At 43.1% G+C, this 144,179-nt stretch overlaps 2 long non-coding RNA genes across 3 annotated transcripts in view; both read left to right on the top strand.

Moving 5' to 3' along the window:
• Window positions 1-22,055, top strand: part of LOC128323800 (uncharacterized) — a 24,119-nt gene extending 2,064 nt beyond the window's left edge. The window contains exons 2-3 of the long non-coding RNA XR_008306472.1: window positions 3,229-3,266; window positions 21,922-22,055. This is a non-coding gene — a long non-coding RNA (uncharacterized LOC128323800). The remainder of the gene's footprint in view (window positions 1-3,228; window positions 3,267-21,921) is intronic.
• A 68,320-nt stretch (window positions 22,056-90,375) lies between these two features.
• LOC128323797 (uncharacterized) lies at window positions 90,376-139,525 on the top strand. Of its 2 annotated transcripts, XR_008306468.1 has the most exons (7): window positions 90,376-92,355; window positions 120,152-120,303; window positions 120,643-120,756; window positions 128,063-128,199; window positions 130,337-130,423; window positions 137,479-138,155; window positions 138,844-139,525. It is a non-coding gene; the product is annotated as an uncharacterized LOC128323797 (long non-coding RNA). The 2 variants fall into 2 exon arrangements; XR_008306469.1 differs by lacking the exons at window positions 137,479-138,155; window positions 138,844-139,525 and adding an exon at window positions 134,949-135,442.
• Window positions 139,526-144,179: the final 4,654 nt, after the last annotated feature.

Genomic DNA, 144,179 nt, shown 5'->3' with positions numbered 1-144,179 from the left:
CATGGAGACCTTGAATGTCAAGCACACCAAGGAGGAGGTGGCTGCCATACTCAGCCACCAAACTGAGCAGTGGATAGGCGGGTTGCCACACCTCTCCCGGGGGTTTATTGTGACAGACAATGGCTCCAATGTCACGGCATCAGTAGAGTCAGTGTTGGACTGTGTGAACATCTGCTGCATGGCACACATGCTCCACCTGACTGTCAGGGATACCCTGACAGGGTATACAGAAATACAGAAGTATTTAAACTTCTGGGTTTAAATACCAGAAGTAATATAGGATTTAGAATGTGGGATGTATCATGTGATTAGATGATAGTCCATATTGCAATGTGGTCCCCACCCCCAACCACCATTTAGTTCGAATTATAAATAGAATAGAGCTCAGGTTAGGACCATCTACTTTTGTGGGTGGGACTTAGTTTTGGCACAGGTTTTTTCCCTCCATGTCTGAGGTGGAAAGTTGTGAGAGAGTTAATTTAATCTTTGCCAAACTAACCAACATGTAGGTAGGAAAACTGCTGCTTACAAGACAAACGTGCTGTTTAGAAGTTTCACCCACTGTCTGGTATCAATAAATATGAAAAGCTGTGTGTGTCTGAGTTTCAAACATGATTTTTTTTTTCCGTGACAGGAAAAAAATGGGCAGTCCTATCCACCAAAAAACATCCTTAAGACTTGGGGTCACCTTGGTCCTTTGTCTTCACCCCCCCCCCACTTTCCATCCCACTTACAGCCTCTTCAGTCACACACACACACACACACACACACACACTGCACCTCTCCCTGCTAGGATGCTAGGATCTGGCAAAGCATTTTGACCTGGAAAATCCCAGTCAGGTTGGGGGTGAAGGATTGAAACAGAGAGGCTGTTTCAGATCTTGTCTTCCCTATAGTGTTTTGTGTGTGTGTGTGTTTTTGAAAAGGAACTGGTACTTACTGCTGCATGGGGCCATGTGTGGGGCCACACAAAGCGCCTGGCACCACACTCACAAACTAACTTCCAGCCTGGGATCATAGTGGCAGGGAGGGTTTTGTCTTCATTCCCTGCAGGGGAAGCTGGTAGGTGCCAGTATTGCATACTGGTGTGTATTGTCACCACAAAAGCTTCCCCACCTTTCAGCACCCCACTTACATCTACAAAACTGTGTCTTTTCACTCTCCAGCAGATACCTGGAGTTGTGGGCTTGGAAACTGTGAGGATCCTTTTCTACAAAAGGGGTTTTCCTAGTTTGGAGCTCACTATATTGTTTACTATTATCTATCTATCTATCTATCTATCTGTCTGTCTAAAACTGCTTGGGCCTCTTTCGCTCACTGACATGAAACTCCCAGACCAAACCACAAAATATAGAAATATGCCATTTTTGCAGCTGAGGTTCCAGACCTTGCCCAGACTACCAACAACCCCCCCCACAAAAAAAACCCCAACAACAACAACAACACCCAAGTCCCATGAAAATCTCTTTCCCAGAAAACAGAAAAATCTCCGATTGAAAAGCATGGCAAATGAAACCCATAGAGATAGGAAAAGACTAGAGTCACAGGGAGTGATAATAAGTTGATATATGGAGCAATGTTTGCAAACTGCAAGCCCTTTTACACACACACACACACACACACACACACACACACAATCTGAGGTGCACTCTGAGATCTCCAAACATGCCCATGTAATTTGTGCTATTACAAGTACAGCAGGCAGGTAGGTAAGCACATCGGAGAAGATAAAGCAGCCAGAGTGCTCAGTTTTGCCTCGGAAAAGGATTGCATCTCAAAAGCTGATTACTGTGCATGACTGTATCATTTTATGTACTCTTTGGGAATGTGCTTGTCTGAAGCTGGAAATACAATAAAGGAAGCTTGGGACAAGGATCATAGAGTGAGAGGCATTGGAGTTGGAGGGGTTAGATTACTTATCTACCCCAACTGCAGTGGATTGTGCACAGGTGAGAGGAGCACTGCCAATTAAGAATATCTGGAGTTAAGGTTCAAATTAAAGAAGTTCATTGGGGAAATGCATGCTGCTAGTTACATAAGGTATAGGGGAAGAAGGAGAAAGATGAAAGTCTTATAGGCTCTGAGGTGCTCAACAAGATCCATCAAGAGGGGGGATAGCCTTGCATTTGTGAAATGAAGGTACAGTAAGATTCTAAACACGTGATTGAAAGAATTCACTCTAGCCACATTGGTCTGTCTGTCTGTTTTCCAAGTGGGTATTTTAAAAAAACACTGATATACTAATCACATGTTTAAAAATATCATCTGCACTGGCCCAGTAGCTTGTATCTTCCAGAGTATTGATAATTTACAATTAATAGGTAGCAACCACAGTATCACTTACACAACTTGAGCCAGCACAAGGCACCTTTCCTTCCTAATTAATGAGTCCCCTGAAAAAGCCACTGATTAGGGGTTGGGGGATCATAAGAATGTGGAATGCAGAGTTGGAGAGGGAAGGAGGAATATCCAAAAAACCATGAGGAGAACTGTTAGTGGAGACACCATTTTGCTCATGGTTTCCGGATATTCTCCTCCCATTGCAGTCGCCTGTGCTGCATCCCATGCCTTGCTAAAGGTTGCTCAGACTTAGCCATCTTGGGGAAGTGGAGATTCAGTAGAGAGGACAGGGTGGGAAAAGTGCTTTGTGCTGGTGAATGTTGCACCTCCAATACTGTGGATGCTACCCAATATTAACAATCCATTAAACTGTGGGGGGTGGGGAGGTATATTCCCACAACCACCAGAATTTTAAGGAAGACGTTAGCAACAGTTTCCAAGCCACTTACAAGGGCAGGGAATAGGTCTGTTTATGAGCTCATAAAGCAGTCTATCAAGAGTTGTGTTGATACACTTTCTGGAGAAGCATCATTATGATCTCAGTTAACTTGTGAAATAGGGGGATATTTTTGAGAAATTGTACTTTCAGGATTTCAGCAGATTAGTATATTTTAACCCAAGTACAGCTTTTCCAGATTAGACACTGGCTCACTCTTTCTTGTATTTTATGGGGACATCAGCGCTCAGTCTGGTTTCTGTACATAAATTTCTGGTATAGCCAGACCTTAATTGGAGCCAGAGATCATCGGTACTTATTGCCAAAACTGGTTTTGTATAGCTCTGGAATATGTGAGGTAGTAAGAAAGATGAGTGTGCTTCTAAATCTGTCCAGAGCTCTTTTCCCACACCACTGAGTAACCAAGAGCAATTCTTCCTTATTTCATACAGGGGGAAGAGGGGAGTATTTTCAGGTCACTCTGGGCCAGGTAAGCATGAGCCACAACATCTCTTACTGTGGCCTTATAGAAAACATTGTTTGCTTTTAGTCTGGGACAACTTCAGATTTTCCTTTGTCTATTATTTGAGTGGAGTCCGTGTGTAACTTGACTATTCTCTTTTTATTATTTCAAGCAATAAACTATATTTGGCATTAAGGGAAGGATATATTTTGAATATGACTTTATGTTTAGTTCCTTGAACACAGATGACAAGTAATAATTGTTGGCTGTAACAAATACAGTTGATGGAAGGGGTGACACAGAGGAGGGAGAAATTACTCAGTTTTTATATACATATACTGTTTGTTTTAACAGAGCTACAGGTTTTACATAAGCATGGTGCCTTGCAATATCCTGACAGAACAATTTTGAGGTGACATCGAGTTATGCATACATGAGTTTTCCAAATGTCATATAACGGGAGTCTTGCAGTTGCAAACAACTTCATAGCACATTGATAAATGCTTACATTAGCCCACATGCTGTGCAGCAGTACCAGAGTGGAAGAAAGCTGCATACTTGCAGAGAGGCTGCCCAGAGTCTAGCTGTGGCAAAGGCTTATTCCGCACCTCTACACATGGGGAGCGGGAAGGGAGGTAAATGTTGTTTCTCTCTTCTCCCTATAAAAGCCCTTTTCACTTCCAGAAATGACCCTCCAGGCCACAGTTCTGGCAGCAAAAAGGGCCTTTGCAGCTACGAGGGGAGAGAAGCGAAATTGCTCCTCCGCTCTCTGCACAGAGCTGCAGAACAAGTCTTTGCTACAGCTCGGCTCTTGCACAACTCTGCTTCTTCCATCTTTGTACTGCTGCACAACCTGTGGACCATCAGGTCTTATTGCCTTTATTTGATAATTGAATCAAGTTCCAGAATAATAATGCAGCACTGATTTGGGGCACAAACCATCCCGCTGTGGGCACAGTGCTGCATGCAACAGTTGTTTAGCATAGGGCTTTAAGAAAGCCCACCTCCCTCCTTGGCTGGCTTGTGGTATGCATCAGCACACAGCTATTACAGTGAGAGGGCTGTATGCAGCAGCTCCCATACATCTGTGTAGCCATCTTTCTCTCTAGGGCTGGTCCACACTCAATGCTCAGCTGGGCATCCCGTTCCCCTCCCATGTGCTTGGCTTTGCAAAGTACAGCAAGAGAAGCACCCATTTTGCTTCCAAACTTTTACTTTTTAATGAAATGATTGAGATTTGTAGGGTACCTTTGATGAGGATGGCCCATACTGATTTTGTCATGTAAATCGTATACTGTGTGACACATTTGACTATTATTTAATACTTGATGAGGATTTACGCAAAAGAAACACAGTGCCAAGCCTAAAGCTGTTTAAATCTTTTAACTAGCAATATTTTTTTTAATCCAGAGAAGGAAAAAATAGTCTTTAATGAGCAACATATTTTGAACAAGAATATATGATGTCAATATTTCTAGAGCTGCATGAGAGTAGTAGTATTGAGGGCTTGAACTTGTGCTTACTGGTGCAAATATTAGATCACTACAAGGGAACTACAGGGAGCTACTACTAGTTTTGAAAGCCTGTATATTTTACATCTGATTTAAATTAATATAATGTTTTTTTTTAAAAGTGGCTTCCATAAATGAACTGCTTTTGTTTGGCACAACACAACATTTGTGTTATGCACTTCCTTTTATGGAAATGTGCAACACAACTATTCTATATGACATTCTTTCAGGTGATCAGATAATAAGAAATACTATTCATCTATGATGAGATAGATGAGATGAGATAGTTGAGAGAGATGAGATATGTAAGTTAGTAGGAGTTTGGGGCAATTGAAGTTCAAATACTGAAGTTCTGTTTTATGTGAATTGTGCCCTAATTGCCATCATATAATAAATCAGACCACTTTGGTTGATTGCTATATCCAGTGACAAAGGCACATTCAAACTTCTCCTCAGCAATACTACTACTGTCATGCTGTCCAACAGATGCATGTGAGAACAGGACTGGAACATTTCCACAACCATGTTGATCCACTGGCCCCAAGGAAGTCTTCTGTGGCAACCATACCATTGAAACAATGCCTACAGTGGACATAAGGATGTGTATATTATAATGAAATAGCATATCATATGAAACAATTATTCAACATCAGCATACTCTACAATTTTACATACTCTATAGTTTACGACACCATATATTGTCCTGAAAGGCTTTAATGGTAACTCAAGAGTCTCTTACATGCAATGATATAAAGTGGTGAATGCAGCAGTCATTACGACAATGTCACTGGAAGACATTCTTCCCCCCAAAGAGTAATTCAGATGCTAACATATACCTACATGATTTCATCAGAAGCTTTTATAAGGTACTTCCATTAGCATCATATCAACCAAAAGACCCTTTTGAAACAAGTCAATGACAGTGTCTCATTGGATCCATTTCAAATGATAGCTAATGTAGCTATTGAATTCAGTGAGAAGCTGAGGACAACATTCTTTTGCCTACATTTACTATGAGTATGGATTTATTCCACATATGGTGTGGCCAGCCTTAAACATCCTACTTAAGTAAGATGTTGTTCAACCAATCCCAATCCTGCTCATATTTTGTTAAAAATACTAGCACATCCGCTTAAGGGAATCAACCTGGTTTTCCCACATGGAGCTTATTGGACTCCTCCCAACAAAAAACATGAAACAGTGCTTTCAAAGACCTGCTCCTTTACTGTTAAAGATACAGTGGTGGCTGAAAGTGAAGACATTCACACAACCAGGTGGGCAGAGGGGGGTGGACAGGTGGGGGGGGGAGGCTGCACAACTTACCTCCCCCCCCCAGACTATCATTGTAGAAGTCTCCGGCATGCTGCCACACACCCAGATGATTCGTACTGCTCTGCTGCAGTGTGGATTGTTCGTGGTCAGGATTCATTGTCCTGGCCCCTGGGTATCCCACAATGCACTGTGTGATGAGCATGGCACATTGGGAGATATCCCCCTGAGACAGATGCTCTAGACAAACAATCCTGGCAGCTGGGTTGAGGGCGACCTCACACCTTCAACCTCCGCTAAAAGCCAGGCTTGAAAGGGTTAAGTGGGCAGGCAGTGCTGGGATCCACACAGATCCTGGTGCTGCACACGACCAGCCTAACCCAGGCTGGGCTGTCCTAGCCTGGGTTAGGATGCTTGGGATAACAGCCTGAGTGTTTAATTTTAGTATTGTTTCCCCTTCTTCTTGCTCTCTCGGCCCATTTTTGTTTTACTAGTTATCCTCCGAAGACACTTGTAGACCTTTCTTTAGACTAAACACTAAGCACCTGGATTGTTAGTGCTCCAGCATGAGACTATAGCATGCCTCAGAATCTTTAGCATCTTTAGTATCTTTCTCAGGATGTGAAACAGGTACTGGTTCCTGGAGTGGAAAAACTTTGGAAAATAAGACTTTCCCTCATGTAAGATCAGATAGGAAAAATGAGTATATTCCAGATGATGAACACACTCTGCTGGGTTCTGGGCAATAAATAGATCCTAAATAGATTGTTGTGTACACATGCACACACACATACCAACTCCTCCTTGAGATATTTCCCTGCAACTGGTCATGCTACACCACAGTACTAATCTGTCACCAGTAAGCCCTGGTGCTGGAACATCAGTTTGGATCATTGCCCCAATCTCTCCTTATTCTTTCTCATCTACCTGCCAAGTCCTAATGACTGAGGCAATTATTCATATATGGAATAAGTTATATATGGCACACATTTCACCAGTGATAGATCTAACAGTATTTTTGGCAGCCACTTTCTCAAGCTATTTGCTGTGCTTGAAACCATTTAAACCTGGGAACTCAAGACTTCATTTAGCATTTCTAAATATCTCTCTCACTCTGGTTGTTATCACTGTTGTTAAAAGCTGTGGGCTGGAAATGAGGCTCTGCAGTGGCCAACAAGTATTGCACTGGAAGCCTAGCTTGTCTTTCTAGAAGGACCCAGTCCTCACCATGCTGCCAAAGGTCAACGTGTGGTCTCCTTGGGAGAAAGGCAGCATAATATACTTCTGTCTCTCTTCTGACAACAGTCACCTTAAGTGGCTCACTGGGAAAATGCTTGACTAAGAAGCAGAAAGTTACCGGTTAGAATCCCCGCTGGTACTATATGGGGCAGCAGCAATATAGGAAGATGGTGAAAGGCATCATCTCATACTGTGCGGGAGGAGGCAATGGTAAACCCCTCCTATATTCTACCAAAGACATACCACAGGGCTCTGTGGGCGCAAGGAGTCTAAATCGACTTGGCAGCACACTTTACCTTTACCTCATCTGACAACCACCATTCTGCAACAATCTCCAAATCTAGACAGAAATCAGGAAGCAATTTCTCAGCCTCAGATCTGTTATGCTCAGTAAGGATCCCCCTTCCCCATATATGATGCTGGGAGTCTTCCCTTTCAACCTCTGGTGAAGCAGAAGGACCACCACTAAAATGGGAGGCCGGATTCTTAGTGGTTAGTGGTGTGAATATCAACATTTTTAGAGTTACTCAGTAAATTTGTTTTGCTAAAGTTCAGGATCTATCAGAATCAGACTAATCACCCAATTTGGATTCAGGAGGGAATTTCTCTATATCTCAACATGAATTTCCCCTCTCTTCCTTTGTAACATTGTTTTGGCTTGTTTGCATGAATTATTTCCTCTGAAAAACCTCACATCTGATCATTTATGCAAGTCCCGAACTGATCTTTGGTCTGTCATAAGTATGGTTAGCTCAGAGCCCGAAACCTATTAGACATCAAGAAAAGCTATAACAATTAAGTATTGTTGGTGTGTGTGTGTGTGTGTGTGTTTTTAAAAAATTGCTATCAAGCTCAAAAATTGGCTTGTATTTACAACTGCTTAGAATTATGGATATCTTGCCCTTTTTAAACCTCTTATATTTATGACTTAGTGGTTGGTTATTTATTTATTTATTGCCTTTTCTGATGCTATTCGCTTAGCATAGAAACATAAGTCATTACAAATTCTCAGCACCCAATCCCCATGCTCTCTAAGAGCTCTAGAATCATGTCAGGGGCACCATTCCATTGTGACTAAGGCCTCTATAAAACTTTAGTCAATAAGTGTTTAATACAGCTATTGACAAAGGTTTATGGGGTCCTGATTCATAAAGGACTCGAGCTTACAATATTGAGCACTATTCATGATTTGCATTCTAAATCACCTTGCAAACTGATGGCACTTATCTGAAAAGAAAGTTAAAAAGTTCAGTGTTAAGCAGTGCCTGATTAAGTATCAAACCAAATACAACCATAAAAGAGATTTATGTGATCCAGAACACCTTGTTCTAATTGGAAAACGGGATATTTATGGCAAATAGCAAAAGGACGAGTTTACACTTTTAATTTATTTTTAAATGGCATGATTCTTGGCCTTGAGGTAGTATCTTTCTAAAAGAGGTAAGGGATTTGGGAAGCATTGATGGCACATATGAATGCCCATCTATTGGTGCTTATTAATTTATGCTTATACTTGGACTGTCAACTAGATGTTGTCAGAGGACCTGAATGATGCTATGTTTTATGGAAAAAGCTTTCCTGTGAATGTAGCTTTTTTTGCTTATCTATATATCACTTTAAATAACTGCACAATCATCTGTTGACCTTGGCCGACATGCCACGCAATGTAGCATGGGCAGTTCTGCACTGCTGTGGGTGTATATAACAAGCCAGCAATGTTGCACAGGAGCGGTCTTGTACTATGTTATACAATTGCATAGTATGCCTGTGCAGTACTAACACCAGTGGAAAAAATGGCCATAACAACACACAAGCATGACTGTGCAATTTTACATATTAGTGCAAGTGTATTCATGCACAGTAGTGCCAGCATTGTTTTAGATGATCTGAAGCAGCGCGTGTAGTGCAGAACCATCCGTGGTATGCTGTGTGGCATGTCAGCCATTAAATGTTCATAAATAGGTGATTCTGAATAAGCAGCTCTGAAATTCTATATCAGTGGACCACATGGAGGTCTTATAGTGAATGTCCCTGAGTGAAAATTTTGATTACTGTCTAATCTTTAGTAGTAATATAGGTCAGCAAACATTTCCTGTTGAGGTTACAAACATTATAGCAGATAATTAAGATTATAGCAGATAAGACCTCGAAATTATAGAATTCAAAGAACTGTCTTCTCTTAATCACATTAATTGATTGATGGTCAGAACTGTTACTGGATTTTCATGCCTGGAAAATCCCACATATGCAGAGGCCAGCTGAACATGTGATGGGATGCAGTTGCTTGCCATTCTCGTTAGATGTTCCGTTGATACTACAATAGCAGACCTTAGTTTTCTTTGTCTTCAGATCAACACTGCTGTATAGTTTTAAAGTAATATTCTCCATATGCAAGTTTTTGCATTGTAATTTGTTACGAATCTGATGACATACTCACAGATATACTTTCCCTATTGGACATAGCTCCACATTGCTTAGCTCAGCACGTGAAAAAGACTTCATAGAATTAAAAGGTTGCTTTCTGGGTATGGGGATGTGGAAAGGATCAGTATGTGAATTATGAGGCAGGCCAGACAGCACCATCAACTGGTGAGTAGGGATGTGCTTGAACTGCAGTTCAAGCAGCAGTTCAATTCCTGGTTGGGAGTGGGGAGCAGGAGCTTTAAGAGAGAGGAGAGCAGGTCCTTACCTGCTCCACCACCCCATGGAGCTTCCTGCAAGTATCCCCACAAAGTGCCAGCAGGCACATGGCACCTGCACATGTGTGTGCTTGTGCAGTATGGGGATTCTTGGGCCAAGCTCCACCCTAGCAAGAAGCTGCATGCAAGAAGCAAGATAAAGACTTGCTCTCCTCTTTCTAAAATCTCTCGCTTCCCACTCCCAACCAGGGCTTGAACTGCTGCTCAAACCATGGTTTGAGCACATCCCTACTGGTGAGAACCCATTTACTTATTCACAACCACATCCAAGTACCAAGTGAGAAGGTAAAGAGGTTCAATTTCTTTGAACAAATGCTCCAGTCCTACAAGACAAATGCTCCAGTCCTACACCTGTGTACATAGGTTAGCGATGTGAAACGTGTTCAGTGTTGAACTGGTTCAATTCGACTGTTCGTGGTCGAACCAAACCACCCCCTGTTTGGTCTGACCCTGGACCGAACTCCCATGGGGGTTCGTGACTTTTAAAAAATTAAACTTTCTTATTACACCTACCCCCTCTGCGGGAGTTGTTTGTGGTGGTGGTAGGTTATCCCTTCCCCTGCCAGCTTCCCATATGCTCTTTGGCCACTTATCAGCCTTTCCCCCTTGGTGCGGTGGCCATTTTGGAGGCTGCTGCACCTGCACAACAGGCCTCTGCCTCTGCATGGCCTGGGTCTCAGGCCACGCAGAGACCCATTGTGTAGGTGTGGTGGCCTCCAAAATGGCTGCTGCGCTGAGAGGGAAAGGCTGATGAGTGGCCAAAGAGAATAAAGGATGCTGGCAGGGGGAGGGGAAAATTCTGTGGACCCCCCCCCCACCCGCCACCTTGAACAACTCTCCCAGAGGGGGTAAGTGTAATTTAAAAAAATTAATTTAAAAAAAATCTCAACCCCCCCCAGGACCGAACCAGACCGGGGGGGTCGAGGGGGTGCGAACCGAACTGGCCGGGTCCAGTTCGGGTCCAGTTCGGACTCAAACTAAACCAGACCAGCTGGTTCCATGCACACCCCTAACAGAGGTGTCTAACAGGTTGTGCAAACATAAACAAATTATATCATCAACCTGTATAGGCTGATAGACTCTTCTCTACATGTGCAGCATTTCAACAGCTACTGCATATGAAATGGTCCTCCCTCCTCCACTTTTGGCAGGCAAGTGCATTGCCCTTGTCCTTGATCATTGCTGAACATAAGCTTGATAATGTTGTTTGTGCCCACATATTGTCTTTGATTATTTCAGCCGCCTTGAGTGTTTTCCCATAGACTATACATAATTTAATAAACTAATAATAAATTATTCCTCAGGTGTCTCACAGAACTCCTCCATCTCACACTAAAATATACATCTTGGGAGGACCACCTGCTCCCAAAAGTTTCTGCCCACCCAACAAGGTCATCGAGCGGGAGTGGGGTTTGCTCCATGTGCTAATGTTGAGAGAAACTAAATTGTTGTGAATGCGGGACAGGGCCTTCTGTGCTGTTGCCCCCAGGCTCTGGAATGCTCTCCCAGTGAATGTCCACTCTTTAACATCTGTGGCTGCTTAAGAAAAACAACCAACTAAAGGCTTTTTTATTTGTTCCAGCATTTACCCCTTAGGAGTTCCTTCTGTTATCGTTTTGTGTCTCTATCTGTGTGTTCTATGGTTTTTAGTGTTTAACTGATTTTAAGGTTCTAAATTATTGTTATGGAATTTTATTGTATTTTTACTTTTGTAAACTGCCTTGGGATGCTTTATGAAAGGTGGTATAAAAATTGAACAATAAATAAATAAATCTGGGTTTGGATTCTTTCCCCCCTTGTTGGTAATTAAAATGGTGCGGCATAAGTCATTCTAAATATCCTCTAAACCCATTAAAATAAAATAAAATAAAATAAAATAAAATAAAATAAAATAAATAAATAAATAAATAAATAAATAACAACTATATAGTAAGGCGTAATGAAGAGATCAAAGGCAGGATGCCAGTAAAGCAAAAGCAGCAAGGAATCTAATACTAGTATGATTCTTTTGATTTCTAAGGGCAGTAATTCGTTCGAAGTTCATCCTGTGCATACATATGGCCAATATTATTGAAGTGATATACAGTAGTCTAGTTTCCTGTCTTTTTTGATACAAATCCTGGAAGGAAATAGAACAAGAGGGAAAATAGCCAAATAATGTTCTTCAGTGGAGGTTTTATTTATGGGCAAAAATTTAGATAAGGATAGAAAGACTGAATGATGGACAAACCTGCTTCAGATATAAACTGTGAATGATAGGGATTGGAAAGGGCAGGATAAAAGAGATATTATGTATTAACATATCTAGAGTGAATCATGATTGTTTAAGTTAAGCTACTTCAAAAGCTAAGGGATTATTGTTCTTGCACAGGTGTTGATCTTCATAAAATAACAGAGGATCTACTGTTTTTTTTAGAGACCTTAAAATATGTGATTGATAGAGTGTGCAGTCATGTATTTTAGCAAACTTTTACGCCCCCCCCCCTTATGACAAGAAGCTATGAAGCTTTGCCAACCATTCTTATGGAATGAGAGAACCTTATTTTCTACATCCTTATAGAAGATCCAAACCTGGTACTTATGTGAAAGATGCTATTTTTATTGTCTAAACTTAAATTTAAGCTAAATTAACTGTGACAAATTCTATATCTGTTAATTTGTGTGGATCTGAATTAATCTGATAAGATCAAAGATAAAGGGCATTGCACCTGTGTGAGTTGTAAGAAAATTCTCATGAGCATTTTACAAACTAAAATATACATTCTGATTGCCTGATGACTATCACATGTTTAGATCACATGGCAACATGCCACAGTTCACCCCGAAAATGGGACAACAATAATGGGACAACAGTAACAATATACACAGTCACATTGTGACCCATGGCTAAAGTCTGTAATTAGAAAGCACACTTTCTGTGTTCTGATCTTCTCACGTTCTTCTGTAAATAAAAATAGTCTTATTCTCCCAGAATAGCCTGGGTGCTCCATGGCCATTTGTTGCTATGTCAAAGAAGCAATCAGTGTGAATACAGCTACTGTCAACCAATACCTGATATTTGTCTTGCACCATGTTTATAGCAACTTTATCAATGGCATGGCATCAGTCATTACAGTTGCTGGGTTTCAGCACTTGACCCAAAGTTTCAGGGTTTGGGTCAAGGTTTTGGGTCACTGAGGGAATTTTGGTAACACTCCAGTACAGGAAGATTCAGGAAAATTAAACTTTTATTGATTAAGAGAGCCCAACAGAGGCCTGAACAGACTACCACTCCTACGCAACGCTTCAACACAACTGTTAATATTGTAATAATAGGGAGACATATATCAGGCAGAATATAAATATGATGATAAATAAATAAATATGCTACTGCCTCTTTAAGATAAACCATGTGGCACTTGGTTTGTCTTAAAGAAGCAGTTAACATATTAATAGTCAAGAATAGCAAAGCTTAAGGCAATCTCTATCTCAAACCTCCAAAACATAAGACCTGGTAATCTGGCCCATGGGGATTTTTTTGCTGTCCCACAGGTAGCCAGCAGCAGCAGAAGCCACTAACTGTGGTATTTGTGGTGGGGCTGGCACAGTCAGGTGCCCCATTGACTGAGCAGGGAGGGGGTTTATTATCTGGCCACTGTCCTTGGTTAAACTTGTGGGCCCTTGGGGTGAGGAAAAGACCCACAAGTAATTAATTGCTTAAATTAATGCTTATCTTTATAATCAATTTTACTGAAATACTCAATGTGCAAAAAAAATGTCCTCAGTGCCCCACACATCAAGTCAAGTTGTTTCTGGCCCACTGGGGCATTTGAGTTCATATTAACAGAAGACCAAGCCGCATTCACATGTTCTATTCAGTGTACGACAGTCTGTGTACAATGTATGCACATGCAGACATTTCTGAGCATCGCAGGTCACTTGGGCTGACTCTATATATTATGGGGCAGTGGAGCGGGGGAGGTTTGTATAATTCCTGTGAAAATTGTCTGTGCACTGCTTGCTTGCTGTACATTTTAGATCCTCGGTAGTAAGTGGGATCCTGATCTAGGCATCCAGTCTGTATTTTATGGAAGAAGTGGCTATAATGTAAAGATGATTACTCATACTCTCAGGAATAAAGAAAGATTTTGGATCTCACCAACATGGTTATCACAGGTTTATGGGCCCTGAAATTTAAATGCTCTTCATTGTTTTAGATCATGAAATTTTCTTACAGCAATGAACCAAGTGCAAAGCGGAGTACATGCCTGAATCAGAGAACATAACCAGTTCTGGAATTGGTTCTTATCTTTTGTTTTGGTTCAAGTTATCGGCTATGAGGAACATATTTCCACAAACATGGCCATTCCTATTTGCTTTCTTCAGCTAACATTTGCCCAGTCTCTTCCAAGAAAGATATCTGAAGACACTGACAAAAGCTTTGTTAAGGTAATTTGGCAAGATCAAAGCAGAGGAAGTATCCGTTCTGAGTCTGTATTTTATATCTCCCGCAGGGTATGGGAACTGGCATTACCTAATCTCCAGTTATTTTACTGAACTGCCAGAGTCAATTTTATGTCCTCCTGGACCATGAATAATGCTTGCAGTGTTTGACTTTTCTTAGAAGTTGCTGGCTGTTTGAAGGCTCCATTGCACTCTCCCTCATGTCCCCCCTGTAGTCCTGCAACAGATCAGGACACAACCAGATTCTGTTGTATTAGTCACTTTCTCAAAAAATTAGTTCATTCCACAGTTGTCACAGAAAACAAAATTTTAAATTAGCTTGAAAGTTTGGGTCCCCCCAATATTAGAAAAGCAACAATAGTAAGAGAAATATACATGACAAAGGTATTTGGCAAGCTAAAGATTTAAGCATCTTCAGGGAATACTTGCAGGTAAGATGTTATGGGAAGGATTATGATGCTCACTGCCCTCATCTCCAGGGGAGAGCCGCACTGTTTAGAAAGGCCATGGAAGTCAATGTACTATGAGAAGAGGAAGGAGAATGGTTGTGGTCCCTCAGCCAGAGGCCTCTAGGGTGCAGATGGTTAACAAGCTGGAGGGCAGTCAGCATAGAATGCCAAGTTGTGGGGATGGAAATCATGAGTCAGTAGTTTGCTTCATAAGAAGCTATCATATGTCTACATAAAAATTCAAAAATGGAAAGGGGGGGGGAGAGTTTTGAAATCTCAATTTCAGATGTTTATTTCCTTACTACTTTTTTTAAAAAAGCTTCTTCAAAAATCATGTTGGAAACAAGAGCTCTACGTTTGTAATGGCTTATGAAATATGTTTCAAATAAGATATGATTTTCCTCCAGAATTTTAGAATTCAGTAGCCATTCTCAAAGCAAAAAATGTCTGGCATATTGCCAGCCAAATAGATACCATGGGGGTATGCTGTCGGAGTAGATACAGATGTGATGCACAACTGTAACTGCTAATTAGGGTTTATCACATGCTGATAGAATAGGTAGGCAGATATGTCCAAGGGAGAAAGAGGCTACACAAACAACACTATCAATTATTATGGTGTTTGTGAACCACACTGCAAACTTCTAGATGGAGTAGAGTGCTAACAGCAAGGAGGTTGGATGGATGCAGTATGAGCATCCTGCATTACTTTGCAAGTAGACTCCTGTTTCAAGCTTATGTTGCAAATATACCAATTACCAGAGATATGCATCAGCAGATGTATTTTTTTGGTCCTGTCTGGATGCATTTCTCCATACTAGTTTAGCTCATAACTTATCACAAACCATTTTTATTCTTTCTTGCTAGCATATGTCTCTTTTTATCTCTCCTATTGTTGGTGTTTGCATTTCACAATACAATATTGGAGCTGATTTTTTTCCCCATGTAACAGATGGGCAAGAGCATTATTTTTCTTGATACTCCATTTTGCTGCTTTGTTTATATTTTGTGTTGACATAAAAAAGGTTTCTTTTGTAGACCAGAATATTTTTTTTGTTCTTTCCTCCGCAAGGTACCCAAAAGGCACACGTTTTTTGTATGCTTCAGTATCAAAATGACAAATGACTGAAATATATCAAACATTGATACTGAAAAGGGTGGGTGGGTGGGGAGGAATCATACTGGACCATTACAAGAAAATAATAGTGTTTTCCCCCCTAGAGGATTTTCTTGCCTTTTTATTATAATCTGTAAAAGATGACAAACATTCCTGCAGATCAGAATTGTTTTTGAAATTCAGACATGGTGACATCTTAACAAAGTACTTGTGTAATGAGCAAAGCTGACCACAAGAAGATTGCATAGTTGTGCTAGAAAACCAGGGATTTGCGAAATTGTATTATAGCACAGAAATCCCCCTCAAAACAAGTGCAAGCAGGCTCACAATAGCAGAACACTAGTCTGGAACCTGTGCTCTGCACTTAGCATACATAGCTAGCATAAAAGCTTTGCGCTAGCACCCAGCAGCTTGTCCTAAGGAGCCAGGGGGCGCCAAAGGAGGTGCAGCTGCCTCTGCTTCCTGGTGGCAGCTTGGGCTGCTCCTCTCTCTCCCGCTCCGCTTGAGAGCCACGCTGTCTGCAGGCTGCCCAATCGTCAGGTAGTTCTGCCTTGCTCTACCTTAGAAATGGCTAGCCTGCAGGCAGCATGGCTCTCAAGTGGAGTGGGAGAGAGAGGAGCAACCTGAGCTGTTGCCAGGAAGCAGAGGCAGCTGCACCTCCTTTGATGCCCCCTGGCTCCTTAGGACACACCGCTCCTGGCTAGCACAACATCCTTCCGCAAGTGCTTTGTTAGAATCTTAACCAATATTTATAGCTTCCTTGTTGCTTTTGTTTTGCTTGGGGTAAAGCTTTACTGTTCCTAAGTAGGCTCCATTTTACTTACTTACTTATTTAATTTAATTAATTTATTTATTTATTTTTACATTTTATATCCCGCTCTTCCTCCAAGGAGCCCAGAGCGGGGTTCTACATACTTGAGTTTCTCCTCACAACAACCCTGTGAAGTAGGTGAGGCTGAGAGAGAAGTGACTGGCTCAGAGTCACCCAGCAAGCATCATGGCTGAATGGGGAGTTGAACTTGGGTCTCCCCTGGTCCTAGTCCAGCACTCCCACCACGACGCCATGCTGGCATGATAGTGGGAAAGGCCTCCGGAGGATAAGTGATATTCGGCACTGCTCTTGCAGCTATGCAGTGGATAGCTGCTGGAAATGTGGGGCAGCTGACCAAGAAGGGAAAACAGAGGCAGCACTCGAAGGGTGTGATGGATGTAGCAGCTCTGTCTCCATGACCTCCAGTAACCATAAGCAAGTCTGTTTCTCCAACTACTTTAGGGGCTAATTTCTGGAGAGGTTGAGGCTAAGATAATTAATCCAGCAGAAAATCCACCTGGAATAGGGGCTAAACAATGGAAGGATGACAGACCATGTAGTTTGCAGCAACTTCCTGCAGCCAAGCTGGCTCCAGATATTGTTAGTCCTCCCTCAAGATTTAGCCTGCAGGGTAAGGATGGGAACTCAGATGCTTGGCACGTTTGAGGGCCAGTATATATATTATGAGGCTCTCCACATGAGCAGTGTGGAGAGCCAGATGGGGTTTGGCAGGGAGACCCGCTCTGCCCACACGCGAGTGGCTAGCCTGCCCTGGGCAGCCGGATCGGCTGCCCACATGATTACAGCTCCATCACAGAGCCGGTAGGGGTGGTGGCCATCGGGGGCTGCCTGGCTCCCAGAAGCCCCAGAATGCTCCGCACAAGTGCACAGGGCATTCTGGTGAGCGCCCCCCCCCCCCCGCACATCAGGAGGCTTGCTGTAGCCTCCTGGTCAGGAGTCTCCCCATGATTTGCCATGGCGCGGAGCCACACTGTGGCAACTCACAATCCAAAAAACGGGGCTTAGCAGAGGGCTCACTCCACTAACGTCATTTAATGGGGTGGGGTGGGGGATTAGGCAGGCTCGCTCCTAGCGGTTCACACGTGTGGGGGAAACTGGGCTGGGCTTCCTTAGCCCAGTTCCCTCCGCGTGTGTGAATAGTCTCTATGTATCTTTGGAACTTCCTGCTTCCTGATTTAGGCTTGGTTCCTTCCTAGTTAATTTTAAATGTAATTGGAAAAACTTTTTATTCTAGCAGGCATTACCCTAGCTATACTTTTGTTATACTGTTTATTGCTTCTTGTCAATTTTATTTTTGTGCTGTTATGACTGGTTTTACATACTGCTGCTTTTTTATTGTATAATAGTGAGCTGCCATAAATTCATTCGTGAAGAATGGCAAACTGAGTGTTGGCTGGATCCCACAACGCTTTGGTAACATCTGTTAGGAGGAAGCAATTCAGTTGCCTGACCCATCTGATTCCTCCTAACAGATATTACTAACATGTCATAAAATTCGACCAATGGAAACTACTCTCCTAACATGTGATTGGCCCTGAGTCCCCATATCACTGGACAGGCTTTTTAGCATACACTCTGAACTTGATTTCACTGGCATGGTTCTTCTGTTAACTGAGAAATGACCCGTGATGAGGGAGTTTTCACCAATGTTAACTGATCAGAAGCAATTAGGTTTTATTGTCAAATGGTTAATTATGTGCTTGTTGCCTCCTGGAATTACTCAGACACACTGGTATACTGAACACGGCTTGATCAATCATACTTAAAAGCAAAATCCTTCCTTAATAGTTTATCGGCTTACAACTTGGCTGCAACAGATGAAATTTTTTAAAAGTAAGTTGGTTGCTGCCAGTTCTTAATTTGTCAAAAGACAGGTGTAGGGGAATAAGCCTTTCTGGATGCTGTGCCTCCTCGTGTGAAAAGCCTGTCCCAAAATCCAAGAAATATCTACTAGGTTTATGACAGTTATGTTCAACATGTATAACTAAAATATACAAATTAGTTAGGACCCCTTTTCTTGCAAGCCACTGAGACCTATTATTCTTATATTGTGCTACCTGACAAACTGTTTTCCTTTCTTCTCTCACGGTAGCGGTTTAAAACTGTGATGAGGAAGTAGATGGTTTTAGGGTGTACTAATGTGTGGCTATAATGTGCCAAGCACATTGTTTTAACAACATTTGTATTAAACCATTTTCCTCTGGAGATCCCTACTGTTGATCAAGTTCCACCTACAACTCACTTGATTTAACCACTTGTGGTATAGTGTAATAGACTTAGTTGGAGATGCTAAGAAAGTACCAGCTATAGTTGCAGTTTATTGACAATGCCACATGTTGCCCAGGGTGGTCCTCTACTAGACTGATTTGGGATTTCAATACCTTGAGAAGTGCACTTTATAATGCTGTAGCATGGTTGATCCAGTTTGAACTCCAACCAGTGTTCCCTCTAACAGGGATTCCCATGTCATTGACTACAACTCCCAGAATCCCCAGCTGCGATGGCTTTTGCTTGGGGATTATGGGAGTTGTAGTCTACAACATCTGGAAATCCTTGTTAGAGGGAACACTGACTCCAATACAGTTGAGCTGAATCGCTGGTACACAGGACCAATTCTCCAGTACTGTTTCCTGCCTTTTCCATTTTCCATACAGCAGTAATGTAGTCACAAATTCAGAAGTGCAGGCACTTTCCATGACAGCCCCCATAGTCACAGCCACCCTAACTTAGCCACACCCCTCACTTAGATAGATGCAATAATTTGAGGGGTTGTGTTACAAGTAGTCAAAGATCATGCAGATTCTAGGGAATGTACTAAAATGAATGACAGGGAATGCCCAGTGAAATGCACTAGTTTTTTCCAAATGGCATAGAATTTCTGAGTGGCCAATGGCCATTTGAGAATTTAGTGCATTCCATGGTCATTTGGAAGGAACCAGTGCATTTCAGCGGGTATTCCCTGTCATTCATTTTAGGATGTCCTGACACTAGTCCACAATAGGAAATGCATGCTGATGGTCCCAGATTCAGTTCCTGGCAACATCTCTGGCTAGGGCTGGGCAAGACTCCTGCCTGAAACCATGGAGAGCCACTGCTATTCAGTGTAGTCAATACTAATTTAGCTAGACCAAGGGTCTGACTCAGTATAAGGCAGCTTCCTATGATCCTAAGACAGGAAGCATGGTAATAAACAGTTGGAATAGCAAGGTAAAGGTAAAGTGTGCCATCAAGTTGATTTTGACTCCTGGTACCCACAGAGCCCTGTGGTTTTCTTTTGGTAGAATACACAGGAGGGGTTTACCATTGCCTCCTCCCGAGCAGTCCAAGATGATGCCTTTCAGCATCTTCCTATATCACTGCTGCCTGATATAGTACCAGCAGGGATCCAAATTGGCAATCTTCTGCTTGTTAGTCAAGCATTTCCCCGCTGAGCCATTAGGTGGCTGGAATAGAGCATCACATTATTTCCAGTGTAGAAAGTCAAGGGCTTTGTGTCCCTGCTGAGACCCTGGATGGAAAAAAGTACTGGGACTGTGTCCCTGCCCATCCCTGAAGCACTACACCACTGCCATACAGTGGACTACAAATGAAAGTAAATTAAAAGGTTGTCTAGCTCTACACTACATGAACAGAAATAAAAAATCTCCTTTTTGTGTGTGCAACCCTAGAACTAAACTATCTCTGCAACCTGCAATAAGCTTAGGCAGATTTAGCAAACTTCTGCACATTGTTGTTCTCCCAACTTACCAATTACATTCGGGCCATTTTTCCCACTGGGAAAACATGCTATATTTATGATTCCTTCTCTCCCTACCAATCCCTCCAGTTTGGGGGGAGTAGGGGCTTTGTGGTTATTCAGTGGAGCACAAATTGCCGTTCATACAAATGCAGTGGCATGATTTTTGATTTGCAGGCTGCCACTGCCATTAATAACCTCCTAGGCTGTCAGGCTGTCATTCCTTGTTGCCGCAACGATTTGTTTCAAATATAGGGGCTGATTCACGAAGAATTTTTTAAAAAAGTTGTCCTATTTTTACAGGAACCTCAAAATATTTATGCGTGAAAAGAATACATGTGACTTTTATCTTAAAAAGCATGATTGTTAAATACCTGTCTTGCTTTCATGTTAATGGTGGGCAAGATGCAAACAAGAAATCTGGCCAGAAAACCATTGCAGAACCATATTATTTCAGTAAATGTCCTGATCTATATTCTTCTTAGGACTGATGTTCCATTGAAATGATGCAACGCTGGGACACAGTATTGGGATTGGGATCGGGAGAGGGATTGGGAGAGGAGAGCTGGTCTTGTGGTAGCAAGCATGACTTGTCCCCATAGCTAAGTAGGGTTGCATATGAATGGGAGACTTGATGTGTGAGCACTGCAAGATATTCCCCTCAGGGGATGAAGCCACTCTGGGAAGAGCAGAAGGTTCCAAGTTCCCTCCCTGGCTTCTCCAAGATAGGGCTGAGAGAGATTCCTGCCTCCAACCTTTGAGAAGTCGCTGCCAGTCTGTGAAGACAATACTGAGCTAGATAGACCAGTGGTCTGACTCAGTGTATGGCAGCTTCCTATGTTCCTATGGGATGCCACATTCCAAAAGATGGAATGATAAGACAAGATGATAAGACATGATAAGATGCCATGACAAGACAAAACATACAAGAAATCAAAATTAAAGCAAACTTTGGAAAATGTCATCTGGGCCTTTCCTAGACAGCAGGCTTTGCTACAGGATTAAGAGGGGTGAAGTACTGCGAATATGGGGCATACTGGATATTTTGAATCTGCCCCAAAAACCAATGCAATAAGAGGAATTTTTTACCCCTGTCATAAATCAGGCAAACCTCTAACATGCAATGAAAAACCCGAATTGTGTGTGAAGTGCTGCCTGATAGCTCACAGGGTCTTCGACATAAATCAGGATGATATGTGAATGCACACCTGCCCTTCCTTTGGTTTAGGAAAGTAAAATTGCCATGTGGGAACAGCCCTGGCTGATTATAAAGACTTTTGTTGAGAGAAAATTTGTCCATGAGATGCATCATTCTAAGACCTGCATTAAAATCAGGATTTTGCTTTTAGATCATTCTAAAATCTGCATTATTTTCTTTGACTTACAGCAGGATGTCAGTGTTTCTGAGAAGAGAAATGTGCCACTGAGTTATAGAAGTGACTTGGGCTGCAATACTAAGCACAGTTATTAAGGAGCGAATCCCTTTAAAATCAGGTTTGACGCTCAGCTTTGACTCTCTTCAAAAGGAGGCTATTTGAGGGTGGGGCAAGGGGAGGAGTGTGGCTGAGGGGCAGTGCCGCTCACCCTCAGCCCCACACCTTCCCAGGGATGGCCCTGTTTAAAATATTCATTCCCATTTCTTTCTCAGTTGTATACTCCAGCCCAGACTGTATACATTTCAGGAGGACTGTAGAAATTCATTTACCTGTACTTTCTCAACATTATACATGCCATAAGGTGCTTCAAGCAACTACCTGGAAAAAGGAATGTTTAAATCATTGACAAACTATACACAGTAATTTACACTAAAAAATTTAAGGGGGCAAGTTCTTAATTGGCACTATCTTCTATGGAATGCATAGTAAAACTTCTGAATACTTTTCTCTGTCCAACAACTAGCAGCCAACCACCAAACCTGTCAATGCCATATATTTTCTTTATGTTTAATTAATGGAATACTATAGCAACAGGTTTACCCCCCTCCTCTCCTTTTTTAATTTGATCTCCATGGCATTATAGGAACCTAAAGCTTCCAGTAGGCATATATTCCCCCTTTTCCTTGTCAGAGAAAATGTATATTCATTTTAGATTTGCGGAGGCAATTATGAGAACCACCAGTTGTCTATAGCAGCTAATCAAAGTGATAACCTGCAAGTTCCCAACTCCCAATGAGAGATACCCACTGATGAATGCCACATGAGCAGTAATGGCCTAACAGTTATGACAATATGAAGCTTTAAGTAACCTATATTCTCAGGAAGGCTCTGTTAATATTCCATTAATATTCCATGGTTGGGCATGGTAATTGAGAGGGTGGTGGCCTCCCAGCTCCAGACAGTCTTGGAGGAAACTGATTATCTAGACCCATTTCAAACTGACTTTTGAGCGAGCTATGGGGTTAAGATTGATCTTCAGAAAGGAACTGACAGAGGGAGTATGACTCTCTTGGTCCTTTTGGATCTATCGGCGGCTTTTGATGCTATCAACCATTGTACTGATCTGGAACATCTGAGTGGGTTGGGGGGTGGGAGGCGGTGCTTGGTGGTGCTTGATGGTGTCCTTGGACACTGTCACTCTTCAAAATCTGAACTTTTAAATGGTGTTCCCCAGGGCTTCATATTGTCTCCAATGCTTTTTAATATCCACAAGAAATCTCTGGGAGAGATCATCAGGGTATTTAGTGATGGGTGTTATCATTATGCTGATGACACCCAAATCTATTTATCTATGTCAACATCATCAGGAGAAGGCATAACCTCCCTAAATGCCTGCTTGGAAGCAGTGATGGGCTGGATGAGGGATAACAAACTGAGACTGAATCCAGATAAGACAGTGGTAATAAAAGGCATCATCTCATACTGCACAGGAGATGGTAACAGTAAACCTCTCCTGTATTCTAGCAAAGAAAAACCACAGGGCTCTGTGGTCACCAGGAGTCGACACTGACTCGATGGAACACTTCACCTTCACTTATTGTCCAGGGTGAGAACTTGGGAGACAATTTTGATCTGCTGGTTCTGGATGGGGTCACACCTCCCCAGAATGAACCTTCCCAGAAGGAACAAGTATGCAGTCTGAGGATGCTTCTGAATCCTAACCTTTCCCTGGTGTCCCAGTCTGAGGCCGTGGCCAGAGCTGCTCTATCAGCTTTAGTTTTACACCAGCAGTTTCTTGAGATGAATGACCTTAGAGCAGTGGTGCATAAGCTGGTAACCTCCAGACTTGACTTCTGCGATGTGCTCTATGTGGGGCTGCCTTAGTACAAAGTCTGGAAACTGCAGTTGGTGCAGAATCCAACAGCCAGGTTGGTCTGGGTCATCTCGGAGAGACCATATCACTCCTATACTAAAGAGCTACACTGGCTGCCAAAACGTTTCTAGGCAAAATACCTATGAAGCCCTAAACAGCTTAGACCCTAGGTAGTTAAGAGAACATCTTCTTCGTGATGAGCCCCACCACTTGGGATGTGCAAACAGGTTCAATGTCAAACAGGTTTTTTTTCACACACAAAAATTTAAGCTTTTAAAAATTAAATTTTACTTAATGCCAACTGGGCCAGGGACTTAGATTCAGCCGCAGGGGGGTCTCCAGAAGTTCCCTCTATTCCCCAACTGGCCTCTATTTATGTTCAAATCTCCTGGTTCAGGCGGTCTTTGGTCTGTTCTGAGTTTGTCTGCCCTCCACTGTGGTGACCATTTTGGAGACCTCCGTGCATGCTCAATGGGCCTCTGCATTTCTGTATGGAGGCACTTTCTATCCTGTGAGATCTATTTCTAGTCTAAAGTGATCCAAGACATAGATTTACTACCTCAGTGGGAACTAAGCCTCTGCTTCTGGTAGACAACAATTAGCATTCCTCAGATATCACTACTGTACTGGCAAATCTTGAAACCAGGGCCGGATTAACATAGTAGCAAATGTAGCATTTGCTACGGGCCCCGCGTTTTCTAGGGCCCCGCACGCCTGGCTTGACCATCTGCCCCTTCTTTTGCTCTCTATTTGGTGCTCTCTGCTGACTCTCCTCATTGCTGCTGCCCATTCTCTTGCCTCTCTCGAGGGCATTTAAGCAAGGTCTTCCTGGCACCATGGTGTTGATTGGATTATCTATTATGTTAAGCAGCACGGGAGGGAGCAGTAAGAACAACAATAGGAACAGATAGCTTGCAAAGGGGTCTCAAAGATAACTTAATCATCAGGGAGTTGGGCTTTATTTGTTTAAACTGTAAAAGTTTTTAAAAACATACATAGAGAGAGTAAAAGAAATAAAAGCAGTTTAGATTTAAAAACAACTAACTATTAATGCCGGGTGGAAGAAAGGAAGCTAAAGAAGATGCTAGTTGAATGTTGCCAGTGTTTTCTGACTGACTGGGAGAGGATAAAGATAAACAATGAGAATCCCCCTCCCCTTGCCTCGTGCAAGTGGGAGGGTGTTTGTCCCAGCCCGGGACTCACAAGCCCAAGAAGAAGCCTGATTGGTTGGCTGGCTCGTGGTGGGCGGGGCTTGCTGAGAGGCCGAGCGTTTCCCCGCTCTGGCCTCTCAGTCGGCTGTTTGTTTCCGATTAGGAAGGAGCTCAGTCCGGGAGCTCCTTCCTCGAAGGCCTTAGTTGGGGGGGTGCGCCCGACAAGCGGGCGAGGCGGCATTCGGCGGCGTTCCGTCGAGGGGGCCATAGTGTCAGCGGTGGCCCCGCTGGTAGGGGGGTACTCCCGGGACTGCTCCCGGCTGGGTTGCAGCTGCAGCAGCAGTGTCTTTGGGCCTCTTCAGCGCGGCGTCGGCACTCGGCTTCCTGGGCGTGGTTCTCCTTCTGGGCGTTTGCCCTTTTGGTTTGTGGGGTATTTGGGGGGTTTCCATCAGCCTGGGTGGCTGGGCAGCGGCCCCTTTTCCGTTCCCTGGAGCACTACTTTTGATGCCAACATTCTTTTATTTGTTTGGTGGGTAGCAGGTGGGTGTTTGTGCTCATCGGTGCCCTGGTGGGCCTGGCCTGGTTGAGAGTCAAAAGGCCTTTTCAAGCCTTCTCCTTGGGTGGGGGGCTCTGGTGCTTTCCTGGATAGGATTGAGTATTGTTTTTGATTCAGGACAAGGGCTTGGCTTTTGTTCTATATCCTTGCTACCTTCATTCTGTGTGTGGTTGGCGCTTTTTTTTTTTCCTCCAACCCCTTTTGGAATCCCACTATTTGGAGGCAGTATGCCGGGGAAGGCCAAGGGCAAGAAAGGGGGGCGCCCTGTTAAGCAGCCCAAGAGGCTTGCTCCCCCGCAGTCCTCCTCGGAGGAGGAGGATGAGGAGATGACTCTGATACGGGGGTTAATTAATAGGATGGAAGCTTTAGAGAAAGCAAAAGCAGCCCCCTCCGACAAAGGTGCGGGTCCTTCAGGTGTGGGGGGGGTGCCTCCTCCTAAGGTCCCTCGGAGGACCAGGGGTTCTGTGAAAAGCCAGCTGCTAACTTCTCTCTCTAGTAGGCTGGCTGCGCTGGAAGAAGGGCTGAACCCTGCTGGACCGGGCCCTTCTGCTCCTGCGTTACCGCTTCCTGAACCTGAGTCTCCAGTTCCGGAGTCGCCTTCACCATTGCTACCTCCGCCTGCGGCACCAGTTGTTCAGCCTCCAGTGGATACGGCTACTCCTTTGGCCCAGGGTGAGCCTGCAGCACCTACACCGCCCGGCGTCACCGGCCAGTGGCTTTGTCCCTGGCCGATGCCTGCCATGGGTGGATGGGGCCCAGCTTCTTACTGGCCCCCATATACACAACCTTGGGTGGCGGGTTCCCCGCCGGTTTTTCCTGGAGTTATTGCAGGCTTACAAGGCGCTGCGGAGCAGGTCTGGTTGGGCAACCGGCCCTCCAGCGGGTCGCTCCCACTCCCGGGGGTGGCCTCCTCTGCTGGATCTGCCACGGGGGTGCAGGCGGGTTATTATCCGATGGGGATTCTGCCGTCACCTCAGCATGCGCCCTATGGTAGCATGGGCCTCCCGTTAGGGGATCACTTACTCCCTTCTACAAAAGAAAAAATCCTTAAGGGTGAATATGTGGACATTTTTAGCTTGTTGTTCAGGGAACCTGAGGTTAAGCATAAAGAGGGGGAATCTTGTAAGGAGCACGAAGCCACCAAGAGAAAGCCGGTCGAAAAGACTTGGAATAATTGGCTTTCTGGCTTCACGATTTATATGGGGGTTATTGTCCAAGCCCAGCCCGCAAGGGGCCCTGCCCTGTTAAAATACATGGATATAATTCACAGGGCGGTCTCCGACTTTGCTGGATCTTCCTGGGTACGGTACGATGAGAGTTTTAGAATGAGGGCTGCCCTTGACCCCACATTGCCCTGGGATGCTCCGTTGCAGGAGTTGTGGCTGGTTACTATGTCTCCAGCCCGGCCCATAGAGGGAGATAGGTCTGACAGTGGGCATTTGCTTTCTAAACCATCGGGGGTTTTGCCCTCAGGGAGTCCTGGGCAACAGTGGGTTCAACCCCACCTTGTTTGCTGGGAGTTTAACTCCAATGGCAAGTGCTCCCGTTCCCCTTGTCGGTTTAAGCATGCCTGCGGGGTCTGTGGGGCGAGGCACCCCAGTTCCTCCTGCCCCAGGGCCAAGTTTGGGGGTTCCGGGGCTAAGTATAGGCAGGGGAGCAGTAAAAAGGGTGGCCCTCCTCCACCCGCTCCGAATAAAGGGTCCTAGCCCTATCAAGGTGAAGGTGCTTGAGCAGCTGTTGCTGGACTATCCTGACCAGTCAGCAGCTTCTTATTTGTTATGTGGCTTCCGGGATGGTTTCAGAATTCCCTCTTCGGCCCGGAGGGGATTAGGCAGTTCTCGCAATCTGAGATCAGTGGTTGGTAAGGAGGAAGTCGTTGTTAGGAAAATTGGTAAGGAGGTGGCTGCGGGCAGGGTGATGGGGCCTTTTGCCAGTCTCCCCTTCCCCAGCCTTAGGGTCTCCCCATTAGGGGTGGTCCCTAAAAAGGTTCCTGGTGAATTTAGGTTGATTCACCACCTTTCTCATCCCAGGGGGTCCTCAGTAAATGATGGCATCCCTGATAGCTTATGCTCTGTACGTTATACCTCATTTGATGAGGCCGTGGAAGTGGTCAGGGGTAGGGGCCCCGGGGCCCTTTTGGCGAAGTGTGATATTGAATCCGCCTTTCGCCTGTTGCCGGTACATCCAAATGACTTCGAGCTGCTGGGCTTTGCATTTGCTGGCCAATTTTATTTTGATAGGGCTTTGCCTATGGGCTGCTCGATTTCCTGCGCAGCATTCGAAACATTCAGCTCCTTTTTGGAGTGGGCAGTTAGGCGCCAGGCGGGTCTTCCCTACACGGCTCATTTTTTAGATGATTTTCTTTTTACAGGCAGGGGGAATTCGAGGGAGTGCCACCATTTACTTCGCTCCTTCATGGAGCTAACAGACCGGCTAGGTGTCCCTTTGGCACGGGATAAGACGGAGGGGCCGGTCACGTGCCTCGCCTTTTTGGGGATTGAGTTGGACACTGTTGCCGGTTGCTCCAGGCTGCCTCAGGCCAAGCTGCGGGTTTTATTGGACATGGTTAGGTCCCTTGGTCGCGCCCGTAAGGTCTCCCTTAGGGATCTCCAGGTTGTTTTGGGTCACCTCAATTTTGCCTGCAAAGTGGTGGCTCCGGGCCGGGCCTTTTTGCGCCGGTTATGTGACCTGACTGTGGGCGTTAGGGCTCCCCATCACAGAGTACGAATTACGGAGGGTGCCCGGGCCGACCTGGCTCTTTGGGAAGCATTTCTCACTGATTTTAATGGGGTGTCTTTCTGGCGGGATGTTAGACTTCTGGAAACCGACCTGCAGGTCCACTCTGACGCTGCAGGTGGAATAGGTTTCGGGGTTTATTTCAGGGGACGTTGGTGTTCCGCCAGGTGGCCCGAGGACTGGTTCAGGCAGGGGGTTTCCCGGGACCTGACTTTCCTAGAGCTCTTTCCAATTGTGGTGGCCGTGCATATTTGGTCCGCTGAGTTTGCCAACTCCTCAGTTGTGTTTTGGTGTGACAATCTGGCAGTTGTTCAGATTGTCAATAGTCAGACTTCCCAGTCCCCGAGGGTCATGGTTTTGGTTAGGGCATTGGTATTGCAGTGTCTGCGGGCTAACATCCTTTTCTGGTCCCGCCATGTTCCGGGTATCCGGAATGACATAGCTGACGCTTTGTCTCGTTTTCAGTTAAACAGGTTCAGAGCGTTACCGCCCGAGGCCGCCCTTCACCCGGAACCCATGCCAGCTTTTCTGTGGGAACTTGGCAGGCGGAGGCACAGCGGGCCATAGCGGCATCTCTGGCGCCTAGCACCAGAGTGAGCTACACAGCCAAGCTTGAGGCTTTCTCTCTTTTTCGAAAGACTGAAGGTTTGGCGGAGGTGTGGCCGGTCCCTGTAGAGCAACTTCAGCAGTTTTTGGTCTTCCTCCGCAGGGCGGGGTGTGCGGTATCCACTTTGGGGGGCTATCTTGCCGCGTTAGCTTTTGAAGCCCAGGTTCGTGGGGTTGGTGATTCCTCCTCCGACCCGCGGGTGCGGCGCATGTTGGAGGGTTGGGCTAGGGGGGAGCCTAGGACTAGGGACCCCAGACGCCCTTTTACTCTGGAGTTGGTGGCTTCAACGCTGGGCCACCTAGTGGGGTGCTGCTCTGGCCCATGGGAGGTGTCGCTGTTTAGGGCTGCACTGTTGGTTGCCTTTTTTGGGGCCTTCCGTCCAGGGGAGTTGCTTCCCCGCAGCGGGTCTTCCCCCAGGGACCGCTGCTTGCAATATTCTGATTTATCGTTCGGTGACGGGGAGGTGCGTTTGCTCCTTCGTCGCTCCAAGACGGATCAGAGGGGCAGAGGCCAGACGGTTCGCCTCGCGGCGGCCGGGAATATCAATGTATGCCCCGTGGTGGCCCTGAGGCAGTACGCTGGGCTGGGCCCCTTTTCGGGGGGATGTCTTTTTACCCACAGCAATCAGACTCGCAGTATCAATTCTTGGCGGTGGTGAGGAAGGCTCTGTTGGCCGCGGGGGTTGCGCTCCAGGGGCTTACTCTACATTCATTTCGTATTGGTGCGGCCACCACCGCTACACGTATGGGGCTTCAGGAGGTTGAAGTTCAGAGGATTGGACGTTGGAGGTCCGTGGCGGTCAGGCGTTATGTGCGCTGACAGCGGACAGGTGTGGGCTCTACTGACCTGTTGCTTTCTTTTGGCAGGTGCTGGTGGGGCGGCGGTCCCGGTCCGAGTCCTGATGTGTGGCCATTCGTTGGTCTTCTGGGCTTTCAAGCGGGCCAGCACCACCCGCTGGGGATCCCAGTTGGGTTTAGGAAGCAAGGCTTCAGTTTATTGGTTGGGCATGAGGGGCATGCTCTGGAATCAGTTGCTTCCAGCATTGAGGGAGCATTTAGATAGGTTTCCCATTCCCGACATCCTGGTTCTTCATTTAGGGGAGAATGATTTGGGCCGGCGGCCTGGCCTCGCCATCCTTCAGCAAGCCTCCTCGGATTTGTCTATTTTGCGCAGCTGGATGCCTGGCGTGCGCATAATATGGGTTAATTGGCTCCAGCGCAGGGTGTGGCGGGGTGCTCATTCTTGCCTTAGCTTGGAAAAGGCACGCAGGAAGATTTCAGCCGCAATAGGTAAAGTGGTTTTGGCGGCCGGGGGGTCTGTGGTGCGGCAGCCAGATATAGCTGCTCGCTTTCCCGAGTTATTCCGCCCTGACGGGGTCCACCTGTCTGAGAAAGGTTGTGATTTGTATCTGCATAATATCCAGGAAGTGCTTGCTGAAGGTTTGGAGGGGGTGGGGCAGGAAGGTCAAGCGAGGGCTAACCTTCCTGGGTGGCGGTAACAGTGCGGGCTGTGGGTAAGGAGGTCTAGATTTCGGTGAGCACCCTTGGACATTTTAAGGTGGATTGGTCAATTGCTTCCTTGTGGCCTGTGCGGCACGGGAAGAATTACATTGCCAAGAAACCTGCTTCAGGACTTCACCTACCTTTGGGCTGTGCGGTCCGGGGAGGTAAAGATCTGAAGCTGTCCAGATCCCCTCTTCTAAAAGGGGTGGTTGGCTTTGAAGGAATTGGGCGGGAGCTACCTGCCTCTTTCCTGAGCCAGGGTGTGTCGCCCTTGCAGGCGATGGGTAGGACGTTTTGAATCCTAGCCCACGCCTAGGTGCCCGCACTGTTTTTATGTTGGTGATTAATCACCTTGTTTCCAGTCCGCCACAAATGTTGTTATATTAATAAAGCGTGGCCCGTTTCTCCCATTAAAAAATGTCTCTGTGTCTTCTTGGGCTGGGGTCTGGGTACAATGTGTACCTTTAAGAAAAAGAAAGCCAGAAGTAACTCAGATGCACGGCAAGAGGAGTCTCAAAGTTTAGTGGATCAATTGAGGGGAGCTTGGAGGGAGATTATATTATGGTCTTGTTGGGTAAGGTCACTTACCTGTATATCCTCCTTTAGTATCTAGTGCTGTTGGGAGGGAATTTTTGATCATTTCTTTTCAGGGAACTGCCGAATTTAAAGTGAGCGCCTTTCCTCTCCTCTAGAACTGAAATAACTACTGCTGCGTTGCCAACTTCATTAGCTTTACATTGGGATGCCCGTTGAAATTGTCCAAAGATAAACGGAGGCTGCAAACCTAAACACACTTACTAGAGAGTAAGGCTCATTGAGTTCAGTGGGACTTACTTCTGAGTAAACATGCTTAGGGTTGCACTGAATGATTTGTGCATTTCCTCCTTTTAATATTAAGCATGTTAGTGTAATTTAGATTGAAAGAGGCTATGCCTCCTGCCAAAAGATTGTCTTTTGGATACTTCTGTTTTCATGGAAGTTGCTAATGCACCTCATCATAATCACATTCATTTGCAATGCATCAACTATTTTAAATATACATCTGCTTTCCTGTCAGGCTTGCACAAGAGGTTAAACATATATTCTTAATATTGTCAAATGGCCCTTTTAATGTGATGGCTGCTGGGATCCAATATGTTCTGCACACATTGGAATCAAACATCCATTGTTGTGTGCCAAAATTGCTAATAGGTTCAGATTTCTCAAAGTACAGAATTCCCGAGAACCTTTTAATTTAAACATTCAGAGTTTTGTTCCCCACCCCCTTTCTCTTTGTGACAATAACTCCAAAGGAGAACCCATGGTCAGGAATCACAAAAGTGTGTGTGTGCTGCCCTTGAAGAACATCCGGAAACTGCAGCTAGTGCAAAATGAGGCAGCTAGGATTTTATCCGGAGCTGCCCGGTGGGAGCACATCACACCCATTTTGAAAGAGCTGCACTGGCTACCAGTTTGTTTCCGAGTCCAATTCAAGGTGCTGGTTTTGACCTTTATAGCCCTTAACGGTTTGGGCCCGGGGTATCTGAGGGACCGCTTGCTCCCAAGGGTTGCTGCCCACTTGACGAGGTCATCTGAGGTGGCTCTGCTCCGGGTGCTGACAATGAGGGAGGCTCGGTTGTTGTGCACGCGGGACAGGGCCTTCTCTGTTGCTGCCCCCAGACTCTGGAATGCTCTCCCAGTGGCTATTTGCTCCTTGGTCTCCATCACAGCTTTTAGAAAAAATGTAAAATCTTGGCTTTTTGCCCAGGCATTTATTTGATTCTCTGCTGCTGCTCTTTATAATCTTATTGCTTTTATGCTTTTGTTTTATATTTTTTAATCAGATTTGTTTAATATTTTCCCCCCACTTAATATTTTTAATTGTGTCTTTTTTACCATCTTGTGTTAAATTTTTTTTTGCTGTAAACCGCCTTGGGATTGCTTTAATGAAAGGTGGTATGTAAATTTAACAATAAATAAAATAAAATAAAAACGTAGTCTTATTACTCCCTTGTTATTACATTACCATGGCCAAACTGATGAATTTTATGTCACACTTCTCCTTGAAGACAAGAAATCTCCTATCACACGCTGCTAAGATCCACCAACAATTAATTTCTACCCTTTAGATCTTACCATAAAATCTTTACTTTGTTGGTGTATTGTATGAAAGATTTCTTATCTGAATGTTGTATAATGTCTTGTGTTTATGTCTGATCTATGATTGTAATAAAGCTATTCATCAATTCATATAGTGTGCACGCGCCTCACATCAGTACCCATTCTGCACTAGCCCCCACATTAGTCCCAAAGTGCAGGCAAAATGCTTTTGGAGCTTGCCTGCACGACAAAAACACTCTGTTAGAAATACATCAAATGACCCTCTGCAATGCATTTCCTCTGTAGCAGAGCACTTCTGGAGTACAAATTGTACAGTTCTGGAGTACAGGTGAGCTCCAAAAGTATTTGTGCTGTTGCACCAGAGTGACTGTGCTTTAGAATTCGCTTAGGAGCACTGATGTTAGGAGCGTCCATGTTGTGTTAGTCAGGATCCAAAAAGCAAACTAGCAGCTGGATCCGCTAGTTTGCTTTTTGGATTCTGCATTTCAGATCCTTTTACGCTGTTCGTTTGGTGTGTGTTAGTCAGGATGTTAGCCACTTTTACCGTTTCAGTTCCATTTTTCAGCAAAAGAAAGTTCTCAAAGCCATCTACATAGCAAAAGTAATGGGAAATGGTTCCCTGTTCCAAAAGGAATCTAAAGACAGGCACACACACACACACACGCCCCATCAGGCACTGGAGAAATACTATGCTAAATATGCCTGAATAGGGACAGTTGCTCCCCGGCTGCTAAATGTAAGAGCAAGACTACTTTAAAAGGTGCTTCTTGCCCAGGTAGTAGGGATTCAGTAGCTGAAGTAGATACAAGCCAAAGGATATTCTACTAGTAGAAGTAGAAACTGACCAGTCTCCCCTGATTTTGTTAGCTTTTATTGCTTGAGGCCATGAGAACATTCAATGAGTTTATATTTTCCACAATTTTCCACTGCATTAGTGAGCAAAGCAACATAAAAGATAAACCTGAGATTGTCATTTTATCACATCATTATATTCCAAAGTGTAAAAGTTAAAAGGAAGCCATGTGAAAAAAAAATTCTGAATGCCGATTCTAAGGTCTGCATTTGATTCAGTGCCATAAACTTTGCAACTAGACAGAACAGAACAGCTCTGAGGCTTTATTAGATTCCTTATAAAGAAGCATAAAAGCCACCCACGCAAAGAAATTCTCAGTGGCTGTGTTGTTATTCCAATTTCATTATGAAATTTGAGGTTTCTCTTTAAAGCTTCTGGTCAGGTTTTTGATGTTGGGATTCAGGATATTTTTAATTAAGTAAGCATCCCGAAGGAGAATTTTCATTTGGTGTGATGTGAATCCAAAAGGATTCAGTTGCATTTTTCTGGCTGCAACAAGAATGGGGGTCAGTTAATACTAGTTCCTATCCATGTTGAGTTCATCTTACAGAGAATATATTTATGTTCTGCCATTACCGTAGGCCATTAAGAAGTTGGCTACAATATCGTTACCATTAGGCCATCTTGACTTGAAGCAGTTATGTTCTGTTTTAAAATAGATTGTACTAATCAGTTGCCAATTATTCATTTTTGATTACCCATTAGTTTCCAGAGACTAGCCATGTTAGTCTGTTGTGGGAAACCAACAAAGCCTTGTGACACCTTGAAGATTAATACATGTTAGTTTTACTAATACTTGTTAATTTTAGCATAAATGTTGGTGGACCACACCCCATTTCAGATACATCTGATGATGTGAGCTGTAGTCTACAAAAGTAAAGTGTGCTGTTGAGTCGGTGTCAACTCCTGAGTCCTGGCGAACGTAGAGCCCTGTAGTTTTTCTTTGGTAGACTACAAGAGGGGTTACCATTGCCATGTCCTGTGCAGTATGAGATGACGTCTTTCAGCATCTTCCTATATTCCTGCTGCCTGATATAGGTACCAGCAGGGATTCAAACCGGCAGCCTCCGGCTTGCTATTCAGGTCATTTCCCCGCTGCACCATTAGGTGGCTATGTAGTCTGCAAAAGCTTATGCTAAAATAAATTGGTTTGTCTTTAAGCTGCCGCAAGATGCTATAGCTGAAATGAGGGAAATTACTTAAAGTACAACTTGTATTTATTTCAGTGGGACTACTCTGAGTAATCTTCCTCATCATGTAGGTCCTTGTCGTCATTAATTCTTCGGGGAGCAGTGGAGATATTCATGCAATCTTTTGCATTATGTGTGAGGAGAGCAATGCAAGTAATACTTTAGAGGCCAGTAAGTAAAGTGAATATCTTTCTCTGGGAATCAGTGAAATTATATAAGGGAAATTAATGTTTAACCGATTTTAAGGTTTTAAATGTGATTTTAATGAAACTTTATTGTATTCTAACTTTTGTAAACTGCCTTGAGGTTCATTATGAAAGGCGGTATAAAAATTGAACAATAAAGTAAATAAATAGTCACATGAGCAGCTGAGGCAATAGTTTTAAAGTTCCAAAAGGCAAATAGGAACATAGGAAGCTGCCATATATTGAGTCAGACCATAGGTCCATCTAGCTCAGTATTGTTTACACAGACTGGCAGCGGCTTCTCCAAGGTTGCAGGCAGGAATCTCTCTCAGCCCTATCTTGGAGATGCCAAGGAGGGAACTTGGAACCTAGAAGCTCTTCCCAGAGTGGCTCCATTCCATAAGGGGAATATCTTTCAGTGCTCACACTTCTAGTCTCCCTTTCATATGCAACCAGGGCAGACCCTGCTTAGCTAAGGGGACAAGTCATGCTTGCTACTATAAGACCAGCTCTCCTCCCACTGGAAGGTGTGGGTGTGGGTGTGGGTGTGGTTGTGTGTGTATGTACACATACCTGTGCACATGCTGGAGTTGGGAGTAGAATGGGCCTGCTTTCAGTTATTGTTAGACCCAACTGAGTTCATGTACTGGATGGAGGAAACAAAACATTGAGGAATACAGAATACAGAAAATTGTGTATGTAATTTAAAGTAATATTCAAAATAACTGTAACATTTTTATTTTAGTAATATTGGTCTTTATTTTTTAAATAATTTGATCGCTCTTTCTCCTACTTATAATTAAATTACCATTTCCCCCAAAACAAGATTATTATCAAGGTATTAGTTGACTGACAGGTCCGGTGGGAGTTGTTCAATTATTATTTTCTCTTTTTCTTATAATTTTCTACTTCATATCAACTGGGTGTGTGTTAGAACGTTATTGATGGGCAAGATTTAGGGGTTTTTTTGGGTTTTTTTGCATCGGTTCTGTATGTAAACAATTTACTATGATAAGTATGAATGTACGTAGCACATACATGGGTATGAACATGTGTGATATACCATATTATGTATTATTGGACAAGTTGGTGGCTCAGAGGTGTAACCTTTATCTTACTTTTCTATATAATAAAAAGCATTTTTTTTAAAAAGACATTGAGGTTGTTCACACAACCGGATGGGGTTGGGGTTGGGGGAAGGCTGGTTAAATTCACCTTCCCTCCAGATGACAGCTTGTTTGTTTCTGGGAGCATGGACCTTGCTCCCAGAGGGGCAACATGTGGTGCCGCACACAGCCCCGGAGGCCAGGACAACCCCTCCCAACCTCTGGGGATCCCACAATGCACCGTGTGACATGTGCAGTGCATTGGGGGATTCCCCCAGGAGACAAGCACTCTAGGCACCTTTCACTGTGTGTGGCCAGGCTGGAAGCAGCCTGTGCTTGCACACGAGCAGGAAGCCCAGGTTATGGGAGCACTTGCTCCTTTAACCTCGGCTAAAAGCTGGGCTAAAAAATTGGGCTAGGCAGTGCTGTCCCGCCAGGATAAGACCCGATTCCGGTGGTTCTCACATGCAGCCTAACCCAGGCTGGACTTCCATAGCCTGGATTAGGCTGTGTGTGAGAACAGACTCATTAATTTCAGGAGCACTAATCCCACTCTGCATTTTATATGCAGTATCCTGTTGGGAATGTTTATATCACCATGAGGAGAAATTATGCCCCCAATGATCCATACTAAACTTAATTCATGTTAGTCCATACTGCAAGGTGAACTGTGCAGGTCATACATGTACAAATCATAATCATAACCTTTGGCCATGGTCAATTCCAAGTCTGGCATTCCTTGACCATTGGGGCAGGAGAAAACCCATGAAAAGAAGAGTTTGGCGTATGGGATACTGGGTAAGGGTGGTGTCTTCTCTCCCCGTTAAAAAAAAATCACAATATAATGTTTCTATTCTGATAGTTTAAATTTTTATATTCTTCATATCACATATATACAAACTTGCTATAATATTATGTATATTGGTTTTTAGAATTGCCTCTGAGGAAGAACATGTTTGGCTTGAAATGTGTAAACTAATATGAAACAACCAGGGAAAGTGTACTAATTAAAAAAAACACATAATGAATAAATCTGTTGAAATTTACCAGAAGCTTTGGGAGTCTTTCCCTCTTTTTTCCATTTCTGATCTGCTGGTGCTGCGTCATCTCCCTCCCACCCCTGGCTTTTGTTCCTGAAATTCAAGGAACCACAAATAGAACAACAGTTACAGGGGGCATCCAATTCAGAGTTGTAGCAGGAGGCATCTCCATCATATGCGGTACTGCATGGATGGCCACTTGAATAACCTATTACAGGTCAGCAGCCCTGTTTTTATTTAATTAGAAACTCTGAAGCTATTCTCACGAGCAGCAAAATAGGGAAGCCCAGCCCGCACTGCTGTTGAGAACCACTGGCATGCCCTCTTAAGAAGCCTGCCACTTAACCTGGGTTTTGAGTGTGAGCATGCCCCCAAACTGGGCTAAGTGATTGTGTGGCTGCTGCGGGTACACTTGTGGGGGTGGGGGGCTCCCAGTAATGCATTGCACACTTGCATGGTGTTGAAGCAGAAATTCCCTGGATTCTGTGGCAGAGATTGACACCAGCGGTGAGAGAAAACAGATTTCTCTATTTGCCGGCAAATGGTCCCAGTGGAATAATTTCCAAAGGCTGAGACCCCGATCACACTGTGGCCTCACCTTTTATACACATAATAATTTGCATATAGTGTGTACAGTTCTCATTGGTAAGCATCCTTAATCGTCATCTTGACAAATTTCTACCAATCAGACAATTTCCTTACTGAACTATAATTAAGCATTTCCCCCCTCCTTCTCTCTGCATATTTCTATAACTGTTTCACTCCCTATTAGTTGTGGCCTTGAGCGAGTGCTGGCCAGCAGGTTGTTATCTACAGATAGCAATTGGGCCCCATGTCTTCATACCAACAAGTGGACAGGAGTTTTATTGTGCTGTCAGCAAGTTGCAATTAGAGCAGCTTGGCTTATGCAGACTTTCTTTAACCATTTCTTGACCATAAAACTGAGTCTGCCTCAGTGTGGTTGCATGGTGTTGCACTGGGGATCTGGGGGGTGGGGTGCCGCATGGTGGTGCTTCCCTGAGGCCAGCCCCCGGAACGGCCGAGCTAGGTGTGGGCGGCCCGCAGAAGAGCCACCACTAGTCTGGGTGGATGATCCGCCTGCCCAGAAACAGGAAAGGATCGTCTGTGGGGAGGGTCAGGAAAACCCACTCTTCCTGCAGACCCGCCCAAAGCCCTTCACACGGATTGTGTGAAGAGCTTTTCTGGCTGCTGTCCCTTGTTCCATTCTAAATAAATAGCTACTGCTTAGTGAGTGATCTGACCTTTTTTATTGGGCTGTTTTTCTGACTGTGTTCAATTCAGTGGTGCTACCTTCAGGTCAATATTGCGAGTTGATCAATATGATGAGTAGCAGTACTGTCACGGCAAACTTTTACAACTGTGTTTATTTTGGAGAGAAAGAACAACCAATTTTTCTGAGGACCAACATAGTTTGTATCTTTAAACTAGAGGAAGAAAGGTATGAATTAAATCTAAAAAAAAATTTCTTAGGCATTTCAATCAGCAATGACCAGCCATTGGCCAATAGGCAGCATCTGGTACCTGGACTGATTTTTCACAATCCTTGCATGAGCCATGGAAGTCCTTCAAATGAAGATTAGGCATGGAGAATATGGAAAGCTTTAAGTACTGCTCTTATGCAGAATTGTGCTCTGTTCCTCCCCTTGACTCATAAATGCTCTTTTGCCTTCTGCACTATGGAGGGAGAACTCTGTTCTGTTCCTTTCCCTGGCATATAATTACACAAATGTATATATATAGCAATGGAGGTGATGAGATGAACATGTGCTAGATTCCCCTCCAGAGGCTGCCATGATGTGAGCCAAGGGGGCAACGGAATACAGAATGCAGTGCTTAGGTTTCAGTTAGAAGAATTTCCCTTTGGGCTGAAACATCAGCCCTGAGACACATGAGGTAGTAACAGTGATGCACAGTTAAGGAATGTCTTGTGTTCAAAACAACTCAGCCAGGATGATCTGGTTGCCCTGGCTAAAGAAACTAGCCAATGCTGATATATATTGATTTGGAAAACAATGAAACCAGGAGATGTAGCCTGCTGTTGTTTCCACCTAGTTTAACTATCATTGACTGTTTCCAAAGGCAACTGCAAAATCTGAAAGAGAAGGAATGCATCGTCATTTGCTCAACTTTGGGTTCTTCTACAATTGGATCCAAGACACACACCCCGCCACCTTTAATGATTACTTGTTTCATAGTTTTGTGACTTCAGTTTATGCAATGTGTTAATGCAATTAAAAATAGCCATTTTTAATCCAAAGACTAGTTCCTAGAACTGAGGCTATTTGATTTGGATTATTTGGCGGTGGTAGGGAGGGAGTGTTGCCTGTTTCCCTGAACAGCCATTGGGCTAGGTTGGGCATAATGGGGAGTCTGGATTAAAGACATCCCTCAGCATTGGCAGTGTGTGTTCCCCTTCCTGCATGAAAGAATAAGAAGAATCCTATTCTGGTTCTGGTTAGAAACAAACCAGGATCTCTCATTATGTCCAAACCAAACAATCGTGGCTTATTATAACCAGAGTCCTGGAACAAAGCAGAATTCAAGACTGAATCCTCCTTTATTTCAGAATTCTGGAAAAGTGAACTCATGCTTAGGTTCGGAACTTGATTTATCCAGAACTCTGGTTAAAATAAAGCTGGATTGTTTGGTTTGAACATAATAAGGTCATCCACATGACCATTGTTGTGCTTGGGAGGGAGGCAGGGAGGGAGGGTGAGGGGAAGGCAGGGTTCAACCTACATTCCCCACAGACAAACTGGGATGGCCCAAGCAGTGTGCACATGACTGCCTCTGCAGCAACTGGTGCAGCATTTCAGAGGACGGGGAAATGCTCCTCAGCCTTCGGGAACCCCACAGTTCACAGCGTACCAAGTGCAGTGCATTGGGGAAGTCTCCTGTCAGACAGGCACTCTAGACGCCTGTCTCTGTATCTCTTCAGGCCACATGCAGCCCGAAAACACACACAATCCTGGCAGCCAGGTGAAGGGCACCCTTGTGCCGTTAACCTCAGCTAAGAGCTGGGCTTAACAGTAAGGTTAGGCTGGGCAGGAGTGCTGGGATCCGCAAGGATCCCGGTGCTCCACACGAGCAGCCTAACCCAGGCTGGCCTGCCCTAGCCTGGATTAGGCGGCTTGTGAGAACAGCCTTACTGAGTGATCAATGTTTGTTTCTAACCAGTAGTTAGGAAGTAGAATTCTTCTGGCTTTTGCAGAGGAGAGGAGAACATGCACTCCCATGGCTCCAGGACATTGCACAAAGCACACATCCTGGCTCTGAGTTACATCTGAACTTACTTACTGTTTCAGAGATGTATATTACCCGATGTTGATTCCCATTTTTGCCCTGGAGGAACATCTGGGCTCTCTTCATGCCAGTGAGGGAGTATCCTATAAAAATGGTGGGTATAGTATGACTACCATTTGAATACAGATCAGTTTGACATTATCATGGAGATGCTGACAATTCAGAAAGACATATGACTAGTTCATGCGAGAGTGCCCTACGATCCTTCTGCTAAACTTTGTAATGACATCTGCACAACCAATGTCAAAGTGGAGCTAAATGTTATTCCCCACAACCAGAGGGTTCTAACCTTAATTAGAGGGTATTGTATTTTACTTTGAATATAAAGTCCCAGAATATATCTCTTAAATGTATTTTTTTCCCCTTGAACATGAAGCCAGCTCTTGCCCTTATAACAATCATATCTCTAGACCTCAGATGATTATCTGTAATCAATAGCTATAGCATCATGGTAATAAAATTGCAGTAGTGACATCATTACACCAATGTTTAAGCAATTCAACCTTATTCAGAGCAACTTATATCCATGTATTATAGATATAAAGATTGGTATTTTAATAAAGGTGGTCGAACCTTTTCACAAGTAAAAGATAATTATCAATGGTAGCATATTTAATTTAAAAAACCAGCTGAAAACATTTCATTTTTAAAAAACCAAACATTGCGAACTCTTCAAAAATCATTTTTTACTCTTTTCTAATTTAACCTTATTGACAAAATGCGAGGTTTTGAGTGATTTTGTTTTTCAAACCCTAAAATGTCATATTATTGTTATAGCCAGGAAGCCTATTCTCCTAACTCTTAAAAGACTGATTTAAATTAGTACTTTTCTTAGGTAAGACATGATGAACTCATTCAGGAATGGATTGGTTTACAGCTTAAGGAGGCAAACAAGAAAGGGTTGAAGTGAGTTAAACAGAGTAAAAATGTCTATTTATGCCTGTTACATATCAGAACAGGATCGTGTAAGCAGGAGCCAAGGTTATCTTTCATCAGTAGCATTCATGTAAAAACATACTGTGAACTGTTTATGACCTAGGATGGCTAATACATGAATGAGACAGAAAGACCCTGGAAAAGCTCATTCATGGTAATAGGGTAGTGGTTACAGGGTAACAACCATGAGGTGATTTCGGTTGTAATTCTGAATGTAGTTCAGCTGTTTATATCCTGTTGGTCCTCAGCATAGGATATTACACCTAAATTTTGACCATATATGCAAGCCCTAAATTATGTCATCTGCTGCCAAGGACTTTAAAGGTTAAACTAACATAATGATTAAGTAAGTATGGAAGTACCCAAAGCAACCTGTCTTTCTTTGCAAAACGATAAGGAAAATAAAAGAAAAGACCTTAGATGAAGAAGCAGTATGCCGTCAGAGCAGCTGCCTTTCTTTGCAAATACCTTCTGTACGTGGGATTTTATTTTATTTCTCCCTGCGATCTTCAGTTCAAAACAAGATAATCATACCCTAATTATAGCTTTGATCACTTCTCATTAAAGAAGACAAAAATGATTCTATGTAGGTCACTTGATGCATACGATGATCAAAACAGACACATATCACGATGATATCACTTTTAAAGGGACTGTGGGTAGAAAATCTGCAGCTGCTTCAGGTATTGCTACTAATAGCTGATTATGTATATACTTGTAAATTATGTTTATTGCATTACAATTAGTCGGGCTAACAGCGCATAATACCAATAAGGTAATTAAATATGTAAATAATAAATAATAGTAATATTACTGCCAACAAGCCATGATGCTTGACAGCGTCATGTACATTATTCAGTCAGTGACTATATTTCTTAGGGTTTCGGCAGCCAGACATGGAAAAGTGCCAATCCGAAAAGATAAAGACAAGGGCGCTGCTTCATTTCTAAAATGAGAGACTCAGCCTGAGAAACTCAGAAGTTTTTTAACCTGTTATTCAAAAAAGCCTTATCCTTCAAGATCTTAGGAAGAACAGAGGAATGTAGGAAGGTGCCTTATACCGAGTCCGCAACAACAACAACAACAACAACAACAAAACCTCCACCAAACTTAATGGAGAACAAACAGAAAATAGGTACAATCTATAACAACACTGTTGTTATATATAACAACAACTGTTTTATTTATAACAATGTGTTTCATATATTGTCTTTCCTGTGTGCTCGTGACGCACAAATGTTTCAGTCAGTACATCTCTGCCACGAGATGTGGTGACAGCCAACAACCTGGATGGCTTTAAGAGGGGTTTGGATAACTTCATAGAGGAGAGGTATATCATCGGCTACTAGTCGGAGGGCTACAGGCCACCTCCAGCCTCAAAGACAGGATGCCTCTGAGTACCAGTTGTGGGGGAGTAACAGCAGGAGAGAGGGCATGCCCTCAACTCCTGCCTGTGGCTTCCAGCGGCATCTGGTGGGCCACTGTGCGAAACAGGATACTGGACTAGATGGGCCTTGGGCCTGATCCAGCAGGGCTGTTCTTCTGTTCTTAACACAAAACCATGAGAAATTATATTAAACAATTATATGACATAGGAGAAATAATAAAGTGCATAATGTGGAGATTAGTAGAATGCATGAGTGAAGTCCATACAAGCTTGACCCGTTGACTTCTGTTTTGAAATACTTTTTTCAAGTGGAAGTTTGTCCTGGTGAAATGGTACTGGTCTACATACTTCAGCGTCCAATGTCCAATGTCTTCCTATCTGACGAGAATTTGCTTGTGTGAGAGGACATTCTAGAAGGCTTTGTAAAAGAGAAAATTCTGGACATTGATGTATGTGGACCAGTATCATTTCACCAGGGCAAACTTCCACTTGAAAAAGATATTTCAAGATAATACTGTTTCAGGAAATAAAAGTGGGGTGCAGTTTTTATATAAAGAATGAAAACAAAAACATTTTATCTACTGTGGGGCATTTCACAGCCTCCCATTCCTCCTCTCACACTGAATCAGAAGCATTGATAACCATGACTGTATGAGGCCTCTTGCAGCAAGAGCTGTGACTTCCAAACTGCCAATATAGCATGGAACCACTGCTAGGCTCCTTAGCACTTTGAGTCACAGCACTCACCCCAGCAATGAAACTCTACTCCTCTTAAGACATTGTGTTATGCATGTACATGTAGATGTGTTCATTTAAGAAGTGAGCCTTGGTATAAGCCCCCTCAAATTCAGGGCACAGATAGGAAGGGTACAACTGTATGTGCACTGAACAACTTCTTTTGCACTGTGTGAAATGGGATTTATAGTACTACTACTACTATGAATATTATTTATATACTGCCTTTCAACAAAAGTTCTCAAAGCAGTCTACATAGAAAAATAATTAAATAACTAGCTGGGCTGGGCACAGAGCATCTGCACCTCTAGTCCTCCCTGCTTGGCTGTTTGCCCCCGCTGCCGTTTTCTTCCCCTCCACCCACCCACCACCACCATTTTCTCCTTCTCCCCCTCCCAGTCCTGCCTGGTCCTGCCTCCACTTCCCTCCTCCCCCTGCCTGCCTGTCTCCGCCCACCACTGCCATTTCCTCCCTGCTTGCCCACTTGCTGCCCGTCCCTGCCTTCTCCGCCTGGCCATGGTGCCGTTGTATTGCCGGCCAGCCATTGGCCGGCCACTACCGTCGTTAATTTCCAAGCTAGCCAGCCAACCGGCAGCTAATTGCTGCCATTTTCTTCCCCCCACCCATCCCCGTTGCTATCCTATCTGGCAACTCTCTAAACTATTGCAAGAGCTGCCACGCATGGGATTAGCCACAAGTATGCCTTAGTGAGTTATATATAAAGAAGATATGGTACCCTGTCCCCAAAGGACTCATAATATAAAATGAAAATAAGGTCACTGGAGAAATGTTGTACTGGGGTTGGATAGGGACAATTGCTACCACTAAGAAATAAGAGTATCACCACTTTAAAAGATCTCTCTTGCTTGGTCTTAGATCCTGTATATAACAAGATATCTAAGCTTACGTTAAATCCAAGAGCTCACAGAACTCAGCATGGATGGCCTCTATAAGACCCACTTGGACATTACAGAACAAGTGGGGAAATAAATGCATCACTTATTTATGCACTTTCTTTTCCCTGCTTCTTTTCACTGTTTGAACCAGCTTACAGATCACAAGCTTCTAGGACTTGAGCCTAAGATGCTTTAAACTATGAAGATAGTGGAATGTGACTGAGATTTGTGCATTTCTACCAGGCCAAAACAGCAAAATTCTCTGACCCTTTGCTTTTGCTCCTCTGTTCCTGTGTGTCCTGAATGAATGATCTTTGTCATTTCAGACCTCAGTGATTGTGGTGCTACAAGTCTTTCACCTTTAAAGATCAGATCATCAATAATTGTTAGTTCCTCGTGAAATGGCTAAAGCTCTATCACTGTGGTAGACACAAACATTTTTCTTTTGACCAACCAGCAATTATGGTTTTCAGCCATGTGACCAATAGGGAAGCACGATTAGTGGTGTCAGGAGAAGTAGGTGGAAATGATTATAACAAACTTTAAAAAACACTATGATTTTCATGCCTTTGATGCTTGTGAGAATTTTTTCGGCAAACCTTTATCCTGATTTCTGCAAATTTTGTGTCTGGCACAACCACTTAGATGAAGAAAGTAACTGTGCCTTGTCACCTTAAGGAGTGCAGCGGGGAAATGTCTGACTAACAAGTAGAAGGTTGCCGGTTCAAATCCCCGCTGGTACTATATGGGACAGCAGCGATATATGAAGATGCTGAAAAGCATCAGCTCATACTGCGCTGGAGGAGGCAATGGTAATTGTATTCTACCAAAGAAAACCACAGGTCTCTGTGGGCACCAGGAGTAGAAATTGACTTGATGGCACACTTTACTTTACCATGATTCTTACACACTGGGGCTATTCTTGCGGTCAGGCGAAATTGGGCTAGGTGAGCCTAGCCTGATTTCACCTGACCATGAGAACCACTGGGCTTGCAGGCGAGCCCGGTGTCCTCCAAGTGGGTAACCTGCTAAACTACCCCTGTCCTTAAACCAGGTTTGTGGAGTGAGCGCTCCACAAACCAGGTTTTAAAAATCGTGCGTTGCCTTGGCGTGGCTCCATGCCGCAGCAACTCACGAGTAGACCCCCAACTGGGAGGCTTAAAAGCGGTCTCTCCAGCATGCCCTGCATGCTCGTGCAGGGCATGCTGGAGCTTCCGGGAGCTGCGCGACCCCTGAACTCCCAAGCCCCCGCCAGCTCCGTGACGGAGCCAGAAGTCGTGTGGGAGGCTGCCCAGAGCAGACAGACTGCTCGTCTGTGGAGAGAGTGGGCTAAGCCTGCTCTCCCCGCAAACCCCATTTTGGCATCTCCCACTGATCGTGGGAACCGCCTCACTTTCTTGCTATACCAGGATCTACCTGCAAGCTTGCCATTTTACCTGCAGGCTTACTGTTTCATGCTGTGTTATATTTTGGGTCAATATTATGACCCAAAGTACTTGTCAGGCTAGCTAGCATGGCATGAGCATTCATAAGCAACAATCCAATTCATCAGATGCATGAAACCATCCCAGAAGGTGGTGGCACACAAACCTTGTTTGAGGCACCTTAGAAAATAAATCAAGTCAACAAGGTAAGAGTGCAGCAGGTCAAAATTGGGCTGGAGGTAAAGCAAGTAGGTCAACAAATCCCCAGATTTGTGAGCGGTATGAGAGCAGCTTAGGGTCAAACCAGACATCACTTTAAGCACCTGACTGAGGCTAACATGCTTGTTTTCTATTCAGTAAATAGCAGCCAGGTCAGGCCCTCTGCAAAGCATGACCATGGGGAACAGGGGTGAGTTTAACCCCCTACTACTCCCAGTGTCCCATCTGGGCCTGCTGTTTGCTCTGTGAAAAAGCTCCTATTAGTGCCAAGGAAAAATGGCAGCCATGGGGGCATCTGATCTGGATCAGAATCATGGCAACAGCAGAGGATCGAAAGAACAATTTCCCACACCATGGGCCCAATCCTTTGGGGGCCTGATCTGGATGTTACTTACTGAGGCTTTTCTCACGACCAGCCTAACCCTGCCTGGGCTGCCCCAAGCAGGGTTAGGCTGGTTGTGAGAAGCGGCGGGATCCTTGCAGATCCCTCCCCTTCCCTCCCACCTAATCCCCTTAATAAACCCAGTTTTTAGCTGAGGTTAAGGGTGCTCTTGCACTCTTAATCTGGCTACCGGGAATCATGTGATTCCTCAGGCTGCGTGTGATTCCTCAGGCTGTGTGCGCCTAAGGAACAGGGAGGGGTGCATAGAGTGCCCATCTGAGGGGGGAATCCCCAATGCACCGTGTGTGCTGAGCCTTGCATTGAGGGATGCCTGGAGGCCGGAACAAGAAGTTCTGGCCCCAGATCCCTCTGACCTGCTCCATGCTTCACGGAACTGCACAGAGCAGGTCTGTCCATGTGGGTGCATAGGAGGTGTGCTGAAGCTAACCTACTTGGTTGTCTGGGGGGAAAGTAAGTGGAAAGCAGCCTCCCCTGCCCTGCCCCACACCCTTCCCACCTGCCCAGGCTGATCATGAGAATCACCCCACTGTATTAACAAACAAGCACAGTTGATCTAGTCACATGCTTAAAATAACATCTAATTTGAACCTTAATCTTCACTCAGGTAACAGTAGCTCAGACAGAGGGAAAAGTCCAGAGTCTCTGTAGAGCTAGGTGGAATCTGTGGGCCAACTTGTATCACTTGGCTGCAACACTGCCCACTAACCATCTGCTTAAGTAGGACAGAACCACAGCAAAAACATAGTCTTGCAATCAACTCCCATTTTTTCCAAGAATTAAATAACAAATCACATGATACTGGCCATACCAAGAGTATTGCTCTGGCAGTACGGTTACCTGAATGCAGTGCTTGTTCTCTCCTTTAATCTACTCTGGCAACTCTGTTACTTGACATATCAATATGTCATTCACTTGCATGTCTACGATGCTAATATTCCATCACTAGCAAGCAATACTCTGCATTGGCGAAATGAGACAGGTTCTAAAGAACAAAGTGAACAGATGTAAATTGAACAGAAAGGCTGCAATCCTAAACACACTTACTAGGGAGTAACTCTCATTGAGCTCAGTGGAACTTATTTCTGAATAAATACAGTATGCTTAGGTTTGAATGGCAAAATGTAGAGCCCACAGAAGCTGGTCGATTTCCCACTTCCTGGATACTGAATCTCTAACTTTAGTTTTGCTGTACTGTAATTTGCAGTTTCAAAAGACAGTTAAAACAGATGGCTGCAGAACTGGAATATATTAATACAGTATATCCAAACTATTTGGATATAAGCTATAATCCTATGAACACTTGCCTGAACATAAGGCCAGTTGAGCAGTGGGACTTACTTCTGAGTAAACATGCATTGGATATCACTTGAACAAAGGTTATATATTCATAGTGTGAAAATGAAAGTCTTCCATTCTGTTGTATTTGTAATATACTTTAGCCCTATTCAGACTTTTTGTTGTGCATGTGTACAGGTGTCTCTTCTTCACATGTACATATCTTTGTATGAATGACTATACATGCATTCATTTTAAAAGTAAACTTGGCTATATGCCACCTCAAAAGCAGGTTACAGATATAAAGTGTGCTACTGTACATGTGTTGAACATAATCCATGAGTAAACAATATGAGTGTACACATCTGTGCCTATATCAATTTGTCCGTGCATACACTATACAGAGTGTAGTTTGATGCACCATGTGAATAGAGTTTTTGTATTCAAGCAATCTGGATTTGTTTTGAATTCCTGTTAACTTTAGATTTTAGCTTTTTTCTACAATCTACCTAAATAGATGTGCTTATGTCCCCAACGCATTCTTACAAAAAACCAATTAGGCTCTAAGGTGCTGCAGTACTTTCCTCCCCTCTTGCTGCTATGGACTATCATGGATACTCTTCTGGAACTTTGTAGGTACAATATAGTATTTCATGGAAAGAGCGTCACTCCTTGTCTAGTGAGATTGAAAAATGTACATGATTACCTTCAAAGGTTCATGGTCACACTGCATAAACTTTAGTACTTTAGTTCAATGTGACAGAAAGGATCACAGCCTCTTCCCTCTCCAAATGTATCTTGTCTTGTAGGGGAAGAATGGCAGTTCAGTCCCCAAATAGCAAAGCAAAACGTGTTTGGTGAGAAAGCAGCAGAGCACATGGTTTGAGACAGTTCTTTAGTATTGAAGAACTACGAGGATTTATTTAAAGACAACATTACAAACAAATGTGAAAAAGCCTGTAGCTTAATTTCAGCTGAAGAGAGAGAGACCAAAAACAAACAGCCAACTCTGGAGAGACAAAATGGAGACTAACACTGGAAGAACAAAGAGGGGAGGAGTCCAGCACTTTTATCCATGACCCTAAAACACCCCAGAGGTCACAATGAGACTCTGCAGCTGAGAGCTGATGCTGCCAGGGTCCTAGCTCCAACAGTCATAATATGGATGCACCTTGTTTCTTCACATGATGATGATGTCCTGGGTATATATCTACATACATACATATGTATCTATCCCTCCTTTATACTGCCCTAGGATATTGGGCATAGAGAAGTTGCACAAATGAAATCTCATGCAAGCTGGGTCTGGAGCAGTGTTTCTCAAACTTTTTGGAGTCAAGGACCGCTAAATTCTTTGTGCAGAGTTTCAAGGACCGCTACATTCTTCACGTGCAGTTTCCCGGACCAGCAGTTAGTAAAGGGGTTTCAAGTCTGTCTATCTATCTATCTGTCTATCTATCAGACTTCTATACTGCCCAAAACTTGCATCTCTGGGCAGTTTAGAATGAAAATAATATAAGCATTAAAATAATTAAATTTGGAATCTTTTGCAAACATGGAATATTAGGGGTTCTTAACCTTGGGTCCCTCAGTTAAACTCCCATAACCCCCAGCAACAATGGCATTTGGCCATTATGGCTGGGGATTATGGGAGTAGAAGTCCACCAATGTCTGGATACCCCTGAATCTAAAAGCCTGGGTGAACAAATTTGTCTCCAGTATGTCTGGAGTGGAGGTGCTTGTGATTACTCAGTGGAGAGGGGATGTTGGGCCATTAGAAAAATTCAAAAGCTACATGGGGCCAATGAAAACAACATACAAGCAAGCCCCACTGATGCAAGAGCGAAACAGCGTTCCCTCTCAAGGCGCCTCGACCACAACAGGCAGCTGGGTTTCAATCAACCAACCTTTGGCTGCAAACAATGAGCATGCAAGAACCAGCAGCCCTTCAAGTGGCGCCCACTGCCATACTTTTTCCTCCATGCCCCCGCATCGCATAAAGTTTGAAGCTGTAAAGATAGGGAATAAGATAGCTGTAGGAAGATCTCAGCAGCACGTGGAGGCAAGGCACAAGAAGGGTCCCATGCCTCCGTGATACTCTTCCTCTTCCGTGCCATGTGCAAAATTGAGGAAGTGAGTGCCTTGATTTCAGTTGGGGGGGGGTTGACTCCCAGTCAGGGACCGGCACTCAACCCTTCGGGGACCGGCAGCGGTCCAGGGACCGGTGGTTGAGAAACACTGGTCTGGAGCATCAAAATGTGTTGATCCGTGTCTTCTGAGAATGTCGAGAGGGTCAGACAAAGGTCCATTAAGCTGCATCCATGTGTAGTCATCTGACAGACATGCCTTCCGTCACCGTGTTGTTAATGTGTCCTGCAATTGGTCATCGAGCTACATTACTCCCACGATCTGAAGCATTTTCCTGAACATCTACAGGAAGATTCAGATGCTGGCATCCAAACTAATGGTGGTTTAACTGTTTGTCAGAACATGCTCAAAAGCAGAACAAAGGTGGAACAATTTCAGCTGCGCGTTATCTCTTGCATCTACTTCAATAGGACTATATGTGAGCCAAGTGGCTTCAGAAATGTAGCCACAGAAAGCTGTTAATAGGTTATAAATCCACACTGAATATTTTGATATAAACCAGCTGAAAATCTGGTCCTCTGTATTGGTCAGGATTGCAATTGTTTATTTATTATATATTTCACCTTGCCTCATCAGAAGTTTTGAAATGCTTTATATCATGAAAATAAACATAAACAATGAATTTCCATAAGAAAACTAAAACAGCAACAACAAGCAAACTAAAAACAGCCCTAAAATGACAAATGATGAATTCCTGTCTTCTGTGTACTGAGTTTCAATTTATTGGCCCTCATTCAGTCCATTACTGACCTATTCAGCACCTTTACTATTTCACCCACTTCAGATAAAAAGAAGTAGAGCTGGGTGTCAACTACGTACTGATGACATCTAAGTCAAAACCTTTGGATAATATCACTCAGCAGATTCATATATAGAGTATAAAAAGCCTGGGGGTGGGGCTGGGGGCCTGGGAGGGGAGACCTCTCTGTAGAGCTCCATAGCATAAATGTCATGGTGCAAAGTAATAATTAGGGGTGTGCAATTTGGATTTTTGGGTGATTCGGCTCGGACCCGAGCCGAATCACCCCCGTTCTGTTTTGTGCCCGAATCTGGGTCACCCGAATCACCCTTGATTCGGTTCGGATTCGGATTTAATCCGAATCCGAATCGATTCGGGGGGTAAAAAGGGGCCCAGGGGCAAAATTTTGGGGTGGGGTGGTACTGCCCAATGGGTAGAGTCTACCACCCCAATTTCAGGGGGATTGGGCAAAGTTCTGATTTTTTGTGAATTTTTAAAGTTTTAGTGACTTTGGGGCAGTTCGGGGGCATAGCATGGGATTTGGGCAAAAGGAGTGGGGTGGGGTGGTAGTGCCTAATGGGTGCAGGCTACCACCCCAATTTCAGGGGGATTGGGCAAAGGGCTGATTTTTGGTAAATTTCTGAAAATTTCATGTCTTTGGGGCAGATTGGGGCATATTGGGGCAGAAAGTGGGGGCTGGGGCAGAATAGTGGGGTGGGGTGGTAGTGCCTCATGGGTGCAGGCTACCACACCAATTTCAGGGGGTTTGGACAAAGGGGTGATTTTTTTAGAATTTTTGAAGTTTTGGTGACTTTGGGGCAGTTTGGGGGCAGAAAGTGGATCTGCCCCAAAATAGTGGGGTGGGGTGGTAGTGCCTCATGGGTGGAGGCTACCACACCAATTTCAGGGGGATTGGGCAGAGGGCTGATTTTTTGAGAATTTTTGAAGTTTGGGTGTCTTTGGGGCAGATTGGGGGCAGAAAGTGGATCTGCCCCAAAGGAGTGGGGTGGGCTGGTAGATAGTGCCTGATGGCTGGAGGCTACCACCCATCCCCAATTTCAGAGTGATTGGGCAGAGGGGTGAATTATGGTGAATTTATTTGTATGAGGTTTGTCTTCATAAGGTGAAGTGTGCTAAATTGATTACTTCCTCATATTATTCATAGTAAAGGAAAGTGTGAAAAAGTGAAAGTGGGGTCATGAGAGTTGTTTAATTGAAAAAAATCTCATTTGCTATGATAGAATGAGAATTCACACCTCAGAAGGTGTGAATTCTCATTCTATCTAGAATTCACACCTTCTGAGGTGTGAATTCTCATTCTATCATAGCAAATGAGATTTTTTTCAATTAAACAACTCTCATGACCCCACTTTCACTTTTTCACACTTTCCTTTACTATGAATAATATGAGGAAGTAATCAATTTAGCACACTTCACCTTATGAAGACAAACCTCATACAAATAAATTCACCATAATTCACCCCTCTGCCCAATCACTCTTAAATTGGGGATGGGTGGTAGCCTCCAGCCATCAGGCACTATCTACCAGCCCACCCCACTCCTTTGGGGCAGATCCACTTTCTGCCCCCAATCTGCCCCAAAGACACCCAAACTTCAAAAATTCTCAAAAAATCAGCCCTCTGCCCAATCCCCCTGAAATTGGTGCGGTAGCCTCCACCCATGAGGCACTACCACCCCACCCCACTATTTTGGGGCAGATCCACTTTCTGCCCCCAAACTGCCCCAAAGTCACCAAAACTTCAAAAATTCTCAAAAAATCACCCCTTTGTCCAAACCCCCTGAAATTGGTGTGGTAGCCTGCACCCATGAGGCACTACCACCCCACCCCACTATTCTGCCCCAGCCCCCACTTTCTGCCCCAATATGCCCCAATCTGCCCCAAAGACATGAAATTTTCAGAAATTTACCAAAAATCAGCCCTTTGCCCAATCCCCCTGAAATTGGGGTGGTAGCCTGCACCCATTAGGCACTACAACCCCACCCCACTCCTTTTGCCCAAATCCCATGCTATGCCCCCGAACTGCCCCAAAGTCACTAAAAATTTAAAAAATCGCCCAAAATCAACCATGAACCGAATCACCCGAATTTTTTGTGCCCGAAATTCGGGTGATTCGGCTCGTGCCCGAAAAAATTCGGGGGGCATCGGGGGTGATTCGGTTCGGCCCCGAATCACCCGAAATTGTTCATTTCGGGCACAGATCGTTCTGTGCCCGAAATTTTTTGCACATCCCTAGTAATAATTCCCCAGCACCACCTTCTGGAACTGGCCACCAGGAAGAAGTGGAACTACGAGAATTCATTCATTCAGTTTCTATACCGCCCTTCCAAAAATGGTTCAGGGCGGTTTATACAGAGAAATAACAAACAAATAAACAAATGAGATGGGTATCTGTCCCCAAAGGGCTCACAATCCAAAAAGAATGCTTCGCCATTGTCTCTCATCTCAGCCAAGCAATCCAGAAGGATATCATTGTCAATGGTATAAAAAGCGACTGGCTTAAGTAGTGATGGTAAGGCTTAAGGGGAGGACTAGGCCTCACTTAGAGCAACTGCTAGGAGGGTGGCCTTCCCTAATAAGGTTTTTAAAAACCCGGGAAGTTCAAATTAAAGGGACTGATCCTGTGGACTGGGTGGGGATTTCTGGCTCAGCCACCAGCAGAAGCTTTGACTTATTGGTTAATCTGTCGGAAGCAGCAGGCTGAGAGCTGCTGGGGATATGGGAAGTCTGAAGCCTGTAAGTAATAAGTTAGGACCAAGTCAGTTAAACACGTCAGGGAAGTTAGTTTCTTTACCGATAGCTTGGAATCTGCATTGCCAGGTTAATGAAAACTCTTTCTGTTTTATGAAAAGACCATTGTTCTCATTGCATACCTTTTCCTTTTAATCTGACAATAATTCCTTGTTGCTGAAGTGAGCTACTCTTCAATTAGGGTCTGCCTTAGTCACAAACCTTTGGAGGCCTAGGACTGCTCAGCCCTTTTGGGGAAAATTTTGCCACTTTGCCGCCCCAGGAACCTTATATGGAGAGTGGGTTTCCACACATCAAAATAAAGTGTATGGCAGCAGACTACTGTGAATCCCTTACAGACAAGGATTCAACCCCAGTGATCTCCCCACTCCTCCTCTGGCTTTGGTAGGAGTTGTGACAGCTTAGATGATGTCGGAAAATTACTCAAAGTAGTCCCATTGAAATTCAAATGCCTAATGTGTCCCTTTAATTTTGATGGGACTACTATGAGGAATTTTCCTCAAGTTGGCCACTGAGAGGTCCAGGAGAATTCGAAGGATGAGTTCAGCTGCATTTTTTCCAAAGCAAAATTCAAAGAGTATTTCAAGGTTCCTCTCAATCCTGGGTCAAGATCTCTTTCAATCCTGATGCAAGAAATTAAGCAAACGTGATACTACTTTTTGAGCTATGTATTTGCAATCGGATATATATATAATCAGAATATTTGCATAGTTTACTTGACTACCAATCTCTGATGAGCCATGAGGCATATTCTAAAGGAAAATTAATTTTAGTACATAGTTGCTGGATCCTTCAAAGCAAGAAAAAGTTGGGATAATTATGGGTATCTGACTGATGTTGTTCAGATGCCTCTGTTCCCTGATGAATGTGTAACTAATGTGATATGATAGAAGTATTTCACATTATTCTTGTGTTTGCCAGCTTGCAATGTCATTCCAGATGGCAAATACAAAAATAGCATGAAAACATCTCCTAAAATGCAGCCTTTAAAAGGATTTGTGGTCCTACAACAGACTTTCCAAATGTTCCCAACTGTCCAATCTATAGTTTCTCAATTCCAGTCCTATAATACCTGTTGCAAAAAAGAGAAAAAAAGTGTATCATTTAGTAAATTCAGGCCAAGCCATGCACTTTTCAATCCTATTGATTTCACTAGCAGAGTTAACTACTAAGTATGTGTCTAAATCTCTTCCATTTAAGTAAATGTGTCTTAGGGCTGGTTCACATTACCACAATGTCCATTAATTGTTAAATCCCCAATCCTCGCAGCACGTCATGAGAAACTGGAGGTTTCCACTGATCCCAGTTCTGTGCTATGCCAACCTGGTATTAACCAGGATTGACAAGCCAAGTTCAAATCTTAGATTAATGATCCCAGTTAATCTAACGTTGGGTTGGCACATCACCAGTTGGGAATTAGTGAAACTTCCAGGTTCTCATGACATGTGTTGCAGGAGCATGCCTACTGCACTGATTGGACATCACAGTAATCAAGTTAACTGGCCCTTAGAAGAACTTTGGCTGTAACATGCCATTTATTATGTACTCAGTAATGGCCAAAAATGGTTAAATGGCTGTACCAGCAATAAATGCTTACAATAGTCTATGCCTACGTCTTCTTTCATAATGTATAGGAAACCATGGAGTCACAATTGCCTCGCTGGGGGCATTGCTCTGGCATTGTGGTTAACCCAATGCAAATGACTAAGGATCAAGATGCCAGTGTATTTTATTTTCTGCACCAACCTTTGGAGATCTACAAATGCTCCATGATTTCCACCCCTCCCAACTCATTATAGTAGGAGTATCTCCAGAGCAATAGAATTGTTAAGGTCTCCGTTGTTAACATGAAAGTGGGACTGCTTAAATTTGATTACTGTGTTTAATGAAGTGTCACATTTACTTACAAGATGACATGATGAATCACGTTATGTTTATTATAAATCAACATATAAGAATGGACAAATGGTTCAATAAAGCGATGCATTTACAAATATAAGATTAATGCATTTGGGCTCGTTGTCATATTTTTCCCCTTTAAAAAATGCCAATGTACTGTTTACTTTAGCCCAGGAGCTAAATTGACAATTTGCTTTTTAAAAAATGGTCTGCATTTTCCATCACCCTGCACTATACATTTTGTCTCAGTAGCCAAAAGCATTAGATCATTCGGATGAGTAAATCCAGTTCACCTAAACCTGTATGTACAGCCTTGTGTATGCATGATTTCATACTCAAACACTTATGCAAACATGCACGTTCAGATCCTTCACCCCATGCAATGTCATATTTCTTGCCAGTATCATTTTGTGTGCCGTCCCTGTTTAACAGTATACAGCGCCTTAAAGCCTTCAGGCCTATTAGAAGAGAAGAATTAGAACAATCCTCTGAAGTGTGACATTTCCACTTGATTGTGTTGATCATTGTGTTTTGTGCCTACCTCATGTCCCCCTTTTTATGACAAGAGAACTTGGGCTTCCCTCTACCTATGAAACCTCTGAACCAAACAGGAACCACAACCCCTCCACTTCTCTCACCCCTGCAGCTGTCATTAAAAAGGTCATTGTCCATTTCCCAGTAAAGGGAAATTAATCAATTTTGTGTTTGCACTACCATTCACTGTCTGCTGGACTACTTGCAAAAGATTTTTGTTTGAAAAAGGAACTAATTTTGTCTGTCCCTATGTGTTTCTTTTTCATTTGTGTTTGCCTTGCAGAAATGCTAATGTAGATTCATTGTGCTAAACAGGCCTGATAGCATTTGAGAACACTCACCAGTGTGCGGTCTGAAAAGCGATCACATATTGTGGGGGTGGAGTGTGTGTATGTGTGTTTCGGTTGTCATGGGTGGGGGGAGAAGCCCTGCCAAGTGTCTGAACTTAAGCTTTCCTGCCACATCTGCATTTAGCTCTGTTTGAGTGACAGGTGTACATGGATGCCACATCGGCTGCCAATATGTTATGAGACCATGGTAACAATCGCTCATCTCCAGGGAGCTGTGCAGCCTCATTCTTCACTATCAGACATGAAAGAAATAATTTCAGGTGCCAGAAAGAGAACTCTGATAAAAGAAAACATTTCGGTTTTCATGGCACTGGAGTTTGCCTGAGGCAACAGCTTTGATAAAGAAAACGTGTTTCTCTCTTTACATTCACAATTAATCCATGATTATCTACAAGCAATCCTTTGGCCTATAGGATACTGACAGAAAACCAGGGAAGAAGGGAAACATTTCTCTGTACGCTTCATCTGCCTTTTTTCCATGATACATGCACCTCCTGTATCAAACTAATCTCATAAACTCCTCTGAAGCTAAAGATAGCTTACTTCTTCCACTTGGATGACGTTCCCTGGCTATCAGAGGTATTGGCCTAGAACAGCTATTGTGAGCAGAAATATTATTTAACATGTAATGTTGCTTCAGTGGTCCAGTTAAGAATGTGGTAAGAGAGACACCACAAACCAAAATTTTGGCCCACCCCCATTTGTCATGTCAAAAAGAAAACATCAGATCACTTTAGGAAGGCAAAACAAAGGCTTCTTTCAAAGAGGAACTGTTGTTCTGCTCTGGTGTAATCCCCTTTCATGTGATATTTGCTGGTTTTACATTTCTGGTGTTGACAGGATGTTGGGATGCTTACATGTCATTTTTAGAAACTTGGTATGGACTTACACAGCTCTCAAAAATGTCACCTAGAAGACAAGGTTTCGGGCTGACACAGCCTCTCCTGGGGTTATGCAGTAAGTCAATTAATGGTGAATTTTCCTAGAGTGCTAATTCTAGTGAAAAAGGGGAATCACCTTTATGCACCTTTTGGAAGATTTTGAGAAACAAAATCTAAGAGAAACAACAAAAGCAGTAGCAAACACCCTGTACATCTTGGGATATGTTCACACACATTTCTCCTTTCATGGGATAATCCCTGCAAACATTTCATGATGAGAGCTATGGCCTAGGGTCAGGAGAATGACACAGCTGACCACTTAGAATGGGATCCGATTTCACAAGATTAACTAGGAGGAGGTAAGGGGCTTTATTCAGAGAGTTCAGAGAAGACCTTTAGTTTTAAGAGTATCGGGTCATGCCCACTGAAATTGGGCTGGTTTGGACAACAAGTCTGAACTGGCCCTGCCCACATGTGATTAGTGACATCTCTCAAGCATCCCATTTGCTGCCTGCTGCACCATTCCATTTTGTATCAAGCTGCCCTCCCACATACAATTTAAATATATAACTAAGTACTTTCAAATTGCATGTGAGCAGCTCCCATGTGACTAAGCAAACTGGTAAGAAGGTAGTGGGTTATGTGCACTCCCATCCCTAATTTTGTGTAGGTGAGGCTAATTTGGACATATTGTGCGGCTTACTGTCTCCAGACAAGGCAAAGTAATTACTAACTTATGGCTGCAAAGCCCCCTCTTGGATGAGTTTAGTCATTGGTGGCATTCAGCCTAACCGCTTCACTTGGACTTTAAGCCTTGGTCTCCTTCAGGATGCACTGTTACACCTGGAACTTCAGGTAGCAACAGTGCTTGGGAGCCCATTCCATTGGATGTGGCTATAACCCCAGGGCTTGACTACTATGTTGAGTTGTCCTTGAACACCTGGAAAAGCTTTAGCTAGTGCTCCAGCAATGTGCTAGGTTCCTCTAGCATTCGGGGGCAATTCATTATGCTGGTTTAATCTATAAAAAGCCAAGTAGCTTGGGACTTACATACTTTTATTATAGCAACCATCAATTTGTCCCAGTATAATCTCAAGAGAAGCTTTCCACAGTGGTACTGTGTTGTTGTTAAGAATATTCATAGCCACTTTTCAACATAAATGTTCTTAAAGCACTTGTCTAAATTATATGCATCTTTGAAGCGACCTTAAACTATCTTGCTCAGTACTCCGGCTGACAGCAGCTCTCCAAATTCACAGGAAAGAGGCTTCCTTATTCCTGTTAGGTGGAGACTGTGATACCTTCTGCCTCAAGCATGCCCTGGTTTTCCAGGGTTTTTAGCTGTTTTAATGTTTAAATTGGTTTTATTCTGTTTTTATAGTTTTGATTTTAATTGTTAACTGATTTTAATTGTTTTTATCCTGTTGTAAACTGTCCTGAGCCATTTTGGAAGGGTGGTATATAAATCGAATAAATAAATAAATAAATAATAAGCATGTGCTGTACCGCTATGCTATAGCTTATTTGTTAAATACAAAAGCATTCTCGGTGGCTGCTCTTGAGCTTTGGAATGTATTTCCTCCAATCTGAAAAAGCCTTCACATAAGTATCATCTGGAACCAAATAAAGACCTTTTTAGTCAGGCAAAATGTTTTATGAAGAAGGATAAGAATTGGCTTACTTTTTAAAAAGTTTATACAAATTATTTTTAAATATGTGTTTCTAATTTTCCCCCAACCTGAGCCTTCAGTGATATGGTGGGAAAAGGCACCAAAAGCACATTTATATAATTTTGAAACTCTGTTCTCAAATGTTACCAAGAGAGCCTGTTTTAGGGCTCCCTAGAGCACCTCTATACCTGGTTTAGGGCTACCGGTTGGTAGTTCCCACATTTTGTTGTTCAGATCCCATGGGACCATGAGATCTCTAATAGGTTTGCATGAGGTAACTCATGGGGCATGTCATTTGGCGTGCAGCTTGGGAAATGGTGGCTCTTGGGTCAAGTTTAATTGGGACTGCAGGAGGACCTCCCTGCAATGACCCCTGTGATTGCTTTTAGGTGGGGATGCCAGAGTAGACGTGATATAATCAAGCACTATTCTTTTTCAAAAATTAGCCATGTATTCTCCCTGTTGGTACAGCAGATCAGGTCAAGATATCACCTTCTCAGGAAGGAACGATAAGAATTAGTAGGTCATCTCCTTTACTAACAAGTGTGTAAATGGCTAGCTCAGGGCACAAGAAGCAAGCTTGCTAACATTCCTAGTCACTCCCAAGGTATTATAAAAGCCCTGATGTGCCCATTATGTCTCACCCTACACAGGCCTCTTGGACTTATTCACCCTTTGTACTGAAAGGAAGCACACTCAGCAAATTTGAATAGGACAATGATGAATCCTGGGCTTTATCTCTTTTGCCCACTTTTTCAAGGTGTGATCAGCTTAATGCCCTCAGGCAAGATCTTTGCTATTAGTACCTGAGACACAATCAATCCCTTGAATTCACCTGGTGTCTCTTCCTCAGATTCACCAGCTGCCTGTTATTACGTCTTGTCATTGACACCTCCATCTCACCTTGCTTTGACTCTCACTCCTGTCCAGCTTGTCATCTCCAGACTGGGCCTTTTTCCTAGCCCAGTCTGCACAGCACCCCTGGCTGTGAGATCTTGGTCTCCCAAGAACAGAGCCACTTTGGATTTTTCCTGGCTCCTGGACCCTTGCCTGGTCCCTGAGCTCCCGCTCCTACCTTTTGCCTTCCTGCCTACCCGGAGAAGAGAGGTCTCTCTTTACCGAACCTTTGCACAAATTTATTCTGAGGTGGACTGCTCCATTCAGGCTTGCTAATTCCCCCACACAAGCCCAAAAAGTAGCCAGGGGTATCTGCCAATTCCCTTGGAACAGTTTCATTAACATAAATTCAGCAACTGCATGTAGGCTACCTAATTTGAGTGGCCAGGATAGAAACCTGCCTGCAGAAAACTACATCAATTTTGAAAAGGTATCGAACACACAGATGATTTCAGGTGCTTCAGGTATGTCATAATTCAATTCATGGCCTAATTGAGCTTTCATAGGCAGACTCCATCTATGGAAGCAAGCTTATTGTAACTATAGCTACAGGGTGATCATGGAGCTTAGCTCTGGGTAGAGTCACTTGTGTCTCATGAACATGCCCTATCAGGAGTTAATGGAGTGTTCTGGATGAGATAGAACCTTAAGCTCTTTTCAGTTTTACAGAGTATTTGCTAAGAGCATAGTGGTATGGGGAGAATATTCCTGGAATATTTTCCCTGTACAACCTTGCTCTCAGCAAATACTCTATAAAACTGAGAAGAGCCTAAGGTTCTATCCCATCCAGAACACCCCATTAACTCCTGATAGGGACTCACAGTTTTCATTCAAGTTGCGGTGCTTGATTGAAGTATGGCTGTGGTTCTGGCTGTTGAATGGAAAGACCAATCAGCCCCCACTCCCCACAAGTTTTTTTTTCAGCTTTCAGCTAACGTTACCAATGCTTAAGCCTTATAAAGAGCTATTTATTTGAGGATTTTTATTCCACCTTTCCAGTTCCAAAAATGCAATTGTCCGAGGTATGGTGGCTAAACTGTTATAACACAACATTAATAGAAGTTGGGTATTACTTCTTCACATTACTTGTGTTCTGCATGTGTTCTTAAATTGCATTAGGACAGTGGCCAGAAGAAGCTTGTCATTTTAACATGGCAACCATGAAGGCATCTTTGATATATATACATATTTTTGAAAAATACCTAAATGGCCGACAAGCATGCAAGCTTCGGCCAGCTCCTCTCAGACTGCTGATTGCCTCCTTGCCATCCAGATTCAAGGAGTATCATCTCCACTGAGTTTGGGAAACCAGGACATACACTTTTTGAACCTGGTTAGTCAATGGACATTTGACTAACAGCTAAAAATTAGACACTCTGGATTAATGCTGACAAAAATAACCAACTACATTTTGGAAATGAAGATTTAGTAAAAAGCTTAATGTGGTGTTCTTGGTTCATCCATTCAATGATCCAGGCCAGCTTTGAATGGTGCTTTAGTGACTTTTATTCCAGTCCTAGAGTAGAGGCGGGGCTAAAAAACGGCCAGCAGCAAGAGCACTGAAGGCAGGCTGCACTTGCCACTCTGTAAATAAGATCTTTTTCATTACACCATTAATATTCCTGATTCTACTCCACTGCCTTGTCCTTGCGTGCTACAACTCTTTCATCTAGATTCTACACTCAAGATTCCAACTTGGAACAAAATGTTTTGCCAGCAGGACAAATTAACCTCTAGAACAGGAATCCTCAATCCCGGATCCCCAGATGTTGTTGGACTACAACTCCCATCATCCACAACTGAAGGCTATTGTGACTGGAGATGATGGGAGTTGTAGTGCAGCAACCTCTGGAGACCCTGCTCTAGAGACAATGACCTATGTACAAATGCTACATTTGGCACTAGCATCCTTCTATGCATACGCTATTCCTTAGGGGGAAAATGTTGCTTGCATTTTATTTTGTTACAGTCGATCTTCCAACCATAAGAATGTGCCTTTTATCTGAGCTATATCCTAGTAATTTCAATGGGGGGGGTGTGGATAGCAAAGCATGCTCTCTCCCATCTGAAAATGACTTTTGGCAGTGCTACCTACCTCCTGGGGTACAAATAATAGAGCAGTTTGTGGAAAGTGAGGAAATGCAGCCAAAACAGGGGGGGGGGGGATCCAGAGACAACATCGTGTTCAGACCTTTTATGAAAAACAGGTTGGGGAGATTTTAGCTACCCTAATTGTGGAAACATTCTCTCTTTTGGCTTTCTTTTCCTCCCTGTTCTTTGTCTATATACATCTCTCCAAGTGAATGGATGTCTCTTTTGGTTTATGACTTTCCTTCTCACCCCCTCCCCGCCACCCCGCTCACTTCCTCTTTTGCATCAACATGCATTCTTGTCCATTTTTATGCTACTGCCTTGTGACGAACCAACCAGCAATGCTTTTAAAAGACGGGCTGATTGATAGAAGGGAATAAAAACAACCCAAAGGATTATAACAAACCAATTGGGGGAAAATAAAGGAATTATAAAGGAGCAACCTCCCCCCACAACATGCTATTGCTACGTTACATACTGATAGCTCCCCTTTCTCTAATAAGCAGCTGCATAGAGCTAGTAGGGAGATAACTCCCCAACCCCCCCCTCTTTTTCCCTAAGACAAAGCGAAGCAAAACAACAAAGCAAAGCTTGAGTGTATATGTTTGTACGTGTTTCAGGGGGAAAAAATCAGGACATTGTGAGCAAACTGGCTCTGCAATGGATCGACAAGGGTTTATTATTCTGAGAAGCACTCAATCAAGTGTGGCCCCTATGAACAGAGAGTAATGTTGGCGAATCATCCTGGGGGCTTTTTTTCTGTGTGTGAGTGGTATCCATCTGTCAGCTGTCAGTGCCAGTGAGAGATATACAGAGCTGTCACTTCTCGTCAGCCAGCATTTGTGAGGCCTTGTTGCAGCTGCTACACAACGCATACTGTCCTTATTGAAGGCCGGCACAGAGTCTGGGAGCAGGATTATTCTGGGCATGGTGAAAAAGGCGGTGGGGGGGGGGGAAGAGAGATGTCAGCACCACTCCAGGAGAATAGTTTTGACCCACACAAAGACTTTTAAAGCTAAAGCTCGGAGTTCTGTTCTTTCCCCACTAGGACTGCTGATAAGAGGAAGGCTGGGAAAGGAGGTGGGAAAGTATCTGTATTTTGGGGGGATGTTGTGCAATGGGGAACGGCACAATCTCTCCATAGGCAATAGCTTGTCTACGGAAGCTATTGCAGCAAAAGAGATTTGTAAAATTCAAAAATGCAGCAATGTAGGGGCGATCCGTTTGGAAAGCTCTAAATTGTGCTATGAAATGAAATAAGATAAAATACATTTGAAGACAGTGAAGTAAAGAAATGTGACTTAATTTACCTTCATAGAACCAGCCAACCTCCAGCCGCCACCTGTATTTTGGGAAATATAAACATGTGTATGTAATTGGGATAATTTCATTCTTTTCATGATGATAGTGTGGCATGGCAATAAAAAAGAACTCTAATGTCCATATTCCTGTTAGGTTTAAATGTCCATGGAAGGGAGGGAGAAAAGGATGCATAGATTGTTCTCAAATATGTGATAGTTCATGTAAATCAGGGATTCTCAATGTGTGGGTCCCCAGATGTAATTGGACTTCAACTCCCATCATTCCCAACCAAAAGCCACTGGGGCTAGGGATTATGGGAGCTGAAGTCCAAGAACATCTGGGGATCTACACGTTGAGAATCCCTGATGAAACTGCTCAATTTTTTATTTTATTTTTGGTCTTCAACTATTTTACCTTTGTATAATTCTGAGTAATATTTATAAAATTATAAAATTCAACTCTTATTTCTCTACAATACTCAATAGCATGTCGGTTTTGTAGGGTATTCATATCTAGAATATGCCCCCTTTCCTTTTAATGTTATGTGGCAGCTGAGTAAGAATGGATTAGGGCCCTACATGCATTGTAAAAGGAGAAGCAGTAATGTATACAGATGTGTCCTTCATAGTAGATGTGTGCTAAGCTTTTTGTTTGTTTGTTTGTTAGTAATCGGGTATTTGTACCTGAATTAGAAACATAAAAAGGAGCCTTCATTATCAGTACAGGAGGATGAAGGAAAAAATGATTATAATCCCTGTGGAAGCAATGTATGATGGCTAGGGAGGATACATTGGAACTGAAATATTACATTGCTACATTGGAACTGAAATATAGATTTGCCAAAATGTTCTGCAGTATCATCTAGTCCACTCTGAGCCACCTGTGCTGCTGCAGACTTCTAAGGAAGCCTTGTAGGGGTGTGCCTAAATCGAGCCAGTTTGCACTTGAACCGGTTCAGTTCGAGCCAGTTTGCACTTGAACCAGTTCAGTTTGAAGGCTCAACCTCAAACCAAATGTGGTCTGGTTCAGGGTTGAGCCGAACCAATCAGGCTGATTCAAGACCAATTCAGAGCCCGACCAGCAAAGGGGAATGGCAAGGATTCCCCTTTACCAGTAAAGGGGCAGCATGAGCAGGGGACTTCTCTCAGTGTAGCAGGGAGTTAAGCAAGGAACTTCCAGGCAGCTACGACAGCTGTGGGGGGACCAGTGGTGGTGACTCCCCCTCCCCCCTCCCCCAGCCTCCCCTCAAGTGTCCTGGGCCGGGTCATGCAAATGGCCCATGCACATGCATTGAGATAAAAAGAACTTCCTCCATACACACGCAGAGGCCCAAAACAGGCTGGAAAAGGCCTGAACTGAGTCCAAACTGACCCAGAACACTCAAGCGGAGGTCGGAGGACGGGGGTCGGAGAAGCCGCCGCCGCCAGTCCCCCCACAGCTGCTGTAGCTGCCTGCAAGTACCTTGCTTAACTCCATGCTACACTTAGAGAAGCTCCCCAATCCTGTTGCCCCTTTACTGGTAAAGGGGAATCTTCATCGTATTCCCCTTTGCCAGTAGGGCTGTGATCCAGGCCTGAAGCAGTTCAAATTCAAACCAAACTGGGGCCCACTCCAGAGGGGGCAAAAGCAAACCGGTCTGGCCCAGTTTGAATCCGGTTTGGATTTGAACTGAGCCAAGAAAACTGGTTCTGTGCACATCCCTAAAGCCTTGATGGTTTTGCACAAGAGCACAAAAGAGCAAATACTTAAAGTAGTCTACCCACACACTTCAGGAATGCTACTTACATTGAAAGAGTGCAGCAGAGTTCCAGAAAATATTTGCACTCTCGTGCAAAAGCGCCCACACTTTGGAGAGACAAAAGTGTGTCGGGGGCGGGGGCAAGCACCCCCTGAGAAAGGTAGTTGCCCTCCCAGCTGCCACCCATTTCTGTTTCAGAAATTAACATGTAGGGCACAGCTCACCAAACTCAGAAATGCTCTTTACCCCTTCTATGCCCCCTCTCCCTTTTTTCTTCTGATGCTGCCAATGTGGGGATTTTAAAAACCCTGAGTGAACAGAAAGGTCTTCAACTGGCATCTGAAAGAACAAATTAATGATGCTAGGTGAGCCTCATTGGGGAGGCTATTCCAGAAACAGGGTGCCACTACCAAAAAGACCCTCTCCCTAGTAGTCACATGCTATACACATTTGGCAAGAGCACTTGGAGCAGGGACCCTTAAGACAATCTTAAGGTGTGAGTCAGGGTGTATGGGGCAAGGGGCACTCTTTCAGGTAACCAGGTCTCAAGTCATTTAGGGCTTTAAAAATTAAAACCAGCACTTTGAATTGGGCCCAGAAATGGACTGGGAGCCAGGGCAGCTCATAAAGCACTGGCACGATATGATCAAAATGCCCAGCCCCAGTTAATCATCTTGCAGCCCTACTTTGTACAATCTGCAGTTTCCAGACTGTTTTCAAAGGCAGCCCCATGTACAACACACTGCAGTAGACTAAACGGGAGGTTACCAGACCTATCTCCTTTCATGTAAGTTTGCAGCTGCGTATCAGCCTACAACCTTCTCCAAGCTACAGAAGCCACTTGAGCTTCTAGTGACAGTGCTGGATCAATGAGCACAAACTGCGAATCTGGTCCTTCAGGTGGAATGCAGCCCCATCTAGAACAGGCTGAACATCATTCATCCAGACAGATGGACTACCTAGTTGCTTCTTAAATGCAGACAAGGAAGACAATATGTACCCCATCTTTTACAACTTCATTACATACAGAATACAAATCTAAATAGGGATGAGTTGCAATGTGCTCTATGTCGAGTTGCCTTTGTACAGAGTTCGGAGACTTCAGTTAGTTCAAAATGCGGCAGCCAGATTGGTCTCTGGGGTAACCTGGAGAGACCATATTATGCCTGTCTTTAGATGGTTGCACTGACTGCTGGTATGTTTTCGGGCAAAATACAAAGTGCTGATTATTACCTTTAAAGCCCTAAACAACTTAGGTCCAGGTTATCATAGCGAGCACCTACTTTGGTATGATCCCCAACACACGTTAAAGTCATCTGGAGAGGTCTGTCTCCGGTTACCACCATGGTGACTTGGAACTGGACCTTCTGTGTAGCTGCTCCTGGGCCGTGGAATAGGGGTGTGCATTTTGGAATTTTCTTGTTTCGATTTGTATCCAAATCGAAACATCCCTGTTTTGTTTTGTACCCAAATTTTCTGAATCCGAATCAGCCCTGTTTTGTTTTGTAGCCAAATTTTCCGAATCTGAATCCGAATCGATTTGGATTTTTAAAAAGGGCCCTGGGGCAAAAAGAGTGGGTGGTGGTGGTAGTGTCCTATGGGTGGAAGCTACCACCCAAATTTCAAAGGAATTAGGCAAAGGGCTGATTTTTTGTGTGAACTTTTTTTAAGTTTACACATCTTTAAGAATTTTCCCATAGGGAATAATGGAGATTCCAGAAAATGTATCGCTTCAAATCAAGGGGAAAGGGATGACCCAGAGCAGAGTGTGGTGGGTGGTAGTGCCCAATGGGGACAAGGAAACTTCCAGAATTATTTCAAAGGAATTGGGCAAAGGGCTGATCTTTTGTGATTTGTTGAAGTTTATGTGCCTTTAAGATTTCTCCCATAGGGAATAATGGAGGTTTCAGCAGCCCCATAATTCCACTTGGGGAGCACTGGGGTTGCCCAGAGCGAGGGGTTGTGTAGTGCACATATGGTGCCAACCACCCCCATACCTACAAGCCTGTGGGGTACTGGGTTTTGTTGTTTCGGAGGTGTTCATTGTAGATTCTCTGGTAGAATATGAGATTTTCAGTGAAAAACAAGAATCCACTCTCATATGCTACCAGAGAATCTACACTCAGAACACCACAGAAACAGCAGAACCCCATGGGTTAGCAACCCTTCCCCTGACCAATGTGGGGTCAGTAAAAAGTGGGAAGAAGCAAAAGAGCCAATGGGGAACAAGGAGGGAATTGTCAGCAGGTCAGCCCATGATTTAGGTCACTGATCAGAAGTCTGGAAGGGTGGGAAATTCAAAGAGATGTCAAACACAAAATGGAGACTGACTCAGAGATCACCACAAAATGGAGGTCCAAAACAACAAAATGTTTTGTAGCCAAAACGGGGACGTTTTGTTTTGTATACAAAACTTTTGGATCTGGAAAATGGGTGTTTTGTTTTGTCTACAAAACACCAGAAAGAGGCTGTTTTGGGTACAAAACGTTTTGTATCCGAAACGTTTCGCACATCCCTACCGTGGAATACATTCCCAGCAGAAATTCATAGTTCATGCTCATTGTTGGCCTTCAAGAGAACCCTAAAAATGTATTTGTCTGGTCTGGCCTTCCAAGGTTTTAAAATTGTTCTTAAATGTTTTTAACTGGTCTTATAAATGGTTTTATACTTAAATGGTTTTATATGTTTTATATTGTTTTAATTCTATTGTTTTAAATGGTTGTTGTTTGTTTTTGTTTTTTGTTGTACACCACCCAGAGCCTTCAGATAGGGCAGCACAGAAATGTAATAAATAAATAAATAATAAATACATAAAATAGCACAATTGCATAAACAAAACCAGAGCCATAAAATAAGAACTTTAAAAGGTAAACAGAGAGTTGTAGTCTGTTGATAGGGATGCAGTGCCTTCTCAGTCCAGAGATGTTATCTGTCAACAGATTTTCTTTATATTTTAATTTATGTGCTGCTTGTCATGCAATATATCAAAGCAGCTTAAAGGTTTGGCTTTCAGGACCTTGGGAAAAGTCTCATACACCCACATTTCCATGGAATTTCATTCGGCTCTACTTGGTATATTATAGTTATTGAGTGAGTTGGAGCTTCATAGGACAAAGATCTTATGGAACTATATTGGCTGAATTGTATTTGTGGAATAATGTGCTACCAAAATTGATTGTAAAGGAAAAGGATGTCATGATATTTTCAGTCAAAGTTGAAGCTATACACCAAAACTTCAAGGCCTTAGGAATAAATCCTTCAGATTGACCCCTCTGGAGGTTGTACGGCACTATGGCCTCAGTCCACCAAAGGATAATTGACAGGATTACGACAGATTGCCTTATAAACACCATTCTTTCCTGGGGGAGGACAAGAAAAATGTGCTGCTTCAGAGATACGGGAGTCTGATAAGAGTTATCATGATTAAGAAGGCAAGGAGCCTGGGGATCTTTATAAACTTAGTTATTCTCAGGGATGGGAAGTGACAGGCCTGAAGTAAATTGGGAGGTGAAACTTGTTTACAGCTACTTGCTGCCTAGCATGTTACTCTCTTGGAAATAAAGACACTGTCGATTTTTACAAATAAAGGCCAGAAAAAGGTGACCTGAAAAAAAAACCCTCAATGTCTAAGTCTTCCTTCATACTTTACTTCAAAAATATAGGATAGATCAACCAGCAGCCATTTGTCAATCCATGCAAAAGAGCACAGAATGTGTGGCATTTCTTCCATTTCCTTTCTCAACAGGCCTGAAAATATTTGCCCATTTTATGTCATTCCCCACCCCACCCCAAGCATTACATTGAATGTACATTTCCATCCATACTGACTGTGAGTACTTTTGTGCATTAATAAGATATTAAATCATTGACACACCCACCCTTGCATTGGGCAGCTGAGCTGCCATGACTCAGACCAAGATCGAAAACGGAGTTAGGGGCTGAGTGCCTGTATTGTTTTTGGGAACTGGAGCTCTTTGGGGCTTCCTGGTCAGCTGGATAGCAGATTGGGGCGGGGGCTTTCCCTTGCCTTATTGGTACAGTTCTTTGCTTCAACAAATTAGTAAATAAAAGCATCGTTCTGAAAGAAAACTTAAGTATGGGAGGGAAAGAACTTAAAGTTATTTCACCAAGGGCCTCTGTTCTGCAGACCTACAGCCAGGGGGCTATGGTGGGGGGCAGGCCCTCCTCCCTGTTTTCTCGGCCCTCCCCCATTAAAAATATATGTTACTTGACTGTTGTCTTAAAAAGACCAGATAAGCTGCCCCCCCACTCCTATTTTGGTGCACGCCCTTTTCAGCTGACTACAGGCCTGCCCAAGTGTCTTCCCTCCTCTGTTAATCTTTAGATAAACATGACTAAACTTACTCCATTAACTGACAGATGATTAATCAACCAAGCACTCTTTACTTGGTTAATAGAATTAACAGAAAGATGCCTATATATCAGAAACACAGAACGGTGTGTATATTTTTAAAATATATAATCTGAATAGAAATTTTTAAAACTTCATTTGAACAGGAGAGATTTAAGCATGTGCTTTACTCTCACCCTTAGTCCATTGTATGTGGATGGTCCTCTCGTCACCCACAATTTATTGGCAATTCTGCAGTGGGCTGCTGCTACTCCCTTCACAGCATCCTATGCAGCTTTTTCTGTCCCCACCCCCGCCCCCATCTCCCTGCCCCAGACCTCTTTCTCAATCTGAAAGCTGCAGAAAGGACACCTTGCAACTATTTCCATCCCTCACCTAGATCACCTAAATCTCCTGCCTGCTCTTCCTCCCTCCCTCCCTTCCTCCTCTTCCCCCTTCTTTCCGGATGAGGGCTCACCTTCTCTGGCAGCATCCTCTTCTCCAGCCTCCTGCAATTCCTTTGATAAGGAGCATTGGAAAGGAAGTTTATTGAGACCAGTAGAATGCTGACTTCAAGGAAGTCTGTTTAGACCAGTAGAGTGTTGGTCTAGAGTGTCTCTGCAGAGACACTCAAAGCCGGGACTCTGCTGGTCTCCTTGAGGTGGTAACAGTGACGAGGAGGGACAGCAGTGGACAGGCAGGCAGAGGCAGGCCTCCCGCTGTCTCCAGGTTCAGTACAGGAGGTTTTGTTCTCCACACCACTCCATAATGGTGGCCCTGTTTGCCTCCCATTTATGGTACCCACATAACATAGGCAGAAGGTTTGCAGCCACTGCTTTGCCTTTAGTGCCTTTCCAAAAGACCATGCTACCATAGACAAACCACTGAAAGGTTCCTAAGATGGCAGTGCTTACGGAGGCAATTCTGCCCTTCGTTAACTGAAGGTTTGCTGGTTGTCTGGTAGTGTGGTGTAATACGCTGGTCTCAACATTGTGGTTTAACTCTGTTGTCTTCCACAGCCATTAAGATCTTACACATGAACAGCAGAATGAGGCTGAGGCATGTAGCCAGGTTTGCAAGTGTGTGTGAACCCACACAACTCCTGCAAACCCAGCTTGCTCAGATCTGGGTACTTCACTTTTCTACCCTGGGCTAAACCCAGGTTGGAGAGAGAGAGGAGTCCATGTACCTCAATCTGGCAAATGAGTGCAGAGATCACCACTAAAAATGAGACTCAGGCAGCTGGTGGCCAACTTTGTCATAGGGTGCTGTGACTCATAGAGTGCTGGACTCATCAGAGGAGATTTGCTGCTGTACTGAGGGCTGCCTCTCTACTCTGCATGCAATACATTGTGGGATATCCTCGAGGACCCAGCTTCATTTTTGCCAAACCATAGCACGCACCACCATGATTGTCTGGGGAGTGAGTGCACAGAGCCTAAAGGGGGCTCTGCTCATATGTGGGATTGGGATAGGGTTCTTCCCTCCCCAAAACCAACCCCAGATTATTTTGTGACAGGCCTTATTGTGTAGAGTAAAGATAAAAGATTCTGGACAGCTCTTCTCTAAACATGCTTTGGTTATTTAAATCTAGGAATGTTATTTTGTGATGGTTTTGAGTTTTTGTTGTGGTCAGTTGGAAACAGTGAATGAATAATTAATTATTCACTAGTCAAAATGAGCTGTAGGGAATCATCCATGGCTGACTAAGCAATGGAATTGCTCCAGAGATTGAACATTAATTGTGACTGAAGGTTCTTGAGAAGCAAGACTTTCACCATTTTGTGAAGGCTTGTAGCCTTCATCAGAAATTCTACAACTGGGTACACTGGTTGTAGAATGGGAAATTTCCAGTGGCAGCCAGAAAGGTATGGGCATATCCTCATGATGATCCGAGCTAGCAGGAAAATGGGACTGCTAGATCCAAGTTGTACACACACTCCTGATTTTTTTACTTGAGAACCCAGAAATGTAGGGCTTGCAGTCATGTCCAACCCACATGGAACTCAGATTGATAATCTAGGATTTGATCTGGGGTGTCTGCTCTGGAGTTGATGTGGGCTGAGCACAAATGCAAGCCCTACATTTCTGGGTTCTCATGGCACAAAATTAGGTGTGCACATCCCGTTTCGATTTAGGATTCCCACTTTCCCACCAGCCTGGATCATTGTGAGAATGCACCCTAAGTGTTCTAAAATGTAAGGTGTGTGTAAAAACATATATGGATGGGGGAGAGTTGTTGTTTTTACCCTATTTTTGTTTTATCTGGAAATGCTGAAGCAAGATGCACTTTGAGGTTTCATTGTTGGCCCTGTTGTTCTAATTTATCACACATCATGGCCTCTAGTGTTAGCACAAACATCCTTTAGATGGGAACTTTCCTATTACCATTTCTATTACTGAATTATTTCATCTGTAATAATTTTCCATCAAAGGCTGAAGAGGACACGGCTGCTGCTTTACCTGAAGCTCATACCGGGCATGATCGAGAGATACCATTTTTCTTTTGTGTTTGAAACCAACAGGAGGAGGAAAGGAGTCCATAAATACAGCCGATCAGGAGTATTTTATATTTTATTGCTGCGTCGAGCAAGCCCACCTGTAACAAAATAAGAGAGTGCACGGGGAACAAAGATTTAGGAAAAATCGAGGCAGAATACATCCTTCATGTTGAATGGTGCCTGTATCTCGTATATAGCCATACGGGACTGCAGGCTCTCAGAGCCATTATTCAAGGGTTAAATGTCACTCAAATCACCCTCATTATGAAGTGAGCAGGGTGGGGGTGGAGAGATACTGCTTCCTTATGCATTTCAAATTGAGCTGCTCTGGCCCGAAGATGACCTGCCACACCGTTTTTAAATTATCTCCATGCAGCGCTCTGCTTGTTTTGGAAATGTGCTAAATAAAAATAATGGACTGTCTCTTAATAAGTCTCATTGTGAAGATTCCACATATCAAACAATGCAGTGCAGCTTGGAGGCAGGCAACGGGCATGTGTGATCTAGCTGGAAGAGAGACAAATGGTGATGGGAGCAACTCCATCTAGGGACTGCTGACAAGAAAATGGCATTTGCAAACTGACACATCTGTCAGGGTGGAGAATATTGGCACCTGTCACGCAATTTCAGTCATGACTTTTAATAAAGCTGCTTTCCCTTAGGTAAAATTGGAACTTGACTGTAATATTAGCTGCAAGCACGTCTTGTTTTCCCCTTCAGAGATCTTTTGTACGTGAAGCATTTCAAATGAATCTTAAAGCTGAAGTAATAATGTTTACTACTTCTTTTCTTCTTTTTCCTCTCAAAGCCTGGGTTTGAAAGAGATGTTGCATTTGACAAGGGTTCCCCCCACCTCTTTTGACAAAATATATTCCCTTCATCTACTAAGACCAGATTTTGAAAGTGTATGCTGCTTTGCCACCCATCACTCTTTCTTCCCTCTTTTCTCCCTCCCCAGTCCTACCCCTCCCATTCAGCTGGGCTGTTGTTTGAGTGAATTTAGCCTGGGGAAGTATGTATATCATAAAAACTGGGTTGGGATTTGTTGGCTGTCAGTCAATAAATCAGTCAGAGTTTAATTACCAGGCATGTGATGGGAAGCGGTGACAGGCACCGGCTCTGTTGAATAGCATTTCTTATGGGGCAGCCGTGGCTAAAACTAACTTAGAAAGTGTGTGCAAAGTCAGGGAGTGGAGAAAGCATAGAGGAGTGGGACAACCTGAGGCATCCTACAGTTGGCATATTCTTCTTGCAGGGAAGAAAACCAGCTTGTGTTCTTAAAAGAAAGATCTTGAAAAGTTGTCTCAGGGAACCTGAGCCAAGTATTTCCTTTCTTTTGAAATGTCAGGATGTCATGCCATCGGTGGTACTAATGTACTTCGCTTTAAAGTGCACCTATTTGCTTAACCCTTACTAAAGTCTTATCAGAGGTATGTGTTTGAAAACGGGAAGTGGGGCTAGGGAAAGACAGTTGAAAGGACAGTTGAAAAGGGGACTAGAAGAATACTTGGTATACCTGGACTTCCAAAAACCTTTTGACAAAGTTCCCCACCAGAGGCTCTTGAGTAGAATTAGCAGTCATGGGATAAGGGGACAGATTCATGTGTGGATCAGTAACTGGTTGAAGGACAGAGAACAGAGGGTAGGAATAAATGGACAGTTTTCACAATGGAGGGAAGTAAGAAATGGGGTCCCCCAGGGATCTGTACTGGGACCAGCGCTCTTTAACTTCTTCATAAATGATCTAGAAGTTGGGGTAAGCAGTGAAGTGGCCAGATTTGCAGATGGCACTAAACTATTTAGGGTACTGAAATCTACAACAGATTGTGAGGAGCTGCAAAAAGATCTCTCCAAACTGAGTGAGTGGGCAACAAAATGGCAAATGAGGTTCAAGGTAAGCAAGTATAAAGTGATGCACATTGGGGCAAAGAAACCCCAACTTCACGTATACGCTGATGGGATCTGACCGGTCAGTGATTGACCAGGAGAGAGATCTTGGGGTCTTGGTGGACAGCTCACTGCAAGTGTCAACTCCATGTGTGGCAGCTGTGAAAAAGGCTAATTCCATGCTAGGAGTCATTAGGAAGGGGATTGAAAATAAAAATGCCAATATTATAATGCCCTTATACAAATCTGTGGTGCTGCCACATATGGAGAATTGTGTACAGCTTTGATCACCAAATCTTAAGAAGGGTATTGTAGAACTAGAAAAGGTGCAGAAGAGGGCAACCAAGATGATCAGGGGCCTGGAGCACCTTCCCTATGAGGCTAGGCTACAGCATCTGGGGCTATTTATCTTGGAAAGGAGGCGATTAAGGGAAGACTTGATTGAGGTGTATACAATTATGCGTGGATTGGAGAGGGCGCACAGAGAGAAATTTTTCTCTCACACACACAACACTAGAACAGGGTTCATCCCATGAAACTGAAGCTCGGGAACTTTAGGACCGACAAGAGGGAGTGTATACTGCACATAATTAATCTATGGAATTCTTTGCTATGGGATATGGTGATGGCCACCAGCTTGGATGGCTTTAAAAGGGGCTTAGACAGATTCTGGAGGACAGGTCTATCAATGGCTACTAATCTGGTGGCTGTGGGCCACCAACAGCCTTAGATGCACAATGCCTCTCAATACTAGTTGCAGGGGAGCAACAGCAGGAGAGAGGGCATGCACATACTTCTTGCCTATGGGCTCCCAGGAGGCATCTTGTGGGCCACTGAGGGAAACAGGATGCTGGACTAGATGGGCCGAGGGCCTGATCCAGCAGGGCTGTTCTTATGTCCTTATGTTAAGTTCTTAAGAAGGCTGAGAACTATACTGTTACAAAATGACATAATACCTGATAGGATCTTCTACAAAGTAGGAATGCATTTTAAAATAAAATCTGATACTGCTTAATAAATGCAGTTTAATAAAATCTGATACTGTTTAATAAATACCCCTGCTAACTGGGCAAAGAGGCACCTTTTTAATGTGGTGATTCTCTTTATTTAGTAGGGGGAGAATAACTGGCCCTATCCACCCCCAGCACAGTACCACTAGTGACTGTTGCTGGTGTCGATCTTATGTTTCTTTTTAGATTGTAAGCCCTTTGGGGACAGGGATCCATCCTATTTATTTATTATTTCTCTGTGTAAACCGCTTTGGAAACCTTGTTGAAAAGTGGTATATCAATTGTTGTTGTTGTTGTTGTTGTTGTTGAAATGGCTTTTCTGCTTATTCCATTCTGCATAAGTTTGTGGCTATAGAAATGATGTGCAGTGTTGCTGTTTTTCCAGTTGCAAAGTTATACTTGACAAGGTTGTTGTTGTTTTTTGACTAGTGATGAGACATGTCACCGTCTTCCTGTCATATGCCATGAAACATTATGTGGAGATGCTGCAGGATGTTTTGACTGAAAATATGCTCTATTTTCTATGCTCTATATGCTCTATTTTCAACTATTCTCCTGTGGTGTGTCTCTATGTGTTTCAGAGATCTTTTGTCCACTTTAAGGATTATGGGTAACAGATAAACGAAGCTCTGGCTTCAGGTACTGCAGCTGCTTTTCAGCTGGCAGAGCATTTGTCTGGAAGTGATGGGAGTCTGAGACATTTAATGCGGAGAGGGAATTGCTGGGGATTGTGGGTAACAGAATAAGAAGAACCATTTGCAATAGCGATTATCTTTCTACATGGTGGGAAAATAATTGTGTGAGGAGCTTAGGGCAGTGAAACAACTCGGATGACAGTTGGAACGATGATGGAGGAAGAGTTGTGATGAATCTGACTGAACATGGGCTAGAGCCCATTTTTGGGACTACTCCATGGGGCAGCGGGGCAACAGTTAAGAACCCCCACCCCACCTCCATTGCATCTGTTCATTGTAGGCCAGTAGAGCTTTTCCGTGTAGCAAAGTTATTGCTTCACATATCCCCCTGTGTAATGGGAGAGGAACCATCTATAGCCCACTGTGATGAATTTGCATGCCACTTTGTAGATAAAGTCTCTCACATCCATGCCAGTTTGGACTCCAGGATTTTGGCAGTTCTGGTAGATGTGCTTTGGGTACCATCTACCTGGTTACCATTCGGAATTGTGTTGGATTCTTTTCAGTTGGTGCAGCCTGAGGATGTGGACAAGATCCAGGATTTTGGCAGTTCTGGCAGATGTACTTCGGGTACCATCTACCTGGGTACCATCTGGAATTGTGTTGGATTCTTTTCAGTTGGTTCAGCCTGAGGATTGGACAAGATCCACATCCTGGGCAGGGTGTGTGCAACGTCATGCACTCTAGACCCTTGCCTTTCATAGTTAATAAAATCTGCCAAGGAGGGTACGGGCAAGTGGTTGGAAGCGATAATCAGTGCTTCATTAGAGGAGGGCAGGATGTCATCGTGTCTCAAGGAGGCGGTGGTGAGATCACTATTAAAAAAGCCCTCCCTTGACCCGTCCAACCTGAATAATTACAGACTTGTTTCTAACCTCCCCTTTGGGGGCAAGATGATAGAGTGTGTGGTGGTGTCTCAGCTACAAAGAGTCTTGGATGATACAGATTAACTATATCCCTTTCAATCTGGCTTCCATCCTGGATATGGGACTGAAACTGCCTTGTTTATATGCTGGCAGGTCATGACAGGGGGAGTGCACCCCTGTTGGCACTGTTGGACATCTCAGTGGCATTCGATACCATCAACCATGGTATCCTTCTTGACCGCCTCTTGAGTATGGGAATTGGAGACACTTATTTGGAGTGGCTTCAGTCCTTTCTTGTGGTAAGGATCCAAAAGGTGTTGCTGCAGAACTATTGCTCAGCTCCTTGGCCATTGGCTTGTGGTGTCTTACAGGGTTCAGTTTTGTCCCCCATGCTGTTCAAAATCTACAAGAAACTGCTGGGAGAGGTCATTCAGGAACTTGGACTGAGTTGTCAGCAATATGTGGATGACATTCAGCTCTATCTCTCCTTATCATCTGATCCTAGGGAGGCAGTGGATGCATGATAGGTTGGATATGGGCTAATAAACTGAATGTGAATCCAGATAAGATGGAGGTGCTGTTAGTCAGTAGGAGAGCCAATCGGGATGAAGGGATTGGCCCAGTTCTGGATGGGGTTGCACTCGCCTTGAAAGCGTAAGTGTGCACCTTGGGAGTACTGCTGGACCTGCCTCTACTTTTGGTTGTTCAGGTGGAGGCAGTGGCCGGGGATGCTTTTACACAGCTTCAGCTAGCTCACCAGCTGTTTTCCTTTCTCAAGACGGCAGATCTGGGGACAAATGGAAATTTCCCTGTATACAAAGGGAATTGTACCAGTGTTATATAACTTTGACATGTTAATCTGTATGCATATTTTAGGAATCTTACCACCACTGTGCCAAAGTGCAGACCTTTTGTTTGAAGATGAAAGACTTGCCTTGAAAATGAAAAAGTGGCCAGGGATGCTTTTGCAAAGCTTCGGCTAACTCGCCAACTGTGTCCCTGTGAGAATGCAGATCTGGCCACAGTTACCCACACCTTAGTCATGTCATGGCTGGATTAATGTAACACATTCTACATGGGACTGCCCTTGAAGAATATTCAGAAACTGCAACTAGTGCAAAATGTGGCAGCTAGGATTTTATCTGGAGCTGCCTGCTGGGATCATATTATACCCAATCTGAAAGAACTGCACTGGCTACCAATTTGTTTCTGGGTCCAATTCAAGGTGCTGGTTTTGAAGCACCTTTAAAGCCCTTAATGGTTTGGGCCCTGGATATCTGAAGGACTGCCTCTTCCTAAGGGTTTCTGCCTGCTTGACAAGATCATCAGAGGGAGCTCTGCTCCGTGCGCCATTGGTGAGAGAGGCTCGGATGTCGTGCACATGGGACACGGCCTTCACAGTCCTTGCCTCCAGGCTTTGGAATGCTCTCCTGGCTGGCATCCACTCCTCAGCCTCCATCACAGTTTTTAGAAACCAAGTAAAAATGTGGCTCTTCACACAGGTTTTTATATGGGAATATAGTTTTTACTGCTGCTGCTTTATGTTTTTTGTGTTAGTGCTTTATACAAGTTTTTAAACTTTAAAATAAAGATATATTATTTTTTTATATTTCATATTTCTACTTTTCACTTGTATTTTAATTGTGCATTGTTTTAATTATATTGCATATTGGGATTATTTTAATGAAAAGCGGTACAGAAATGGAACAAAAAATAAAAATAAATAATGCCACTTTGTTTGCCAACCTTGTTTATTCAAATAAGTGAATGAACAAATTTAAAGGCACAATGAAGTAATATTTTAAAAGATTTGTTTCTTTTGAGAGATGTAATTGTAAACTTTTAAAAGATCTTCCTACCTGTTTTCCCAGCCCCACCAAAATCTTTAGTCTCTTTAGCCTCCCCCCTCAAAAATAAAAAGTAGACATTATGCAATTTATGTGACAGTTTCAATGAAGTCATATCCTCACATCCATCCTTGTTTCATGAATCTGCAGAAGGTAAACATTCTTTGTATGTTCAGATGGCATTTGCCATATGCACAGTCTGATCTATTGCTTGGGGCTGCACCAGCACACTGGAAATCGTTATACATTGTAAAACAAAACAACAACAAAAAACCAAACAAAAAACAAAAAACTTCATCCCCTTCCATTGCAACTCTATTCTGACAGTATGCATACACCAAAGAGAGAAGAGATTCCAGAAATGAGTGGAGTAGATGCTAGATCCAGTATTTCCAAATATGTTTAGACTGGGGTGGTGTCTTTATATTTTTCTGCTCTCTTGATTTTTAAGCAAAAGCATCTATTTGCTGCAAGTACAGAAAATTGACAATGGTAAGGTTACTTTAGGTGAAATGAATGTGTGCAAATATAACTTCCAAAGGTTATTTTAACAGTGGATAAAATGGCAGCAAATGTTAAAGCTCAGAAAAAAGCAGACAGGTAGTGGAGTTGAGAAGAAAAGGTTGAAACACTTGTACTGCTCTGTCTGTTTTAAGGCTAGTACTTTCCCATTCAGGGCTAAAGCTTGCAGATGATCAGCAGTGGTCAGTTAGAACCATGGAGAGAATTTTAATCCTGACAATAGGTGGTTTAGGGATCAGCCAACAGGCAGCATTAGTGAATGCACAGTACTTTTTATTTTATATTGTGATGACTTCAGCTTTAAGCAATAAAGAATTTGAACTTGAATACACAGTACCAGGCAAAGGTCTGGGATGGCAGACAAAGTGAAAGTACTGATCAATGTAGTGGAACACCGTGGAGCTAAAATCAAGGCTAAGGTTACCAAGCAGGCAACCTGGCCTATTGGCCCAGTAGTGGTCAGTGCCTGTTGATGGCTGAATTTCTGCTGTAGGGAAGTGTAAGGTTGAGCTTTTTTAGTTGAAAGTATGGATTTTAAAAAAACTCCAATTGTGATAAATAATTCCCCCTCTGCAGGAATATAGTTTCATATAAATTACATCTTGGAAAATGCGCAGAATCCAATATGGAAGTGAGATAAATGAGAAATATTTGAATATTTGGCCTTTGTTTTTGGAAATGTTTGATACTTAGTTATGCTTCTTAATAATAGCATAAAGGTAAAGTAATGTGTGCTGTTGAGTCGGTGTCAATTCTTGGCAACCACAGAGCCCTGTGGTTGTCTTTGGTAGAATACAGGATTTCCTCCTAGTATGAGATGATGCCTTTCAGCATCTTCTTATATCACTGCTGCCCAATATAGGTGTTTCCCATAGTCTGGGGAATACAAGAAGAGATTCATACAAGCAGGAACATACAAGCAGGGATTCGAACCGGCAACCTCTGGCTTGCTAGTCAAGTCATTTCACACTGTGTCATTAGGAGCCTTTTAAGTTCATCTTCACTTCACAACCCTAAATGCATCACCTTCTCCTTCTTCCCATTTATTTGATTTAGTTCTGTCTTGCCTTGTTTTCCTATGTTAGTTTCTTTTAATTTCTGCACTCAGTAGCGTGCAATTGTAGACTCAGGATGGAAGGATGGAGGAATAACTTGAAAATATCGGGGGAGAGGGATTGGTTGTATAACTGATGTTTAAACATATTTTGAAAACTAAATATTATTGCTGGGGGTGGGGGAGAAGTAGCAGAAAGTTCATTCTAACGAGAAGCCTAATGGAGAAATGGAAAAGGTATTACACAGTCATGGTGTCATGATGAAAAAGCTCATGTTTCATTTTACCATCCACCTCACTTCAGAAGGTGACTTTATGCTTGCTATCGTACGGTGGCTGAAAGCATTATTGGAGTTATTATCCAGGCCACACATGTACTGCCTTCTGACTCATCCAACCATCAACCACCTAACTGTGGCTGCTGTGATGTCTGCTATGGTAGCAGTGACAAAGAAGGAGGCTAGGGTCTCTCTTTCCCTTCCTCATCTGGGGTGATGGCAAAGAGAAAGGAGAGAAGGAGATGCGCCCCCTCCCCCATCTAGAATGCTGCTATAGCAGAATTCAAGGAGCAGTACATGTGCCTCCCTCCCTGCTGCTGTTGCCACTGCCAGAGAGGAAGAGGAGGGTGGGGAAAAAACATGCTCCCTGTCCACAGCCACCAACTAAGAGGATTCAGAGATCAGCAAGAAGGAAATTAGAACTCGGGAGGTGGAAAATTTGGAGAGCTTTTCACTTTTATTCATGATTGCCCGTCCCAAACTGAATCAAGCCTGGAGAAGGTCATTCATCACAAGTATGCTACTTTAATTTGGAGGATGCACTGCTAGATCTTCTTATTAGAAGGTGAAGTGGAATATTTGAAGAAGAAAATGTATTTTCTGTTCTGTTGTGTGGATCTGACCAATACTAATGACAGTTTGTCAATTGCTGTTCATTAGCTTCCTCATCTGCTCATTTTGTTTCTCGTACCCTTTCCAGTTTAGTTGAGTTATTCTTCAATGAACATTTTTGTGCCACTTACTTTAAAAAAGAAAGAAAAAGAAATTTTGTCTTCCATTCCATTGTGGTCTTATAAAAGTTATGTGGATCAATGCTTGTGCATTTTCCAAGACAGTGTGACATCTGAAATTCACTGTAAAACTCTACAACTCTGCAAAGGTGGGCCTTCTTTTCACAACTTGTAGGATTTTCCACCATCTAGCACCCCATATCTCCCTGGAGAAGAGTAGGGTATGGGCCTAGTGCAGTAAAGGGTGTGGGTCTATCTGGAGAGCTCTCATTCACCATCTGCCTGGTATGTATCCAGTTACAGAATGACAGGATAGGGGTGTTCTTATCATTGCATGAAATTTTTGTAGTGGGTGGAAGGGGAGAGGGATATTTCAGCTGAATATTAGTGTGTTTGCAGCTGGTCTTGTGGTAGCAAGCATGAATTGTCCCATTTGCTAAGCAGGGTCTCCCCTGGTTTGCATTTGAATGGAATACTACATGTGAGCACTGTAACTTATTCAGGGATGGGGCCACTCTGGGAATGGCATCAGGGTTCCTAGTTCCCTCCCTGGCGTATCCAAGAAAGGGCTGAGAGAGATTCCTGCCTGCAGCCTTGGAGGTATTAGACAATACTGAGCTAGATGGACCAGTGGTCTGACTGGTCCATAAAGCAGCTTCCCATGTTCCCATGAGGTGGGATAATGGGTGGTGTGTGTGTAGGTGTGGGTGTGGGTGTGTGGGTGTTTATGGTTGCCACCTTGTAGTGACTGAAAGGTTCTTATGCTCAGAAGTCATCTTTTGAGTGAGTCACACATTCAAACCGGGTTCTGGAGAGCCCCAACCCTTTCCTGGGTTAGATAAAATCACTGATGGCTAGAGACAAAATCCAATAAATAGCTTATTTTAGATAATATATCTAAAGTGGAACTCTCAGATTTGTCATGAGCAAGCTCTATTGCAATTTTTGATTCATAAAATCATGTTGCTAATTAGCTTTTCTTGCTCAACATGCCTCAATGTAGTAATAATTTGAGGCCTTTAGTACAAGTGAATATTCTACCGTTTTATCATTTGATGTCATTTATTGATAGTTTTTGTAAACAGCTCTGGAGAGCTGTCCACACAAAATGCTTTATAGAAATGTTTGAAATATATAAATAGGGCACAGTTCTTAATTAGTCTGCAAGAACCTTTTCTATTTCATCTTAAGATTGAAAAAGACTGCAGACAGGTCAAAAGGTGATGCCTTCTCCCAGAAACATTTTCCCTTTTTAATTACATCCTGAACAAAGGGTTCTGTGTAGCTCAAAAGCTCACATATAACTTTCATCCTAATAAAGGTATTATTTTAGTCTCCCTGTACTTTGTTGTTGCTTTTCAAGCATGTAATCTTATATGCTCCATTTGCACTTAAGTAGTTAACTACCCTTTTCCATGTAAAGTTGGGATGTTTTATTTATTTATTTATTTATTTATTTATTTATTTATTTATTTAACACATTTGTATGCACAAAATGCAAGTCTCTGAGCGGTTTACCACAAGATAATAAAAACAACAGATAAAAAGATTAAAACATTACAACAATTAAAATTAAATGTTAAAACTACTAAAAACACAATTAAAACAATATCTAATTAAAAACCTGGGTGAGCAAATGCGTCTTGACTGCCTTTTTAAAAGTTGGGGAGGGTCTTATTTCAGCATCTGGGGAGGCTCTTATTTTAGCAGGAAGTGTGTTCAAAAGCCTTGGGGCAGCAATGGAGAAGGCCCATCCCCGAGTAGCCACCAGACAAGCCAGTGGTAACTGCAGACAAACCTCTCCAGATTATCTCAATGGGTGGTGTGGTACATAGCAAAGAAGGTGTTCTCTTAAATACTCAGGGCCCAAGCTGTTTAGGGCTTTATAGGTTATAACCAAAACCTTGTATTTTACCTTGAAACTTATCAGCAACCAGTATAGATCTTTTAAGAGAGGAGTTATATGGTCTCCCCAGGGTGACCCAGAGACCAACCTGGCTGCCGCATTCTGGACCAGCTTTAGTTTCCGGACTATGTAGCAATAGAAATAGCAATAGTAATAGCAATAGCACTTACATTTATATACCGCTCTATAGCCGAAGCTCTCTAAGCGGTTTACAATGATTTAGCATATTGCCCCCAACATTCTGGGTACTCATTTTACCGACCTCGGAAGGATGGAAGGCTGAGTCAACCTTGAGCCCCTGGCCAGGATCAAACTTGTAACCTTCTGGTTACAGGGCAGCAGTTTTACCACTGCACCACCAGGGCCTCTCTGGTGTATGTATAAAGGCAGCCCCACATAGAATGCATTGTAGTAATCAAGTCTGGAGTTGGCGAACAGATATACTACTGTTTTGAGGTCATTTATCTCAAGAAACGGACAAAGCTGAAACGGACAAGAAACGGACAAAGCTCAAGTATCAGCCAAAGCTGATAAAAGGCACCTCTGGCCACTGCCTCAACCTGGGGCACCAGGGAGAGGTTTGTGTCTCGAAGCACCCCCAGACTGCATAACTTCTGGGGAAGTGTGACCCTATCCAGAACTGGCAGTACAAATGGAGCATATAAGATTACATGCTGTGCTGGGATTGGACAGGGACAGTTGCTCTCCCCTGCTAAATAAAAGTGAATCTCCACTTTAAAAGGTGCATCTTTGCTCAGTTAGGAAGGATTTCTGAATCCACCCTCCCTGTGGGTGCCATCACTACAATTCATAAATTAACATTTGCCAGGAAGGCTGCTTCCATAATTCATAAATATGTCATTTCTCAGGCAGTACTGGTATGGAAATATTTCTATGTCATTTGCATAATCAAGTGATTTCTCTATACAGATATGGCAGTGCACCATGAAACCAGCCCATATGGAAGTGGCTCCTACACCCAACAGTAACATATGAATTAGTCATAGATTTGCAGCCAATAATATACACTGACTTAAAGTTTAAATGTTGGAAATCTGTGAACTCTGCCATCTTGTTCTGAATTTGGCAAATTTCAAAAGCATCTATAAAATGACCACTGATTTGGCCACTGATGTAAAATGACCATATCCTCTAGTTCTGGTAAACCAAAAGTGCTTCAGAAAGAAAGGAACACAAAAAGTTCATTGCAATTTTATCATGACACATTTGCGTAGTGATTTACAACGAACCCACTGTGTTCATTGAAAGAGGTGCTGAATTTGAAAAGGTGAGTAGAAATCTCAGGATACTCTTCAAATTATAAAACACCAAAACATCAGCTTGAAGTTAGAAAAATAATTAATTTTTACATCATCTCAGCTGACTTGAATGATATATGCCAACCTGATGTATCTGGGACTAGGGGTGTGTGTGTAACCAGTTTGTGTGGTTCAGTCCGAATTCGGACCGGACTACACTCCGTGAACTGGTTCAGTTGAACCGACTGGCTGGTCTAGTCTGTCCGACCAAACTGGCTCAAACTGGTTTGCTGGTTTGAGCACCTGTCAAGGGGAATCTGGTGAGGGTTCCCCTTTGCTTACAAAGGTAAGAAAAGGCGGTGGAGGAGTGCCGAGAGAGGAGGCACTTTTCAAACTGAAAGAGAAGGCACTTAGCGCAGGCCTGCATGACACTTCGCCCACCCTCTCAGTGTCAATGGCATGCAAATGGCCTCCACGTATGTGCATTTGCATGCTGCCTTCTCTTTCAGTTTTATAGTTGCCTCTCTCTCTCGCTGGTCCCCCACTGCCTTTTATTACCTTTGGAAGCAAAGGGAAATCCTCAGTGGATTCCCCTTTACAGGCACTTGAACCAGCAAACTGGTCCATGGATGAAGCAGGTTCAGTCTGGTTCGATCATGGATGAACCCCTTTTGCCAGGGCCGATCCAGTCTGTGATTGAATCGGTCAAACCAGCCCGGTTCGTTGAGGGCTGGTTTGATCGTGGACTGGTTCGGCACACCCCTATCTGGGCCACAACATACGTGCTCTGATATGGTCCTTATAATTCTCTTCAGTAAAATGCACTTTTCCACACTTTTTGTGAAAACATAGGCTGATGAGTATTTATCACTGAATTCTCTATTGGTTATTGTAACCATTCCCTAGTTTTTTAAAAAAATGTTCTGTGCATCCCTGAACGACAAGGGCTTATTCATTCAACTCTATAATTTTATTCTGGCAATGCAAGGGATTGAGTTGCTGCTTCTGATTTTTCCACGAAATGAATGCATTAATCTGGTATTTGTTTAGGCAAGTGTATGATGGCCTCTAGTGGTGCTTACTGCATTGTGTAGATACACACACACACCCCTACACAATGGATGGAAAATGCCCCACATCATAGCTTCTCTGCTTTTTAGTGCCACTAAGGTGGGGGGAAGTGTTCTGGATCTACTGTGACATCAGTATATTGTTACAGAATGAGTAACAAGACAGCCCACTGACAGATGGACCTGTTCCAGTTATATCACTCACATTCCTCTTTCTTCCATACTCGAAGGAGGAGGATGCATACCGCATGCTGGGAACAAATGCAGAAACTGATATTTAACAATGACACATTATGTACTACAGATTTCCTGTGAACTCACCATCATGTTCTTGTGGCCAGCATCAGGGAGTGACTTGTTTATGATTACCTTCCTTTTCACCTACCACTCATATTTACACATACAAACACAACTCAGAATCTATAGGGATATAGCAATGATATCAAAAGAGAAGCTGAACGATGAATAGCTAACATTTTTCTTGTTCTTTACCCACGATGTCACATCTACCACATCACTGATCATGGTCAGAAAAGATACAGCTTTTTGTCTTTTCTGCCGCAAAGCGGGCTGACAACAATACACATGTACATAACAAATTGCTCTGTGTATATATGATAGTGTGTGCATGAGAAGAGAGAAAGCGAGGATACACAAGGGGCTTGCAGGGAACTACATATAAGCTATGCTTTGAAAAAAGACTGCTATTACATTTGTGAGGCCAGGGGTGCCGATGTTTTTGCCGCAAATGTCTAAGCCACATACTACAGACAAAGAGGTGGGAATCTGCCAGCCATTGGTAGCATATGTACACCTATTTTTAGGAAGATACTTAAGTGTGGATTTAGTAAGTCCCGGACAAAGCTCCAGAGGCGTCTGTCTCTTTAAATCCGTCTCCGACCAAGTGAAATTTGTGGCCCTGATGAATGGCAGAGCGGAGTCATCCATAAAAGGGCAGAGGAAAATCACATTCATTTGCATACAATAATTATTCTCTGAATCAGGCCACCTTTATTGCTGGCAGAAAATCTACTGTCAGCATCGCTCTATAGATCACGTTTGAAAATCTAACAGCTGAGGAAAGTAATTGTTTGGAATCCATGTGGTCAGGCAGTCCTGCTGGAGACATGTCAATTATTGTGTACTTCGGCAGCCGGAAAAGTTTTCAGAGGGAGGTGAGAAGCCTGCATTTCCTGTCTTTATGTGAGCGTGTCACACAAATCTGTGCTCTGTTGGCTAATGTCATCAGCATTTCTTGTCCTAATATAAATGATTATCTATATTACAGAACTGGAAGAGGATGTGAATGGATATGCTGTATAATTGCACGTGGTGTTTCGATTTATTGGTCTTTCTTCTAAATGAAGTGATGAGACATGATTTGACAAACAAAGATGGAGTCCACATGAACAGTTTCTACAAATGCTAAGTCTTCCACACTCTTTAACCCAGGGGTGGATTAACGGAGAGGCAGAGTAGGCATTTGCCTATGGCGGCAAAATTTGAGGAGCCGCAAATTTTGCCCCTCATATTTTTCTGCCTCTCTCTGTGGGCAGCGGCTGCAGCAGCAAGGGTAGAGTGGGCATAGAGAAATTCTCCCCCTTCTAGCTTATTTTTTTTTTAAGGCAAACTTTTTTGTTTAAGGCAAAAGGGTGGCAAAAACCTTTTTGCCTATGGATGGCAAAAAGCTCAATCCGCCCCTGCTTTGACCCTTGTACATACATATGTATGGAGGACTTGCTTAGTAAAGGAACAGGAGCAACAATTCCCAAGGAATACTCTCATCCCTGTTCTTATTCGCGTGAGCTTTCATTCATTCATTCGTTTGTTCATTCATTCATTCATTTATTATACCACCTCACCCAGATGGATCTAGGAGGTTTACAAATATAAAAGCAGATTTATTTGTTTTTAACCAAGTTATTAAAACAAAATTAAAACTAGTTTAAAATCATTTCAGTATTCACCAAAGGCCAGGCTAAAAAGATATGTTTTAAGGCTCTTAAAGGCTGCTAAAAAGCTCTAATATCCATAGCTCTAATATCCATAGGGAGCCCATTCTGGAGCCCAGAAGCAGCTACAGAGAAGGCCCAATCCCGAGTCGCTGCCAGGTGAGCTGGCAGCAGCCAGAGAGGGACTCTGCTGATAACCTTAAAGTGCGTTGGGGACCTTACTGAAGAAGGCTGTCTCCCAGGTAACCTGGTCCTAACCCTTTTAAGGCTTTAAAGGTAATGACCAGCACTTCATGTTTTGCCAGGAAATATACTGACACCCAGTGCAGCTGTTTTTAAAACAGGCATAATATGGTCTCTGAGAAACTCCGGAAACCAATCTGGCTGCTTCATTTCCAAGTTTCCAAAATGACATACAAAGGCAGATCCATGTAGAGCACATTGCAATAGTCAAGCTGAGTAGTTACCAGTGAGTGCACCACAGTCTTGAGATAATGATCTTCAAGGAACGGACACAGCTGTTGTATCAACCGAAGTTGATAGAAAGCGCTCCTGGCCATAGTCTCCACCTGTAGACCATATTACTCCTATACTGAAAGAGCTACACTCTGGCTACCAGTAGGTTTCTGGGCAAAATACAAGGTGCTGGTTATAACCTATAAAGCCCTAAACAGCTTAGGCCCTGGGTATCTAAGATAATGTCTTATTCGCCATGAGCCCCACCACCTGTTAAGATCATCTGGAGAGGTTTGTCTGCAGTTACCACCAGCTTGTCTGGTGGCTACGCAGAGAAGGGCCTTCTCTGTTTTCATTTTTAAATTGTTTTATGTTGTACACTGCCCAGAGATGGACGTTTGCGGTGGACTGCACATTAAACAAACAAACAAACAAACAAACAATCCTAACAGAACCACCTCACATAATTTGTGTTTGTTCATATGAGCACAGCTATAAAAGCCATAGTGAGATGTAACATTGAAGTATTCACACAGAAAACAAATCTGTTTACCTTATGAGTGTAACTGTGGCATGTGCCTTAGTTGGAATTTGGAAGGGACTTGTGGGAAGCAGAGGAAATTGTTTTACATACCAAATCTGACCTGGGAGCTTCCAGTTGGCCACTTCTGTTATAGAATATGGTGTATGTTGAGCATTTATGCTCTTTGCTTATTGCTTTTTAAAAATCAGAATCATAATGTTGCGGTAACTAGACATTAGTCTGTATGAGTCTCATAAAAATAAGCTGCACTTTCTGATTCCATCCTATAATAATGGCATTTATTTTTTAACACTACAACAACCTAGCCCTCATTTAATCAGCAATTATACCATAGCAAAGACCTAAACAAGCTTGCTTTCAACTCATCATGTTATTGAAGCAAGGATGTTATTTATGATCTGTTAGAAATAGTGAACTTTTAAAATTTAAATCATTTCTTTGTTTTTGTTTTAAAACATTGGTTGTATGCTTTCAGTCTATGACCCACATTTTCCATCATGGTTGCCCAAAACTCGGATCCAAAATGAACATGAGTTAGGTGTATAAATCAAAATGCACACATTTTTAATGTGTTGACTTGACTTCATAGGTCAGGGAGGTTTTTTATAAATATTTCAAATATCTTGGAGCTGCCAGAAATACTTGCATGCTATACAATTCATCAGCTAGAGGAGTTCACAGCACCTGTCCATAATTAACTTCAGTGGTCACAATAACCCAAGACTCAGGAGATTTGAGTGGCAAATATCAAATGTCTAATGCAAATAAGCAATCATACACATAGGACCCAGGTGGAGCCTCAAGTTCTGGGGGTGGAAGGTCCAAATTCCACAAGGACCTGGGTGGAACCTTAAGTCCATAAAGAACAATTTCAGCCATAGAATATTAATTTAATACCACCAATGGAGATTCCACAATTTCCATGCATTTGTATGTCACCTTGTCGACCACCCATCACCCAGTAAATAGATTTCTGAAATGTACAGAACATTTCTCTTTGTTATTTTCTTCCTGGCAAAAGAAAAACAATATTTTCCACTCTGAATATAGTAGTTTGGCAGGGCTTCCCATGTGAATGGTGATTACAGCATCAAGTGATGACTCTGTATGTGCAGGACTGACCTTAGGCTAAATAGGGCCCAGAGTGAGGAATTCCTTTAGCAGCACCCTTTCCCACCCACTCCACCTCCAGTTAGTGTTGTCATGTTGTGTTGCTGGGGCAGCACTGCAAAACCAAATAATGTACTGGACTCTGTTGCTTCCAGGCTTCTCCTGTAAAGCCCATGGAAAGAGTCCAGAGCGACCCCTCAATAATTTGCTGCCTTGCTGCCAGTGTTCTCCTGCTCCAGTTCTGAGCTCCCAGTTCTGAGCTCCAGTTCTGAGCTCCAGGAGTCTCACTGGCCTTCTGCTGCTTATTCTTCAGTCTTTTCCCTCTCTCCAGGCCTTTTCCTCCATCCTTTTTTCCAACCTAGCTACTTCCTTACCAGAAGGAAAAAAATGATGTGCTTCACATGACCCGCACATCACATGACCCAGGAGGCTTTGTGCGGGGAGAGCGGGCTTAGCCTTCTCTCCCCACACATGAGCAGTCTCCAAGCCCTGGGTGGCTAGATTGGCCACCCACACGACTACCGGCTCCATTACAGAACCAGTGGGGACTGCGGGAATCGGGTCCACCAGGGCACCATGGAGTGATCAAGTAATATATTAGTTGCATATAAGTATTATAAGTACAATAAAGATACAGTGGTCCCTCGACTTACGAACTACTCGACATAAGTATTTTTCGAGTTACAAATGGCAGTTTTAGATCCGGTTTTAGATGCGGTTTTTTCGACTTACAAATTTTTAGATGGGGTTTCCTCGACTTACGAATTTTACATGCGGTTTCCTTGACTTGCCTGCCTGTTTACTGCCTGTTTATTCTTGAAAAGAAATGTTCCTGTGCAGTTTGCAAGCCTTACTGGGGGTCTGGGTCTTTTTTCTAGGCTCCGGAACGCATTAATCCGTTCCCAATGCATTCCTATGGGAAACCGCTTTTCGACTTACGAACTTTTTGAATTACAAATGTGCATTCGGAACGGATTAATTTCGTAAGTAGAGGGACCACTGTAATTCAAAGAAACCTGGGGGCCATTCACATAGGGCTGCTTTAATAGGGTTCCTCTCGGAACCCAAAATTTCCATTCATACTGTGCACTGTTCAAGTTTGTGTAGGATGTAGCAATCCCAGAGTGGTACACCCTACATGGCTGAAGGGTGTGAGTGCGAGTGCATACGATGTTTTGCAAGATAATCAAGGAAACATTTTTTTAAAAATAGGAAAAATTGTGGGTTTAATTTTTTTTAAAAAATAGGGGAAAGTGTGGCTTTAAGAAAAGCCTGCTTATGTTCTTATGTTCACCATAAAGTACTACAGACATCCCTTGCCAACCGCTAGGGTTCCGTTCTGGCAAAACCTCACCTTTAGCAAATTTGTGGTTGGTGATGCATTAATGTCTATGGGGCTATTCTCACAACCAACAAAAATTGGGCTAGCAGAGGCTAGCCCGATTTTTGTTGGTCATCAGTACCACCGGGCTTGCAGCCGAGCCCGGTGGTTCTGGAGTGGCTAACCCACTCGAGAATCCCTGGCAAAAAGCAGATATGCGGAGTGAGCGCTCCTGCAAACCTGCTTTTTGCGATCGTGAGTAGCCATGGCACGCCTTCATGCCATGCCTACTCACGAGTAGACCCCCATCCGGGAGGCTTAACAGCAGCCTCCCGGCTCAGGGGTCTCCCCAGTATGCCCTGAGCGCTCGCGCAGGGCATACTGGGGCTCGTGGGGGCCACGCAGCCCCTGCTCCCCCAACCCCCCACCGGCTCCGGCTCGGAACTGGCCATCATGTGGGCGGCCAATCTGGCCGCCCAGGGCTCCCTGCCCGCTCATGAGCAGGGATTGCGGGCTTAGCCCGCTCTTCTCGCTCACCAGACAAAACCAGGTCTCTCTGATCATGAGACCCGGTCCTATGAGAAACAGGGGTTAGGGAAACCACAACTGCAAAAAGACCTAAAAATAGAGGAAAAATTACAACAACAAAAAGCTAAATACAAAAAAACACACCATAATATCACCAAGAAGAATGAGCAGACCAAACCTCTGGAAATTTTTTGAACCCCCCACCCCAATCACTCAAAGGCATTTTAAATTGGCAAGGGACAGCAAGATCAACAAGAGTTACCAAGAAGAATGATCAGATCAAACCTCTGCCCCCCCTCAGAATCGAAGGGAACCTGCACCCACCCCAATAACAAAGAAACATCACCAACCGCGAGACCTGTTGCAATTTCCTATTCACATATACTCAAAACCTCGGTTCGTAAAACCGTGGCTGGCAAGAGATGACTGTACTGGGAATTAAACAGAGTTAGGAGGCTTTTCAAAAGAGAGAAAATAGAGATAAATTTGATGTAAAGAAGAAAAAATTAAAAAATTGAGGCTTTAAGAAAAGGTGCTCTATCAGCACAGCCCCTCCATTTTTCTCAGAAGAAACACCAGTGCATATTGGATATATCTAAGTATCCCAGAAATCTACTGTAAAGTAGAACTTTTTAGCACGGAGATCATGCTAGTTAAGCTCCAATGCGCAGGGCAAACCTGAATCATGTATGGAGTGCTCCTTGATATCTCACATGGACTTCAACATAAATCCTCCTGATGACACACCTGCCCTTCTTGGTGAAGCAAAGTAAAATCACTGTCCAGGAATGGCCCAGGTGAGATCTGATTTGTTTGGTTGCTTACAGATTTTATTAAATGCTTGTTAAATTTTGCTGGCTCATTTTACTTTGAAAATTGCCATTGTCCCCAAATATAGAGCTGTAGTAACCAAGTGACAAGCCTAGCAACTGCCTTGAATGTCGACCGGGTTTGTAGTTCAAGCAAGGTCCATACCACCATAACACATCCCACTTCCACGATAGTATATGCAAGAGTCTTGAATGGTGTGAAAATGCTTTGTCTGGGCCTCAAAATAGAAAATGCAAAGTGCAGCAGCAGACCGATGCAGGTGGTATGAATTACTTCAGCCTGTTGGATAGCACTGGGTTCTTCCTACAATGTTAGTGTGAATGTGGAAGTACTCAGTGAGAATAGTGTAGCCAATCCAGCTTCTGTAGATGTAAAAGAAGTAGACAGCTCAATCTCCAGCAAGATGTCAGACTACTAATAGAGGAGGAACCCCAACCAACCACACTCCTCAATAGTACTTCCGGCCCTGTATTGGGGCCAAAACCATCATTTCTCAAAAACTTTTGTTGAAAGATATATTGTATTCAACAACCGGTGAGTCACCAAACTCAGCTTGGCACCCCTTCAAGAAGGCACCCTAGGTTACCATCCAGCTTGCCTCTGAGGTTGGCCCTGTGCATGAGCGAATGTGCCATTTCAGATCTAACACCACAGGTAGGGTTTCATATCACCTCAAACATGAAGCTTCTCAGTGTAGTAAGTTTACACTTTCCACTGCTAGTCATCAAGGGCTAGTTCATGCATGCATGTGTATAATTTAGCTGTTTACTTATTTACGTAAAGCATTTTAATCCCACTTTTCAGCCAACCAGGCTTCCAGAATAACTTCCATGTTATGGCAACATCAGTGTTGGTTTGCATGTTTTATGTTATACCACAGACAGAACACCACAGATAGAACTTTTGTAGCACCTCAGACATGAAGCTTTTCAGTGGAATTGGTTCAAACATTGGTTGCTGACATCAACTGTACAGTAATCTAGTGCAGAGAAATCAAGTGATGTGAACCAGTCCTGAGTGCATGGTAATCAACTGTAGAGAAATCAAGTGATGCATACAGTATGCTTGTATGAACCTCCATTTAAATATTTGAAAACTGTACCTCTTTTAATCTCTTCTTCTCAGACTCTACACACATCCAGATGCCAGAAAAAGCTTTACCTGCTAAATTTCTGTGTGCCCATTTGTTGTTAAGGTCATAGGAGCAGGGTAAGTAAAAATGACAAATCCTTTGTGAGAATCCTATACAGCATAAATTTATAATTTATACAATGGCTTCTACCTTATTAAAGACTTAAAGGAGACAGCATTGAAGTTTTTAATATCCTATCTGGGCTATTTCCATCAAACCATTACACAATGATTGGGAAGGGAAGGGAAGGGAAGGGAGGGAAGGGGAGTGAGAGAGAGAGGGTGCACACACAAGAGAGCGCGCGCAATGTAATGCAAATGCAGGAGGATGACTTAACTGCATAAAACCTGGGGTTTGTGGAATTGCGCCATAGCACTAGAGTGCCCTTGCCCAAATGTTCCCATTAAAGCAAATGGTACTTGCTGTGGTGGGGCATCTGTTGTGCACTAGTCTGGAATGCAGACCCCAGACATAGCCCAACAACTTTGTGCTAGTGCAACATCATTCTCCATGTGGTTCATTGCTCTGGATAACAGCCACTGTTACCACCTTCTATGACTTCGCTGAAACAGAATGCGCAGCTTAGCAAATGTATTTTGTGCTATATGCTTATTTCTGTACAGTGCTCAGCTTTTATAATTGCCAGATTTTAACATCCTCATATTTTCATGATCTCAGTTCTTACCTTTTTGATTTCCAGCCCTATCCTCCAAAATGTTTGCAGTTCCTTTCCAATTCTGTGCCATTCCATACATTTGATTCTACTGTCCACTCCTGCATATACATACGTGCTTAAGTTACATATTTAATGTGTCCTCGTATTGTGGATATGGCATAAAATCCCATTCATTTTCAATTGTCTTTCATCTCTTGCAATTCCAAATGGTAACCTTTTGTGAGCACTATATTCCTTTGTAAGTAAAGGTTAGTTTAAAACATATCAAATATGAAGAAAGTAAAATGGCAGTTTCGCTCCTCACCCAAATCCGTGTCAAATTACCTGACCTCTGACAAATCCCACCAAAGCTATGTAAATGATGTAAAGGATATACTTTTTTTTTTAAAAAAAAGTCAAGCATATGGTACCAGCTCATGGCTTTGCTGTTTATTAGAGAGTGAAGCAGCCAATATTGGCTTGCTCTGATGAGCACTTATAAAACCACACCAATATATGTGTTTGCATTCCTCTTCAGCTCAAAATTTGTCAGAGAAGAAAGGCATTAAACCTGTCACCTCAGATAAAGATCAGATGTTTGATTTCAAACAAAAGAAAGCAAATAATCTACAGTGGACTCCATTAACTCCTTGAGTGCTTTATTTAGACCAGTGGACAGAACAGGAATATGTTGCTTCTTAGGAGGATGGTAGTGCATTCTCCAGAATCACCTGGCTGTTGGGTTTCCCCCCCCCATGGACAGTGGCAGATAGTACAGCATAAAAAGAAGGTGGGGGGATCACAGTGATGTCAGTATGTTTTCTGTATTGATGGCATTGCCTTCAACATTGGAAACTAGCTTGGATATTTGTTTATGACATGGGTGTCAACTCTTGGCTCTGTATTGTTGTAACAGATTGACTTGATGGCTCCAGAGGAGTAGGCTGTTCTGTGATCTACTTCACTGTAATGAAAGAACAAGGGAATTTCAGCAGTGCCGTGGTCATTTCTCAGGCTGCATGAAGCATAGATTTTGTACCTGTTCTCTGCTTTGTAATTCCCCTGTCAAGCACCCACACTACAGCTGTTGAAAATGCACACTGAAGTTCATGAATTGGAAAGACAGTTGCCACCCTTTCTACAGGCTCAGCCTCTGTGTCTTGAAGAGAAACCCAACACCTAGAAATGTTTGAGACATTTCTGTCTCAAACTTTATGCTTTAATTGAAACCCAACACACAGGAATGTTTTCCTGGCATTTATTTGCATGCCAGAAACTTTACCTGCTAAATTTGTGTGCTCATTTCTTGTTAAAGGCACAGGTGTAGCACCATTTTAAAAAAAAAATAGTAAACAATTGAAATTGAAAATAAGTTACAAACTTAATTGAAATTCCTTTATGCCATAAATTCATAATCTAACTTACCATCTACCTTTTCTAAGTATTGGAAGAGACTGGACTTACATTTTATAATACCCCATCTGGGCTAATCCTGTTGAAACAGCTTTGTTTTACTGAAACACTACCAAAAAGGGGAGGTGTCATGTTTTGCTTTCAGGCTACATCTTGTTTAGCTTAGGCTGCTGGGCTCCTTTAGGGTTTTAGAATATGGCTTCTAAAAGGGACAGCTGGCCTAGGTTTGTTTGTATCACCCTGAGGGCTAAGTGTTGTCAGCCATTTGGGACCGGCCTGGTGCCTCCAGGAATTGGCTTCAATCTATAGGTAGCTACTGAAAGCAATCCTGGACAGAGGTGTATCTAGGGAAAATAGTGCCTAGGGCAAGCACTGAAATTGCGCCCCCTGTCCAAACATATGACACCCATCTTTCAGATAATTTTACCATAATATCAGCTCAAAAATACAATTCAAGCTCTTTAATCTTTTAATATTTCAAAAACTATTTAGCACTACTACTACTATTTAGCAGTGGATGTAGCCAGACCAAATAATGCTGGAAAATTACAAATTTCAGTATGCTGGGGCTCATTAGAAAAAATTAACTGTAGCCCCTTCGGGGGGCTTCCTAAAGGCTGGGGGGGGGGCCTGCAAAGGTTCCCCCTCCCCCCGCCAGCCTCTTAATTCACTGCCATATCCCGTCCTAGGCTGATTTCCGGGCCTGTTTGGACCTGCAAAGATTGGCATGGTGGCCATTTTGGAGGCTACCACACATGCTCAAATGGCCTCTGTGTGGCCTGGCAAGGCCTAGGGCCTCACAGGGACCATTTGAGCATGTGCGGTGGCCATTTAATTATTTTTTTTAAATGGCCACTGAAAACAAAATAGCTGCCGCACATGCTCAAATGGCTTCTGTGAGGCCTGGCATGGCCTAGGGCCTCGCAGAGGCCATTTGAGCATGCATGGTGGCCATTTTGTTTTTGGCAGTCATCCATTTTTCTTAATTTTTAGAAATGGTGCCCCCCTTCAAGTGGCGCCCTGGGGCATGTGTCCTGCCTGCCCTACCCTAGATACGCCCCTGATCCTGGAGATTTTAATGACTTGGTATTCTAAAAAAATAGAGAAAAAATGGAGGTGGGGGATATCCAGGAGTTGCTGAGTCAGAGCTGGCAATCCTAAGAAGCCACATTAGAAGACTACAGATCTTCTAGAGGCCAAGCCCTTCATTTGACAGAAGCCCAATGAGATCTCTAGTTTGGGTTGGCTTTTGATGACTAGCAACTAGTAAGAAGCTCTTGGAATAATCCCAAATCTTAATACTTTGGGATTCTGAGGATTTTCATTTGGGTGAGTGTTTGATTAGCATTGCTTTGTACTTTGGGATTTTTAAATTACTGGGATCTTCCCTAGTCCTTCAGGATGGAGAGAATTAAGCTTTCAAATCAAGTAAATTAAGTTGATACTCTAGAAGGCACTTCTAGGCAGTCAGTGAGTTAGGTAGCTGTCTGGGTCAGTTTAACCTAAGATTCAGTGCTTCTGTGTAAAAGCACCATAGAAAAGGGCAGCACGTAGGAAGGGGGAATGAGTGCTTCATAACATGAGTGATGATTCCTCAGAAGCACCCTTATTATGGCTAAATCATGGTACTACATAACAGTGCTTACTGTTATAAACTCGGGGTGTGCAATTCGGGTATTCGGTGATTCGGTTCGGGACCCAAACCGAATCACCCCTGTTCTGTTTTGTGCCCGAATATGGGCCACCCGAATCACCCTTGATTCGATTCGGATTTGGATTTAATCCGAATCTGAATCTGAAATGATTAGGTGGGGGTAAAAAGGGGCCCAGTGGCAAAATTTTGGGATGGTGTGGTAGTGCCCAATGGGTGGAGTCTACCACCCCAATTTCAGGGGGATTGGGCAAAGGGCTGATTTTTGGGAATTTTTGAAGTTTTAGTGACTTTGGGGCAGTTCGGGGGCATAGCATGGGATCTGGGCAAAAGGAGTGGGGTGGGATGGTAGTGCCTAATGGGTGCAGGCTACCACCCCAATTTCAGGGGGATTGGGCAAAGGGCTGATTTTTGGGAAATTTCTGAAATTTTCATGTCTTTGGGGCAGATTGGGGCAGAAAGTGGGGCCTGGGGCAGAATAGTGGGGTGGGGTGGTAGTGCCTAATGGGTGGAGGCTACCACCCATCCCCAATTTCAGAGTGATTGGGCAGAGGGGTGAATTTTGGTGAATTTCTGAGGTTACTTCCTCATATTCATAGTAATTGAGAGTGTGAAAAAGTGAAAGCCCCCAAAAAACTCTGAAAAGTATAAGCATGCATATGTATTCAGTACTTGGTTTGGGCCCCCTTTGCAGCAATTACTGCCTCAATGCGGCGTGGCATGGATGCTATCAGCCTGTGGCACTGATGAGGTATTATGGAAGGCCAGGATGCTTCATTAGCGGCCTTCAGCAATTCTGCATTGTTTGGTCTCATGTCCCTCATCCTTCTCTTGGCAATGCCCCATAGATTCTCTATGGGGTCAGGTCAGGCGAGTTTGCTGGCCAGTCAAGCACAGTACACTGTATACTTTTCAGAGGTCCGATATTGTTCTATTCTTCAATCCTTGTCTTCTTGGTTCCATGTAATATTCTAATTTTCTGAGATTGTGGATTTGGGGTTTTCATGAGCTGTACGCCATGATCATCACAATTATAACAAATTAAGGCTTGACTTATCTCGCTTTGCATGTAATGCGTCTGTCTCATATATCAGTTTCACCTTTTAATTTGCATTACTGAAATTAATGGACTTTTGCACGATATTCTAATTTTCCGAGTTTCACCTCTACATATGGCTTTTGTGCTGTTATGCATTTGTAATGGGTATTATATTAATTTGTGTTTAGTGTTTTAACATTTGGATGCTTTTGTTTTTATATTTCTGTTATCTGGTTTTGGATAACAACACGCATTTCTATGGCTCTCCATTGAAAAGCAGAACACAAATATATTAAATAAATTAATATGTAAAAAGGGCATTCAAGCACTCCATATACCTTTCCTGTCTGTGATAGCTGCTATACTATCTTCGGGTATGACAGTGGGGGATTAAAATATTCCCAGCCCTCACCCCTGCCTGTGGAAGCCACTTTCCCAAAAGATACTTGAGATGAATTTGAGCCCATTGTGCTGAAATGCTAACATGAGCACAAAAGGACTATCCTCTCTACTTACTGAAAGCAATCCGAAAGGGATAGGGTGAAAAGGAGTCATCAGATCTTAATGAAGGTGGTAGAGGCCTACGAGGATCCAGCTGCGTTGATGGCAGCCATCTAATGCAATGTAATACCGTCACTTTGACAAAGGCAAGCTGCGAAGCTTAATTACACTGGGATTGTTTAACAGATCTCAATACAGAGTCAATAACATGATGAATTCTCAAACATGAATGATCCAGTGCTAGCTCTCCCTAGCCACCCATTCTTTAATACGGAATAGATTAGCTGATAATTTGTTTCATTAATTTATTTTTTGCTGTCAAACAATGATCAAATTTGTGGGCTTGATCATTTGTTTTACTAGCAAGCAAATTCCCCCCCCTGTACACCTTAGTCAATACTATGCAAATTGAAAGAATCAAAATTAAACATATCTGCCCAGGGTTGGTTGTTTCTTGAGAGTCTTTCATTTATTAGCTTTCTAATCTATTTTTCGGCTTCCTGTCTCTGTGGCAGCAGATGGCATTAGCTCCATAGTCTCTCGGTTGCCTTGTAAATACATTATTGCATAGGAACATTAAAGGGCAGAAGATGACCATATGGTCTGTCATCACAGGCTGCCCTTTAAGGCCCAAATACCAAATTGTCGACTTAACACCCTAGTTCTTGATAATACATGTATATTATAATTTCCGACGTACATTGGGGTGTATGGAAGAAACCAGAGGAACAGATTTCCAGCTGGTATGTTGGTGCAATTCCAGGCTCTACAATACTCAGTACAGTCACATTGATATGAAAGGTCTTGCCTTGATGCTTCTTACCAGCAATGGCTTGTGGTGGGATATATATTCTAGTAACACTTAATTCTTATTAAAACCAAAATCTTGAACAGCTAGCTTTCAGGTTCTTAAGAATCCATTATTAGGCTTGATGGTGAGAAAGGTAAATGGGAGGAGGACTTGGACTAGAATGGATGAAACGGTTTCCAAAGGTTTGCATTTTATTAATGTCTTGAGAGGAGAGTCTCGTATTGATCAGCCTTACTAGATCCTAGACATAAGGTGTTCACGGAAGGACACATTCTGTTCAGCCCTCTTCAGACATTATGTTAAATACTCATACGCATGTTCAGTGTGCACAGGCACTCTTATTCACCCGTTATATTGAACACAAGTACAGCAGTACACTTCCTATTATTATTCCATGAATCTGAGGAACCTGAACCTGTATTATTCCATGAATTTAAGTGTACCTGTTCACTTAAAACAAAACAAAACATGCTAATGTGCATCTAAACACAGGTACACCATAATGAGGCGATTCTCACAAGCAAGCAAAACCGAGCTAAGGGAGCCCAGCCTGGTTTTGCTCGCTCATGAGAACCAGAGGGCTCACAGGTGAGCCCGGTGGCTCCACGGCGTCAAGTCTGCTTATGGAGCCACCCCCTTAAATGACGTTAATGGAGTGAGTGCTCCACTGACCTTGGGTTCTTTGGTTGTGTGTCTGCCATGGCTGCTCACAGCCATAGTGAGCACACTGGGGGGAAAGGGGGACCCCAGGAATGCACCATGCACTTGCGCAGTGCATTACTGGGGCTCCAGGGGTGAGGCACTGCACAGCGGTGCTTCCCTTTGCCTGACCCCTGGAGCTGCCGGGCAAGCCACAGCTGGGCACAGGAGCGCCAGAGCAAAACTGTCATTCATCTGGGCCACCAATCCAGGGAGGGTTCTGTGATCGTCTGTGCGGAGAGCGGGTCAAGCCCGCTCTCCCAACGGAACCCCTTTTGACTCTACACACTGATCGTGTATAATAGCCTTAATGTCTGAATATGGCTTTCATCACTCAACACTCATACTATCCATGTACACAGGTACAGATCTGTACATGGGTGTATAGTTATTAACATATTATGTTACAGTACACAGTACAGTACACTTCCCATTTGGCCAGTTCATTTGAGGGGGCTGTACCCAGGTTCACTTTTTAAATGAACATAGGCACAGTCATGCACCCAGAACAATGTACAAGTATAGAGACATCTGAACACAGGTTACTGTCTGCCCTTGCTGCACTCCTGCCTGCTGTCCACTCACCAGGCTCCTGGGCCAAGAGCTGGCTGAGAATGCATGACTTGCATGCACCCTGATGCAAACTTAGGGTGCATGCATATAGTGCATTCCCAGCTGGCTCCAGGCCGATGGGAAGCTAGGAAGGTCCCATTCAAGGCTTTCTTGCTTCCCACTGGCCCAGGAGCTAAGCAGGTGGCAAGGGGAGCAGCAAAATGGTGTGGCAAGTGACAGCAGCAGGAGCAACCAGCTGGCTGGTGGAGCAGCAAGAGCAAATGAGCAGGCAGCCCACTGGCAGAGGCAGCGGCAAAGGGGGTGGGGATGAATGCAAAGAAAAGCAGTTGGTTGAGAGCAATGCTTCCTGAATAGGTAAATACTTTTTACTCCTTTCAAAACCATCACTGAAAAATCATTAGAAAAATGACCACTTTTTGCAGCTGTTTTTTGCTCTGGAAAAGCAACCCTCTTTCAGTTCAGTCCTAAAAATAAAATACTGTTAAATGATTTCTCTTCTTAACAGGTGCACTGCTAAACAGGTGAACAATTACTCCTTTGTTTCCCTAGCCAAACATTAGAAGACAGAGAAGCCTTTTCTGCACACCCATGTTCACACATGTAGTTAACATTAGGCTACCCAAATATGTACAGTGTACTTACGGAATAAAATCCTTGTGTTTGTGACTAGGTTTTTCAGTTTTGATACACACATGTATGTTAATCCCTCTTCCTTGCCCAACTCTACTTTTCCAACCTCCACATATTTCTTCCCATCCCCATGCCCTCCTGGGCCATATCCTAGTAGTTTCTATTAATCTTTCTCAGAGACATAAAATGGCACATTTCTATTATCTTCTCATTTATGATGGCTCTTATTTTCTGCAAAACTTTGATCTTTGGATCGATTCTTTTAAGCTCATGCTTGATCTTTCTATCAAGGCATCTTTTGTCGGTTCTAATTCTGTACTTTTAACTGAATTTCTTTAAAGTGTTGATAGATTTCATTCTCAGTATGTCTATATAAATGCAAGCATAAACCTGTTATGTTCTGCCACAAGTGCTCAGATGAAGCTTGAAAGTATAACTATCTGTACATCCAAGACTTCCAGGTGTGATTTTTATCTTTTCTAAACTCAATCAGAAGCCTTTCTGGTAAGAATTTACAATTTCTGTTTCCACTTTTCTACTCTTCTGGAAATCTTTTGTCGCCCATCAGTTTCCCCATTCAAAATATCATCTACTTAGTATTAAAGATTAGTCTTCACTTCATGATCAGACTTAGGGTTTACTAAAAAGCGCACAGAACTCATTGTTATAATAGTCTGAAAGTGAATACTATACAACAAACGTCTGAACTAAGATTCTCATTTATTTTGATGCCAGATAGAGAAACAGGTTTTGGATCATAGGACAGGATGAGAAAAAGGACTTTTCTCAACTGAAGAGACAGGCTCTAGGGTTACCTTTCTGATGTAGAGGTTTTAAAAAGCTGTTAAAAAGGGACAACCTCTTGAGATGGGCAGGACAACCTACCAGTCTCTTCTCTCCAGATGCAGGCAGCCCCCCACAGGAATGAACACACTGCAGTCCATAAGCTATTCCCTCATCCTCTTCAGTGTCACCTCTGATTTGAACGGGCTAACTAATTCACTTTGAGCATCCATTATTTACAACTGATGAGGTCTGACTGGCTGCCCTCTTTGATTGACAAGCCAAAATTAGCCTTATGAATATGGTTCTAATCTATATTCCAAGAAAGAGTGAGTGAGTGAACAGGGAGTTTACTCCTGTCTCTTTAAAAGACTGAAATCACAACAATAGACATTTGAGTCTTTCCATTTTGAATGTACAGATGCACCCTAGCAAAGTAAACTGTCTGAAACTGCCTCATCTCTGCACTTCCTTAGGTTTCCATGTCTATCTGGCGGAGACATCGTAATGGAAAACCTAAATGATGACAGTGTTGAGTTATAAGCCGTGGCAGTTTCATACACTGTCTCAGCCACACTCCTTAAGTTCAGAAAAATACAGAGGGGACAACATCGGATGGCATTTCTATTTATGTTATTTTTGCATGGCTTTCAGCTACCATTGTTTATAATTTCTTCCACAGTACCTTCATCACCTCCACAGTAGAAGTGGTGACTGGTGTACTATAGCTACAAAATATATACAGATGGGATCTCATTTTTCCCACTAAACATCCTAAACCGTGTGTTGATGATTGTCCAGTAATAGTTATGTAACTCAGAGCAACTCATTGGCTCTACACTCATTCCCAGACCTCTCTGTGATTCTTCAATGCAGTGTAATTCAGTGGCACAAACATTCTCTCTCATATGTTTAAACTGGAGGTGCCCTTTTAGCAAGCAGTCCTTATTGGGGTGTACACAGACTATTTGGCACAGTTTGGTCTGAATTCAGTTTGAATTCAGACTAAACCATGCCAAAGCAAACCAGTGCAGTCAAACTGATTGGCTGAGCTGGTTGGTTCGACAAACCAGCTTGAAGCAGTACAAAGCACTACGTGATTGAACCTCTCAGACCAGGCCAGTTTGTGGCAGTCCAGTTCATGAGTGAACCAGTTCTGCACATTCCTAGTCCTAATAGCTGTTGCAATCATGTTCTGGGAAAGATCTATACTTCTTCAGGGTTTCCTAACTCTGGGGTGTCTTGTGCCACATCATTCCTGGTTATGAGGTTACAAAATCTCTTGCAACTTGTCCTATTTCCTGCCCCAGAAAATATCCTACTTGTGTGTTCAAGGAAACACAGGTCTGTTTTAGCAGAAGTACTCAGCCAATACATCACCTGAAAAAGTTTGTGAGACATAGTGAAGTCAACATTACCCTATGTTTGGCTAATTTGGGACATATTGTGCCCTTTGCTTGGCATGAATTTTCTACTTATTTCCATGGGTGCTCCTACATACAGCATTCATTTACCCCATTTGTTAACAACAACAACAACAACTGTATTATTGAACGTTGGGTTTTCTAGAGTTAGCACATATCCAACAGTATGATTGCCATTGTTGCTGGTTTTTTATCACAGAGAACAGTGGCTGACATTCTGCACAATGGAATGTTGGCATAGGGCTGCTGAACAGCATGAAAGGCAGCCCTGCTGGTGTTGTAGAGGTGGGAATTTGTGCAGTGACCTAAAACAGAGTGTGGGCACTTCTACAGCACTACTGCAATTGGAAACAATGGACGACTTGATGTGCAGCCTATCATCTCTATAATAGTCTGCCAGGACTTTTTCAGTCCAATAGTCTGTGGACTGCAAAGGCAGCCATGACACTGTTTGAAACCAGCAATTGCAGAAGCTGCATTTCTGGAGGTTTCCCCATTCATAACAATGGGGAAAGCTGTGGAAATGCAGCTTCCTCTATTGCTGTTTCAAAACAGCCTCGGGGCTGCCTTTGAAGTCTGCAGCAGCCCTGGGCTGGACCATTACAGACATGGTAGGCTACACATCATGTCAGCCAAACAAGTGCCTGCATGTCATTGCACAACTTCTGACTTCGGCAACACCAGCAAGACTGCCTTTCACATTGTGCAGCAGCATGTGTGTGTGTGTGTGTGTGTGTGTGTGTGTGTGAGAGAGAGAGAGAGAGAGAGAGAGAGAGAGAGAGAGAGAGAGAGTTTTGATCAGCTTAGAGACAAAGGAGCAAAAGCAAAAGTAATCTTTAGGTGTTTCCCAGATACATCTGGGAATATTACCTGAGTCAGATTCTTTCTTAGAATTATGAAAAAGTACTTGACAAAGAGCATTTTATAAATAATGTGCCATTTAAACAAACATGAACAGCAAGTAAAAGTACTTTTAAAATTACTTTGAACAAGTAAAAAAGCTTGTCCTTAACCCAAACGTATTGCCTTGAAAACATTTTTTTTCCTTACTTACATTATGGCTTTCTCTGTGGTCAGTTATTGTTTTGTAGTCCGAAGTGTGTGAGAAAGTGCCACAATGTAGCTCTGGAAGTTGTCATTTTAGACATGATTCAGTGATGTTTGGGACCCATCAGGGGACACAGTGGGATGAGGCAAGATGATAAAAGTTTGTTAAAAATATACAATATTAGATCAATAACATCACATATGTTTCAGTGACAAAGCATTTGTTTTCTAATCCTTAAGAAAAGTACTCTGTGTCTTCTAGTCTGTTCTCAGAGAGAAGAAGAGAGAACTGGCAGCATGGTGCCAAAGTCCTCCCACTAGATCTTTGACCTTGCCCATGATTTGTACACATAAGTGATTGAGTGTAGGAATGCAGATACACCTGTAAAATTGTAAAGCAGAGTTGTGGTCAAGCTGACTTAAGTCTTGCACATGTCGCATATTTAATCTTTGGACCTGAGACACACGAGCTTGAATGGCATTATAATGCTTTCTCCTCCAGAGACACTTCTCCAAAATGAATGACAAGAATCACAATAATACAGGGTTGGTGAGACCAGTAACTTGATTCTGCTGACAAAATGCACAGCAAATTCTTTGGGATTCTATAGCAGCAACTGGGGTCTTTTGTTATTGTTGTTTTTCTGAGGTGCATAAAAATCTGTCTCTTTATTTTACCATATGTCCAAATGGAAAGGAAAAGTAACATTTGTCAATGGTGTTAGATGCTTTCCCAGGTGGAACTGTTTTTCCTTCACCACAAGGGGCGTAACTATAATAGAACAAGTGCGGGGACAGGAGGGGGGCAAATATTCCTGGGCCCCTGAGGTGATAGCATGCTCTTTAGGACGGCAGGGACCCATCTTCACTATTTGTCCTAGGACGCACTCCAACCTTCCTACACCCCTGTTCACAACCCTTCCACATTACTGATTTCTGCTTAGCAGCATATTAGGAAACATCCCTGCACCAGCCATTTGCTGGCTCACAATAAACAATTCTGTTAAAAAGAAGAAGACAAGCTTGCAATTCACATTATTTTATACAGAGAAGGCTGCATGCTATTGCTTCATATACTGGAATCATTGTCCCTACATCAGTCTTGCATATTAGTGCCAGTCATTTCACAAATCTGTAAAACAAAAAAAGTTACTACCATGCCACAACCACATCCCAATACACTCGTGATCATGGGGTGAAATAATAATTGCCAGTGGCTGCTTCTCAGAACACTGTCTTGCTACATGGCTACTGAACACACATGACATGTAACTGGCCATGAGATATTTTCAGAGTGGTGAGCTTGATCATTTGTTGAACATGTTGAGGTAGTGTTGTATAATATGGGTGTGTTGCTCACAGAAATATTAGAGAAGACTATAGGGCACATTTCTATTTTCCATGTACAATTCTGAAGTACGTATGGGGTATGTAAAAGTAGATATGGGGTATGTAAAACATAAAGCTTGCACACACCGGCCCAGTGAGAATTATTTTGTTCCTGATGTTATCTGAGGTTTGATGACTTTCTTTCAAAAGGTTCCTGAACTGAGCTGCAAACAGTATTGTAGACAGATATGTGAATCTCTTGGCTCTAGGAAGGGCCAGCTCTATTTCATCCCTGAGTTACCGATTTAAATATTTATATTCCCGCTCAGTCAGAATACAGTAGTTATTCATTTCAGTAACTAATAACAATATTGGCTCCTTTCATTGAAAAACAACTGAAAACTGAGCAATCAAAATAATGCAATAAAATATACATATATTGCTCATAGCTCTGACGGAAGGTGGAATAAAAAAAGCCCCAATAGACAAAAAGTATATTCTCTTTTTTTTAAAAGCACATTTCAGTCAGACAGTCAGTAATCACTGTCTCTAAACCTAAATGGCTCTTTGGCTGCACAGTCACTCTTAATTTTCAGAACAGTCCTTCTGCTATGGCCGGTTGAGCCACTGAGGTGGATTTTCTCCTGCAGTACATAGTCTGGTTTCTATCCCAAGCTTTTCTACTGATATCCTTTGTGACCTTGAACAAATGATTCATTCTCTTTGTGCAAAAGAGGATTTGACAGCAGGACCAGCTACGGAAGACAAAATCTATAGAGGACAAGACCATGAATGATCAGAGGGTACCATCTTCTGCTCCGGCTGCCTCTCAACCCCTGAAAATGGAGTTTACAAAAGGAGCACTCCAATGCCCCTGAAGAGTCTGGCATAATATCTCCCAATTATCTATTGCTAGGCAGCAGAGTATGTTAGATAAAACAATTAAGTGTTTCCATTTCTATTTTATACAATTAAGATAATTAGGATTGCCAGGTTTTTTTTCTGGTAAAAAAGTTTGTGACTCTTAGCAGTTGTTTGACAAAAAATAATTCAATAGGGAAAGCCCTGCTGCCCTGCCTGCCAGTTTTTTGATTTTCATACAGCTGTCAAAGGCTAAGATGGTGGGAGAGGTTGTCGACATAGCTATAGTAATGCCATGTATAAGAGGGAGTCTTTCCATGATAGGGCTACCTGGTCATAACTTTAAGAATCAACCCCGCCCCTTGAAGCCTCAGTGGATCTTAAGAGCACTTAAGATCCACTTAAGATCCACTTAAGAGAGGCATTAAGAGCACTTTCAATGGGACATAATCATAACTAATACTAGTTGGGTTGGGGCCAATATGTAGGTACTATCTGAATGCACAAAGTAGGGATGTGCAGAACTGGTTCACTTGTGGACCAGCTAGTTTGAGCGATTCAGTCCCAAACAGCTTTGAACAGCTTCAAGCTGGTTCATTGAACCAACCCAGTCTATCGGTTCAACCAAACAGGTTCACTTTGGCGCAGTTCGGTCTGAATTTGAACAGAATTCAGGCCGAACTGCGCCAAATGGTCGGTGCATACTCCTAGCACAAAGGCAGATGTATTACTTATGTCTATGCTTAGCTTGTTCTGGGACCACTATCAAACATTTCTGTTTAGCCTGAGTTTTTGTAACTGGATGTAATGTAATGTTCAGTTGACATTTTCACTTGTTTGAGATTTGTCACAAGCTAGTGATGATGGTGGTGGAGTATCTTGACACGTCTTTATGTTAAGAGTTTGTTATATTTCACTCATGTTGGGCAGCTTGTCCTAAGCCTCCAGAACACAGCAGGCTCAAAACACAACACAACAAAATAAATAAATAAAATCTCCTTTTGAGTCATTCTCTGTAGCTGAACAGTGTGAGCATGCTCAGTTTTATTCTGAGATGCCTTGTGCCATCTGCTGGCTTTCAAGTGTAATTGGTAGCAGCAGAAGCCTGAATTACTGCCCAGCTTGATCGTGACTTGAGGCGTTTCCTCATACTTATATTGCCAGTCTAAGTATGGGTTCCCTACTGTGTCAGGCAATTCTACTGCACTAGACCCATAATAAAGATTTTTTAAATGTGAAAATTAGTCTTTGGTGAATAGGAATTATTTTCCTAGCTGCTGGAGATACTCAGGTAAAAGGCAGTGACATTCACATGAGTGGGTCATTGTGTTATTGTTAACGCTCAGCTATTATTGCTGCATACCCAGCAGTCGGCACAGATGTTACCCACTTTTTATCATTTAAGTACAAAGAGGTAATTATATTTAACCTTTTTCTCCCCAAGAAGTCTAAACAATAAAATGTCACAATAAAGTGTTCAACTGTTAGCGATATAAATATTTATTTAAGCGGCAGCAATAATTCACTGAATACATAAAGGGACTAACTAATTCAAAAGCTGACTTGAGCCATCATTAAGCAACCTGGTTTTGAGAACCTGCTTCACTCTCACCGATTAAGGCAAAAGTGAAGCGAACATAAGAAGATTCCCTAAGGACCACTTCCTCTGGCATTTGGAAAGACATGGATACACTCTTGAAGAGCACACCAATATCAAAAGACAAACAAAATCATAATGTCAGAATTATAATATGTCCATCTGTCTTGGAGATAAAATGCAGAGAATCGAGAATATGTTATAATCCAGAGTATGCATATCTTCAAGGGAGAAGCATATGTTATGATTCCAAAATCACCTTTAAATGGATTTCAAGACCCAGGTGTGCATCCTAAGACAACACCTGCATCTTCAAAATTAATGAGAAGTGCCTGTCACACTTCCTTTGACAAATACACACAAGCAGCTCTGGGTCTGCCTGATACTTTTTGGCACTGCAGGCCATAGAATGTCACATGTCAAAAAGTATTTACCCTGAATACCCTTCCCCACCTTGCAAGCACGGATCATATTCTTGGCTGCCACTTGCTCTGGATGGGACACAACTCCAGCTGCTTTTTCATAGCAATGATGGGCAGAGTCCTTGAGGGCCCAATGCATGCCATTCTGCATTCACCAAAGAGGAATGCAGATCGTGGGAGCAAAGGATGGGAGCCTAGCATTATAGCTGAGATGTGAGAGTGATGGACAGCATGGAAGGCTTAAGCAGGATGCCTGAGAAACATTCTGTCCCACCGCACAATGCTGTTTTGGTCACTGCCTACAATGGTCGCATGATGAATCTAAGGCTGTGGTAGCTATGTTTGTAAAAGCAGTTCTGGGAGCATTAAACTCCATGATTGCCCTTGTGAGCTGTCTTCGGCTTCTGCCCCAGTCCAGAAACAGAATATGGGATTTAGGCTAGCTTTGTCTGACTTCTAAATTATATCCTAAAGTTTAAAATGTCTTGGCACTGTTTACATTCCACAATACTTGTGCAGTGAAGAAGGGAGATTTTATCCTTCAGCACAACATCCTCCTTTATTGCACTGCACAGGGGATATTATTTTATATTTTTGGTAATCTGGAGAAATGGTGCATAACTGGAAGAAGGAAGGAAAAAACCTAAGCCTCCAAGTTCACTCCATGGCATCTCCAGTTAAAAAGAAGCAGAACTGAGAAAGTCCCTTTATCTCAGACCTTGGAGAGCTCCTGCCAACTGGAACAAACCATGCTGAGTTGGACAAACTATTGGTATGATTCAGGATAAGGCAGCTACTTAAGAACATCAGGTTGCCTCAGCAATGAGACAATGCTAGGATGGGAAAGTTTTTCTATAATGGTCATACCCTGGTTATTGTAAAAGATAGATGTATAGAGCATCCACACAAAACGATTACATTTTGGAGATTAGATGGAACATCTAGGCCTCCTTACCTCTTTATATAGTTCAACATCTCTGGCTTTTAGGGCACTTTGTGGTGATGTGAATATTTTTATAAGCATATCTGTCAGAAATTGTAGGGATCTCAGTACACCAATATTTTATTTTCAGTGATTAATGTAAAATAACACTTGTCCATAGGGTCAGGGATACAGAAAGAGAAGAATGTTAAGAATCTGCATTATACTCATATGACAGACAGACAGACAGACACACACACACACACACACACAACCTCATTAGCCCTAACAAAGTTAAATCCATCAAATACATACATACATTTTGTTGTAATTGTTCCAATCACAATTGTTTAATAAGGCTTCTATGCATTAAACCTTATGGTCATTCACATGATCCTTTGCTGGGCCAGGGAGAGTGGATGGTGGGGTGGGGGAAGCAGAGGTGCACCTAGGTAATTTTGGAGCCTGCACCTAAAGCCCACCTTTGGAAGTTCCCTCCCCTGCAAATTAAGCATCATCATGCTTGGCCAGGCAACCACATCACCCAGGACAGACTAAAGAGGATTTGGAGGCCACTGGGGGTCTTTGGAGGCCCTTGACTTCAGCCCAGAAGTCCAGGGGTAAGAGCACCTTTGCGGGGAAGGCAGAAGAGCAGTTACCTTCCCACCAGATGATCTAGCATGGTCCAGGGCTATGTGGCTTGTGTACCCAAATGACTGGTGCTGCTGCGAGCTGCATGGTGTTCAGAAGACCAGGAAAGTGTGTCCTGGTCTCCAGATATCCCATAATGCACCACTCAATGAGTACAGTGCATTGAGGGTTTCCCCCATGATCCGGGAGCTCTTGGTGCCTGGCTCTGTATCTGCTTGGGCTGTGTGCAGTCCAAGCACACACATGACAACCCCGTACCTGGGTGAAAGGGTGCACTCACACCCTTTTACCCAGGCAAATGAATGGGTTAAATTCCCAGGCTACCCGGGGAGCCAGCACCGAGATCAGCCTTGATCCCGGCACTTCACATGAGCAGCCCTACCCAGGTAGGGTTGCCCAAGCTTGGGAAGGACTGCTCGTGTGAACAACCTCTTTGAGTAATCAGAACCATTTTAACAAATAAAATTCATCCTCCCACAAACTGGTTAAGAATCTGCCACAGGAGCAATGAAAAGATGCAAGGTGCTCCACTGCTCAGAAATGAAAGTTGTGAAATAAGACTATTGTAGCCTTTGGGTCCAACAGCAAAACTGTAATGCTTTCATGTAACTGAGATGTCAAGCAACGTTTATGGGTGTATACCAGCTTATAAAGTACAACACTGTTAATACATCTTGAACTCAGTTGCAATAGTCAGACTTTTTTGAAGCTACAATTTTTTGAGCATTCTCACACCAAGTAGCTTCCCCACAAATCGTCTGGTTCCAAAAATGCTGGGAATCTTGTACCTAATAAATCTGTGTTCACCCATTGAAGCTGATCACCCTCTGTTCATTTTTAGGCTCTCTTTTCAGAGATGAATGAAACACGCAGGGCAACATTGAGATGATTCCTCCAGAATTAAAATTCTTCTTCTTCCAAAGAAGACATTCCAGGTTCATGTGATGACACATTCTTTCTTAGTCCTGTTCTCTGTAACGAGTTGGAGGTTTCTGCTCCAAAGTCCGGGGGCTTTTGTAAATCTCCTGGGTGCCTTGTGCTCAAGGGCATTTTGCAAAATGAAAGGAGTGCTTGTGTTGCTTCACATATCTGATGGAGTCACTCACCATTTAATGCAAACTGGCTTTGCCAATCAGACTCCCCAGGGTCAAACAAAGTGCTTCTGAATATGTTTTTGCCTTTCATTGGAACAAACAGCACCATAGAGTAGTTATTTTTAAAAGATCCTGGAAATCCTGGCCATACAAATCTTCCAATCTTTCATATATATCCCAGCTCCTCATTCCATTCTACGTTTTACTATGTTGTCAATAAGCACAGTATGCCCTTCCCTGGAAATATAAAAATGATTATGAGAAATTCTGCCTTTGTTATCGACAACTTGTTTGGCAAGCAATATAAATTTGAGAAAGCACTTCTATTTAAATGGTAAACCAATGACAAGATACCTTCTGCTCTCAGCAAATGTATTTTCTGTGCAGTTACTTAGGACTTTGCACATCTAGTGGTGTGTATGTGTGTTCCTAATGAACTATTGGGAGGTTATCATTTCTTAGTTAAGTGATTTAAGTCTTTAGTTGTTACATGCCAAAAGACCAAGTGCATTATCACTTCTGGAAGCTCTCCTTCCCCACTCTGCTCACATTCATTTGGAGGACGTCTCCTATTACTTCTCATTATTACAGCTCAAGTATGCAGCTAGCACGAGCCTATATTGTTTGCTCACCTAGTGTAACCTAATGTTAACAGAGCAGGTCTCATAATCCAGCAAACAGCACTGATATACCTATGCCCTCAATGAACCATCATGACCCTATTTTCTGGCTTCTGTTCCTCTGACATTCACACTCTCCAGTAATTTCCTTGGCCTAGTTAAGCAAATCAAAGCAATCCATTATGCCTTATCTCTTTTTTTTTTTTGGTCTGTGACCTCTCTTTCGTATATGTGTTTCTTGCTATTAGCTAATGCCATGCCATTAATTTCTTCTCGGTATATCCCTCCTAGGCTCAACAAGATGTCCTGGTTGTGGCCAACCCATCTTTTCAATGAAAACCTTCCCACTTTAACATGGGAATGATATCACTACAGATCTATTATTTCTCGGAACAAGATATTTCAATTTGCATAAAATATTCTGCATTTGACATGGTGCCAAGATGGAACACCTAATGAACATTCTTCACAGTGATCTTGCTACAGCATTAAGAATATTAGGAACCTCGGTGCTAGCCTTAAGGAGATGCTTTCCACCACTGCTTCTTCTTATGACCCCTCCCCAGATAATTTACAGCCCTGTGACTCTTTCAGAGCCCTGTCATGGCATTGACCAGGATAATGGACCAAAGGACATTTCTTACATGATGTAATTTCACTCACATTAAGCAGCATGGTTCATAGGTTGCAATATAAGGTCAACTGTAGATATTATAACCCTAAATTGGCCGGGGGGAGAAATGATTATTTGAGTCAGAATTTAAATAAAGATTTCTGTAAGACAACCACAGGGACTAAGGAAAGAGCACCCCCTGTATCTAAATGACATGCATTCATACATGTGGAAGAAAGCATATTCTTGTACATTTTCATGTTTCTGGCTGTTTAAAAGCAGGTTAACGTGTGAGTACTATGAGAAAATATAGAACCTCTCTTTAATGCTAAAAGGAATGGCTCCATTCTGAGATTAAACCAGAAGTGATTTTAAAGTTCTTCATCCCATGGGAAAATGGGTAAATGTACATTTTGGACACAGATCAACCTACTATAGAAGGCCACCAAAAAGAAATTCATTAAGTGAATGGTTTTATGAGCCTGCCATGTGTGTTTAATAAAGGTTATGGAATAAAATGTTAGTAAGGCCTGCTCATTCCCTTGATGTAGTACCACAAATATTTTCAAAGTCAGATACCTACCTAATGCCCCAAAAGATAAACCTGGCAGAGCCATTTTCTTTTCTTAACCTTATATTAAAAATCAATATGAACCCCCCTGCTGTGGTGTGAATTTTAAGAAAAGTTCAACAGCAAAACAGAAAAAGATGGACAAAATATTTGTCAGAGATGGCTGCTACTACTACTACTACTACTACTACTTCTATTTATATGCAACTTTTCAACAGAAGTTCTCAAAGCAGTTTACATAGAAAAATAAATAATAAAATATCTTGAACAAATTTACCCCCAAAATTTGCAGGATGCTGCTCAGGTGAAATAGCTAGGGAATCTTAGAAGAATTCCATATTATTATTGTTGTTGTTGTTTACACAGTCAGACAGGTGTTATTGACTGGTTTGTTTTATCCAGACATCGAGTCCTTCCCAAGGACCTGGGGTGATATTATTATTTTCTTGTTTACACAGCCAGACAGGTGTTATTGACTGGTTTGTTTTATCCAGACATCGAGTTCTTCCCAAGGACCTGGGATGCCAGAATTTTATTGTCAATTGTTATAGATATCGTCACAGAATATAGGCTGTTCCCAGTAAAGCTGCTTTTTGTAATTGGCTGATGGTGATTTCTGTGGCCCCTATGGTGTTGAGGTGCTCTTCAAGGTCTTTTGGAACTGTACCCAGGGCGCCAATTACCACTGGGATTATTTTGATCTTTTTCTGCCACAGCCTTTCAATTTCAATTTGTAGATCTTTGTATTTTGTGATTTTTTCTATTTCTTTTTCTTCTATTCTGCTATCCCCTGGTATTGCTAGGTCGATTATTTTGACTTGTTTTTCTTTCTTCTTGACTACAGTTATATCTGGTGTATTGTGTGGCAGATGTTTGTCTGTTTGTAGTCGGAAGTCCCATAATATTTTTACATCTTCATTTTCTTCAACTTTTTCAATTTTATGGTCCCACCAATTTTTGGCTACAGGTAGCTTGTATTTTTTGCAGATGTTCCAGTGTATCATCCTTGCTACTTTGTCATGCCTTTGTTTGTAGTCAGTCTGTGTGATCTTTTTACAACAGCTGATTAGGTGCTCAACGGTTTCATCTGCTTCTTTACAAAGGCAGCACTTGCTGTTTGTGGTTGATTTTTCGACTTTTGCTCTTATTGCATTTGTTCGTAGTGCCTGTTCTTGTGCAGCCAGTATTAAACCCGTTGTTTCTTTCTTCAAGTTGCCATTCTTAAGCCATTGCCAGGTCTTGCTGATTATTATTATTATTATTATTATTATTATTATTATTATTATTATTTACATTTTATATCCCGCTCTTCCTCCAAGGAGCCCAGAGTGGTATACTACATACTTAAGTTTCTCCTCACAACAACCCTGTGAAGTAGGTTAGGCTGAGAGAGAAATGACTGGCCCAGAGTCACCCAGCAAGTATTATGGCTGAATGGGGTTTTGAACTCGGGTCTCCCTAGTCCAGCTCTCTAACCACTATACCACGCTTTAGATTGCTAGTATTAGTCACCTAAAGTGAACTGTTGAGATGAATTTTTACATTCCCTCTTGCCTGAGAGAATCATATGAGGGATTTTGATGGAATCAAAAGACTTTCAGTAAGCCCTCTTGTTTTAGTACTTTCTCATAAGAGAGCTCTGGTGGTTCACCACACTCCCTGACCTCTGGTGCAGGGAGTGTGGTAAATCACCTGAGAAATTTCCTGAGACACCACTAAAACTGGAGGCCTAATTGAAATGCTAAAAATTCACATATGAATCCTAGTCACGCTCCTGTATCCTGCCCTTTCCCCTTCCACAATATACCTGTGGGCTTCTGTTTTAGGAATTCATGAAAGCAACTCTACAGGTGGATCAGAATTGATATGTGTTGCTCATGATGTCTACAGTTATGAGCCAACTAGTTCTGCTTCTCCTCCCCCCTCGCCTTAAGCTTTTCTACCTATGCATGGAACAGTGAATGCATCAGTAGAGTGAATTCATCACATGCCCAGATGATGGTTGAGTGCACCACTGGAAAATTTCCAAAGGTAGTCTGCACATCTTAACACTACCTGAGACTGGTGGAGCTCTCACAGGATCAGTTTAATCTGAGCCAACTCACACTCACACACAATCTCTTACAACTTCATTGATAATGTACATTGATCCTCAATTGAAAACTATATAGAGAATGCTTGACTCCCCTCCTGTGGTTTTCTATACCTTTCCTGTAACATCTGTAAATGGCTTCTAAGTAAAACAGGGCAGTGGACTATTTGCATGGATTCATAATACTGCATATTCCACACTGAAGTGTGGGACATGGCTTCTACATAAAAAGAGAAACCTTGCATTTTGTTCAACATTCCTTCATGTGGACTACCCTGCGAGGCTCATGATTGGTGTGTAGAGCTGGAAGGGGTTTGGCGGGGAGAACGGTCAAGCCCACTCTCTCCGCACACGAGCAGTGAACCCGCCCTGGGTGGCCGGATCGGCCACCCACACAATAACTGGCTCTGTCATGGACCTGATTGAGGCAGCAGGGCTCAGGGGTTGCCTGGCCCCCAGAAGTCCCAGCATGCCACGAGCAAGTGACCCCAGACTGTTTGTTGTAGCGTCTGTGTCGGGGGACTCATCGCCAGTCACGCGTCATGGTGACTCCCGATAAAAAAGGACTGGAGTTAGAGGAGCGTTTGTTTAAGGGGAGGGCTACTTTGGTGGCCTAGCTGCCATTGAACCACCGGGCTCACCCACGAGCCTGGTGGTTCTCACGACAGAGGAATACCGGGCTGGCCTCCCTTAGCCCAGTTTTCCTCCATTGTGTGAATAGCCTGTATGTATGCTGACTTGTCCATTCTGCTATATGAATGAAGGAATCGTAGAATGCTAGAGCTGGAAGGCGCCTTGGAAGTCTTCTAGACCTACCCCATGCAGAAAATTGCTACATCATCCCTGACAGTTGACCATCCAGCCTCTGTTTGAAAACCTCCAGTGAAAGAGAGCCTACCACTTCATGAGACCTCTTGTTCCACTGTCAAACAGCTCTTACAGTTAAGAAGTTCTTCCTAATGTCTAGCCTAAATTTCCTTCCTTGTGATTTCAACCCATTGGTTCTAGTCCTGAGCTGACCTCAGGAACAGCTTTCATTTGCAGGAATATGTCCTTGAGGGCGGGGACACATTCTTACAAGTGAGTAGTCCTTTAAGGAGGAAGGGGAAAGCAACTAAAAATTGCCCTCTGCTACTTAGTTGCAGGGAAAGAAGTCAAGCAGCTAGCTCCATAGTGCTTTGCATTCTCAACAGGGCTCCTTCCATTGTTGTAGCACTGTGAGGAATGTCAGCCAGCATTCTAAGTGAGGTCTGACCAGTGCAGAATAGACTAGAACAATCACATATTATGATCTGGACGTTAATGCAGCCTTCAATTGCATTAGCTTTTTTAGCAGCTGCATCACACTGCTGGCTCATGTTCAACTTGCTGTCTGCTAAGATGCGTAAGTCACTTTCACATGCCCAGCCAAGTCTCTCCTGTCCAGGACTTGTGCATTTCTCACCTAAATGGAGGATGTTACATTTGTGTTTGTTGAATCTCATTTTGGCCCAATATTCTACCTCCCCAGATCAGATTGAATCTTGATCCTGTCTTCTAGGGTGCTAGTTATTTCTATGGTGTTGTGTTAGGAGGACAGAAGGGTAGGGTTTGCAAAGTCACTCTGTGTTGTAAGGAAACTGGGTTACTAATCGTGAAGCCTGACAAATACTCTGTCTGGGTATTCTCGCAGAGTCTCTTGCTATGGGTTCTGAAAATATCTTGGGTATGGGGAAATTAGGAGCAACATATGGAACAGTCTAACTTAACCCTCCATCACAAATTAAGAAATATACACACATCCACCCCTACTACATTAAAGTGACAACAAGATAAAATTAGACACTGATGGTACTGAACAGTGATTTTCCAAATTGCTATTTGATGTCATAGAAACAAAACAAATCATGGAGACAAAACACAGAAAGCCTTTTATTTCCAAAGGCATGCCTTCAAGTACCATGAAACAAAAATCTTCCTATTGTTTTCATTTATCAAGCTATTAGTGTTGTGTATTAGGGATGTGCAAAACGTTTCAACTCAAAATTGGTCGTTTCGATTCGAAATGGGCTGTTTCGACTCAAAACAAGCCATTTCAAGTGTTTCAAGCATGAAACAAAGTGCCCTCTTAATAATGGGTCTATTTTGACCTCAGAACAAAACAACCCCATTTTGATGTTTCAAGCGCCATTTTGGAGGCCTTTCCCCTCTTGCTGATTGGTTTTCTGGCACTGGCTTCTGATTGGCTTGCAGTCTCCTTGCTTCTTGGTTGGCTTGTTATCATACAAATCAAGTGTTCGAGTGGACAAATGTGCCCTCATTGGCTGGGCGGGGAGGAAGAGGGAGGAGAACACCAAAGGAAGGGAAATTAAAAATTTATTCAAAGGGACTGGGAGGCAGAGAGAGCCCTTATGCATCGCTTGAAGAGGATACATCAGGAGAAGAGAAAGGAAGGTTTAGTTTTGTGGTTTTCTTTTCTCAGCACTGAGTATAATATGTTGTGCTGTTGCTGCTATAACTATCTGGTTTTGCTGGATCTCAGGTTGACAAAGGCAGAACCTGGGTGCCTTCCTTCTTAAGTTGTGGCTTATTTTGTTTGTCAGATAGTGGGGTGCTTCACACGATTACTGTGAAGCACCTCAATGAGGTCTGCAGGGAGAGCGGTCTTAGCTCTCTCTCCCCACAGATGATCATGCCTGGAGCCCTGGGTGGCTGGATTGGCTGCCCACATGACTACCGCCTCCATCATGGAGCCGGTAGGGGCTGCAGGGATCGGGGCCGCCCAGCCCCCAGAAGTCCCAGGATGCCCCACGCGAATGCATGGTGCATCCTGGGGAGATCCACTGGGCTCACCACCTGTGAGCCCGGTGGTTCTCACAATGGGAGAAAACCGGGCTGGACTCCTTTCGCCTGGTTTTCTCCCATCGTGAGAATAGCCTTATTGTTGTGATGAGGAATGGACAATGGCAGCTCTCTCTCTCTCTCTCTCTCTCTCTCTCTCTCTCTCTCTCTCTCTCTCTCTGTGATATTATATTTTTTGGTGATTGCTGTGATATGCTCCATGTCTGGCCTTGAGACTAACTTGTACTTCACTCGCTGCTGCTCTGGTCTGCTCTGCAATCTGCATTGCAAGGTGTACTCAGTCAAAATGTAGCCGAAGATGCTCTAGTTCTGCTTATGGCTATGCTAGCTACTAAGAGTGGTGCTGTGGCAGCTGTTGCAATGCTAGGACGCAAGGTGTCATAATTGTGTGAGAGAGAGCAACTTGTGCTAATGATGTTAATGCAGTGCAGGCATTGTGGCGGTCAGTGATTCTTTTTTGGACTGTGTTTGAAATGTGTCTTCTGTGTTGGGAGGGACAGATTCCCTTTTACTGTGTGCTTCTGCAGTGTTTTTCAAGGCAGGGTTGCAAAATGCCTTGCACTATATGAGTGCAGCTTGTTCCGGCCATTGGAAACAATGGAGAACTATAAATACCCCATTGTTTCCCATGGGTATCTCCTAGAGATGCCAAAGTGGGTTGGGTGGTAGGGTATGATGGGTGCTACCTACCGTCCAACCCACAAAAGAAATGGGCAAGTGGGCGATTTTAAACAAATGTTTAACCTGTTTCCCCAAACCCCCATAGGATCCCCAGGGGGGGGCAATTTTGAGTTTCCCCATTGTTCCCTATGGCTTAAACATTTGAAACGTTTCTAGTCTGCTTCATCGAAACAGCCAGTTTGAATGTTGTTTTGATAAAACGTTTTGTCTGTTTTGCATTTTGTTTTGAGCTCGAAACAGGACCATTTTGAGCCTTTAGATTTGCTTTAAATACAATTAATGTTCTAAATCACTCACTTTTACCATCACTTTTGTAAGCCTCAGAGGTAAATAAAGCAGGTTTTAGAGTTGTTTCTTCATTTCTGTGTTCCATGGAGAACTGAGAATAACATCTCCCTGTATTATACAAATATATATGTGAGAGTACATGTTACATTTTATTTTTATTGATAGGGATGTCTTGTGGCAGTGAAAATCTGGTTGGTATGTCTTTTCCTCTCCCCCCACTGCTCCAAGTATGTGGCTGAGCTGTCTCACTACTAAACACTAATTATTATTTTTTTGGCAATGCAGTATTATGGTATTTATAGCATCTTGCTTAGATTATTTTTCATTAGTCCCAACAAAATTTGTTTAACTCTGGTGGATTTTAACCAGTGTACACACCCACTCAAAATCTACTAGATGTAATCTTGAAAATCAGGTACAATTTTTTTACAATAAAATGAGGTTTTAAAAAAACATTTTAACTGCATATTTTTAATGGCCTGTGTTAAGTTTTATTGCACCAGTAAATACAGGCTTAGGACAGGAAGTACAACCTACTGTATCAGGCAGTGCCAAAGACAATTGAGGTCATTAGGACCATGGGCACTATAGCAATACAAATGCTCAAGACTGTGCTAAATTACTAGTTCATTTGGAATATTTCAATTTGCCTGAAATTTTGCTCTACTTGTAAAGTCATTTCTAGAATTCGCTAGGAATGCAATAAATGTCTGTTCCTTTAATTTGTCTAGTGGATCAAAGGCAAAGATCCATCTGAGGATTCAATGGTTGCCATCCTGACTAAGGAAGTGCTGGTGCAGCAAGAGGATCAGAATAACAGCACTTCCGACTAACTGCACCAGTGCACCAGAGACGAGGTGATTTTTGAGGATTTCCCCTCCATTTGATGACGTTCAGGAAGCCCTCTGTAACAGCTGAAAACGTGTCCCTGAGGGCTGCGTAGCCCCCAGGGACATACTTTTGAGTGACACAGAGAGAATTCTGGGGAAAGGGAAGTAATAAAAAAAAATTTTAAAAATGGCCCAGAAGTGCTGGTATTCTGATTCTCTTGCTGCAGTGGTGCTTTCTTAGTCAGGATATCAGCCAGTGCCTTTTACAATCTTTATTGCCCTTTCATTCTCAAAATAATTCTATGAAGTAGGCCATTGTTACTGTGTTGTCTGCTGAACCTTGATTACTCATTCTGGTTCCACACAGGTGTTAGTAACTTAAAAGGTTCATTAAACAGGGTTATATACAGCTTCCTGGCAAAGCTTCAAATACTGGTCTACAGCAGAGTTTTTACATAGTCTATGGGAAACTAGGAAGGATTAAGTCTGCAGGCTGAACTGTACTTAAGTTATTCACTGTGCCTGAATACAACACAGGTATTCCCTGATTGTTATTGTTTTACAGAAAGAAATTGAGGTAGGGGGATACACATTTGCCTAATGCATGGTCCCCAGGAATGAGATCCTCAAGTCCACGTGCATCAGATTACTTGGCCTGGGCTTTTGATTTAATTTCTAGTGCAGTACAGTACTTCCCAGGGCCGATCTGCTAAACTGTTTATTGTACAGGGTGGGAAACAAAACAAGCTGTTTGCAATTTGGCATTGGGAACATTTGAACTGAAAGCTCTGAGAAATCCCAAAGTGAGTGCACACATATAATTAGCTCTTTCTGATTGCTGCCAATCAGCCCAATCCATCTCTTTATATGTGCAAGACTTATGATGCACACATCCACTTAATGTGGGGAGCAGGTTTTTAAGCCTTCCAGAAACTGGCTATTGACCAATGCCTTCCAGTTTTGCATGGCTTGTTCACTTCAGCTCTCCAAGGGAACTGGGTAGATACTTGCCACTTAAAAGGAATTTTAGCTTATTGCCACTTATGCCTCTTATGTATTTTCTAGTTCAGCGTTAATTTTTTTTACTTGTTGAAAAATCAATTTAAAAGAAAAAGAAAAAAGAGATCTTAGCATTGTCTTTTGTCCATTCACATTACCACCTCACCACTTGCTTTTGTGATTTTTGTTTGTTGCAAATCTTTTTCTTAATCCTAATCTCTATTTTACATTGGCAGGAAAAGGAGACATTTCATTTGGAAATCATCTTTGCCAGGACGCATTATTATATAAACAAGAGGAGTTAGACACAGAGCGTTGGGCATTCTTCTCAAAAACATGCACTGATTTCTTGAATATATAAAATCATCCAAGGGGCAGAGATGAAATGGTAAGGAACACAAAAATGGAATGAGAACTTCCAACAGAAGGGAGGGAGGGTCATTGCCTCTAAAAAATCTGGACTGGCTGGTCATAATTGCCCAGCAATACATAGTTATTGTCCGACAGCCAATATCATTTCCAAGACTACATCATCTCCACTACTGCTGCCTGCCAGTGTGTTAGTAGTAAATCTGAAGAGCCAGGAATGTAAGTGGAGCTTGTCTGTGGACAATGAGGTTCTGGCCTCTGTTCTGCAGCAGGGAATGGCTTTCTCACAGAATTAAATTATCTGCTAAATATCTAAAATACTCTAGTGAGAGCAAAGGCTTTCCCCTTAATTTTCTAGGGTAGATGCTGGAGAATACGTAGCTGAGAGGGCATGAATATAGAAGTTGAGAACTCTTGGAAGGAGAATGCCTGGTTGACATGCTGCCAAGTTCTCAGCAGCCAGCCTGAATCTGTAAGTCACACATGCTCTGCACTTAAAACAACAGCAGCTTTTATTTGGGCAGAGAGAACTTGATCTGAGCCACAGAAGTAATTCTTCTCATACTGAGGTCATTCACACAATCAAAAACTATGTTCTACCTGTGTTTGGCAGCTGTGTGTCCTCCCAAATTTTTGGTTGTGTGGAAGAAAGGTAAGAGACAAACCTGGGTAGAAGGGATTGAGCCCTTTCTCACAATCCGTGAGAAAGAGCTTGAAGGGGCAGGGGATGAACTCCCATAATGCACCGTGCAAGTGTGCGGTGCATTATGGGGATTCCCTCAGAGATGGGTGGCCACAGGTGACACTGCCATATTATCAGTGTCACAGGTGACATTGCCACATTATTAGAAAAATGGGCCTAAGGGTGCACTTGCTCCTTTAACCTTGTTTAAGAGGGTGGCTGCCTAGGTGGGTTTGCCGCCGAGGCACCACTAGGATCAGGCGCGATCCTGACAGTTCTTACGTGTGGGCAAGACTGGACTTGGATTCATTAGCCTTGTTTTGCTGCACATGAGAACAGCCTCATTGTGATGAAGCAAGGTAGGAGGAAAACCTGGGTCGTTTTTCTGCCTACCTTGCTTCCACACAATCACTTCTACCCAGGTTTTCCTCTTACCTTGCTTCCACACAACCAAAAATTGGGAGCACACACAACTCCCAAACCCGGGTAGAACTGAGTTTTTGATTTTGTGAATGACCTCACTGTGTTTGTGCCATCGACACCGTTGTGTTTGTGCAAGAAGGTCATATTGCTGCACTAAATCACAGGAATGCTCAAAATTGTGTTCTCGCAGTCTTGTGCAAAAGTTCCCAGCAAAACATATGAGGTGTACCACAGATTGTGCACTTTGTGCAAGTGCAGTCATGTTTCTGCTGGCGCACCACTCTTCTGGGATGCTAGCTCCAGACTTAGTGCAACTAGCTAGCACCATGGCCTTTTGTATGCACAGTATTAGGGTGCCGGCCACTGAAGTTAGTAGGATGAAATTCCCCAACAGTTCAGAGGATACTGCACTGTAATCCTCAGCAGTTATGCCTTGCTCAGTGTATGACTTATTCTTGCATAGGTCTTACTGCTTACTGTTTTGGGTTGAGGTGCAGACAGGAGACTTTTTAAGCAACTGAGCAGCCCATGGGACTTACTGTAGCTGGTTGCACTATTATTGACTAGAGGAATCAAAATTAACATTTGTATAGGTCCTTTGAGTGCAGGTCAGAGCACTGAACATGTATTAGTGTGTTGAATTCCTTGTAACAACCCTGTAAAGTGAGCATTGTTATCACCATTTTACAGCTGGGAATTGAGGCTAAGAGGGAGTGGCTTCCCGGCGGGAACCGGCCTATTGGGTTTATGTCAGAGGTGAGATGTGAAGTGGGATCTTCATGAGGCATAACTCAGTCTTCTTACACTATGCCACTCCGATATGAATGCGAATACCACAAATATTTATATACTGCTTTTCAACCAAATTTCCCAAAGCAGTTTACATATAAATAAACAAACATACAAATAAATAAATAAATAAAATGGCTCCCTGTCTGCAAAGGGCTTACACATAAGATAGACACCAGCAACGGCCACTGGAGGGATGCTGTGCTGGGGACGAATAGGGCCGGTTGCTTTTTATAATGGAGGGGGGAAACTCAGATTATGTGGATGTGCTGTAATACCTGAAAACTATTACTTTCAGCAGACAACTGCTTTGTATGGACTCAGAGCACTAGGACATCTAGCCCAGTATTTTCTACTCTCACTAGCAATGCCTCGCCTGTGTCTCAGGCAGAGGGGTTAAATTTGGTACTCTTTGCATGTGTAGCCACAGAGATAGGGCCCCTTCCCCGTAGCATTCATCATCTAGTACATTACTTTGTCCTAGTGCTTGGTGATGATTCCCGAGCACCTTGTGACTGAAGAAGTATGCTAACCCTTCTGATCATGGTTCGATTGTCCAGTTTTGACACTGTCATGTCTGCGCACGGTAGCCCACAGACTGCAGAGCGCGTCACCTGTCCGAGAGAGACGTACCCAGTGGCGGAGCCAGACCACCAGAAGCCCATGTCCAGCTGCAGCGGCGGTCCTGCTCACCCCACTCACTCCGCTCCCTGCGTCTGGTGTCAGATGCGGGGGCTAGCCACACTCAGATGTCAGATGTGGGGGGGGGGTGGTCTGGCTCCCGAACAGAGCCACATGGTTCTGTTTGGGAGTTAGGGCCAGGCTGGTGCTGCATTTGCAGTGCGGCCAGGAGCAACTCTTTTTTGCCTTAAAGGCAGGGGGGAGCCACTTCTGGCCGCTCTGTGAATGCAGCGTTGGCTGTCCAACTCCTGAATGGAGCCACAGGAAGAGCCGCTCCTGGCCGCACCGAGAACGCAGTACCAGCCATTTAACTCCCAAGCAGAGCCTCGCGGCCCCACTTGAGAGCTAAACCAGCACCCCTCGCGTCTGATGTCAGACGTTGGGGGGCATGTCTGGCCCCTGATTGGCGGCAGCCCGGGCTCTTTGAACCTGTTTGCCCAATGGTGGCTCTGCCCCTGGACGTACCCACCATTTCTGGCACTGCTGGAACTGCTTCTGACAGCGATGCTGCTCCGTGGCTACAAAGAAGTGTGTCATCAGGGGAATGAGTAGCCTAAGAAGTGTGATGATGCATTCCTTAGTGGTTGCAAAGCAGCCCCACCATCCGAAGCAGTGTGGGCAGACTGCAGGATGATCGGAAGCAGTGAGTGTGCCTCTCTGTTGGATCAGTGCTTTGCTGTTCAGTATGGGAGCCCCTAACTTCAATTTGTCAGTTTGGCTTGTTTAAAAAAAAAAATCCCTGTTGTTTAGTACAGATTTACCACAATACAGAAACCTATTGAAAGCCAGAGTTCTTCAAGTCTTCTCAAGAATATAATGGATGAGAAGTGTATTGTGGAAGGATATGGGCAAGTCATTGTGGGCTTCTAATCAGAGTGAAAATTTCTTCTTTGCGCAAACTGTACTTTCAAGGGGGTAGCAAGATCGAAGTCGGCCCTGGCACAAGAAGTGAAGATGGGCCCCTGACCCCCCTGTCTTCTTCTCTCCCCCTCCCCCCAAGTTATTATTCTGCTCCCCCCAGAGTTATTCTTTGCTGCTGAATAATTATATGGACACGGTGAACAACAAAACAGTCTTGGCATGCCCTTTGCAAATAATATAACACACTCTGCAGCTTGCCAATGATTCGTGGAAGCAGTTTCATCCCTTCCCAGCCACTAACCCCTTCCTCTCTTATGGGCCCAGGGACATCCCACCTCCCTGCATAGCTATGCCCCTGGAAAAGATGAAATGGAATATGGTGGCATATATATATATATATATATATATATATATATATATATATATATATATATATATATGAATGAGAGAGAGATGGAACTTTTTAAGTCATAAGTGCTGGAACTCATACCAATTTAATGAATTTTGAGGTTGACTGGTTTGCAGTTAGCAAAAAAGCTTTCCTCTCCAGCTGACATATACTAGTCACTGTGTCTAATGCCTTTTTCTAATGCCTGAGGTATAAAAGTATGTACTAGCAATATGCCAAATCAGGGTTTTGTAGTACTTAGGTAAATATGCTATAGTACTTACACCAGGTTTCATAAAAACAACTCATGAACAGTATCAAAGGTTTAGAAGGTGCAAATAATAATCCAGGTCACAATTAACATTTAGAGGCAGGCTCAGCAAATTTCAAGGGAAGGATCAACCAACAGTGATTTAAGTAGCCTTTAAAATGCATTAGCTGCTTCTCTCTCTCTCTCTCTCTCTCTCTCTCTCTCCTAATAGAATTCATATTAGGGTGTCTGTGTTTTTTAAGAATTTACTCTTTTAAAGGAAGAAATAAATATAAAGAGAGCTTTTCAAAGAAGAAGTAGAGAACAAAATTTTAAGAACCTTGGAGACATAAAACATGCTTGGGTTTTTTCAACTTTTGCAATAAAAATTGGAAAGCCAGACATATGATTTATTCATTACAGTAATTTAAAATATTGTATTGCTTCTGTTCAGAATTAGCAAAAAAATAAATACTGATAGTTTACAATAAGGAGAAAATTTTCCTGATTATCTGTGTTGCTAAGGGCAGTTCTTACTTTAAGTGGCAATAGTTAGTCTGATGTTACCACAGCAAATGTGTAAAGTATGGATAACAGATGTGTGTCCTTAAACACTCATCTACATGTGACTTGGAGTCCCAGTTGAACCAGGCAGTTGGACCAGATATGATAATTTAAGGTTACAGCATCCATCATTATTTTAGAAATACCTGTGTACTCATTCAAAGTATGCAGATGCCCTCAGTAACTGATCTTCAAGTCCTCACATCAGCAGGTGGTCAGGATGGCCTATAACAACTATGGCATCTGCACATTAAACTAGCATGGGTCTAACAAAACTGGAATGTTGTAGCAGATAGGTTTGTAATACTGGACAAAGCAAAACAGTCATTTTAGATGTCTTTACAGCATCATACAATGGTGTTCCTTGGTGAGGAGTCATGGAACAAGAGTGGAGGACACACACACACACACACACACACACACACACACACACTGTATACCTCAACAGTAGCCCTATTCAGACATTGAAGCTATGTAGATGACCAGGAGGCATGGAGGGAGGGCTAGTGGTGAGGAAGGCGACTGCCCTAACTTGGGATAGGCTGCTTGTGAGAATAGCCTTGTTATGTTGAACACATGTACAATGAAGCCCTCTCCAGACATTATAACAAAAGAGCCAGTACACACAGGTATGAACGTAGGTTGGAAGTCCCACCCTGACTTGTCACTCACCACTGTGCTGCTCATCTATACTGCAGTGTTCATCTGAAGAGATAAATGCTGTATCCATGACGGGGGGAATTTCAGTGATTAGGAGGCTCGGCCATGCAAGCTTCTTGAGCACAGAAACTCTCCCCATCACAGACATCGTGTTCACTTCTTCAGATGAACACCATGGTATCCATGAGCAGCTCAGTGAAGGGGGGTGAGTGACAAGCTAGGACAGGACTTCTGGACCACTTTTGCATTTGTTGGCATGTACTGGCTATTTTGTTATAACATTTAGAGGCCTCAAGCCTACAGTGTACACAGGTGCAACATAAGCTATTCTCACGAGCAGCAGAACCCAGGCTAAGGGAGCCCACTTATGGAGCCTGCTGCTTAACCTGGGATTTAGGAATGAACATGCCCCCCAGATGGGTTATCGGATCGTGTGTCTGCCATGGCGCAGAGGATACACTCAGGGAGGGGGATCCCAGAAATGCACCGCACACTTGCACAGAGCATTACTGGGGCTCGGAGGGGGGCACAGCATGGTGATGCTTCCTTTCACCCGACCCCTGGAGCTGCCGGGCGAGGCATGGGCAGACAGCAAGAGAGCTGTTGCACATCTGTGCTGCCAATCCGCCTGCCCAGAGCCCTGGCTGTGATCATCTGCGGGGAGGGAGGTAAGTGCTTCTGGGCTTCCTCCCCGCAAAAGAGGGTAGCCTTCTCACATGATCATGAGAAGAGCTTCAATATGTGAATAGGCCAAGTGGGTTTTTTTAAACTTCTGTAGAGCTAGCCACAGGGGTGTAAATCTAGCGTGTTGTAGTGGTTAGAGTACTGGACTAGGACCGGGGAGACCCGGGTTCAAATCCCCATTCAGCCATGATACTTGCTGGGTGACTCTGGGCCAGTCACTTCTCTCTCAGCCTAACCTACTTCACAGGGTTGTTGTGAGGAGAAACTTAAGTATGTAGTACACCACTCTGGGCTCCTTGGAGGAAGAGTGGGATATAAAATGTAAATATACACACACACACACACACACAAGGCACATGTGACACAGTGCAAAACATAAAGCAAATTGTGCTTTATTCAAACGATATTATCTAAACACCAAAATATTCAAAGCATATAATCTAAAGTTCTGCAAATTAAACTTTGCTGCACAAATTGCAACAGTGCTTTTCACCTTTCTTGCTGCTACATACTGGCCTTGTTAACACAATTTATGATCCAATCAATACTTTATTACAGTGTTTGACCAGTTAAATCTACAATACAATATATCATTTATGACCCAATAGTCCCACCTTGGCATGCGTTCACACAATCACTTCAGTGTTGGTAACTCACATTAAACCTAGATTTGAATGTTTGTGTGAACAAGGCCACTAACTTGCCTCTTCCACAGAGTCGTCACTCCTGACTTGCACTGTCAATCATGTTGTGTTGGATGGTAGTTTAGTGATACAGACAAATGGACATTTTATTAGACTGTTATCTCATCGCAAAATTTGGGAAACATATATTAGAGAACCATCCAATTTTTACACAATCTGAAGTTTTTCCAAGCTGTACATAATAAGCCACCTTGTCAGAGGTCCAACTACAAAACAAAGCCTTGCAGTAAGTTATTGATTGCCTGCCTACACAAATATGAGAAACCATCCTTTATGAGGCTGGTTCTTTTATAAGTAGCCTGGAAGCAGTGGAAACTTTGCACCTTTGCTGGTTTTCACAATGCCATTGTGGGAGCTGCATAGTCACCTGATATATTCATTGATTAAGTGGGCTATAATCCCACTTAGTTTCCTATCAGATGGCAATTATAATGAACAATGTTTGATAGTGTTTTAAATGTTTTGAATTGGAATGTCTAGGATTTCATCAAAACAGAGGCATTAAGTATTTTATTGATTTCTGGATTTTACCCATACCATGACCAGTACAGAAGATTGGGTTCAGAGTAAAAGGCTTGTCTACTAGGATCCACTGCAAATGATGGAATGGGACAACATTAAGTCCCAGTGAATTTTAGGCACAAATCTCATGTGCAGCATTGTGCCCAGTGTCTCTGGCACATTTTTGTGTTAATCTATGACCGCAGATCAATGACTGTGGGCACTCAGTGTTTCTTTATGAATGGAATGGATTTCTATATGCAACTGGAGATTATTACGATCACTGGTGGGTAATCACTAGTATATTATTTGGCATTCTTATGATCCTGCTTTTATGCTGTGTATGAGTAAAAGAATGCTTCTTTTCCACAAGAGATATTACTAGAGCCTGGAACCCTCACAGGAATAAACATTTCACTTTCTAAAAATCTGTTTTTGTGCAAAGATAATGAGGTCAGCTGTTGTGAGCAGCACAGTATTATTCTGTTATCAAGAGCAGTATCTTTGTTGACAATAGGAATGGCACAAGTAACTCTTTCTTGGCAAATTGTTGAGATAAATAATAAGTGTTATCATCTTTGGACTTCACAGACCTTGAAGAGAATAACAACTATATGGAGACTCAATAGCTCAGGAATTGGTTAGGGAAAACACAGGAATTCACATTTATATATCATCCAGACAAATCCTACTGAAACTGGCAACTGATGCACTGTTATTTCAAGAAGGTAAGAAGCAGGTCAGTAGGCCAAGCATGGGATATAATCAGGCTGAATTTTGTGGATACTGGCTAAGACACTGACTAACGCTGTGCTTGTACAACAAACAACATTGCACTAGTGCAAGAAGATTGTGTCGCTGTGCTGAATCACTGAGATTTTCAGAACTGCTTTTTAGTGGTGCAAAAGCTCTCTGAAAATATATATGAAGCATGCCATAGGTTGTGCACCTTGTTGCACAAGTACAAATATGTTTGTGCTTCCACAAGACTAGTCTGGAAAACAAGCTCTAGTTTTGCAGAACTAGCTAGTGCAACAGCCTTGCACAAGCACAACATCCTTACTCAAGCGCAGCAATTGTCAGGATTGTTGACCACTATTAACTATCAACCTATTGTGATTCAGTTAAGAAAATGAGAACATAAGCAAACATTTCATGGTTTAGACTGAATGATCCAAACACCTGATACATCAGTTTGCCCTATAATGTAGTTTTTAAAGTCTTTTTATTTTATTTTTTTGCCTCCTTTAGAAGCAACTCAGGCTCTATCCCTACCCAGATATGTAGGCTCTATCCCTACCCAGATACTCCCTTTTCCTCAGAAATAAGTGCTAAACTAGATGGTGCACATTATCCAACAGCTACAAGCTTTTGCTTGTTTTTAAATTTTTTAATCCTTTTTAAAGACAGCACTTTTTATTTAAAACATAGTTGCTTCAAAGGGGGAATGACATGGAATGGAGAAACAACATGGTGAGTAAGCCCATAAATGCAACTCATGTGAAAGCTTGCAGGAAGAAAGGCCATTTTGGGTGAATGATGGGTGTATCATCATTCCACCAGCATGTGGAGGAATCCGCCTTTTGCCTTTATGAAAAAGGGTAGCAGCATGTCCCTTTATGAGTGCCAGATTTCATGATGGTATGCCCATCCATTCAGGAGATATAAAAGGGAGAGCAGAAGGGGCATGTGTTACCCCTTTTCATCAAGCCAAAGTGCAGATTCCTCCACATGGAGATGGAATGATGGAGGGGCTTCAGATCCAGAACTTTTTTGTAAACTGCCTAGAGACTTCATTACTGGGTGGTATACAAATATGTTAAATAATAAACAAATAAAATAAAGTTCTGGCCTGAAACAAGCCAGATTTCACAATTTAGAGCCATTTTTACCAAAATTCTAAAATTTCTAAAATTAACCAATTCTTTCTAAATCCACAACAGACCTCCTTCTCCACACGTGTGGCATGTTTCAAGGCTCTAGAACCAGCCAGTTATTTTTAGTGGGTTGTTTTTTTCAAGATTTCCTCATTCACCTCTATGGGGGGAAATCCTATTTTTGAAGGTCGCCATTTTGCAAACTCCGAAGTATTTTCAAAACTACTTTTGATATTTCAGAATTAATTCTATCTTTGCCAATCCAGTTTTTTAAAAAATCAGATTTGGATTTTACCAATTTTTACCAATTTTGTGCAATTTCATATAAATGTGAATTTTTGAATCCGAGTTTGCTTAGGTCTACCAGACAGTGTTTGAGCTTCAATTAGTATCTTTTGTCTCCCAAGCCTATACTTAATTCAGCACATCCATTGATAGTATTTGTCCCTGGGAGATAATCTTTTCTTCTTCTAAAGTAAAGTGTGCCGTTGAGTTGGTGTCGACTCCTGGCGACCACAAAGCCCTGTGGTTGTCTTTGATAGAATACAGGAGGAGTTTACTATTGCCATCTCCCATGCAGCATGAGATGATGCCTTTCAGCATCTTTACTATATCACTGCTGCCCGATATAGATGTTTCCCATAGTCTGGGAAACATACCAGCAGGGATTTGAACCGGCAACCTCTGGCTTTCTAGTCAAGTCATTTCCCTGTGGCGCCATTAGGTGGCCTTTCTTCTGTTGCTGCATATATAATTATGCAAACAATGTTACTAACTTCACCATTACTTTCTAGTGTCTGCTTTATCTGTAACATCGCTGTCTTTTCACTCTCTCACTCTGTATCATTTGTAACAATCAATATGCTTTTGAAACAGCAGCACTATCAAGTCTATTTTTTAATATTTGCATTAATATCCCAATATAATTTTGGCCTTTGAGACTAACAACAGAGAGGGTTTTTTGTTTTGTTTTGTTTAGGTTTTGCAGCTACTTTAGTGGCAATTGTGCTTGGTCACACTTTCTCTCCAAAGAATGTTTCCCACAAATGTAACAATGAGAGGAAACACCAACGAGGTATGCATCATTTCTCTATGTAGCACAATTGTTGTTACTTGATCCTGCTTAGAGCCGCTAGACTGTCAGAGACACCCCACTTATGTAGAATTGTGTAAAACACTGTAAAATGCTGATAACATTGTTTGTGCTATCCATGTATGTTAGGATCATTCTTGAGAAGCTGGACTCAAGAATGTTAATTGCTTCCTCCAAGGAGGACACTTTCTTTCCAACATCTCAGGAACTCCTTGGGTTTTTTTTTTATCACAGAATGGTCATGGTTTTTAAAAAAGCTTTCATTACTGAAATTGTCATACTGTATTTCACATATCAGTGAACACAAATCTGACGTCGTCGTCGTCGTCTCCTCCTCCTCCTCCTCCTCCTCCTGCTCCTCCTCCTCCTCCTTCGTCCACTGTTCATTTGACACTTGACAGGTCAGATCAACTTTCTATCTGGTAACTGCAAAAGGAACTTAAAACCTTACAAATGGCACTGATATTATGATATGATTAAAACAGACAGCATTTCCCCCCCACATGAAAGGAGGCATAATTTTCAGTTATCCCTCCTTTCCTCTGCGTCCACCTGTGCCTCCCAAGGCTGGAAGACCATCAGAAACATATTATTAGGAGGTGTGGGCAACTACGTTGGGAAGGGGGCTGCAGAAAATGGGGGGGGGGAGAAAACACTGCAGCACCAATGCAGTCGTAGACTGGATGTCAATCACTGTAGCATATATTAACATGAAAATGTTAGCGTTTCCCAGATAATAATCTGGGAATATGATCATTCTGGCCATGTTCTCAAGACCATGTAAATCCTGATTAAATGGGATTGACAAACATTGGTATGATTATGTGAACCCATGTGCAGTGGGAATTCTGGCTAAGTTAACCAGGATATTTGATCTGGGATCAGAACTGGGCTATTAATTCCCCACCCCCAGATATCTTAACCAGGGTTCAGTGATCATGAGAACCTGTGCCTCTCTATGATCCTGGTTAGCTGCATGCACCACACCCTCATCTGAGTATTCATCCTCCAGATCCAGCAAATGCCACAGACTAGTACTCTAGCATCCCTCCCACACTCCATAGCCACATGGCCAGAACACCTTCAGCTGCACTCTGCCTGGCAACACAACATGTCATCCATCCTGCCACACCCCACCCACACCTGCACCCACACTCACACTTCTGCCCCTTCACGCTAGAGCACAGCATGCCATAGCCAGCAATGGAGAGACAGTAGCCACACACTGAAAGTTGCAGGCAGAGTGACCTGGTTGCTCATGTAAGTGGCCATGTCCACTGCCTGTGGGACCAGTGCCATGAGATGCAGCTCACCCACTTGTGGGACAAGAATGTGGGTGAGTGTTTGTGAGATGTGAATACGAAGAGATGGAAACAGGAAGGGTTGCACAAGTGCCCCCTGGATGCCCTTTCCCCAAAGGTGCCTTTGGTCAGAAGGTGCTTCCTTTTTGAGGTTCTATCTTTGACCCATAGAATTTGTGGGCCAAAGCCCCCTCCAAAAATTGTACTCCCCATGCAAGGCACTGAGGATGGTGCAAATCCATTGGATGGTAAGAGAACAGCATGTTTGTGGGCTCCCAGCAGCACCGCTATGTGTGATTTGGAACTACAGGCTTGTAGTTTCCATTTTGACTCATGGGATTGTGGGCTCGCCATTTGCCTATATGGGCTAACTCCCCAAAATAAGTCACTTATTTAGCATAGGAAGGTTATTCAGCATAGGAAGGTAATTCTAGGCCAAGCGGTAAGAGGGCTATTCCTTGTGCTCTCCATCTGTTCATGCACAGAGAAGGTCCCTGAGTAGACCCGAGTTGAGGAGAAGCTATTTCACTCAAAGGAGTAGCCCAAACTCATACCAATGTTGGAACAAAGGATTAGCCTTCTAAGCTAATCACCTTCACAGGAAAAACAGGCTTATTCCTCTAACATATGTGTTAATGGTTGGCATGAAGCATGGGAAACGTGCTCATTATATTAAAGAAATATATTATCTTCTGCCCAGAAGGTCTTCCTGACACAGGATAAGCTCCAAGTCTGCCTATTTGAGGCTTTTACATACAGCTTGTCTAAACCTTTTCACTTAATTGTGCTCTAGCACACCCATTTTGAACTGAACAGGATAAAATGTATTTTTTTCACCACCACAGATGTTGCCCTCATCACCAATTAGGTGTGGTCAGCATTTGGCCCCAAGGCATATGTCTGCCTCTTTGTAACACAGACACCATCAAGCAGTGTGTCTCTTCTCTGGATTCACCCACTGAGTGTACGTGTGTCAGACTACCAGCTATTCCATTTGGCTATGCTTTGGCCCTCATGCCAATCCCACTTTCAACCTCCAGGTTGTCCCTGTCTCCAGACCCAATCTGTGTGGCATGCTTGGCTGCATCAGGGAACTGGTCTCCTGGGTTCAGATTAGAATTTATTTATTTATTTATTTATTTAACATATTTTTATACCGCCCAAAACTTACGTCTCTGGCAGTTTACAACAAGATAAAAACAACATTAAAACATTAGTAAAAAACAAAAACAAGTAATTTAAAGCACAACAATTTAAAATTTTTAAAAACAATATTCTAAAACAACATTAAAAACAATCAAAACAGTATCAGTTAAAAGCCTGGGTGAACAGATGCATCTTTAAAGACTTTTTTAAAATTGTCAGAGATGGGGAGGCTCTTATTTCACTAGGGTGCACATTCCAAAGCCTCAGGGCAACAACGGAGAAGGCCCGTCCCTGAGTAGCCACCAGATGAGCCAGTGGCAAATGCAGACGGGCCTCTCCTGATGATCTCAGTGGGCGGTGGGGTTCATAATGAAGAAGACATTGTCTTAAATACCTAGGGCCCAAGCTGTTCAGGGCTGTATAGGTTATAACCAACACTGTATTTTGTATTTGTATTTGTATTTTGCTCGGAAACATATTGGCAGCCAGTGTAACTCCTTCAATATAGGAATAATATGGTCTCTCTTAGATCAGGGATCCTCAACGTTGGGCCTCCAGAGGTTCTTGGACTTCAACTCCCATAATCCCCAGGCCCAGTGGCCTTTGGATAGAGATTATGGGAGTTGAAGTCCAAGAACATCTGGGGGCCCAACGTTGAGGATCCCTGTCCTAGATGACCCAGAGACCAGCCTGGCTGCCATATTCTGAACCAACTGTAGTTTACATACAAGGGCAGCCCCACATAGAGCGCATTACAGTAATCCAGTCTGGAGGTTACCAGCAGATGTACCACTGTTTTAAAGTCATCTATCTCAAGAAACGGATGCAGCTGGCGTATCAGCCGAAGTTGATAGAAGGCACCTCTGGCCACCGCCTCTACCTGGGACACCAGGGAGAGACTTGGATCCAGAAGCACCCCCAGACTGCATACCTGTTCCTTCTGGGGAAGTGTGACCCCATCCAGAACAGGCAGATCAAAATCATCTCCCGAGTTTTGACCCCACACAATGAGTACCTCCACCTTATCTGGATTCAGTCTCAGTTTGTTATCCTTCATCCAGCGCATTGCAAACTCCAGACAGGCATTTAGGGAGGTTATGCCCTCTCCCGATGATGCTGACATGGAGAAATAGATCTGGGTGTCATCCGCATACTGATAGCACCCTGCACCAAATCTCCTGATGATCTCTCCCAGCGGTTTCATGTAGATGTTAAACAACATTGGAGACAATACGGAGCCCTGAGGGACACCATACAAAAGTTAAGATTTTGAAGAACAACAGTCTCCAAGGGACACCATCTGGAATTTGCCTGAGAGGTAGGAGCGGAATCACTGCAGAGCAGTGCCTCTCACTCCCAACCCCCTCAAACGCTCCAGAAGGATACTATGGTTGATAGTATCGAAAGCCGCCGAGAGGTCCAAAAGGACCAACAGAGTCACACTTCCTATGTCAATTCCCAATTGGAGATCATCCATCAGGCCGACCAAGGCAGTCTCCACCCCATAGCCAGCCCGGAAGCCAGTTTGAAATCAGTCTAGACTTTAGACTTTTTCTGGCTTCCGACTCATGAGTGCCCCACTCTTGCACCCCGTTTCCCTGCTTATACCTGGAAAGAGTGACATCCCTCAGCACTGGATGAGCAACAAATGCCTGACACACCATCAGAGAGGATCCAGGCACACTAACAAACCTTTGCTCCAAACTCATTCTGTTCCCTCCTTGCTCTCTTTAAAGTCTAAAGTCTGAAGCTTTCTGTAAAGACCCATTTCTCTGGCCAGCCTTGAGTAGATTGTAATTTGGATCTCAAGCTAAAACCCGTCTTTGTGAGCTTCAATTTAGTATTATTAAGTCTAAAGCTTTCTGTAAAGACCAATTTCTCTGGCCAGCCTTGAGTAGATTGTAATTTGGATCTCAAGCTAAAACCCCTCTTTGTGAGCTTCCATTTAGTATTATTAAGTCTAGCCTTATCAGTTTTATTAGTTAATGCTGTGCTGCTTTTTAATAACTGTTTCCTTTCTGTACCCTATTACCCTAAATAAACCTATGTTTTGACTTCAGCTCTCTGCCATCGATTTCTAAGACCAAAGCTTTGCACAAATTTATCCTGTGATGAGCTGCTTTCTCTCACTTCGCCGATTCTCCACACAAGACCAAAAGTTAGTCAGGAATGCATAGCCAACATTCCAGAGCAGTTTCATTAACATGGAGGACCAATTGATTGGTTCTGGAGCAGGGAGAAGATGTGAACTTGATGGGGAGAGGAAGATTGATGGCTGGGCATATTCCTCACTGATAAGCCAACTGGAGAGTGGTAGGTTCATGAGGGGGATGTCATCCCATCACCTTCCAGTTGTAATGCTCACAGTGGCTGGGTGTGGGGGTCAGTCCCTCCCTTTCCCTCCCATCTCTCTGCCAGGATGCTCAATTGCTGTGGCCACAGGCAGTGGCTCTAGATCAGTGGCAGACACCATAGACAGTGCTATCCAAGATGCTATCTAAGATGCCCCACAATCTATGTATTTGCCTAATCCAACTCCAGGCAGGACTGTCTGATTGCACAGCCCATGTGAGAGTCTAGACCTGGACAGCCCCATTTTGTATGGCTTTAGTGTGTGCTTGCCTCCCCCTCTGTGTTGAGGTGAAGGGAAGGCATTAAGGTAGCCAGTGCTGTCTTTGGCAGCTGCCCTGCCACCTCAGTGGATCCGGGTGTTGGCAAAGCAAGCTCTCCAGAGATTGTCAAGTGTGAGTGAGCATGGTCAAAGCTGCTTCAGTCACCCATTCTGGTATCAGGGCCAATGAGAGCATGTGTGGTGATGCACGGAAGGCTTTCCAGAGTGAGGGCAGTGTGATGGAAGGTGTGGGGGCTGCCAGGATTCCAACTGGGTCCCTGGAGGCCAATGTCTGCCATGATTCTCTCTTCTGCAGCTGTTAGCCTACATCATTTGCTCCATCATTCGCTGCAGCAACTCAGCAGTGAAAATGATCATCTACCGGGTGCACACACTGAATCTGGCTAACCTCCAGAGCCAGAAAAAGAGTCATTAAAAGGCGGCCTCTTTAATATTTGTAATATATTTATTACTCATCTCCATTAACATTTATGGTACACAGGCAAGTTACACCGTATAATGCCCAATAGCTGAGTTTTATCTTCTCAAATAGGGCAACACAGATTTTTTTCTGGAAAAGGATGTCTTCGCTTATTAGCATCAAAAGTTGGCTTCAGCACCCCAGAAGCTGTAGGTTAAAATGGATTGCAGTAATCCACAGTCAAGCTGGTTCCAGTTCAGGTGTTGACACATCCTACAAGGCTTTGAGTCACTCCGGAAGCCATTCTGGAAACCTTTGTGGGTTTCAGAAATTTCTCAGGGGCACTGAAGATGAGGATATTCAGCTTTCCCCCTGCCTCCTTAAAATAACTTCAGTCCTAGACTCAATGGACTAGAATTCTGGTGGTCCAGGCTCTGGCACCAGATATTTAATTAATTTACTGCAGGCTGGTTTAGGCTTCCTCACTCCTCAAGACTCCACACCTCAAGAGTGGACTTGTACTGTTAGAAGTTACTGTTGTTTATTAGTAATTTAATTAGTTGTACATAATTGTATGTATTTAATTAGTATGTACTTATATGTACTTAGTATGCATTATTAGTAGAACAGTACAATAAGAGTTCTGCTGGCCCTGAGTGTTTCTGCTCCCCCCACCAATTCAGGTGACTCCTATATAAAAATTGTTCATGCCAGAGGTGTAGATGGTGCAAAATGCAGCTGCCAGACTGAATTCTGGGACTGTTTGCAGTGCACATATTACTCCAGTCTTGAAGGCGGTGCTCTGGCTGCCAGTCTGTTTCTGGGTACATTTCAAGGTGCTGTTATTACCTTTAAAGCCCTAAACATATTGGGCCCCAGGTACCTTAGGGACTGTCTGCTCCCAGCCAGATCTACCCACCTGTCTAGAACGGCAGCGAGGATGCTGCTTCACATGCTGACACCTGCTGAGGACCATTTGTCAAGCACATGGGACAGGGCCTTCTCAGTTATTTATGTATTTATTTTTCTTTGTAAAACACTTTGAGAATTTTGTTGAAGAGCAGTATATAAATATTCGTAGTAGTGATTGTTGTTGTTGCCCACAGGCTGTGGAACTCGCTCTCAGCTGAGACCCTTATGGTTCCCCCTCTCTCAGTCTTCAGGAGGAAAGTGAAGACTGTCCTTTTTATCCAGGCTTTTGACCAATGAGCAGTCCTTTGAGCTTTTTAAATGTTTGCCTGTATTTGTTCTGTTTCTGTGTTTTTATTGAATTGTTTTTATCTTGTTGTTAACCTCCCTGGGGACTTAGGATGAAGGGTAGTCTATAAATAACCTGACAACTTTTTTAAAAAAATTCAGTTAATTCTATTACTTTTATGTTATCTTGTATCTATCTTATTGTTGTGAGCCACCCTGAGCAGTAGTGCACTGGAGGGGCAAGGTATAAATATTATTAAATAAATAAATAATAAATATTTGTGGTTTCATATGTGCACACACCCCTCCAAGGAACTCAGAGCAGTGCACATGGTTCCTTCCCATTTTTTCTTCAATACAGCTTTGTGCAGGGAGTTATATACAGAGAGGATGCCTGCCCCAAAGTCACCGAATGTGCTTCATGGAAGAATGATGGTTGAAACGGAGTCTCCCCAATCTAAGTCCAGCACTCTATACAGCACTGAAGGAGAAGGCCTGTTCCAATTATTTATCTTAACTTAGAAACACATTTTTAAAAAATAAGTATAGTTTACAGTTTATTTAATGGATAACAAATAGAGCCAGGTTAGCTAGCTCTGTTTAGTTACATTGACCTCAGGGAGGCCTACTGTATTAGAAACTAATAACTGGAAAGTTATTTACATAGACAGTTTACTGGGGACTGGGTAAATTGCAGGAAGATAAAAATTTTGTTTTTCCTGATGCCTAACATTAAAGTTTGGTGTTCTATTTTCTTGTCAAACCCCAGTGGAAAACATGCTTTTACGATGAAAGTAATCCAACTAGATATCTTCACAATCTTAATAGGCAAAGTGGATTGACCTCAGTTCATCTTCATGGAGCTTAGAACAAATTGATCAATTTACTTTCTAAATAATTACCATTTGAATGTTGATTTTCTTTTTCCTAGGATTAACACTTTAAAAAGCTTGTATCCAGGAATTTTAATTCAGTGCAGCCACAGTGAAGAGAGAGAGAGAGAGAGGACTCTACTGATTCTTTGTAATGAAGATTTATGTATCCTTATTAAAGAACAGAAAAATAAATAAAAACACAAAAAATATATACCTGTAATGGTAGGGGTTAAAGCAGAGGCGTAACTAGGGAAAATAGCGCCTAGGGCAAGCACTGAAATTGCGCCCCTGTCCAAACAGGAATAATGGGACTTGTAGTCAACAATATCTGGAAATCTCTGTTAAAGGAACATTGTACCATCTAGACATGGTTGTTGATCAAAACCTGAAAACATGAGCCATCTCTGTAAAAGACTTAGAACAACAGTCAGGAGTTATGCAAGGATTCCAAGTGTCATTTTCTCTGTCTCATCTCATTCTTTTTTAAAAACATGACTTTGTCCTAGAGGATCACCTGCCCAAATAGCCACTAGCAAAATAGGGGAAGAAGAAGGTGGTGGTGGTGGGGGGTCTATAAACCAGTGAATGATTCCTGCCAGCCTTTGTCTTATGATGACTGTTGGCTCATGATGGGGTATATGTGCATTCACTACACCAGTGCTTACTTTGACACCAAGAGGGAGGAGGATACATTAGTTTACCACACTAGACAGAGGAATTTGCAACAGAAGCAGACAGCCAAGTTCTGCCAGGGCCAAAACCAGCCCCTGCCAGACTAAGAAATCATTGTAATTTGCCCCTTCCTGTCACAAGCAGTGTGCTGTTCTTTTATTATTGACTGTAACTCTCAGATATCCCAGTCATGGATGGAAAATTCAGGGTCAATTTACAAGAGACACATTTTCTACATGGGAGTTTCTTCTGTGCAGGTGTTGTGCAGAAACCCATGTGTAGTGACCGCCGGGGGAATAGCAAGGTTGGAATGGGCCAAGATGAGATTTTAAAATGGGCCCCCAGCCCCTCAAAGCCCAGGGCCTCCACACACCCCAGGCCCCCAAGGATTTACGTCTGATATTTCAAAATAGGTATGCTGCTTGGAAATACATTTCACTGAATACACACACACACACACACACACACACACTTCACAGTATATAGTGATATACATTGAGTACTATATATTTGTGCTACTTTTAATGCATAGAACACAGTGTAGCAACGCTAATTATTAAAATGGCCCCCTCGCTGCAGATTAGCAAAGGAGACTTTCAACCATGCAGGGTGAGCCTATGTTTGTTTTTTCAGAATTCTGAACAAATTCAGTAAAGTTTGATTCCGGGAGGTTTTTCACACGAGGCTTTTAAAGCGCTTTAACACACATCTCCTCTGGAATGGAGGTGCTGCATTCACATGTTGGCCAGATGCACCCTGAAGTCCCTGCAAGTTACTGGAGAGCAGTTCACACACAAGAAAAATACAATACAATACAATACAATAAAAGCACAACACATGCTTCACAGTTCTCACTCAGACCTTCTGGGTTGCAAAACAACTTGAACATAAGTACATTTATGAATGAATGAATGAAAATAAATAAATAAATAAAATATACTTGTTCCGTGAGTTTTGTAATTTTCTGCCATGAAACAAGCCACTTATAGGCCTTTTAAGATAGTTTTTGTTTTTAAAGCCAGCAATTTTTTCAGTCTGTTTTAAATTAAATATTCAGAGACTTCTCAGTCTCCCTCCCCCCATATCAAAGCCCTATGGCAAGCAGATCCCTATATATGGTGGGGGGGTGCAACCACAAAAAGGAATTCACAGCCTACCTGGCAAAAGCTGTGCTGGCTGGTCTGGGCATAGGGTCTGCTGCAGAACTCTGCCTGCCTCCTCCTTCTTGGCTTGCTTGGCCTGCCGAGTTCAGGCTTCAGGGAGGCCTACTCGGAGGCCTCTCTGGAAGCCCCGCCCACCCACCGATCAGCTGAGAGGCAGGGAGAGAAAGCTCTGCAGTTTGCAGGCCTCTCTCATCCTAGGCCTCGTTGTCGATCCTAGGCCGGAGCTGGAGGCAAGTGGCTGAGGGGCCCTGGGGCTGGGCAGGTGGACAGTGGGGTGGGGGGCAGGAACTGGCGTGGTGCCCCCTCCTCAGTGGCACCTAGGGCACGTGCCCTGCCTGCCCCCCACCCAGTTCCGCCTATGGGTGAAAGAATTTCATACCTATTCAAATTCCACTATTCAATAGCCAGATATTGTTTCTAGAGATAGAACAATAGTAACTCTGCTTTAATCGGTTCAGTAGTTACAGTAGCTTATGGAATTTAAAGTTAGAAGTCATTCAGGTGGCAAAAAATATAATATAATAACTATATTTTTAAAAAGATCAATATTAGATCCTGATTTGTTTGGACAAATCAGCATTCAATCTGTGATTCATTTTATTTTATTTTAATAACTTGTAAATCTTTGGCATCTGAAGCAAGACAAGGTTAAGAGGTCATCTTGTTTTCTCTGTTCTTTGTATTCTTTGGTACTGATCAATGTCAGAAAGCTCTGGTTTCTTAATTAAGCAGAGAAACAATCCCAAATCACATACACCTGGAATACACATATAAACATTTAATCGCCTTAGCTTCAGTGGTGCTTTTTTGAAAGTACATATGAGCATTGTGGTGGTTACAATGAACTGCTCTTCATGTGATTATGAGTCTGTTGAATGGCACAGTCATAAGCATGATGGGAAGGAAGGTGAGATATGTGCACCATCACATGTGGGCAGGGACAGTTTGAGCATATCACCCAAATACACTACATGTTTGTAGCATTCTGCCACAGCAGAAACAATCAGTTGGGTTACAAATTGTAAAGCCACAGTCTAGAGAGACTGCTCTCCCTACTTGAATACAACAGTGTAGGTTTGCACTACTGTCCTTGACCCTAAAGGCCAAAGAGGTTAGAACATGATGTCTGCTATCCCCTTTTTCATTCTCATTCATAGTCCCATCCTGGCCTGAAAAAGTAGCTTATGTGTCACATGCTAGAGAAGTGGATGAATATTGGTGCAACAGCTTCAGTTGCTTCAGCATTAGCCATCACTGGGCATCTATATAATTAATCCTCTGCACTAGTTCATAGGAACCACTCTCTTATGAACATGTTCCACCCAGAGTGGGGAACAGAGTTGAACATCAAAACAAACTTGAGCCAAACCCTAGAGACTGTATTTTTAATGGACATGGTTAAACTGCATATATACAGTTTTATTGTATGCATTTATTTCCTTTTATTTTTCCTCCCCTCTTCCATAGGAGATTGCCTCAGGCCATTGGTCCCTTCTAGCTGTTTACACTGGCAGGCAGCCATTCTCCAAGGTTTCAGATAGGCTTTCCCTATTCTTCTAACAATGTCAGGAATTGAACGGAGACCTTTTTCATGTAGGGACTCTCTCTTGTGAGTCACAATGATTTAAATCCAGTGTATATGTCCCATAACAAAACAAAATATAGCACAAATATCAAACAATTATGCTAAATGGATTAAAACATTACATTAAAGGTAGTTGTGCTGTCGAGTCAGTGTCGACTTCTGGCGACCACAGAGCCATGTGGTTTTCTTTGATCGAGTACAGGAGGGGTTTAACATTACGTTAGCATCCTTTAAAAAGTTTTTCAGCATTTATGCTTTATTTAATAATCACCATAAATTCTACAGGAAATGTACAGAATTTGCCTAGTGACTGTAAACATTCTGTAACGGGGATTCCACCTTTAGACATGATAAACATTATACAAATCATAAGAATTACTCCTTTGGATAGACAGAATCCAAGGTGGCATTTATATTTTCATTGCTCTACTCCAAAGTTGAACTTTTTAAGTACAGCTTTCCCTGGATGTTATTTTAAAAAGAAGGGTCACAACACTTGACCTTTTCTTGTCCATTGCTACTCTATGTGGTATGTTTCTTTCTTGAGAAAATCTCAGCATTTATGTAATAGATGCATGTCAGGAGACATAAATCAAAATATATAGTCTGAAATATAGATACAGTACAAATGAAGATGACTTGTTGGCCTGAGTATTTTATTCTTCGATATGTTGCTCATAGCTGATAATGTCAGTTCTACATATGGCCATTAGCTATACTAAGACTTTTTGCTTGTGGACCACTCATTATATGATTTAGGTTTTAAGACTGCAGTATGATTCCTATGATGTACATGCTCTCAATATATACATTCATCCCAAGCCATGTCCATCTGCACACAGGAATCCTACTTGTGTAACCTACCCAATTCATTTCAATAGAAAGGACACCTTGCACACAGAGATGTGTGTCACAACCAAATCTAATGTATAGCCCTTGTGAGTGGGCCATAGGGAGACTCTTTGTGGTTATCAAAGGCCTCCATAAACTACAAGGGAAAGACGGGTCACAGCAATTACAAGCATTTGTTAATTTACAAGTGTGAAAAATAATTCCTAAGTACAAATTCCAGGACATCACCATATAGAAAACGAGACCAAAAGCTCCTTTATAGAAATTTCAGGAATTAGGAGTGTGCACAAAACCGTTATCTCAGTTTGGTTTGAATCCAAACCAGGTTCAAACCGGGCCGGCTTGGCACTGTCCCCCTGAACCGGACCCCAGCTTGGTTTGAATTAGAACTGGTTCGGGCCTGGTTTGAAGCCCCTACTTGCAGTAAAATTGCTTTAAAAAACTCACAGCGGCCACAGCTCCTCCAACCCCCACCAGTCTCCCCATGAGTCCCAAGGGCTAGGCCAGGGCTGGGCCAGGCCTTCTTCAGTCCATTTCAGTTTTATTTGGCCCATTTCAGGCCTCAGTGTGTGTGTGTAGGCCATTTGTTTGACCTCCACGCATGCACACGAGTCATTTGTGTGACCTGGGTTATGCAAATGGCTTGTGCGCATGTGCGGAGGTAAAACAAATGGCCTCCATGCAAGCACAGAGGCCCCAAGGTTGACTCAGCCTTCCATCCTTCCGAGGTCGGTAAAATGAGTACCCAGAATGTTGGGGGCAATATGCTAAATCATTGTAAACCGCTTAGAGAGCTCCGGCTATAGAGCGGTATATAAATGTAAGTGCTATTGCTATTGCTATTGCTAAATAAGTCTAAGGCGGCCCAAACTGGCCCCAGACCGGCCCTTGGGACTTGTGGGGAGGCCAACCGAGGATAGGGGAGCCACCGCTGCCCCCTCTGTAGTCGGAGCAGCTGCTGTGAATATAATTTTAAAGGCAATTTTACTACACAGTGGAGGTTTCAGACTGGGCTCGAATCAGCTTGGCTGGCTCAGCTCAACCTAGAACCAAACCTGGTCCGGTTCGGTTCTAGGTTGAGCAATTGAACCAATTCAGTTTGAATTCAAACCGGCTCTAACTCAAGCCAGTTTGCACATCTCTAACAGAAATGCTTCCCAGGGTAGATTATTAAAGTTTAATTCAGCAATGACAGTTCTTTAATATACAAAATAAGTTTACTGTACCAGTCAAAAGAAGAAACTAAATCTGTGAATAGATAATTATTTCTGTGGAGCAACAAAAGATAATGAAGGGGAGAACTGCTCTGGGCGTATTGATGATGGGAACATTATGTTCCTCGTCAGTCATGACCACTGTCTGTTAGGTGCAGCAACTGTCACAATAAATGTGCATACATCTGTTACAGTATTGTTCATCACACTTTTAGAGCCCAGTTTAGGCTTTTCTTGGGATCAGCTTAAATTTACATGAAAATTTGTATTTTGGATAATGCAGTGCACTGCACACTAGTCCTCACAGGTATGTGGTAGACCAAAATCATGTCCTTCCGGCATGCACAGCTTTGAAGGGCTGAAAATAATGGTCCCAGCCCCTGAAATTAAGCCAACTGGATGGATCCTTCAATAAAACATAAGATAGTTAGGCTGTTCCCACAATAAGGACTTGGGTAGGATGCTCTTGATTTCTGATCGTCTTTTAGTGTAAGACAAGGTTGGAGGCCCAGATTCCATCCTCAGCTTCAGAATGAGGCAGGAGGTCAAACCTTCCTACCCAGCTGAGACTTAGCACACAAGCAATATCCCCGCCTCCAACCTTGTTTTACATTCACAGGTGATCAGAAATTGGGATCATGTGCAGCAACCAAACTAGGGTAGGAAGCAACTCTTACCCTAGTAATCATTGTGTGAACTGC

Source organism: Hemicordylus capensis, chromosome 4 (assembly GCF_027244095.1).
Source record: "Hemicordylus capensis ecotype Gifberg chromosome 4, rHemCap1.1.pri, whole genome shotgun sequence".
NCBI classification, from domain to species: domain Eukaryota; kingdom Metazoa; phylum Chordata; class Lepidosauria; order Squamata; family Cordylidae; genus Hemicordylus; species Hemicordylus capensis.
Note: the sequence above shows the minus strand (reverse complement) of the source record. Positions and strands in the feature narration are given on the sequence as shown.